Source organism: Salmo salar, chromosome ssa09 (genome assembly GCF_905237065.1).
Source record: "Salmo salar chromosome ssa09, Ssal_v3.1, whole genome shotgun sequence".
NCBI lineage: Eukaryota > Metazoa > Chordata > Actinopteri > Salmoniformes > Salmonidae > Salmo > Salmo salar.
The window spans coordinates 6,140,581-6,267,755 of record NC_059450.1 but is presented as its reverse complement, the minus strand read 5'-3'; the positions used below and the strand labels follow the sequence as shown (position 1 = coordinate 6,267,755).

Here is a 127,175-nt window from a genome sequence, read left to right as displayed (position 1 = left end):
GGACTGCCCTGTTCTGCCAGAGTGGCCGGACTGCCCTGTTCTGCCAGAGTGGCCGGACTGCCCTGTTCTGCCAGAGTGGCCGGACTGCCCTGTTCTGCCAGAGTGGCCGGACTGCCCTGTTCTGCCAGAGGTGCCCGCTTGCCCTGATCTGCCAGAGGTGCCCGGCCTGTCAGGATCAGCCCGAGTGGTCCTCCTGCCCTCCGGCCCAGCCCGAGTGGTCCTCCTGCCCTCCGGCCCAGCCCGAGTGGCCCGCATGCCTTCCGGCCCAGCCCGAGTGGCCCGCATGCCTTCCGGCCCAGCCCGAGTGGCCCGCATGCCTTCCGGCCCAGCCCGAGTGGCCCGCATGCCTTCCGGCCCAGCCCGAGTGGCCCGCATGCCTTCCGGCCCAGCCCGAGTGGCCCGCATGCCTTCCGGCCCAGCCCGAGTGGGCCCGCATGCCTTCCGGCCCAGCCCGAGGGGCCCGCATGCCTTCCGGCCCAGCCCGAGGGGCCCGCATGCCTTCCGGCCCAGCCCGAGGGGCCCGCATGCCTTCCGGCCCAGCCCGAGTGGCCCGCATGCCTTCCGGCCCAGCCCGAGTGGTCCCGCATGCCTTCCGGCCCAGCCCGAGTGGCCCGCATGCCTTCCGGCCCAGCCCGAGGGGCCCGCCTGCTCTCCGGCCCAGCCCGAGGGGCCCTCCTGCTCTCCGGCCCAGCCCGAGGGGTCCTCCTGCTCCCCGGCCCAGCCCGAGGGGCCCTCCTGCTCCCCGGCCCAGCCCGAGGGGCCCTCCTGCTCCCCGGCCAAGCCCGAGGGGCCCTCCTGCTCCCCGGCCCAGCCCGAGGGGCCCTCCTGTCCCCCGGCCCAGCCCGAGGGGCCCTCCTGTTCCCCGGCCCAGCCCGAAGGGCCCTCCTGTCCTCCGGCCCGGCTCGAGGGGTCCGTCTGCCTGGTGCAGCTATCGGCTCCACCAAAGTGGGCGACGCCGAGGGTGGAGCAGGGTCCACGTCCTGCACCGGAGCCACCTCCAGGATAGGTGGGTTGGGGAGGGAGGGTGTAGCACAGTGCCGTCGGTGACGGCAGCCACCCTCCCTTCCCTCCCTTATTGTTTAGGGGTTATTGTTTATGGGTTTTGTTGGGGATTTTGTTGGTTGGTGTTTTTTTCGTTGTTAGGTGCATTCCGGGGTCTGCACCTTGAGGGGGGGTACTGTCACGTCCTGACCAGCAGATGGAGCTGTTGTTGTAGTTTTGGGGTCAGGACGTGGCAGTCTTGTGTTCTGTGTTGGTCTTGTGACTCCTAATCAGGAACAGCTGGGGATCGTTGTTCCTGATTGGGAGTCATATATGTAGCAGTATGTTTGTCACTTGGGTTTGTGGGTAGTTGTTTTTACACTGCGTGTATAGCCTGTAAAACTGCTACTGTTGTCACCGTCATTGTTTTTTCAAGTGGATGCTTTACTCTTTTTTTGGTAATAAAATAACCATGAGTATTCACATACCTGCTGCGCCTTGGTCCATTCATGAAGACAACCGTTACACTGATGAAGATCATCAAAGATGAGTGCTGCATTTAGCTGTCTTCTGGGTTTTTGTGACATTATATGCTAGCTTGAAAAATGGGTGTCTGATTATTTCTGGCTTGGTACTCTGCTGACATAATCTAATGTTTTTCTTTCGTTGTAAAGCCTTTTTGAAATCGGACAGTGTGATTAGATTAACGAGAGTCTTGTCTTTAAATAGCTGTAAAATAGTCATGTGTTTGAGAAATTGAAGTAATAGGATTTTTAAGGTTTTGAAAATCGCGCCACAGGCTGCAAGTGGCTGTTACGTAGGTGGGACGAATTCGTCCCGCCTAGCCCATAGAGGCTAAACGTTTCGAAAGGGGAGGGTAGCCAGGGGCGCAGGCATCATAATGGTGATGGCCCTCCTCATGTGACCACTTTCCACAGCCTCTCATTCTGTCAGTTTTCACAGTAGGAGACTCAAACCACTTTGTAAAGACTGGGGACATCTAGTGGAAGCAATAGGAAGTGCTCAATGAACCATTGCTCACGGCGTGATTTATAGGCAAAGTGATGAAGTTGAGTCCGCAATTCAGAATTCCACATCCTGTTACGATCGGTCTCGGGGTTTTGACTGCCATATGAGTTCTGTTATACTCACAGACACCATTCAAACAGTTTTAGAAACTTTAGGGTGTTTTCTATGCACAAGTATTAATTATATGCATATCCTAGCTTCTGAGTTTGAGTAGGAGGCCGTTTAAAATGGGCACGAATGTTTTTCAAAAATCGCTGTAGCGCCCCCTATCCTAGGCGACCATCAAGAGGTTAACCTGTTGAGGGTAGGGGGCAGTATTTGCACGGCCGGATAAAAAACGTACCCGATTTAATCTGGTTATTACTACTGCCCAGAAACTAGAATATGCATATAATTATTGGCTTTGGATAGAAAATACCCTAAAGTTTCTAAAACTGTTTGAATGGTGTCTGTGAGTATAACAGAACTCATATGGCAGGCAAAAACCTGAGAAGATTCTGTACTGGAAGTGCCCTCTCTGACCATTCCTTGGGCTTTTTGACTCTTTTTATTGAAAACTTAGGATCTTTGCTGTAACGTGACACTTCCTACGGCTCCCATAGGCTCTCAGAACCCGGGAAAAAGCTGAATGACGTCTTTGCAGCCCCTGGCTGAAAAACATTAGCGCCTTTTGTAAGTGGTCTATCAGAGGACAATGAGACTGAGGCGCGTGCACGAGGTGACCCCATGTTTTTATTTTCTCTCTCTTTGTACTAAAACACGGTTTCCCGGTCGGAATATTATCTATTTTTTACGAGAAAAATGGCATAAAAATTGATTTTAAACAGCGGTTGACATGCTTCGAAGTACGGTAATGGAATATTTAGAATTTTTTTGTCACGAAACGCGTCGGGCACGTCACCCTTCTTTACCCTTTCGGAAAGTGTCTTGAACGCACGAACAAAACGCTGCTATTTGGATATAACTATGGATTATTTTGAACCAAACCAACATTTGTTATTGAAGTAGAAGTCCTGGGAGTGCATTCTGACGAAGAACAGCAAAGGTAATAACATTTTTCTTATAGTAAATCTGACTTTGGTGAGTGCTAAACTTGCTGGGTGTCTAAATAGCTAGCCCTGTGATGACGGGCTATCTACTTAGAATATTGCAAAATGTGCTTTCACCGAAAAGCTATTTTAAAATCTGTAACGGCTGTCTGAGGAAGAAGTGGACCAAAATGCGGCGGAGTTAGGGTTCGTCATATTTAATTACACGAACACTATGCATTTTACAAAAACAACAAAACTGACAGCCAACACAGTCCTGTCAGGTGCAACCACAATGACAAGCACAATTACCCACGAAACACAAAGGAAACGTAGGCAACTTATGTGTGACTCCCAATCAACCAAAACCCTCTACAGCTGTGCCTGATTGGAAGTCACACGGCCAAAATCAATGAAACAATAAAACACACACTCTCTTCTGCCACGTCCTGACCCAACTACACCCTCTACTGGTCAGGACGTGACAGTACCCCCCCCTCAAGGTGCAGACCCCGGGATGCACCTAAAAAAGGAAAACACAAGAAAATCCCCAATACCCCAACAAAAAAGAACACCTATACAATAAGGGAGGGAAGGGAGGGTGGCTGCCGTCACCGACGGCACTGTGCTACACACTCCCTCCCCAACCCACCTATCCTGGAGGTGGCTCAGGTGCAGGACGTGGACCTCGCTCCACCTTCGGCGTTGCCCACTTTGATGATGCCGATAGCTGCGCCGGGCAGACGGGCCACTCGGGCTGACCCTGGCAGACGGACCACTCAGGCTGGGCCGGGGGACAGGAGGGCCCCTCGGGCTGGGCCGGGGGACAGGAGGGCCCCTCGGGCTGGGCCGGGGGACAGGAGGGCCACTCTGGCTGGGCCGGGGGACAGGAGGGCCACTCTGGCTGGGCCGGGGGACAGGAGGGCCACTCGGGCTGGACTGGAGGACAGGAGGGCCACTCTGGCAGATCCGGGCAGTCTGGCCACTCTGGCAGAACCGGGCAGTCTGGCCACTCTGGCAGAACCGGGTAGTCTGGCCACTCTGGCAGAACCGGGCAGTCTGGCCACTCTGGCAGAACCGGGCAGTCTGGCCACTCAGTCTGGCCACTATGTTCTATAGGATTGAGGTCATGTGATGGCCACTCCAATACCTTGACTTGGTTGTCCTTAAGCCATTTTGCCACAACCTTGGAAGGATGCTTGGGGTCATTGTCCATTTGGAAGACCCATTTGTGAAGAAGCTTTAACTTACTGACTGATGTCTTGAATTGTTGCTTCAATATATCCACCAAATTTTCCTTTCCTCGTGAAGCCATCTGTTTGTGAAGTGCACCAGTCCCTCCTGCTTCACGGTTGGGATGTTGTTCTTCGGCTTGCAAGCCTCCCCCCAATTTTCCTTCAAACATAATGATGGTCATTATGGCCAAACAGTTCTATTTTTGTTTCATCAGACCAGAGGACATTTCTCCAAAAAGTACAATCCTTGTCCCCATGTGCAGTTGCAAACCGTAGTCTGGCTTTTTTATGGTGGTTTTGGAGCAGTGGCTTCTTCCTTGCTGAGCGGCCTTTCAGGTTATGTCGATACAGGACTCGTTTTACTGTGGATCAATTCTCATTGATAAAGTCCCAGTTAAAAGGGAATTTCACCCTGGGTGAATCTGGGCTTGTTTTCATCATGTCCGAGCCATTTCTATGTCAGTCAGATATGTTTCACACATAATTGCCCAGGAGGAAGTCAGGTCTGGGTGATGCGTGCTGAATGATACACCCTATGGCGGCTTCCGGTGTATTGTGAGATCTGAACATAAATTTAGTCCTATTTGTGGCATTTCGTGAAGGCTCTATGTGATATTGTTCGCATTATACATTTTTGTGGTATAGATATGGTTGTCCTTGTTCGATAGAGACATTGGACTTCTTTCAGCAATGTTCCTACCAGTGGATTCATTGCTAAATATATGAGCTGACACATTTTTCCAGTCTCTGGAAGACTACAACTTGTGTGGGGCAGTGCTTCGTGCTCTGGCTCTGTCCCTCCCCCAAGGCAGGCTTTTCTGAAGTGGAGGCAGACGCTAATGTAAGAATATTTTAAAGATAACTACACAACGCAGAGTAGGAGAGTTTGAGAGGACTAAACTAAAAACGAGAGTACTAATGGTCAATAGCGAATGGTAATAGGAGATGGGTTTCAGTTCAACATCTGTTCAGAATCTGTAGAATGTCACTCCTGAACTCAGAACAACGTGTGCTACGTGGGTCACATTTTCATTGGTCTGTACATTGAGTCTGGAGTGAGATACTTGTTATTTGGCCATTGGCCAAGTGGTCCTGCAAGGACTTCTGATTGGTCAACCTCAGGCTAGGTTGGAGGGGTTATAAGTGGCATCCTGTTCCTTTATTCTGGGGGAAAAGCTGAGGACACTGAACATGAGGACACTGGAGACTGAACATCTGACTCCCAGCATAACATCTTGATTTGTCTGAATAAATCTATTTTTCTGCCCCTGATTCGCTTTGGAGTTTGTGTTATTGAAGAATAACATAATTTGCTAACGCTAACAACACAATCCTTTGAGCAACACTGAAAGAACTGACCAGACCGCAATGGCTTCAAGTGATTCCTCTCATCAACACGAATTTGACGATGGAGCATTTTTTTTTGCTACATGGTGACATTCAACCATATGCTGGGTTTCTTCCCTGGTGATGCTCTACCAGCCTTTACTGCAGCTGTCTTCAGTTCCTGCTTGTTCTTGTGGTATTTTGCCTTCAGGTTCACCTTCAGCAAGTGAAATGCATGCTCAATTGGATTCAGGTCAGGTGATTGACTTGGCCATTGCAGAACATTCCACTTCTTTGACTTAAAAAAGTATTGGGTTGCTTTTACAGTATGCTTAAGGTCATCTGCACTGTAAAGCGCCATCCAATGATTTTTGAAGCATTTGGATGAATCTGAGCAGATAATATAGCCCTAAACACTTCAGAATTCATCCTGCTGCTATTGTCAGCAGTCACATCATCAATAAATACAAGGGAACCAGGTCCATTCGCAGCCATACATGCCCACGCCATAACACTACCTCCACCATGCTTCCCAGATGAGGTGGTATGCTTCAGATCATGAGCAGTTCCTTCCCTTCTCCATGCTCTTCTCTTCGTATCATTTTGGTACAAGTTGATCTTTCAGTATATTACAGCTGTGAATGTGTTTAAGTATTTTGGAATGCCAATGTTGAGTGTACCAACTGAGATTTAAATCATTTGCACAAACAGATTAAAAAATAAAGTTCAAGAATCAAAGATGACTGCCATATACCAATACACTAACACTGAAATCTTAATATAAACCATTAGTCAAATGGACCCCAGAATTGGAAAATAAACTCAATACATTATGTAATGACTTATTACATAATTATTAATTACTTATTAAGAATTATTACCTGCTGAATTCCAAGATAACCAACCTACAGCACTAGACCAAACTTCACTTGCGTCATCCTTGTGGTATTGAGAGATAAACATATAATGCATTAACTGATTGCACATAAAGGAAGACACTTACTACATGATAGAGTGCTTGCTTTGTTATCCAATTGACCTTTTGTCCTTCCTTTCATCCTGTGAAAAAATGTCATCCTGATCCCAGATTCTGTCTCGCAATGTTCTGTGTAAAGTCAGCACAATTCTGTCCTTGTCCCACATTAGGTCAGTAAGCACTAGATTTTAACCATAATGTACTATGCAGTACTGTACAAAAAAGCTAAATAAAGCTGGTGACCATTTTACAAACATAACTTTATTTTTACACTTACATAATTTGAAAACAGACACACTCCCTGGGAAATGACAAGATGTACCAGACAAAAGTTTGGACACACCTACTTATTCCAGGGTTTTTCTTAATTTTATACTATTTTCTACATTGTAGGTAAATAAAGCTGAAGACATCAAAACTATGAAATAACACATATGGAATCATGTAGTGACCAAAATATATTTTACATTTAAGATTCTTCAAAATAGCCATCCTTTGCCTTGATGACAGCTTTGCACATTCTTGGCATTCTCTCAACCAGCTTCATGAGGTAGTCATCTGGAATGCATTTCGATTAACAGGTCTGCCTTGTTAAAAGTTAATTTGGGGTATTTCTTTCCTTCTTAATGCGTTTGAGCCAATCATTTGTGTTGTGACAAGGTAGGGGTGGTATACAGAAGATAGTCCTATTTTGTAAAAGACCAAGTTCATATTATGGCAAGAACAGCTCAAATAAGCAAAGAGAAACAACAGTCCATTACTTTAAGACATGAAGGTCAGTCAATATGGAACATTTCTTCAAATGCAGTCACAAAAACCATCAAGCGCTATGATGAAACTGGCTCTCATGAGGACCGCCACAGGAAATGAAGACCCAGAGTTACCTCTGCTGCAGAGGAAATGTTCATTAGAGTTACCAGCCTCAGAAATTGCAGCCCAAATAAATGCTTCAGAGTTCAAGTAACAGACACATCTCAACATCAACTGTTCAGAGACTGCGTGAATCAGGCCTTCATAGTCTAATTTCGGTAAAGAAACCACTACTAAAGGACACCAATAACAAGAAGAGACTTGCTTGGGCAAAGTAACACAAGCAATGGACATTAGACCGGTGGAAATCTGTCGTTTGGTCTGGTGAGTCCAAATTAGAGATTTTTGGTTCCAACCGCAGTGTTTATGTGAGACGCAGAGTAGGTGAATGGATGATCTCTGCATGTGTGGTTCCCACCCAAAAGCATGGAGGAGGTGTGATGGTGAGGGGGTGCTTTGCTGGTGACACCGTCTGTGATTTATTTAGAATTCAAGGCACACTTAACCAGCAAGGCTACCACAGCATTCTGCAGCAATACGCCATCCCGTATAGTTTACACTTAGTCCCACTATCATTTGTTTTTCAACAGGACAATGACCCAACACACCTCCAGGCTGTGTAAGGGCTATTTGACCAAGAAGGAGAGTGCTGCATCAGATGACCAGGCCTCCACAATCACCCGACCTCAACCCAATTGAGATGGTTTGGGATAAGTTGGACCGCAGAGTGAAGGAAAAGCAGCCAACAAGTGCTCAGCATATGTGGGAACTCCTTCAAGACTGTTTGAAAAGCATTCCAGGTAAAGCTAGTTGAGAGAAGGCCAAGAGTGTGCAAAGCTGTCATCAAGGCAAAGGGTGGCTCCTTTGAAGAATCTGAAATATAAAATATATTTTGATTTGTTTAACATTTTTAGTTAATAAATGATCACATTTGTGTTATGTTTTGGGGTGACAGGTAGCCTAGTGGTTAGAGCATTGGGCCAGTAACCGAAAGGTTGCTAGATCGAATCCCTGAGCTGACAAGGTAAAAATGTCGTTTTGCCCCGGAACAAGGCAGTTAGCCCACTGTTCCTAGGCCGTCATTGTAAATAATAATATGTTCTTAACTGACTTGCCTAGTTGAATAAAGGTAAAATAAAAATGTCGTAGTTGTGATGTTTTCACTATTATTCTACAATGTAGAAAATAGTACACATTAAGAAAAACCCTGGAATGAGTAGATGTGTCCAAACTTTTTACTGGTACTGTAAGTAAAGTATTGGTGAATAAAAAATACACAGAAAAATTATGCATTGCAATTCTAATTCTTTATACTTTGATTAATCACAGTCAAAAATCTCTATCACAAGAAAAAGGTTCTGAGCAGTAATTACCTTTTACCGAACCTCATCATCCTGATATATTTGTTTTCCTTTTTTCAGAAAAGTTAGAATGTAGATTATGGGGTACAGTTGAAGAGGGTAGAAAGTTGGAAAGTGTTGCTCATGGAAATATGCGCGTGTTCGACTCTAGCACTACCACTGCGCTGCGCTCCCGCACTGATTTATTCTACTTCCTGGGGGTCATAGAGGAACGAAGGGGGATCTCACCCTCCACCCAAGCATCTGGACTTGATAGCATATTTTCCCAAAGTTTAATTTCCTCATTGACAGATTCCATCCAGTCCACGTTTTTGCCATAGCTTTGTCCTGGAATCAAACAGAAAAGTAAGGCATTTCAGAAAAGCCATTGCAAAATATTTGAGAGAACAACTTCTATACCAAAATCAAAGACGAACTATAGTAGCATCTCATACTGTCACGGTTGTCGTTGTGTATTGATGACCAAAACGCAGCAGGAATGTTGATGCTCATCTTATTATTTATTAAATAAAGAGAACACGAAAAAACAACAAAACAAAGAACGGCAGACGACAGTTTTACAGGCTATACGTAGCAGTGCAAAATACAACTACCCACAAAAACCCCAGGTGAAAACAAGCTCCTAATATATGACTCCGAATCAGGAACAACGACGTACAGCTGTTCCTGATCGGGAGCCACACAGACAACAAAGAAATAGACAAACCAGAACATAAACTAAAACCCCGGAATACATAAACCAAACACCCCTTTAATACTACACACACAACCCAAACCATATGAAACAAATACTCTTCTGCCACGTCCTACCAAACTACAATACAAATACTCCCTCTACTGGTCAGGATGTGACACATACTTTGTTTTTTCAGTTGTTAAACTATGTTTTTAGTGCTTCAGCCATGGAAATTGATTACATTTCGTAACAAATTTCCAAACGTACTATCACAGACATTTGTCAAGCATGAGTAAAGCACAAGTAACATCATGATAAAATGGTGTTTAATAATCACCTGTGCCCAGACTGAGGCGCACCCCTCCCAGGAACTGATTGGAGAGTTTGTTGTGGTCCCACACAGTCAGCTCGCAGCAAGCCTCTTTGACCTCTCCGGCACAGAAACCGTCGTACACCATGGCGTGGTTATACACAGGCTTTTGGCTCTTCTTCACCACCCGCGTCTTCTGACGACTCTTCTTGCTTGTGTCAGGCAACATGTAACTGACATAGAAAATGCAATAATTTTGTTTTCTATAGCACATAAAAATTACGTTAATGACTTTAGCATATGGTGTGTCTCTGCTTGGAAATATCTGTGCATCTGGATAGATGATAAGCTATCATAGAAAAAATAACATATTGATGAGTTCATTAAGAAGCTGAGAAAAAAAAATGCCTCGCTTTCTAACTGTAGAGACCGAAGGACTTTCCCAGTGTTAGCCATCCCTGAGACCGGGTATGGTAACTCATACGTCTAAAGGTTAACAATGATGTTGGGTACAGTGGTTGTTTTTGAAAAAGAGCTTTATAAATACAATTTAAGCAATGTATGGTGCTACATGACATCAAAGAGGGTCAGCTCTTTTGGTAGAGAATGCAGTGATGTGTACTAAACCTGTCACCCGTAATAAAACATAGAACACTGTGGTAAACCGCATCTAATGGCTTTAGTGAAGTGGCAGCTACATTCATATAGATGATATCTCCATAGTCTAGGACCGTCGATTGAATGATCTGCTTTCTACAATTAGGTAAATGAGCTTTGTTTTTTTACACCTTACACTTGGAATAATCGCAAACCTTTATTTAACAAGGAAAAGCCCATTGAGACTCAGAGACCTGGCAAAGAAGGCAGCAACAATCAATACATTACAGAATTAACCTCTTGACGGTCGCCTAGGATAGGGGGCGCTACAGCGATTTTAGAAAAATTTGTGCCCATTTTAAACGGCCTCCTACTCAAACTCAGAAGCTAGGATATGCATATAATTAATACTTGTGGATAGAAAACAGCCTAAAGTTTCTAAAACTGTTTAAATGGTGTCTGTGAGTGTAACAGAACTGATATGGCAGTCAAAACCCGGGACCGATCGTAACAGGATGTGGAATTCTGAATTGCAGACTCAACTTCATCACTTTGCCTATAAATCACACCATGAGCAATGGTTCATTGAGCACTTCCTATTGCTTCCACTAGATGTCCCCAGTCTTTACAAAGTGGTTTGAGTCTCCTACTGTGAACTGACTGAATGACACGCTGTGGAAAGTGGTCACATGAGGAGGGCCATCACCATTATGACACCGGCGCCCCTGGCTACCCTCCCCTTTCGAAACGTTTTGAAAGACAATGCAATCGTCCCCCTTGAATTTTATTGGAGCTCTGGTTGAAAAAGGCCCTAAAGATTTATGTTATACAATGTTTGAACGAACCTAAATTAAAAAAATGCATTTTATTGAAAGAGGAGTCCCGCAGCCGACGGAAGTTTTGGAGCAGCCTTCAGAACGCGCTAACAAGAACAAGCTATTGGGACGTAAAGGATTAACTTTTTCGAACGAAAATACATTTGTTGTGGACCTGGGATGCCTGGAAGTGCTTTCTGATGAAGATAATCAAAGGTAAGGGATTATTGACAATAGTATACAAGAGTAGATTTGATATGCGATTGTTACAAGATGGTGCTGACCTGTAACGGTAGCCTATTTTTCTGAGTATCGCATCCCTTTTATCGCAAAGTGTGATTACCCAGTAAAGTTATTTTTAAATCTGGCATTACAGGTGCTTTCAAGAGATATTCATCTATAAATCTTAGAATGACAATATTACATTTTAAAAATGTTTTCGAATAGTAATTTAGTAAATTGTAGCGCTGTTTCACCGGATGCATTTGAGGGAAAATAGTTAGTCAACGTCAAGCGCCGATGTAAATTGCTGTTTTTATATATAAATATGAACTTTATCGAACAATAGAATGCATGGATTGTGTAACATGATGTCCTAGGAGTGTCATCTGATGAAGATTGTCAAAGGTTAGTGCTGCATTTAGCTGTTTTTTGGTTATTTGTGATGCATGTGGTTGGTCGGAAAATGGCTATGTGGCTACTTTTACGATATACTCCTCTAACATAATCTAATGTTTTTCTTTTGCTGTAAAGTCTTTTTGAAATCGGACAACGTGGTTTGATTCAGGAGAGGTGTATCTATAAAACGATATAACATAGTCCTATATTTGAAAAAATATATATTACATTTTGTTATGCTAATTTTGTTATGCTAATTTTGTTATGCAATATTACATTTTGTTATGCTAATGGCGATAGGATTTTTCACTGGATGTCCGTCCCGAGCCCGACCAGGGGTTAAAACATACAACAATACAATATGAAAAAAATACTTTTAAAAAAGCATTTACACTCCTCTGTAACAGAGTCTCCCATCAATATTTTAAATTCATTCAGTGGCACTAACAAATCTAAATGAAGCATGGATTGTAGACTATTCCATGCCTCTGGTGCACAAGACGAGAAGGCAGTCTTGCCTAATACTGTCAATGTCCTGGGGACATTAAATAGCAACCACCTAGCAAACCGGTAACTGCTGGTGGTGAAGGAGACCAGACTACAGAGGTAAAGAGGGAGTTTACCCAAAAGGGCTTTGTTGATGAACACATGTAGCTTTCTGCGCATATAAAGGGAGTTCCAACCTACCATTTTGCTACAAGGTGCAATGGTGGGTGATTGACTTGGCATTTGAAAAATGGATTTAAAAGGAGGATGCATAATGAACAGAGTCCAGTCTCTGTAAAACAGAGGAGGCTGCATGCATATACAACAAGTCACCATATTCAATTACAGAGAGAAAAGTGTCCTGAACAAGCTTCTTTCTAGCCATAAGCGGGAAGCAATTTCAATGTAAGCTTCCTTACAAGATTATTTATATGAACTTTAAAAGGACAATGTGTCATCCAACCATACACTGTACCTACGTAGGTATTTGTAGGATGACACTTTTTCAATGGATAAGCCACAAGGTGTGAAAATGTTAACCTTCTCTGGCTGAGTGTGAGCTCTGGTAAAGGTCATGAATTTAGTATTTTTTTTATAATCAAGACCAGTTTGAGACCATAAAGGGAGGCCTGCAGTGCCTGAAAAGCAGTCTGGAGCTCTTCAACAGCCTGAACCAGAGAAGGAGCACATCAATATATGACTGGATCATCTGCATACAGATGCAACTTTGCTGGTTGAATCCCATTCCCCAAATCATTAATAGGAATTGAGAACAACACAGGAGCTAAAATGGAACCCTGGGGCACACCTCTATTAATCTCAAGAAAGCTAGACTTGTGATTGTCAGTATATACATAGTGTTCTGTCAGAAAGATTGGTTTAGGAACTATTTACTGCCCCTTCACTGAGACCAATGTTACTGAGTCTAGCTAGCAAAAACTAATAGTCAACTGAATCAAATGCCTTTGATAAATCAACAAACAGAGCACCTGCAGTTGGGGTGCTGTGCCCCAATCAAAAGCCAGACTGAACCCCGCTCAGTATGTTATTTTCAATTAAGATGTTTAACTGTGAACTCACTAGGGATTCAAATACTTTGGCCAGGATAGGGAGTTTGGACGATAGTTATTAGCATCTGAGGGATCTCCACCTGTAACAGTGACACTGTGAGTCGAGAAGCAGGTGCATCGTTTAATAAAACAACAAACGAGACAGCGTAACAGTGGTGATATAGCATAAACACAGGAACAATACTGACTGAGGAAGGAACCCAAGGGAGTGACAGATAAAGGGAAGGTAATCAGGGAGCTACGTATGTCCAGGTGAGTATCCTAATGATCTGCAGGTGTGCGTAATGATGAATCCCAGGACCGGTGGTTAGTACTCCGGCGACGTCGAACGCCGGAGGGGAGGAGCAGGAGTAGATGTGACAGTACCCCCCTCTGACGTGCGGCTCCGGTTGCCGAACGAGGCAGACCAGAGGGACGACCCCGAGGATGAGGAGCGGGTTGGTCATCGAAGGTGAAAATCACGGATGTTGGGATCCAGAATGTCCTCCACCAGAACCCAACATCACTCCTCTGGGCCATACCCCCCCAGTCCACCAGGTACTGGAACCGACCCCTACGACACCGGGAATCCAGGTGGGATCTGACAGCATACACCGGACATTTCCTCAATGTCCAGGTGGGATCGGGGGTGTTGTGGGGGACAGCATCAGCTAGGGGACCAGGAACCACCGGCCTGAGAAAGGAGACATGAAAAGAGGGTGCAATACGATAATGACTTGGGAGCTGTAACCTATACGCCACCTCGATGACCCTCCAGAGAACCTTGAATGGCCCCACAAACCGGGGCCTCAGTTTCTTGCAGGGCAGGCGGCGTGGGAAGTTCCTGGTAGAAAGCCAGACTCGATCCCCAGGGTGGAATACAGGGGTCTCACTGCGGTGGCGGTCTGCCTGTTCCTTTTGACGATGGAACAGGCAGGCCACTCATCAACCGCAGGAGTTTTCGGTCTGGCCCGGAGTCCACGGAGCCAGGCCCGGCTGGAAACCCAAAACACACTGGAAGGGGGTCAACCCCATTGAGGAGTGACGTAGCGAGTTCTGGGGGTACTCTGCCCATGGAAGGAATCGTTCCCACTCACCCTGCCGGTCCTGACAGTGACTCCTTAGGAACCTCCCTAGCTCTTGGTTCATCCTCTCCACCTGCTCGTTAGACGGCCGACTGTGACCCCAAGCTTCTCCAAAAAGGCCCTCCATACTAATGATGTGAACTGAGGGCCACGGTGGGAGAATATGAATATGTCCTCCAGAAGGCCATAGTGCCGGAAGACCTGCTGGAAGAGTACCTCAGCGACCTGGAGAGCATTGGGGAGACCAGGAAGAGGGATTAAATGACAGGACTTAGAAAATCTATCCACTACCACCAAAATGGTGGTGAAACCGTCAGAGGGGAGATCGGTTACAAAGTCAAAAGATAGATGTGACCAGGGTTTCTGAGGCATGGGAAGGAGTTTACCTGCTGGAGCGTTCCGGGGGGATTTTGTTTGAGCACATACGGAACAGGAGTTGACATAACAAGTGATGTCCTGCGCTAAGGTGGACCAACAGTATTTCTCAGAGATGGAATGGATAGTGCGAGAAAACCTGGATGTCTAGCGACGACAACTGTGTGCGCCCAGGTCAGCAGCCGATCTTTTATCCCTGTGGGAACGTAAATGAATTCAGGAGGACAGTTATTGGGTGCGGGCTCCTTCTCCAGAGCCTGGCGGATGTCCGCATCTATGTCCCAGACCACAGAAGCTACGACTCGGGAGGATGGGATTATAGGTGCACTCTGGACAGGACCCTCTCCCAAATCGTAGAGACAGGACATCGGCCTTGGTGTTCTTTGAACCTAGGCAATAGGTCAGCGTGAAGTCAAACCTTGTGAAGAACAGTACCCACCTCGCTTGGTGCGGATTCAGCCTCCTCGCTGTCCATATGTACTCCAGGTTCCGATGGTCGGTGAGAATGACGAATGGTTCCTTCGCGCCCTCCAGGCAGTGTCTCCACTCCTCTAATGCCAACTTCACTGCCAGAAGCTCCCAATCCCCGACGTCGTAATTCCTCTCTGCAGGGGACAGTTTCTTAGAGTAAAACGCACAGGGGTATAACACACCTACCTCTGAAGCGTCCATCTCCACCACAAAGGATATCGTGGGATCTGGAAATTTTAGCAATGGGGTGGAGGTGAAATGTCCCTTAAGGATACCAAAGGCCTCTTCAGCTGCTGGGCTCCACACCAACCTACGGGGCCCTCCCTTAAGGAGAGATGTGAGAGGAGCAGCGACAGAGCTGTAGTTCCTGATGAAGCAACGGTAGAAGTTGGCAAGCCCCAAAACCCCATTGTACCCGTTTTATGGTGGTTGGGACTGGCCATGACCTGACTGCATCTACCTTCTTATCTTCCATCCTCACTCCCTGCGGGCTGATTTGGTAACCTAAGAAGTATACCGACCTCTGGTTAAATTGGCACTTCTCAGCCTTGACAAACAGATGGTTAGCCAGTAGGCGTTCCAGGACTGTTCGAACTTGAGTGATGTGATCCTCCAGGGTAGCCGAGTAGATCAGGATGTCATCGATATACACGACCACCTGGTGTCCGAGCATGTCCCTGAACACCTCATTGACGAAAGCCTGGAACACTGACGGAGCATTGGCGTCACCAAGTACTCGTAGTGACAAGACATCGTGCTAAATGCCGTTTTCCACTCATCCCCCTCCCGGATGCGGATGAGATTGTAAGCACTCCACAGGTCCAGTGTGGTAAAAAAAACTCGCCCCGCGGAGCTGTTCGATTGCTGACGGCACCAATGGGAGAGGGTACTGATACTTTGTGGTGATTTCGTTGAGTCCTCTGTAGTCAATGCAGGGACGTAACCCTCCATCCTTCTTGGCCATGAAGAAAAGAAACAGCCGATGCAGGGGAAGTGAAAGTGCAGATGAAACCTTGTTAGCTCGCCTCTTGGATGTAATCATCCATGGCCTGGATCTCAGCCACCCACAGAGGATAAATGCGCTGCACCTGCAAGCGGGTCGATGGCAACAGTCCTAGGGGCGATGAGGAGGAAGACAGGTGGGCCGAGTCTTGGAGAATATCTCTCACAGGTCCTGGTATACCTCCGGGACATGGGCTGAAGGGCAACCATAGGACTCTCAACATGGAACCACACGGGACAGGGAAGCAGGTCCTCCGGCACTCGGGTGAACAGTGTGTAATTCTCATCCTCGACCATGAGATGGTAGGGTTATAGCGTGATGAAGACGACAATGATGAAGACGGCATACTCACTCCTGCTCCAGGGGGTGGAAGATCACGTGACTGTCCTCTGCTCTTGTGGATCCCAGGTTCGGACATGCCGGACACCTCTGGAGCTTGTGCCCTTCTTGTCCACAGTACAAACAGAGCCCCAGTTGTATCCGTCTGCGGCGCTCTGCCGTGGGGAGGCGTGTGACCGCTACCTCCATGGGTTCAGGCTCTGATCCCGAGTGTTCACTGGGGAGGGAGAGAAACGATGAGAGTACCGGCACTCCCAAAGTATGTTATCCAGACGGATGGCCATCGCAAGGTGAGATTGTCTCGATAGGCCAGTTCCGTCTGGACCTCCTCGCTCAGACCTCTTCTGAATGGCGTGCGAAGTGCCGGCACATTCCATCCAGTGGATGCTGCTACTGTCCGAAAGGTGAGCGCGTATTCAGCAGCCGTCTGGTTCCCCTGCTGTAATTGCAGTAGCCGCTCACCTCCCTCACTGCCCTCTGGGGGATGATTAAAAATATATGTAAAACTGAGCCATGAACCCCTCATAAGAATCAAGATCCTCCTTTCCCCCTGAGACCGCCTTAGCTCATTCCAACGCCCGCCCAGTCAGTAGAGAAATCCCCGTGGCAACCTTGGAAACAGTGTTGGGAGCTCCCATCTGATGCGTAAAATAGAGGGAGCACTGAAGTAGGAAGCCACGACATTTGGATGGTGTACCATAATATTTATCCAGGATTGGATAAATGGGCATCGCTGACCTGCGCGGGTTGCTGAATGTGCTAACTCACTGGGTCGACTGGTTGTAGAGTTACCTCCACTGGATGAAGGGAACGCCTCCTGGGTGTGTTCGAGACGTTGCACACTGCGAAGAACCTCCTCCATAGCCGATCCCAGTTGTGCCAGCTGGTCATGGTGTTGACGTAGAAGATTACCCTGTTAATTGACCGTCTGAGAGATTTTTAAATTTCCTGCTGCTTCCATAGTTTGAGTCGGTATTCTGTAACAATGCCGCTGTGAGTCGAGAAGCAGGTGAATATTTTAATAAAACAACAAACATGAAAACGAAACAGCGTAACAGTGGTGATATAACATGAACAACACCGACTGAGGAAGAAACCCAAGGGAGTGACAGATAAAGGGAAGGTATTCAGAGTCCAAGTGAGTATCCTAATGATCAACAGGTGCGTGTAATGATGGATGCCAGGTGTGCGTAATGATGAATCCCACGACCAGTGGTTAGTACTCTGGCGACGTTGAACGCCAGAGGGGAGGAGAAGGAGTAGACGTGACACCAAACCTTTAGCAGTGGGAGGACATCAGCTGATTTCCAAATGCTGGCTATAGAATTGGTCAAGAGAAAATGTGAGCCACAGGTTCAGTAATAATATCAGCTGCTACCTTTTGAGGTAGGGATCCAGGTTATCTGGACCTGCAGACTTTTTAGTGTCAACTGCTTTTAGTGCTTAGCATAAGAAACAGGCTCAAAGTTAAAATGATTCACATGAGAGCCTGTAACAGAGCTTACATTAGACACCTGGACCCCACTATTATCAAAAACTGAACCAGAAAATAAGAAGTGCATGTTAAAAACTCCTACAATATCGGCTTTATCTTTCATTTCATTAGAATCCATCGTTAAATGGTCAGGAAGGCCAGAGGATACATTAGATCCTGACACTGATTTGATTTTTTTTCCAGAACTTGGTAGGGTTGTTTAGATTCTCTGTGACTGCATTTAGAAAGAAATCTGATTTGCAATCCTGTGCATTTGTTTCTTAGCGTTCTGAAGGAGGGCCAGTCAACAGGAGTGTTTGTATGTCTAGCAATTTATCTGAAAACCAGGGATTGTCCCTTCCACTGATTCTACATTTATTCACAGGTGCATGCTTATCACAAATGGGCACACATTTCAGGAGTGGTAACCAGATTAAATCGGGTATGTTTTTTATCCAGCCGTGTCAATACTGCCCCCTAGCCCTAACAGGTTAAACTGGGTACTACTCTTGTCCAGAAACGAGAATATGCATATTATTAGTAGATTTGCATAGAAAACACTCTAAAGTTTGTAAAACTGTTTGAATGGTGTCTGTTAGTATAACAGAACTCATATGGCAGGCAAAAACCTGAGAAGATTCCAAGCAGGAAGTGGCCTTTCTGCGAATTTGTAGTCCTTCTGTTGCTTGTCTATCAAAACTACAGTATCTGAGCTGTTACGTGACACTTTCTAAGGCTCCATTGGCTCTCTAAAGCCTTCAGAAACCGGATTGTGGCGTCTCCTGTCTCTGGGCAGATAACAGCAGCACAGTTTGTCAGTGGACTGCCTGGTGACAAAGAGATTGGAGATGCGCGTTCACGAGACCTTGCCATTTTTTCTCTTCCTTTTTGAATGAATACAGCATTGTCCGGTTGGAATATTATCGCTATTTTATAAGAAAAATGGCATAAAAATTGATTTTAAACAGCGTTTGACATGCTTCTAAGTACGGTAATGGAACATTTTGACATTTTTGGTCTGGAAATGCGCTTGCGCGTTACCCTTTGGATAGTGACCTGAACGCACGAACAAAACGGAGATATTTGGACATAACTATGGATTATTTGGAACAAAAACAACATTTCTTGTGGAAGTAGCAGTCCTGGGAGTGCATTCTGACGAAGAACAGCAAAGGTAATCCAATTTTTCTAATAGTAATTCTGAGTTTAGTGAGCCCCGAACTTGGTGGGTGTCTGAATAGCTAGCCTGTGATGGCTGAGCTATGTACTCAGAATATTGCAAAATGTGCTTTCAACGAAAAGCTATTTTAAAATCTGACATAGCGATTGCATAAAGGAGTTCTGTATCTATAATTCTTAAAATAATGTATGTATTTTGTCAACGTTTATGATGAGTAATTTAGTCAATTCACCGGAAGTTTTGGATGGGAATGCTAGTTCTGAACATCACATGCTAATGTAAAAAAGTTGTTTTTGATGTAAATATGAACTTGATTGAACAAAACATGCATGTATTGTATAACATAATGTCCTAGGAGTGTCATCTGATGAAGATCATCTAAGGTTAGTGCTGCATTTAGCTGTGTTTTGGGTTTTTGTGACATATATGCTTGCTTTGAAAATGGCTGTGTGATTATTTTTGTCTGTGTACTCTCCTAACATAATCTAATGTTTTGCTTTCGCTGTAAAGCCTTTTAGAAATCGGACAATGTGGTTGGATTTACGAGAGTCTTGTCTTTCAAATGGTGTAAAATAGTCGTATGGTTGAAAAATTGAAATTATTGCATTTTTGAGGTATTTGTATTTTGCGCCACGTTCTTCCATTGGATATTTGCCGTGGCGTTCCGCTAGCGGAACGTCTAGATGCAAGAGGTTCTGGGCAGAACAACAGATTTGTACCTTGTCAGCTCGGGGATTCAATCTTGCATCCTTTCGGTTACTAGTCCAACACTCTAACCACTAGGCTACGCTGCCGCCCCAAACCTAAGTGTATGTAAACTTCCGACTTCAACTGTATATACATAGACTTGAAATCACTGGCCACTTTAATAAATGGAACACCAGTCACTTTAATAATGTCCACATATCTTTCATTACCCATCTCTTATGAAATTGCGGTATCCTATACTATATCTTATTCAATGCCGCTCTGACATCGCTTGTCCATATATTTTTATATTCTTAATTCTATTCCTTTACTAGATTTGTGTGTATTGGGTATATGTTGTGTAATTGTTAGATATTACTTGTTAGATATTACTGCACCTTTGGAGCTAGAAACACAGGCATTTTGCTACACCCGTAATAACATCTGCTAAACACGTGTATGTGACCATACATGCCTCAGATGCCATTCTATTAAACCTGTCTTCTACTCACCACTTCACAAAGGAGTCGACACCCTGAGGCTTTAGCTTACGCAGCTCTCTGGCCTCCTTCAGCCACACATGGACCTGCCCTGAGTTAATCTTGTCACCACCTGCAAGAAGAGGAGGCACAATATCCAATATTGATGATCAGAGAGCTAATTCAGTGTCCAACATGTCTTTCAATATGTACTACACAACTATTGACTAATCTAGTCTTTTTCAGGAGTTGGAATCAAAATTATTTTCCAATCGGTTTGGTTTCGTTCCACTATTCCGACCGGTTTGAACCCCAAAAAACTACCGGTTTATATTGTTTGTTTCTGTTCCTTTTTTAACCGGTGAAATCAACCTTTGATGATGTGTAGCCTATGGTGCAAGATGTAACTAAAATCTTGCGGGTGGGGAGAGAGCAAGAGAGGGTTGGGGAGGAGGCTTGAAGTGCTGGGCATTACATTATGCCATGCATTATGAATTAGGTCCACAGAATTATACCTAAGAAGAGCAGCTTCTATGGAGGAACTTTGAATTTCCTTTGCGCTAGCTAGCTAACAAGCTTGTGTGTGCAGAGTGGCACCATAACTGTAGATTGTGAGATAGGTGTGATATTGTATTTTTGTAGATTGTGAAATCGCTAGGGGAGGAAGGGGTTTAGTAGGAAAAATTTATAATTGTTTTATGACACAAATTGATTGAGGTCTGCAAAATGTGCACTACATGTGTTGTTGACGTGCCTAAAATGAAGGTTAAATATACAGTCCCAGTCAAACGTTTGGACACATCTACTCATTACAGAGGTTTTTCTTTATTTGTACTATTTTCTACATTGTAGAATATTAGTGAAGACATCAAAACTATGAAATGACACATATGGAATCATTGAAGTAAACAAAAGTGTTAAACAAATCAAAATATATTTGAGATTCTTCAAATAGCTACATTTTTACATTTTTTTTTAAACATTTTAGTCATTTAGCAGACGCTCTTATCCAGAGCGACTTACAGTAGTGAATGCATACATTTCATACAATTTCATACATTTCATTAAAAAAATGTATGAATTTTTTTTTCCTGTGCTGGCATTCTGGCACTCTCTCAACCAGCTTCATGAGGTAGTCATCTGGAATGCATTTCAATTAACAGGTCTGCCTTGTTAAAAGTTAATTTGGGGAATTTCTTTCCTTAATACATTTGAGCCAATCATTTGTGTTGTGACAAGGTAGGGGTGGTATACAGAAGATAGCCCTATTTTGTAAAAGACCAAGTTCATATTATGGCAAGAACAGCTCAAATAAGCAAAGAGAAACAACAGTCCATTACTTTAAGACATGAAGGTCAGTCAATCCATAACATTTCCAGAACTTTTAAAGTTTCCTCAAGTGCAGTCGCAAAAACCATCAAGCGCTATGATGAAACTGGATCTCACGAGGACCGCCACAGGAAAAGAAGACCCCGAGTTGCCTCTGCTGCTGAGGATAAGTTTATTGGAGTTACCAGCCTCAGAAATTGCAGCCCAAATAAATGCTTCACAGAGTTTAAGAAACAGACACATCTCAACATCAACTGTTCTGAGGAGACTGCGTGAATCAGGCCTTCATGGCCAAACTGCTGCAAAGAAACCACTACTAAAGGACACCAATAATAATAAGAGACTTGCTTGGGCCAAGAAACATGAGCAATGGACATTAGACCGGTGGAAATCTGTCCTTTGGTCTGATGAGTCCAAATTTGAGATTTTTGGTTCCAACCGCCGTGTCTTTGTGAAACGCAGAGTAGGTGAACGGATGATCTCCGAATGTGTGGTTCCCACCGTGAAGCATGGAGGAGGAGGTGTGATGGCGTGGGGGTGCTTTGCTGGTGACACTGTCAGTGATTTATTTAGAATTCAAGGCCCACTTAACCAGCAAGGCTACCACAGCATTCTGCAGCAATACGCCATCCCGTATAGTTTACACTTTGTCCTGTTGAAAAACAAATGATAGTGGGACTATCACCCAACACACCTCCAGGCTGTGTAAGAGCTATTTGACCAAGAAGGAGAGTGATGGAGTGCTGCATCAGATGACCTCGCCTCCACAATCACCCGACCTCAACCCAATTGAGATGGTTTGAGATGAGTTGGACCACAAAGGGAAGGAAAAGTAGACAACAAATGCTCAGCATATGTGGGAACTCCTTCAAGACTGTTGGAAAAGCATTCCAGGTGAAGCTGGTTGAGAGAAGGCCAAGAGTGTGCAAAGCTGTCATCAAGAGAAAGGGTGGCTACTTTGAAGAATCTAAAATATCAAATATATTTTGATTTGTTTAACATTTTTAGTTAATAAATGATCACATATGTGTTATTTAATAGTTTGGATGTCTTCACTATTATTCTACAATGTAGAAAATACTAAAAATAAAGAAAAACCTTTGAATGAGTAGGTGTGTCCAAACTTTTGACTGGAACTGTATACATATGTTTTGGATCAGTAAAATAATTTAAACACGAATTAGTTGTCACAATTTTTCTATCATAACATAATGCTATCCCATGCACAAAAAAGACAGGCATATCATATCAGTACCTGCTGAGCCAGGGGGAATATATTTCAGTGCTACTGTCAACAGTCCATGATATTCAGGAGAGTCCTGAACGCCAGGATTCTGCAAATAAAAACAAGTGGATGATGACTTAACACACAGGCAATTATAATTGAGTGTTGCTCTTACTGCTTTTTGTTTCCAAAACATTTACAAACATACATTATATCCAATAGTTGTTCTTAATGTCTTGTGATATTTTTTGGTTCTTATTGTGGGTTTGTCAGGTCGACAAACTAATCCATCCTTGGGGATCAATAAAGTATGAACTCATCTCTTACTGCACATAGCATTTCATCTCTATATCAGGGCCAATGTTGGTCAGGGAGGGAGAGGTGGTGTCCAGCTGGGTTTTAACACATGTTCTACAATAATATTTGTGTTGTGGTTTATTTCAAGGAAACTCCTCCTTACCAGAGATCTGCTCAGGTCAGTGGTGGGTCAAATAAGCAGGCTTTTCAGGCAATTCAGAAAGTGAATTGAGATTTAACTGAAAATAATCCTCTTTGAAAATAATGGTGCATTTCAAATCCACCTGAAAAGACTACATTAAAATGGGATTGACCTCAACGCCTGGGAGGCAATGTACCAATCTGCCTTGTGGTGTTTCTTTCTGTATAAATTCCACAACTCTTATACAGTAAATGCTATTTACCTTGGGCTGTAGGTTGTACCAGGTAAGGGTCTCATGCCCCCAGTCCCAGGTCTTAAGGTCAATGTCTACCTGCCCCAGAAAGACATTTCTCCCTCTAGAGTCATTGTGCCACACAGAAAGGTTCAGTGTCCTGCCTTTCAGATCATCCATCGTCATCTTGTACTGGAGAGGGGAATACAAAAAAAACTGTATTACACGAATAAAAAATATGAAATAAAATATAAAATGTTAAGAGGAGAAGCTGCGTTCATAACATCTTGTAAATTCGTAAATACGAGGATATAATCCACTTGAACGCCTGTCCAACTCCTAATTACTAGTGGGAAACTCGTCACCCCTGAGATCTGACTTCTAGCACAAGATGAACTCAACTACTAAGGAAATTACCTCGGTAACAGAATTTGACAGCTAAATCAACAACAAAACATTATTCTTCAAATAATTTGGTTTGGTTTTTTAACACTACAATAGTTTATGGTTGACGCAGCTTGTTTGCCATTAGCCAATCTGTGTTCTCAATTAGCTCAAAGCATGTAAACGCACAAAACCTTTTGCTTCCAGTTTACACGTAGTATTTTCAGTGTCCCACTTGCTATGAATGCAGCATTAGAATATAATAAAAATTATCTGTTACTAGCTAGGTTTCAGTTCAGCAATTGGCTTCAGATTTTCATGCTAATATTCTAAAATCCGCATTTTCCCACCAGAGACGTTTCCATCAAATTGACTTGTTGCAGATAAGAAGCTGTACGTGATGTAGTGCACATAAAACTACTTTTTGCAGCAAAATGTACCAAATGAAATATTTAATTGTGTTATATGGCGAGGGTACCCACTCTGGTATTGGCATGTGCGCTCTAGCCAACAGCTCACAAATAGAATGCGGGTCAGCCAGCCTAAATTATGATAATTATTACGGACAAAAGAGCAAGATTATTTTATTTGTCAAACGGCTGCCAAGCATTGACGATAATGTCACCAGAATAAGACCCTCTATATAAATTGGAAAGGAGCATCAATTGAGCTTGTCACCTTGCACTTTCACCATCCTATGAAGTTCATCATAACTTAGTGCTTTCAGAAAGTATTCAGACCCCTTGACTTTTTCCACATTTTGGTATGTTACAGCCTTATTCAAAAATGTATTAAATAAATAAAAATCCTCAGCAACCTACACACAATACCCCATAATGACAAAACGAAAACAGGTTTTTAGATTTTCAAATGTATTAAATATAAAAAACATACCATATTTACATAGTATTCAGACCCTTTGATATGAGACTCGAAATTGACCTCAGGTGCATCATATTTCCAATAATCATCCTTCAGATGTTTCTACAACTTGATTGGAGTCCAACTGTGGTCAATTCAATTGATTGGACATGATTTTGAAAGGCACACACCTGTCTATATAAGGTCCCACAGTTGACTGTGCATGTCAGAGCCAAAACCAGGCCATGAGGTTGAAGGAATTGTCCGTAGAGCTCAGAGACAGGATTATGTCGGCACAGTTCTGGGGAAGGGTACCAAAACATTTCTGCAGCATTGAGGGTCCCCAAGATTGAAGGTCCCCAAAATCATTCTTAAATGGAAGAGGTTTGGAACCACCAAGACAATTACTAGAGCTGGCCGCTCGGCCAAATTGAGCAATCGTTGGAAAAGGGCCTTGCTCAGGGAGGTGACCAAGTACCCGATGGTCACTCTGACAGAGCTCTAGAGTTCCTCTGTGGATATGGGAGAACCTTCCAGAAGGACAACCATCTCTGCAGAACTCCACCAATCAGGCCTTTATGGTAGAGTGGCCAGACAGAAGTCACTCCTCAGTAAAAAGGCACATGACAGCCGCTTGGAGTTTGCCAAAAGGCACCTAAAGACGATCAGACCATGAGAAACAAGATTCTCTGGTCTGATGAAACCAAGATTGAACTCTTTGGCCTGAATGCCAAGCGTCAAGGTCTGGAGGAAACCTGGTACCATCCCTATGTTGAAGAATGGTGGTGGCAGTATCATGCTGTGGGGATGTTTTTCAGGGGCAGGGACTGGGAGACTAGTCAGGATCGAGGCAAAGATGAACGGAGCAGGGTACATAGAGATATTTGATGAAAACCTGCTCCGGACCTCAGACTGGGGTGAAAGGTTCCAACAGGACACCGACCCTAAGCAAACAGCCAAGACAATGCAGGAGTGGCATCGGGACAAGTCTCTGAATGCCCTTGAGTGGCCCAGGCAGAGCCCGGACTTTAACTCGATCAAACATCTCTGAAGAGACCTGAAAATAGCTGTGCCGCAACGCTCCCCATCCAACCTGACAGAACTGTAGAGGATCTGCAGAGAATAATGGGAGAAACTCCCCAAATACAGGTGTGCCAAGCTTGTAGCATCATACCGAAGAAGACTCGAGGCTGTAATTGCTGCCAAAGGTGCTGTAATTGCTGCCAAAGGGTCTGAATAGTTATGTAAAATGTGATATTTCAGTTTTTAATCTGAATAAATTAGCACTATTTTTTTTTTAAACTGGTTTTGCTTAGTCATTATGGGGTACTGTAATTTTAGAATAAGGCTGTAATGTAACAATGTGGAAAATGTCTTAGTGGTCTGAATACTTCTTTCTGTAGCCTGATAAACAGCATGCTTTCCCGACTCGTTGTGGTGGGAGGACGACACAACATGTTATCGAGTGATTCCAATTTTACTTCGATATGATGTTTAGTATATCATGTTTAGTATATCAATATTTGCATATTAAAGCGTTTCCAACAACATTTCTTCCATAATTAATTTTACAGACACAAAATGATCCGACCTTGTCTAGCGTGTTTTGCTTTGTCAACATTGGGAAATTGTACCTACAAATGTTCTGTTTAATTCAGAGCTGTCATGACATCTTTTATTCAACGTACAGTACTTTACTCGCACAAAAACAATGGATGGAAAACTGGTTAGTGTTGGTAAAAAAATACAAAAAATAAACACTAATATCGAATCAATCCTACTAAACTCATCAAAAAATGAAACGTCCCTTTTCAGGACCCTGTCTTTCAAAGATAATTCGTAAAAATCCAAATAACTTCACAGATCTTAATTGTAAAGGGTTTAAAAACTGTTTCCCATGCTTGTTCAATGAACCATAAACAATTAATGAACATGCACCTGTGGAACGGTCCTTAAGACACTAACATGGAACCCAAACCGGCTGCGCACGTGCGCCATCGTGCTCCATCGTGCATAAATGTATTTTGTCCCCCCACACCAAACGCGATCAAAACACGCAGGTTAAAATATCAAAACAAACTCTGAACCAATTATACTAATTTGTCCTGGGATATTAACATTGAGTTGTTATTTTACCTGAAATGCACAAGGTCCTCTACTCTGCCAATTAATCCACACATAAAACGGTCAACCGAATCGTTTCTAGTCATCTCTCCTCCTTCCAGGCTTTTTCTTCTCTTGACTTTATATTGCAATTGGCAACTTTCATAAATTAGGTGCACTGACCTCGTTCATCTTTCAGTCACCCACATGGGTATAACCAATGAGGAGATGGCACGTGGGTATCTGCTTCTATAAACCAATAAGGAGATGGGAGAGGCAGAACTTGCAGCGCGATCTGCGTCACAAGTAGAACTGACTTCTATTTTAGCCCTTGGCAACTCAGACGCTCGTTGGCGCGCGCAATAATGGATTAATATAGATTTCTAAATGTATTTTGCAATGCTCGTTCACGCGATGTGAGTGGTGCAGTCAGCCTGTAACTGCTTACAGACGGTAGGCAATTAACCTCTTACATCTAGACGTTCCGCTGGCGGAACACCTGCTCCAATATCCAATGATAGGCGTGGCGCGAATTACAAATTCCTCAAAAATTCAAAAACTTACATTTTTCAAACATATGACTATTTCACAGCATTTTAAAGACAAGACTGTCCTTTATCTAACCACACTGTCCAATTTCAAAAAGGCTTTACATCGAAAGCAAAACATTAGATTATGTCAGCAGAGTACCAAGCCAGAAATAATCAGACACCCATTTTTCAAGCTAGCATATAATGTCACAAAAACCCAGAAGACAGCTAAATGCAGCACTAACCTTTGATGATCTTCATCAGATGACACACCTAGGACATTATGTTATACAATACATGCATGTTTTGTTCAATCAAGTTCATATTTATATCAAAAAACAGCTTTTTACATTAGCATGTGACGTTCAGAACTAGCATACCCCCCGCAAACTTCCGGGGAATTTGCTAACAATTTACTAAATTACTCACGATAAACGTTCACAAAAAGCATAACAATTATTTTAAGAATTATAGATACAGAACTCCTCTATGCACTCGATATGTCCGATTTTAAAATAGCTTTTTGGTGAAAGCACATTTTGCAATATTCTAAGTACATAGCCCAGCCATCACGGGCTAGCTATTTAGACACCCGGCAAGTTTAGCCTTCACCAAAATCAGATTTACTATTATAAAAGTTTGATTACCTTTTGTTGTCTTCGTCAGAATGCACTCCCAGGACTGCTACTTCAATAACAAATGTTGGTTTGGTCCAAAATAATCCATCGTTATATCCGAATAGCGGCATTTTGTTCGTGCGTCCCAGACACTATCCGAAATGGTAAAGCAGGGTCGCGCGCATGGCGCAATTCGTGACAAAAAAATTCTATATATTCCATTACCGTACTTCGAAGCATGTCAACCGCTGTTTAAAATCAATTTTTATGCAATTTATCTCGTAAAAAAGCGATAATATTCCGACCGGGAATCTCCTTTTCGGCAAACAGAGGAAAAATCACAAAGACGGCGGCGGCCAGGGTACGCCCCTAAGCCCACAGTCCCTTGATCGGCCACTTGAGAAAGGCGATAATGTGTTTCAGCCTGGGGCTGGGATGACGACATTCAGGTTTTTCCCGGGCTCTGAGCGCCCATGGAAGACGTAGGAAGTGTCACGTTAGAGCAGAGATCCTTTGTAAAAGATAGACATGGCAAAGAAGTTCAAGAAATGGTCAGACAGGCCACTTCCTGTAAAGGAATCTCTCAGGTTTTGACCTGCCATTTGAGTTCTGTTATACTCACAGACACCATTCAAACAGTTTTAGAAACTTTGGAGTGTTTTCTATCCAAAGCCAATAATTATATTGCATATTCTAGTTACTGGGCAGGAGTAGTAACCAGATTAAATCGGGTACGTTTTTTATCCAGCCGTGAAAATACTGCCCCCTAGCCATAACAGGTTAACCTCTCTTGGGTAGGGGGCAGTATTTTCACGTCCGGATGAAAAGCGTGCCCAAAGTAAACTGCCTGTTACTCAGGCCCAGAAGCTAGAATATACATATAATTGGTAGATTTGGATAGAAAACACTGTAAAGTTTCTAAAACTGTTACAATAATGTCTGTGAGTATAACAGAACTGATATGGCAGGCAAAAACCTGAGGACAAACCATCCCAAAAAAATAACATTTCAGCCTACCACTATTTTCAATGGCAATCACATTTACGTTTACGTTTATAAACTTTTCCTATCACTTTTATTATAAGGCGAAGTCCTCCCAGATTGCAGTTCCTAGGGCTTCCACTAGATGTCAAGTCTTTAGAAAGAGTTTCAGGCTGGTTTTTGGAAAAATTAGCCAGAAATTGTAGTTTTTCTAGGTGGCTCCCATTTTGGCTGTAGTGTTTCCAAGCGTATGAATGAGAGCGCGTTCTTTGGTATTTTTCTCCGGTAAAGACAATAACGATTCTCCATCTTAAAAATTATCGTTTATTTACATATTAGGGTACCTAAGGTTTGATTATAAACATTGTTTGACTTGTTTGGAAAAGTTTATTAGTAAAGTTTGGGATTCATTTTGTATGCATTTTGATGGAGGGAAACTGGGTGGATTATTGACTGAAGCGTGCCAGCTAAACTGAGTTTTTATGGATATAAAGAAGGACATTATCGAACAAAAGGACCATTTGTGATGTAACTGTGACCTTTTGGAGTGCCAACAGAAGAAGATCATCAAAGGGAACAGCCCCCTGAAATGGACAAAAATGAATGGGATCTTATTGGCACCGTACGAAACATATACACGATGTACAATACCACTCATTTGGACGCCAATTCATTCAAAACATATTGCAAATGCCAAGTGTAACACAGCAAAAATCCCATAGATGGCGAGCGCACTCCACTGTACATTTTCATATTGCAAATGCACATCAAGTCAAGACCCAAGGGTCTAATCTTGAAAATGTGAAAATAAAATCTAAAACATAGCACCCATCTGATCCCGTTAGCGGGATCAAAATCCAGCGAAAAATCATATTGGCAATTAGCATTAAAAAAAAATCAGAATTTTTAAAAAAAATAAATAATATATATTTTTTTTTTATAGATACACCTCTCCTGAATCGACCCACGTCGTCCGATTTCAAAAAGGTTTTACAGGAAAAGCAAATCATTAGATTATATTAGATGAGTCCATCGTAAAAAGCAGCTTCATAGCCATTTTCCGACCAACCACTTGCATCACATATAATCAAAAAACAGCTAAATGCAGCACTAACCTTTTACAAACTTCATCAGATGGCACCCCTAGGACATCATGTTATACAATGCATGCATTCTTTTGTTCAATAAAGGTCATATTTATATATAAAAACAGCATTTTACATCTCTGTCTGACGTTGACTACCTAATTTCCCCTCAAAAGCGTCCCGGTAAACAATGCTACATTTCAATAAATTGCTATACTATAACGATTTTTTAAATGTATATTGTCAATCTAACATTTATAGATGAATATCTCTTGAGAACACCCGTCATACCAGATTTTAAATTAACTTTACTGGGTAATCACACTTTGCGATAAAAGGAGATGCGATACTCAGAAAATGAGCTAATATACAGAGCTCGGCGCCATCTTGGACGCAATAGCATGAACCATCTCATCTTGTATAATATTGTCAATAATCGCCTACCTTTAGTTGTCTTCATCAGAAAGCATCCCAGGTCCACAACAGATGTATTTTCGGTCAAAAAGTCCATACTTCACGTTCCATTAGCCTGATGTTGGTAGCGCGTCCTATGGCTCTCTCCAAGCGCAGCTCTGAAGTTCAGAATAAAAGCAATGCTCGCGCATGTAGGTTCGTTCAAACATGTCAAACGTTGTATAAAATAAATCTTCAGGGCCTCTAACACCAAGAGAGCCAATAAGATTCGAGGGGGATGATGTCATGGCCTTTAAAACCGTATCCAAAGGTGGGGGCAGACATGGCCGCCGGGCGTCATAATGGTGATGGCCCATCCCCTGTGACCAATTTCAAACTCGTGTCATTCACTGAGTTTTGACTCTATAAGGCTCAAACCACTGTGAAAGGACTGGCGACATCTAGTGGAAGCAATAGGAAGTGCTCAGTGAACCATTGCTCACGGTGTGATTAATAGGCAAAGTGATGAAGTCGAGTCCACAATTCAGAATTACACTTCCTGTTTCAATCGGTCTCGGGGTTTTGACTGCCATATGAGTTCTGTTATACTCACAGACACCATTCAAACAGTTTTAGAAACTTTAGAGTGTTTTCTATCCATATATAATAAGTATATGCATGCCCTATCTTCTGAGTTTGATTAGTAGGCCGTTGAAAATGGGAACGATTTTTTTTCAAAATGCGCTGTGGCGCCCCCTATCCTACGGTATCCTCAAGAGGTTAACCTGTTGGGGGTAGGGGGCAGTATTGACACGGCCGGATAAAAAAACGTACCCGATTTAATATGGTTACTACTCCTGCCCAGTAACTAGAATATGCATATAATTATTGGCTTTGGATAGAAAACACCCTAAAGTTTCTAAAACTGTTTGAATGGTGTCTGTGAGTATAACAGAACTCATATGGCAGGCAACAACCTGAGAAGATTCCTTACAGGAAGTGCCCTCTCTGACAAGATCTTGTTCTTCTTGTCTCTGTTTATTGAAGACTGAGGATCTTTGCTGTAACGTGACACTTCCTACGGCTCCCATAGGCTCTCAGAGCCCGGGAAAAAGCTGAATGATATCGAGGCAGCCCCAGGCTGAAACACATTTGCGCTTTTGGCAAGTGGCCGATCAGAGGACAATGGGCTTAGGCGCGTGCACAAGTCACCCCCATGCTTTATTTTCTTTCGTCTTTTTACCTAATCGCAGATTCCCGGTCGGAATATTATCGCTTTTTTACGAGAAAAATGGCATAAAAATTTATTTTAAACAGCAGTTGACATGCTTCGAAGTACGGTAATGGAATATTTAGACATTTTTTGTCACGAACAAAACGCACGAACAAAACGCCGCTGTTTGGATATAACTATGGATTATTTGGGACCAAACCAACATTTGTTATTGAAGTAGAAGTCCTGGGAGTGCATTCTGACGAAGAACACCAAAGGTAATAACATTTTTCTTATAGTAAATCTGACTTTGGTGAGTGCTAAAATTGCTGGGTGTCTAAATAGCTAGCCCTGTGATGCCGGGCTATCTACTTAGAATATTGCAAAATGTGCTTTCACCGAAAAGCTATTTTAAAATCGGACATATCGAGTGCATAGAGGAGTTCTGTATCTATAATTCTTAAAATAATTGTTATGCTTTTTGTGAACGTTTATCGTGAGTAATTTAGTAAATTTTTAGTAAATTCACCGGAAGTTTGCGGGGGGTATGCTAGTTCTGAACGTCACATGCTAATGTAAAAAGCTGGTTTTTGATATAAATATGAACTTGCTTGAACAAAACATGCATGTATTGTATAACATAATGTCGTAGGTGTGTCATCTGATGAAGATCATCAAAGGTTAGTGCTGCATTTAGCTGTCTTCTGGGTTTTTGTGACATTATATGCTAGCTTGAAAAATGGGTGTCTGATTATTTCTGGCTGGGTACTCTGCTGACATAATCTAATGTTTTGCTTTCGTTGTAAAGCCTTTTTGAAATCGGACAGTGTGGTTAGATTAACGAGAGTCTTGTCTTTAAAATGGTGTAAAATAGTCATATGTTTGAAAAATTGAAGTTTTTGCATTTTTGAGGTATTTGAATATCGCGCCACGGGATTACACTTGCTGTTGAGTAGGTGGGACGCAAGCGTCCCACCTAGCCCATAGAGGTTAAGCCCCGCACTGTGTCACTCCATCCTTTATGTGTGTGTGTTTTTCCTTTGACATCTGTTGGGAGAAATGACTGATTTACAGTTCATGAGGGTTGCCTAATCACACACATGAATTTTTGAAAAGATCTGACATTTTTAACCCTTCGAAACAGTCCCTATGACCCCAATTTAAGGCACTTCCGGTTGACACAGGAAGCTGAAAGTGAACTCATATCCGCCTTGGGGTAGGCTCTTACAGAATTTTGAGCTTTAAGTCTTTACGTTAAGAACTGACTTATTTACAGAGGGTTGAATGATTGAGTGTTATTTCAGAAAATCACAAATCACTGAAATCACGCAGAGTTCCGAAACCCACCTTAACGGATTTGTCTGAACATGCCGCAACTGGATCTGTTCAGTTATGAAAACTTACGACAGTAAAGAGGCCTTTCTACTGACTCAGAAAAACACCAAAAGAAAGATGCCCAGGGTCCCTGCTCATCTGTGTGAACGTGCTTTAGGCATGCTGCAAGGAGGCATGAGAACTGCAGATGTGGCCAGGGCAACAAATTGCAATGTCCGTACTGTGAGACACCTAAGACAGCCCTACAGGGAGACAGGACAGACAGCTGATCGTCCTCGCAGTGGCAGAGCATGTGTAACAAAACCTGCACAGGATTGGTACATCCGAACATCACACCTGCGGGACAGGTACAGGATGGCAACAACAACTGCCCGCGAGTTACACCAGGAATGAACAATCCCTTCATCAGTGCTCAGACTGTCCGCAGTAGGTTGAGAGAGGCTGGACTGAGGGCTTGACAGGACTGGCAAAAAGTGCTCTTCACTGACAAGTCAGGGTTTTGTCTCACCAGGGGTGATGGTCGGATTTGCGTTTATCATCGAAGGAATGAGCGTTACACCGAGGAGTGTACTCTGGAACGGGATCGATTTCGAGGTGGAGGGTCCATCATGGTCTAGGGCGGTGTGTCACAGCATCATCGGACTGAGCTTGTTGTCATTGCAGGCAATCTCAACGCTATGCATTACAGGGAAGACATCCTCCTCCCTCATGTGGTACCCTTCCTGCAGGCTCATCCTGACATGACCCTCCAGCATGACAATGCCATACTGCTCGTTCTGTGCGTGATTTCCTGCAAGACAGGAATGTCAATGTTCTGCCATGGCCAGCGAAGAGCCCGGACCTCAATCCCATTGAGGACATCTGGGACCTGTTGGATCGGAGGGTGAGGGCTAGGGCCATTCCCCCAGAAATGTCTGGGGACTTGCAGGTGCCTTGGTGGAAGAGTGGGGTAACATCTCACAGCAGGAACTGGCAAATTTGGCACAGTCCATGAGGAGGAGATGCCCTGCAGTACTTAATGTGGCCACACCAGATACTGACTGTTACTTTTGATTTTGACCCCCCCTTTGTTCAGGGACACATTATTCCATTTATGTTAGTCACATGTCTGTGGAACTTGTTCCGTTTATGTCTCAGTTGTTGAATCTTGTTATGGTCATACAAACATTTACACATGTTAAATATTGTTTTTAGCCTTCTTATGGGTACCTGGGATGGTAGCGTCCCACCTGGCCAAACATCCAGTGAAATTGCAGAGCGTGAAATGCAAAAATACTCAATTCAAATATTTAACATTCTTGAAATATATGTGTTATACATCAAAATAAAGCTTAACTTCATGTTAATCCAGCCGCTGTGTCAGACTTCAAAAAGGCTTTACGGCGAAAGCAAACCATGCGATTATCTGAGGATAGAGCCCTGCATACAAAAGCATGAAAATCATATTTCAACCAAGCAGGTGCGACACAAAAGTCAGAAATAGCGACATAAAAAATGCTTTACCTTTGATGATCTTCATATGGTTGCACTCACAAGACTGTTACACAATAAATGTTTGTTTTGTTCAATAAAGTCCCTCTTTAAATCCAAAAACCTCTGTTCTGTTGGTGCGTTTTGTTCAGTAATCCAATGCCTCAAAGGCAGTCACAACAGGCAGAAGAAAAATACAAATAGTGTCCGTAAAGTTTGTAGAAACATGTCAAACGATGTTTCTAATCAATCCTCAGGTTATTTTTAGCCTAAATAATCTATAATACACTGCTCAAAAAAATAAAGGGAACACTAAAATAAAACATCCTAGTTCTGAATGAAAGAAATAATCTTATTAAATACTTTTTTCTTTACATCGTTGAATGTGCTGACAACAAAATCACACAAAAATAATCAATGGAAATCCAATTTATCAACCCATGGAGGTCTGGATTTGGAGTCACACTCAAAATTAAAGTGGAAAACCACACTACAGGCTGATCCAACTTTGATGTAATGTCCTTAAAACATGTCAAAATGAGGCTCAGTAGTGTGTGTGGCCTCCACGTGCCTGTATGACCCCCCTACAACGCCTGGGCATGCTCCTGATGAGGTGGCGGATGGTCTCCTGAGGGATCTCCTCCCAGACCTGGACTAAAGCATCCGCCAACTCCTGGACAGTCTGTGGTGCAACTTGGTGGATGGAGCGAGACATGATGTCTCAGATGTGCTCAATTGGATTCAGGTCTGGGGAACGGGCGGGCCAGTCCATAGCATCAATGCCTTCCTCTTGCAGGAACTGCTGACACACTCCAGCCACATGAGGTCTAGCATTGTCTTGCATTAGGAGGAACCCAGGGCCAACCGCACCAGCATATGGTCTCACAAGGGGTCTGAGGATCTCATCTCGGTACCTAATGGCAGTCAGGCTACCTCTGGCGAGCACAAGGAGGGCTGTGCGGCCCCCGAAAGAAATGCCACCCCACACCAGGACTGACCCACCGCCAAACCGGTCATGCTGGAGGATGTTGCAGGCAGCAGAACGTTCTCCACGGCGTCTCCAGACTGTCACATGTGCTCAGTGTGAACCTGCTTTCATCTGTGAAGAGCACAGGGCGCCAGTGGCGAATTTGCCAATCTTGGTGTTCTCTGGCAAATGCCAAACGTCCTGCACGGTGTTGGGCTGTAAGCACAACCCCCACCTGTGGACATCGGGCCCTCATACCACCCTCATGGAGTCTGTTTCTGACAGTTTGAGCAGACACATGCACATTTGTGGCCTGCTGGAGGTCATTTTGCAGGGCTCTGGCAGTGCTCCTCCTGCTCCTCCTTGCACAAAGGCGGAGGTAGCGGTCCTGCTGCTGGGTTGTTGCCCTCCTACAGCCTCCTCCACGTCTCCTGATGTACTGGCCTGTCTCCTGGTAGCGCCTCCATGCTCTGGACACTACGCTGACAGACACAGCAAACCTTCTTGCCACAGCTCGCATTGATGTGCCATCCTGGATGAGCTGCACTACCTGAGCCACTTGTGTGGGTTGTAGACTCCGTCTCATGCTACCACTGGAGTGAAAGCACCGCCAGCATTCAAAAGTGACCAAAACATCAGCCAGGAAGCATAGGAACTGAGAAGTTGTCTGTGGTCCCCACCTGCAGGACCACTCCTTTGTTGGGGGTGTCTTGCTAATTGCCTATAATTTCCACCTGTTGTCTATTCCATTTGCACAACAGCATGTGAAATTTATTGTCAATCAGTGTTGCTTCCTAAGTGGACAGTTTGATTTCACAGAAGTGTGATTGACTTGGAGTTACATTGTGTTGTTTAAGTGTTCCCTTTATTTTTTTGAGCAGTATATTTCAACCGGACAATAGCGTCGTCAATATACACCATGTGCTCTCACCACTGGTGTCCCCCAGGGCTCAGTTCTAGGCCCTCTCTTATTCTCGCTATACACCAAGTCACTTGGCTCTGTCTTATCCTCACCTGGTCTCTCCTATCATTGCTACGCAGACGACACAATTAATCTTCTCCTTTCCACCTTCTGATAACCAGGTGGCGAATCGCATCTCTGCATGTCTGGCAGACATATCAGTGTGGATGACGGATCACCACCTCAAGCTGAACCTCGGCAAGACGGAGCTGCTCTTCCTCCTGGGGAAGGACTGCCCGTTCCATGATCTCGCCATCACGGTTGACAACTCCATTGTGTCCTCCTCCCAGAGTGCTAAGAGCCTTGGCGTGACCCTGGACAACACCCTGTTGTTCTCCGCTAGCATCAAGGCGGTGACCCGATCCTGTCGGTTCATGCTCTACAACATTCGCAGAGTATGACCCTGCCTCACACAGGAAGCGGCGCAGGTCCTAATCCAGGCACTTGTCATCTCCCGTCTGGATTACTGCAACTCGCTGTTGGCGGGGCTCCCTGCCTGTGCCATTAAACCCCTACAACTCATCCAGAATGCCGCAGCCCGTCTGGTGTTCAACCTTCCCAAGTTCTCTCACGTCACCCCGCTCCTCCGCACACTCCACTGGCTTCCAGTTAAAGCTCGCATCTGCTACAAGACCATGGTGCTTGCCTACGGAGGTGTGAGGGGAACGGCACCTCCGTACCTTCAAGCTCTGATCAGTCCCGACACCCAAAGAAGGGCACTGCGTTCATCCACCTCTGGCCTGCTCACCTCCCTACCTCTGTGGTAGCACAGTTCCCGCTCAGCCCAGTCAAAACTGTTCGCTGCTCTGGCACCCCAATGTTGGAACAAGCTCCCTCACGACGCCAGGACAGCGGAGTCAATCACCACCTTCTGGAGACACCTGAAACCCCACCTCTTTAAGGAATACCTGGGATAGGATTAAGTAATCCTTCTAACCCCCCCTCCCGCCCAAAAAATATATAGATGTACTATTGTAAAGTGGTTGTTCCACTGGATATCATAAGGTGAATGCACCAACTTGTAAGTCGCTCTGGATAAGAGCGTCTGCTAAAATACGTAAATGTAAATGTAAATATAAAAGAAAAACAAGAAAGGTGCACTCTCGGTCGTGCGCAGGAAACAGGTCTGGTGACTTCCCAGGATCCACTCACTCAAAGTGGTCTTACTCCCTCATTTTTCAGAATACAAGCCTGAAACCATTTCTAAAGACTTTTGACATCTAGTGGAAGCCATAGGAAGTGCAATTTGAGTCCTAATTCAATGGATACTGTAATGGCATTCAATAGATAACTACAAACATAAATCCATCCAGGAAGTGGGATCTTTTTTTCTCAGGTTTTCGCCTGCCATATCAGTTCTTTTATACTCACAGACATTATTTTAACAGTTTTGGAAACTTTAGAGTGTTTTCTATCCAAATCTACCAATTATATGCATATCCTAGCTTCTGGGCCTGAGTAGCAGGCAGTTTACTTTGGGCATGGTTTTCATCCGGAGGTGAACATTGTGCCCTCTACCCTAGTGAGGTTAACAAGGATGTTAAATTGCTGAACATACCTTTTCAGGTCCATCATTTGGGTGAGGTCCAAATTGATGTGTTTCAACCAATGATACATTTTAAACTTTTCCACATTAACCCTAGATACAGCAACGATTTCAGGTTAATTAAAGTTTAAGTCCCAGATAGACTGTACATGTCTTTAACATTGATTAATCAATCAAATTTGCTTTTGCATTCACATCCTAATCATTGCTGATCCAGTATTGATGGCTCATTAACATGTTTAAATAGATAAAAATAGTTTTTGCAGCTTCCAACGACTCAAAAAAAATATGTTTTTTTTCTCATGCACAAGCTATCAGAGGGTGTGGTTCCTAGTCCCTGCTAATTATCGAACACTCACCCATAAAGGATTGGTCGCTGACCTTGGCAGTGATACAAACCCTAACTATGCAATTAGTGGAAAAACAGCAGAAATTGAGACAAATGCTCTCCAAAATCAACCATCGGGCACAGGCCTTGTAAGGTTCTCTCCAGTTTAGCTCTGATGTATCACAATCAGAGATTGGCATTGGTCCAGTACCACAGTGCACGTGTCACTACTTCCGCCGAAGTCGGCTCCTCTCCTTGTTCGGGCGGCGTTCGGCGGTCGACGTCACCAGTCTTCTAGCCATCGCTACTCCACTGTTCATTGTTCCATTTGTTTTGCCTTGTTTCCCTGTTTCCCTGCACACCTGGTTTACAGTCCCTCTGTTCCCCCCATGTCTTTGTGTGGAATTGTTCTTTGTTACGTGTTTTTGTGTGATGCGCCAGGCTGGTTTTTCCCGGGTACCGTGTTCACCCGTAGTATGTTTAATTGTTAAATATTTTTGCATCCTTGTGACTTTGTCACGCTTTACACTTTTGCTTTTGGCTGGAGGTTTGTTTGACACAGTTGCGTCCGTCAGTTGTTTGCTTCTGCCAAATAAAGTGTGCGCCTGATCACAACTCTCTGCTCTCCTGCACCTGACTTCTACACCAGTAGCGCACAACCTGATAGCACGGCTGAAGCACAAGCAAGAAATGGTTGAAATCAGCAGAACTCATTGAAGTCGCTGACCAAAGGAATGATGAGAGAACTCAGGTGATGAGGATGGAAATATTGATTTCTAAGCAAGCGGAGGAAATCTCATTACTGACTCTCTCGCTCTGTACTCAAGTCCTCTACCTGCAAACCATAACAGTTAAGTATGAGGCCAAACGGAGCAAGTGCGACACTCACGTGTCTGAAATAAGTACTCTAAGTGCCCAAGTGGACTGTGCTATGCACAAAATACCAACCTTAGGTACCATCTGGAGGAATTCCAGAACAGTCACGTGCTGCAGCGTGACTACCCAACCACGCAACCGAGCTCGGTACACAAAGGAGTGAAGACGAAAAAAGGTTTCAGACTTTGCTTCCCTCAGGTGTTCCTCAGTCTTCTCCTCTTGGACATTCGGCACAGAGTAATATGGAGCCTCTTCGCCAACAAAGCAAAAGCTTGGCTTCTCCACTTGGACTTTCGGCCCCAGTTTCCTCACAGGATGAAGCCAACCCTCTCTGCCCACTTGGCACAGAACGCCCTGACAAACTCTTCAAAAACTTCCGCACCTTTGACCCCGTTCCAGGTAAGCCAAACGACACTGAGACGTTCCTAGCAGACAGAGAGGACGCCTTGGATGGCTACCCGAACACTACGGGTTCTGACAGGCTTTACCTGTTGAAGATAACGTCAAATAGACACGTGACAAGATTCATTTGCAAAACAACTATACTAAAATTGCCACGGCTTTGAAAGTATAATTCAGTGTTCTACAACTCGTAAACACGACAGCTTGCTGGCTAACACTGTCAAACAAGCATGGAATGAACACCCTCAAGCTTACTATCATAGGCTTCATTCAACTTACTTTGCCCTACTCACTGAAACAGGAATGGAAGAGCTGTTACCATTCAAACAAATGTTTCTGTCGAACATGTTTCCCAACTTCCTTACCTATTTGGGCCCTACAGCCCACATTGGTTTGCCAATCTCAGAACTCAGAGCTTGCGAGCACAGCTTTTGAGGCATCAAAAGTGCTAAGCGCGGAGTGCCCTGACACCTTGGTTTTGAAGTTTGAACAGGAGCATCCACTCCTGTTAGAGGATTATCAGGTGTTGGAGCATTGAGAGATGACACACAACAATGATTTCTACCACAAAACCACAATACTAATACCCACTGCGGTCAAAATAATTGTAAAGTACGTTGCCATCGAAACGACTACCGCTACAATCGACCCGATCGCTACGTTCCTGCACCCAACCCCCACAAAGTGTCAGAGCACAAGGGCAACAAAGGGTTCAACAATGATCAAAACGTTGACCGATGCTCTCTAGACGTTCTACTACATGAAGTACTAAAGCGACAAAAATTTGAGAAAAGGGAAAAAGTTAAGTCACTATGACTAGACGTGGAATTGCCAGACAATAGGTCCGACAGGATTAAGACCCTTAGCAAGGACGTTAAAAATCTAATTACTCCCGCTCTCACTCAAGACTCCGTCCAGGGCCTGTTCGATCAAGAAACAAGCCCACAGGCTTTCTCTATAGACTCTGATACAAAGGTTGTGAAGAAAAAGGTCAAACTTCACAAGCCAATTCCACTCAAAACCTGATCAGGCGATCTGTTTTCACCTTGAACAGAAATGACATCACGTCGTTGCGAATGACCACTCCAGTTTGTGGGGAATATGACCACTAAACACAACTCAAACAGGCCATAACTGGAAATAGTCCTGGAGGACTACTTAACCTCCTGCGCTAATTGATTCAGGCTCGACATTGTCGCTCATCTCTCAAACCTTGTTCAATGATCTCAAAAGGGCTTTGAAGCCAACTAAACATTGGTTAAAAAGGGAACGATGCGAAACTACACTGAGGTTTCACTCAGGCTACCTCACCTCTCACATTGAGACTCATGCTGAAACTACACTTCCAGGACGTATCGCTTGTTCACCCTGTGAATGTTACCAGCCTCAAATCTTAACCCCTGCTACTCGGAGCAGACTTGATGGATTGTTTACTCCCACTAATGGAAAGAAAACCAACCAAATATGGTCACAATGCCATCTCCACTGACCACACTGTCTTCTACTAATGCTAGGTGCAACGCAGTCATCAACGAGGGGTGTCTGTCGACAGCACCCCATGGGAAAAAGACATTTCGAAACCTCTTGGTGCAGAATCTGACCTCAGGACATATTACGATATCTCGTCACATTGAATCGGCAAACCTGATTGACCATTCTTTTCATGATTTCGAGCCAGCAGTCTCTGTGAATGAGCAACTTCCCATCTCCTTGGAGTCATCCGATACTGTAGCTAAGATTAACTTCTCTTGTCCGTTGTACACTTCCGCAAGACTGCGGCCGTCTCAGGAATAAAAGCCTCGACGTGCAGAGTGTACTCTGCTTCCGATGATACATTTTTCTCTCTTCAGCGGACTGAAACCCCTCAAAATGAAACGAACAGCATCAGTCCCGCAACTGACCCGATGAACCTCACTGGTGAAACACTATGTGATATCACAGACAGATATCCTCGTCTCAGTTCACAGGTACTGGAACGGTTGGCACATGTGTATGCTGTGGTGACTGACAGGCCTCGACAACCACTGCGCATCTTAAAGCACAAACACCAGGAGATTTGGTTGAAAGGTTACAGCCAATCTACTACCAATGCGGCTGCTGACTACTCGTGCAAAGGGTCCAACATTTTCGTTTGTGCCTCGGACACCAACACCAACCACTGATGGGGGGTCCCGAGACACAAAAGGGGGGGGGGGGTACTAACCCATACACATGATGAGCCTCTTGTCGAGGCCAGTGGGGGGGGGGTTGAGACTACGTGCAACACTGTACGAGGCAGTAAACAAATCTAGTGGTAAACTTTACCCATGAGAACATTGAGGAGCGGACAAGCCCTTCGACGGAACACACGCCACTAATAAATGGAACCCTCTATTCAGGAGGAAATTTATTAGAAGTCATGAACCATGATCACACCGCATACGACCGGTTCCGTGCTTATAGAGTTCCTCCGTGGATAACATAGCTATGAAATAGACTCCTTCATACCTATCGCCACTACAGTGGTGCAAGACACATTGACGTGTAGTAAAACTACTAGAGGTCCCCTTAACATATGTCTTGAGGTTGACATCAATTCTTACTGACCTCCAGGCATTGACATGGAAATTATTTGATGGAGTCAGACTCATTCTGAACAGGTTGCAGCCTACCAGGATACTTGGCTTTCTTTCCCTTGGCATGTGCACTTGTGTAAGCATAAACACACATGTACAACGGAACATTTATTGAGGATTTATGCTAGGATCACTTAAGGGTCCGAGCAAAATACCAGCCTTGGTAAAGTTGAACATTTACCCTGAGGCCTTTGACTCTACAGCTACCGTACTCACCAGTTTCTCCCAAGAGGTCCATAAGCCATCCCTGTAGACTGTCCGAAGCTAGTGCCTTACAGCTGTAGACTTATCATGTAGTTATCAACTTAGGATAGTGCCCTAAGCAACACAACGCTAAGTAGGAATGCTCTAGATATGAAATTAGACACATATAATAATACACCTTATGGAACAGCGGGGACTGTGAAGATAAACACACACAGGTACAGACACATGCATACGCACACAAACGCTAGGTCACACTCTACACATATAGTACCAGTCAAAATTTTGGACACAGCTACTCATTCAAGGATTTTTCTTCATTTGTACTATTTTCTACATTGTAGAATAACAGTGAAGACATCAAAACTATGAAATAACACATATGGAATCATGTAGTAACCAAAAAAGTGTTAACCTGTTGGGGCTAGGGGGCAGTATTGAGAATTTTGAAAGAAATATGTGCCCATTTTTAACTGCGTCCTACACCAACTCAGAAGCTAGGATATGCATATTATTAACAGATTTGGATAGAAAACACTCTGAATTTTCTAAAACTGTTTGAATGGTGTCTGAAGTATAACAGAACTCATATGGCAGTCAAAACTCTGAGACAAATTCTGACAGGAAGTAGATACCTGATGTGATGAATTACTTTTATGCCTATGCCATTGAAACACACAGGGGCTTACTAATCATTGAGCACTTCCTACGCCATCCACTAGATGTCACCAGTCTTTACAAAGTGGTTTGAGTCTTCTACTGTGAAAACTGACTGAACAAGAGACTTGGAACTTTGGTCATAAGCGGATGGCCGATACTACTCTGGCGCGCGAGTGCATGTTTGGGTACTCTTGTTCCAATACGTTTTAAAAGAGAATGCAATCGTCCGCCTTGAATATTATTGAAGTTCTGATTGAAAAAGGCCCTAATGATTTATGCTATACAACGTTTGACATGTTTGAAAGAACGTAAATATATTTTTTTCCCTCTTTGATGAAGACATGTCCGGCGGGCGTTGTTCATGTTTTTGAGTAGCCTACAGGACGCGCTAACAACACGGAGCTTTTTGGACATAAATTATGAGCTTTTTCAAACAAAACTACATTTGTTATGGACCTGGGATTCCTGGGAGTGCCTTCTGATGAAGATAATCAAAGGTAAGGGATTATTTACGTAGTATTTTTGATTTTAGATGACTCCAAGATGGCGCCTAGTCTGTATCGCAAAGCCTATTTTTCTGGGCGCAGTACTCAGATTATTGCAAAGTGTGATTTCCCAGTAAGGTTATTTTTAAATCTGGCAATGCAGTTGCGTTCACGAGATGTTAATCTATAATTCTTTGAATGACAATATGATATTTTACCAATGTTTTCGAATAGTAAATATTTAATTTGTTGTGCTGATTGACTGGCGGTATTGAAGGGAAAATATTTCCTCAACATCAACGTCATAGTAAAATGCTGTTTTTGGATATAAATATGAACTTGATAGAACAAAAAATGCATGTATTGTCTAACATAATGTCCTAGGAGTGTCATCTGATGAAGATTGTCAAAGGTCAGTGCATAATTTTATCTGGTTTTCTGCTTTTGGTGACGCCTGTCTTTGCATTGACAAAACATTACACACAGCTATTTTCAATGTACTGTCCTAACATAATCTAACTTTATGCTTTCGCCGTAAAGCCTTTTTAACCTCTCTAAGGTATGTGGGACGAAATCGTCCCACCTACTCAACAGCCAGTGGAATCCCGTGGCGCGATATTCAAATACCTTAGAAATGCTATTACTTCAATTTCTCAAACATATGACTATTTTACACCATTTTAAAGACAAGACTCTCGTTAATCTAACCACACTGTCCGATTTCAAAAAAGCTTTACAACGAAAGCAAAACATTAGATTATGTCAGCAGAGTACCCAGCCAGAAATAATCAGACACCCATTTTTCAAGCTAGCATATAATGTCACAAAAACCCAGAAGACAGCTAAATGCAGCACTAACCTTTGATGATCTTCATCAGATGACACACCTAGGACATTATGTTATACAATACATGCATGTTTTGTTCAATCAAGTTCATATTTATATCAAAAACCAGCTTTTTACATTAGCATGTGACGTTCAGAACTAGCATACCTCCGGTGAATTTACTAAATTACTCACGATAAACGTTCACAAAAAACATAACAATTATTTTAAGAATTATAGATACAGCACTCCTTTGTGCAATCGAGGTGTCCGATTTTAAACCTCTTGGGGCTAGGTGGGACGCTAGCGTGCCACCCGTGGTGCACTCCATCAACAGCAGGTGCATTTCAAGAGCGGCAAATTTGAATCCAAATAAATGTCAAAATTCAAATTTTTCAAAAATACAACTATTTTACACCATTTGAAAGATAAACATCTCCTTAATCTAACCACGTTTTACGATTTCAAAAAGGTTTTACGGAGAAAGCATACATTTAGAGTATGTTAGGACAGTACATATACAAGAGTTGTGTGTAATGTTTTGTCAAGTCAAAGACAGGGTCACCAAAACCATAAAACCAGCTAAAATGATGCACTAACCTTTTACAATCTCCATCAGATGACACTCCTAGGACATTATGTTAGACAATGCATGCATTTTTAGTTCTATCAAGTTCATATTTATATCCAAAAACAGCGTTTTACTATGGCATTGATGTTGAGAAAATCGTTTCCCTCCAATAACCGGCAGTCAAGTCAGCGTAACAAATTAAATAATTAAAATTAGAAAACATTGGTAAAATATTATATTGTCATTTAAAGAATTATAGATTTACATCTCTTGAACGCAATCAACTTGCCAGATTTAAAAATAACCTTACTGGGAAATCACACTTTGCAATAATCTGAGCACTGCGCCCAGAAAAATACGCGTTGCGATACAGACTAGACGTCATGTTGGGGAGATCTAAAATCGAAAATACTATGTAAATAATCCATTAACTTTGATTCTCTTCATCAGATGTCACTTCCAGGTATCACAGGTCCATAACGAATGTAGTTTTGTTCAAAAAAGCTCATCATTTATGTCCAAAAATCTCCGTCTCGTTAGCACATGATGTAAGCCAGCCGGACTTCTCGTCATGAACGAGGGGAAAAAATATATTTCCGTTCGTTCAAACATGTCAAACGTTGTATAGCATAAATCATTAGGGCCTTTTTTAACCAGAACATGAATAATATTCAAGGTGGACGAATGCATACTCTTTTATAACGTATTGGAACGAGGGTACCCAACATGAACTCGCACGCCAGGTGTCTAATGGGACATCATCGTTCCATGGCTCTTGTTCGGTCAGATCTCCCTCCAGAAGACTCAAAACACTTTGTAAAGGCTGGTGACATCTAGTGGAAGCAATAGGAAGTGCCAAAATATTCCTAAACCCCTGTGTTTTTCAATGGGATAGGTTTAAAGTCAATACAACACATCAGGTATCCACTTCCTGTCAGAAAATGTCTCAGGGTTTTGCCTGCCAAATGAGTTCTGTTATACTCACAGACACCATTCAAACAGTTTTGGAAACTTTAGAGTGTTTTCTATCCATATATAATAAGTATATGCATATTCTAGTTACTGGGTAGGATTAGTAACCAGATTAAATCGGGTACATTTTTTTTATCCAGACGTGCAAATGCTGCCCCCTAGACCCAACAGGTTAAAATAGCTTTTCGGTGAAAGCACATTTTGCAATATTCTCAGTAGATAGCCCAGCCATCACGGCTAGCCATTTAGACACGGACCAAGTTTAGCCCTGACCAAACTCCGATTTACTATTACAAAAGTTTGATTACCTTTGTTGTCTTCGTCAGAATGCACTCCCAGGACTGCTACTTCAATAAGAAATGTTGGTTTGGTCCAAAATAATCCATCGTTATATCCAAATAGCGGCATTTTGTTTGTGCGTTCCAAGACACTATCCGAAGTGTAAATGAGGGTCACAAGCATGGCGCAATTCGTGACAAAAAAATTCTAAATATTCCATTACCGTACTTCGAAGCATGTCAACCGCTGTTTAAAATCCATTTTTATGCCATTTTTCTCGTAAAAAAGCGATAATATTCCGACCGGGAATCTGCGTTTAGGTAAACAGAGGAAAGAAAACAAAGCATTCGGTCGACGCGGGCACGCGCCTGAGTCTCACAGTACTGTAACCAGCCACTACCCAAACGCGCTACTTTTTTTCAGCCAGAGCCTGCAAAGCCACGATTCAGCTTTTTGTCGCCTTCTGAGAGCCCATTGGAGCCGTAGGAAGTGTCACGTAACAGCAGAGATCCTTTGTTTTGGATATAGATGACAAAGAAGGCCAAGAAATGGTCAGACAGGGTACTTCCTGTACAGAATCTTCTCAGGTTTTGACCTGCCATTTGAGTTCTGTTATACTCACAGACACCATTCAAACAGTTTTAGAATCTTTGGAGTGTTTTCTATCCAAAGCCAATAATTATATGCATATTCTAGTTACTGGGCAGGAGTAGTAACCAGATTAAATCGGGTACGTTTTTTATCCAGCCGTGTCAATACTGCCCCCTAGCCCTAACAGGTTAACCTCTTACATCTAGACGTTCCGCTAGCGGAACACCTGCTCCAATATCCAATGATAGGCGTGACGCGAATTACAAATTCCTCAAAAATACAAAAACTTCAATTTTTCAAACATATGACTATTTCACAGCATTTTAAAGATAAGACTCTCCTTTATCTAAGGAGAAGTGTATCTATAATTCTTTCAATAACAGTCAAAACTGTTCGCTGCTCTGGCACCCCAATGGTGGAACAAGCTCCCTCACGACGCCAGGACAGTGGAGTCAATCACTACCTTCCGGAGACACCTGAAACCCCACCTCTTTAAGGAATACCTGAAAGGCTATATACAGGTGGTACTAGTACAGATTCAATGTGCAGGGGCACCGGTTTGTCGAGGTAATTGAGGTAATATATACATGTGGGTAGAGTTATTAATGCAACCGCTGTGTCAGATTTCAAAACAGCTTTACGGCGAAAGCACATTGTTCAATATTCTGAGTACAGAGCTCAGCCATCAAAGCAAGCTATACAGTTACCCGCCAAGTTCTGGAGTCAACAAAACTCAGAAATAGTATTATAAATCTTCACTTACCTTTGCTGCTCTTCGTCGGAATGCACTCGCAGGACTCCCACTTCCACAAGAAATGTTCATTTTGTTCGATAAACTCCATATTTGTGTCCAAATACCTCCTTTTGTTCGCACGTTCAGATCACTATCCAAAGGCAAAATGAGCGAGCACAAAACCAGAGACGAAAAGTCAAAATGTTCCATTACCGTTCGTAGAAACATGTCAAACGATGTTTACAATCCTTAGGGTCTTTTTAACATAAATCTTAGATAATATTCCAACCGGACAATAGCGTATTCATTACAGAGGAAAAGGAAGGAACAGCGCACCTGTGTGACTGCGCAGTAAACAACTCATAGGTCTCAGGCAGTCCACTGGTTGAGACAGCTCTTATTCTCTCCCCAGTAACAGTAGAAGCATGAAACAAGGTTCTAAAGACTGTTGACATATAGTGGAAGCCGTAGGAAGTGCAAAATGCCCCCACAGACACTGTAGTTTGGATAGGCAATCACTTGAAAAACTACAAGCCTCAGATTTCCCACTTCCTGGTTGGATTTTTCTCAGGTTTTTGCCTGCCATATGAGTTCTGTTATACTCACAGACATCATTTAAACAGTTTTAGAAACTTCAGAGTGTTTTCTATCCAAATCTACTAATAATATGCAAATATTGGACTCTGGGCCCGAGTAGCAGGCAGTTTACTCTGGGCACGCTTTTCATCTGAACGTGAAAATACTGCCCCCTATCCTTAAACCCGATGGAACTTGTTTGTTATCACCTGAAAACATTAATCCGTAACAATACAATTCTCCCCCTACCCTCCTTCTTGGCAAGAGTCTATTGTCCTGCTAATAGCCAATAATGGGTGGATGGATTAATTACAGTCATTTACCATTCTCATTCTCGGACTGGAAACGTTGTTTGCAGAGTTTACAATCTCATTTTCAAGTCCTTGTTTAAAAAATAACAATATTTTGGAGATGATTTCGTTTTCAAATTACCGAAAGTGAGCGGTTGTAATCTTGAACATAGGGTGAGACAATAGGCCCTTTTAATTTTGTCTGGCTTGCCATTCCAAATAAAATGGAATATTTTTTGCTCATATAATTTAAACAGGTCGCTCTCTGCCTGACTCTCCACCAATGCCACCTGGCAATCAACCAAAAACACAGCATCTACCGTGGTATTCCATTTCCAGCGAGACTATTCAAGCCATCGACTCACTGATGGTTGAAGATAATGAGTGATTGGCAAAGGCAATCTGGAATCTGCGTGCTGCAAAACCAGTTCGGATTTTAGAACCTTTTGTATGACTGACGCCTTTAGTGAGAGGTCTAATGCTTTAATATTTAATCATTTCTGCCCTCCGAATTCATATTCATTATATAAATAGGACCATGTGCACCTTCATCAGATGACATGTAATCACTGGCCACTTTAATAATGGAGCACTAGTTACTTTAATAATGTTTACATACTGCTTTACTCATCTCATATGTACAGTATATACTGTATTCTATTCTACTGTATTTAGTCAATGCCACTCCGACATTGTTTGTCCTAAAATGTATATATTTCTTAAATCCATTCTTTTAATTTTAGATTTGTGTATTGTTGTGAATTGTTAGATACTACTGCACTGTTGGAGCTAGGAACACAAGCATTTCGCTACACCCGTAATAACATCTGCTAAATATGTGTATGTGACCAATAAAATGTGATTTGATTTGAGATGAAGGGTCAAAGTGAAAAAGGGCCATAGTAATAGTGATTTAAAAACTAGCTAGATGTGCAACCCAACTCATTCAGAAAAAGTTGGACTTGAACAAGTAGGGTCAAACAAAACTAAAAAACTGATAATGCCTAAAACTAATTGTTTTCTAAAACACGCAATGAATAAGTAATTAAATATTTATGCTGATAATGTCCTGAGGCTTATATTTTGGTGCATTAAAGCGCAGGCTGCTGATGACAACAGAGCTGTGAGTGTCAGCAGACATTTAATTTGAAGTCAGTTAACTTAATAATGGGAACTTTGACTAATTGGATAATACTAGATGATAATGGTATGCACACATGACAATTATTTCACACGTAATGTGAGAAGGTGCTATATTGGCCCCTTGAGGTGGGATGATGGAAATGTGGGGTAGAAAATAACAAAATGCAGGACCCTAACATGTGCGCGAGCGTTGCAAAATAAATGTACACATACGTTGTTCAATCATTGCAACCACACCGCTAGCGTGCCTCAGCGAGCGTCCGCGTGGCCAGGTGCTAAAATAGAAATTGGTTCTATTTGTGACGCTCAACGCACTGCAAGTCCGACCTCTCCCATCTCCTCATTGGTTTTTAGGAGCATATACCCACGTGGGTGATTGAAAGATGAGCTGACGTCCACACTCCGGAGGAAGGAGGAGAGATGACAAGAAACAAATTCGGTTTACCGTTTTATCTGTGGATTAATTGAGGAGTAGAGGACCTTGTGCATTTCAGGTAAAATAACAACCCAATGTTTATATATCAGGACAAATTAACTAGCAATAGCAAGCTAGCTAGCTAAAGTGCCATAAATGTTTAAAGCTTTTTGACCTGTCCCCAAATTAATAGAATTGGTTCAGAGTTTGCTTTGATATTTCAGCCTGCGTGTCCTGATCACTTCTGGTGTGGGTGAACAAAAACTATGGGGAATATTCTCATGTCACTGTATACACGCATAACATCTGGTTCTGCACCAAATGTGCATGCGTATTCCAGTCAGCCAAGCCCACACCATTGTGCCAACTGCACACGTTGGGTGGGGAAACTCAGATTTGGTTGTAAATAAAGTAATTGTATTTGAGTGAAAAAATAAACAAAGACCAGGCTAAGAGATGCATACCTTCCAAAGTACATTTTCATATAAAATTCATTCATAAAATATACAGAAAGCACTCACAACATGGTAAAACCTACTTTCAGTGTCTCTCCACCAAACACTGGGTTAATTGTGCGTTTCTTGATGGAGGTCTTCTTCTTGCTATGGCGGGATTTGTCAGGGTGGAGGTAGGTCTTCACATATCTGCACAGGAGACAGGAGTAATGCTGTTAAAGGAGTAGTTCACTATTTTACAACTTGATGTATAGTTCCTCACCCTGAAAGTTTTTAAACCTGTTGTAGGTTCTGGAGACCCCAATTAAAGCTGCAATATGTAACTTTTTGGGCGACTCGACCAAATTCACATAGAAAGGTAAGTTATAGATCTGTCATTCTCATTGAAAGCAAGTCTAAGAAGCGGTACATCTGTTCTATGTGCACTATTTCTCGTTTTTGGGTCTTTTACTTTCAGTTTTGTACACCAGCTTCAAACAGTTGAAAATACAATATATTGGGTTATGGAAAATATATTTCACAGCAGATTAGATGGTACAATAATTCTCTACACTATACTTGCTTGTTTTGTCACATCAATTGAAATTAGGCTAACTATTAGAATTTTTAGCAACCAGGAAATGGCAGAATGATTTCTGCATAGTGCATCTTTAAAACACCTGATTTAACTACTATAATATTGGTCTGAATTTGTGTGTCTATGTGCATGAATGCGTGGTGTGTTGAGTTTACGGGTCTGTGCGCTGCTTGCGAGGGTTGGCGTAGGCAAGGTCCTGACACTGCTCCACTGTGACGATGAGCTCCTCTGCATTTCTGTACCTTAGCGAGAACTCCACTGCCCCCTGGACAGTCACACTCCCAAAGTCCCCCGCCTCACTGTACACACTCAGAAGACTGCCAGTGCGCTGACAAGAGGACAGGAGAGGGACATTTCAAAGCTACTCATTTGGAGACAAAGCATGTTCTTCAGGCGTCATTTTGGAAATGGAAGGATTACCAAACACAACCATATTAACCTCTACAGGATCGATTACACCCCCCCCCCATCCCGCTTTGGTTGTAAGTAACAAGAACATTTCCCAGTACATAGACATATGGGATATGGACAGAAAGCTTAAATTATTGTTAATCTAACTGCACTGTCCAATTTACAGTAGCTATTACAGTGAAAGAATACCATGCTATTGTTTGAGTTCAGTTATGAACTTGAAAATGTATTAATAAACCAATTAGGCACATTTGGGCAGTCTTGATACAACATTTTGAACAAAAATGCAATGGTTAATTGGATCCGTCCAAAACCTTGCAGATGCACTGCTGCCATCTAGTGGCCAAAATTGCCTAACCTAGAACAGTACATTGTGACCTTTTCTCTTGCATTTCAAAGATGAGGGGAAAAAATTCATGTTTTTTTCTTTTACCAGATCTAATGTGTTAAGTTCTCCTACATTCATTTCACATTTCCACAAACTTCAAACTGTTTCCTTTTAAATGGTATCAAGAATATGCATTTGAAAAAAAAGGGTTAAGCCTCACCATCAGTATTTCACAACTTTTTTGGGAAAAGGTGGCCTAAATAAATCAATCATTTTGGGGGGTTTTAAGTAATCATTGCAATAGTTTAAAACATGATGCAATTATGAACTGCAAAATCAAGAGCTGTGTCAAGTATTTTGAAAAGTTGATGTATGATTGTATTTTTGCACAAATATCACCTTTGATGTTCAGAGAAAGGAAAAAGAAAGATTTAAAAAAAATAGAAAAAGTATTAAAAAAAATATTTCACGGGACAGCTAATATCTTGCTATTCAAGCCATATCTTCCAAAAACAACTACAGTATGTTGTTGTAAACGGTAGCTTTATGGTAACTGTCCATTAAATGGTCCTACCCCAGTGAGGCCCAAAGCAATGGAGCCATAACCTCTTCTTGCAGAGAAGTCAGACCCATAGCTGGAGACAGAGCTGCAGTCATCATCTGAGTCCAGACCCTCATCCTGAAGAGGGTTAAAGTTTGAGTAAAAGTCAAGGAAGACATATGAAAGCCATCAGCCGGTGTGTGCATGTACTGTATGTGGTCAAATTTATTCAAAAGTGCAACATTTCATGTATTTAGACAACTTAACTCCCATGAATGAAAGGCATCAGTGTGTGTGCGTGCATGTTTTAAAGAGTGAAAACATCCATCTTTCTGGTTGTTTATATATCAGTACTACTAAACTCCCACAAGTGAAAGCCATTATTCAGAATATGTGCATAAACAGTTTAAGAATGCATTTATTAATTTGTTTTGTTGGAAATGTATTTTAACGTCTAACCTCCCAGGTGTCCATAGGTGTAACAACCAGTGAAGGGGGTTCCTGAGACGTAGCTGGGTGCTCTAAGCCAGAGTGAGAAAAAACCCCACATAAGACAAAAACAACTGTTTGTCATTTGGTGTGATATGCATGTTTCCTCAATTGGCATGTGAACTTCCTTGATTGAAAACATACTACTGAATAGTGAATCTCTAAGTGTCAGATACAGTGCATTCGGAAAGTATTCAGACCCCTTGACTTTTTCCACATTTTGTTATCTCATCAATCTACATCAATCGTTAGGCAAGGACAATACGCCATAATAACAATGCAAAAACAGTTTTAGAAATTATTGCAAATGTATAAATTAAATAAACTTATCACATTTACATAACATTACAGACCCTTTATTCAGTACTTTGTTGAAGCACCTTTGGAGTCTTCTTGGGTATGACGCTACAAGCTTGGCACACCTGTATTTGGGGAGTTTTTCCCATTCTTCTCTGCAGATCCTGTCAGGTTGGATGGGGAGCATCGCTGCACAGCTATTTTCAGGTCTCTCCAGAGATGTTTGATCGTGTTCAAGTCCGGGCTCTGGCTGGACCACTCAAGGACATTCAGAGACTTGTCCCAAAGCCACTCCTGCGTTGTCTTGGCTGTGTGCTTAGGGTCCTTGACCTGTTGGAAGGTGAACCTTCACCCCAGTTTGAGGTCTGGAGCAGGTTTTCATTAAGGCCCTCAACTTCCGGACTCGTCTCAGTGCTGTTGTGCTGTTTGTTGCTACTTGGCTATCATCCAGACTTTTCAGTTTTTACTTTTAATACATTTACCAAAGTCTTAGTTTTTTTCATTCAACTTTTTCACCCTGGACGCTTTATCTGGACATGGTTCTACAGGACCCCACCAGCCGAAGCTAAGTAGTAACATTAACACTATGCCATCTAATTGCAGTCACTGTACTCATACTATACAGGAGAACTATCGCCTTATGGTGAGGATAGGTGTGTTGCAAGCACAGCTTCAGATGCAATCGTTAGGCAAGGACAATTTAAGTATAGGAAAGGATGAAACAACGTGTGTGCCACCAGTAAGTACAGATAGTAGTATAAATCCCCCCCCTCACAGTCCCTGCAGCCGGACAATTTTCTCAAGGCTCCTGGAAAGAAATGTTGTTGGCATACTCAACAGGTGTCGCTCATTCAGCCGACAGAAATGTTCAACTGGTTCTCCCCATTAAGCAACGAGTATTAAACTTAAAAATAATTATCCAGCGATCATACACGGTCTACCAGGGGGCAGAGCTACCAAACATAAAACCTAATCTGAAGATGGTGCTGGCTAAGGCTAAAACTGGCGAGTGTGGAGAGTACAGGGATATTGTTTTACCACGTCGGCACCAACGATGTTAGGATGAAACAGTCAGAGGTCACCAAGCGCAACAAAGCTTCAGCGTGTAAATCAGCTAGAAAGATGTCAGCATTGAGTAATTGTCTCTTAGGGGAAGTGATGAGCTCTACAGCTGACACTCACAACTCAATCACTGGTTGAAAACTGTTTTCTGCCCCTCCCTCTTTCTGGGACTCACCCATAAAAAGGACCAAGCCTGGCCTGCTGAGGAGTGACGGACTCCATCCTAGCTGGAGGGGTGCTTTCATCTTATCTAAGAACTAACTCCCCTAGCTCCACAATGAGAGAGGCCAGGCAGCAGGCTGTTAGCCAGCCTGCCAGCTTAGTGGAGTCTGCCACTAGCACAGTCAATGTAGTCAGCTCAGCTATCCCCATCGAGACCGTGTCTGGGCCTCAATCCAGGTTGAGCAAAACAAAACATCTCAAAATAGGGTTACTTAATCACTTCCAATGCAGTCATAGTCAATGAACTAATCACTGACCATAATCTTGATGTGATTGGCATAACTGAAACATGGCTCAAGCCTGATGAATTTACTGTGTTAAATGAGGCTTCTCCTCCTGGTTACAATTGTGACCATATCCCTGCACATCCCGCAAAGGCGGAGGTAATACTGCATTTTCGTCTTTTGAGCTTCTAGTCGGCAGGTAGCCTAGTGGTTAGAGTGTTGAACTAGCAACCGAAAGGTTGCAAGATTGAATCCCTGAGCTGACAAGGTAAAAGTCTGTTGTTCTGCCCCTAAGCAAGGCAGTTAACCCACTGTTCCCCGGTAGGCTGTCATTGTAAATAAGAATTTCTTCTTAACTGACTTGCCTAGTTAAATAAAAGTTAAGTAAATACTGGTGCTCTTCCAAAAGAACTGTTTCTTAACTGACTTGCCTAGCTAAATAAAGGTAAAAAAATTGTCATAAAATCTATGCAGCCTATTCAATCACTTTTTAAAGCTACTGTTTACAGGCCTCCTGTGCCGTGTACAGCGTTCCTCACTGAGTTCCCTGAATTACTATTGGACCTTGAAGTCATTGCAGATAATATTCAAATTTTTGGTGACTTTAATATTCACATGAAAAAGTCCACAGACCCATTTCAAAAGGCTCTCGAAGCCATCATCGACTTAATGGGTTTTGTCCAACATGTTTCCGGACCTACACATTGCCACAGTCATACTCTGGACCTAGTTTTGTCCCATGGAATAAATGTTGTGGATCTTAATGTTTTTCCTCATAATGCTGGACTATCGGACCACCATTTTATTACGTTTGCAATCGCAACAAATAATCTGCTCAGACCCCAACCAAGGATCATCAAAAGCCGTGCTATAAATTCTTGAACAACCTGAAGATTCCTAGATGCCCTTCCAAACTCCCTCCACCTACCCAAGGAAGTCGGAGTACAAAAATCGGTTAACCTCGCGTAATACCCTAGATGGAGTAACACCCTTAAAAACAAAAAACATTTGTTACAAGAAATTTGCTCCCTGGTATACAGAAAATACCTGAGCCCTGAAGCAAGCTTCCCGAAAATTGGAACGGAAATGGCGCTCCACCAAACTAGAAGTTTTCCGACTACCTTGGAAAGACAGTACTGTGCAATATCAGAGAGCCCTCAGTGCTGCTCGATCATTCTATTTTTCCAACCTAATTGAGGAGAATAAGAACACAATGTATTTTTGATACTGTCGCAAAGCTAACTAAAAAGCAGCATTCAACAAGAGAGGATAGCTTTCACTTCAGCAGTGATAAATTCATGAACTACTTTGATGAAAAGATCATGATCATTAAAAAGCAAATTACAGACACCACTTTGAATCTGCGTATTTCTCCAAAGCTCAGTTGTCCTGAGTCTGCACAGAACTGCCAGGACCTAGGACCAATGGAGACACAACATTTTTTATCCTGTCTCTCTTGACACATTTATGAAAATAGTCATGGCCTCTAAACCTTCAAGCTGTATACTGGACCCTATTCTAACTAAACTACTGAAAGAGCTACTGCCTGTGCTTGGCCCACCTATGTTGAACATAATAAATGACTCCCTATCCTCCAGATGTGTACCAAACTCACTAAAAGTGGCAGTAATAAAGCCTCTCTTGAAAAAGCCAAACCTTGACCCGGAAATAAAAAATAAAAAAAACGATTGGCCTATATTGAATCTCCCATTCCTCTCAAAACTTGTTGAAAAAGCTGTTACGCAGAAATTCACTGCCTCGCTGAAGACAAATAATGTATACGAAATGCTTTAGTCTGGTTTTAGAGCCCATCATAGCACTGAGACAGCACTGGTTTAGATCTTATCTGTCTCTGTTGGAAAGATTTCAGTTTGTCTCTGTGGATGGTTTGTACTCTGACAAATCAATTTGTTAGTTTCGGCATCCCTCAAGGTTCCTTTTTAGTACCACTATTGTTTTCACTATATATTCTACCTCTCGGTGATTTCATTCGGAAACACAATGTCAACCTTCACTGCTATGCGGACGACACACAGCTGTACGTTTCGATGAAACATGGTGAAGCCCCAAAATTGCCTACCCTGGAAGCCTGTGTTTCAAACATAAGGAAGTGGACGGCGGCAAAGGTTTTACTTCTAAACTCGGAAAAAAACAGATGCTAGTTCTAGGTTCCAATAAACAAAGAGATCTGCTGTTGGATCTGACAATTAATCTTGATGGTTGTACAGTCATCTCAAATAAAACTGTGAAGGACTTCAGTGGTATTCTGGACCCTGATCTCTCCTTTGATGAACAAATCAAGAATATTTCAAGGATAGCTTTTTTCCCCATCTTTGTAACATTGTAAAAATAATTAACTTTTTGTCCAGAAATGATGCAGAAAAGCTAATCCATGTTTTTGTCACTTCTAGATTAGACTACTGCAATGCTCTACTCTCCGGCTACCGGATAAAGCACTAAATAAACTTCAGTTAGTGCTAAACACGGCTGCTAGAATCCTGACTAGAACCAAAACATTTGATCATATTACTCCAGTGCTAGCCTCTCTACTTTGGCTTCCTGTTAAGGCTAGGGCTGATTTCAAGATTTTCCTGCTAACCTACAAAGCATTACATGGGTTTTCTCCTATCTATCTCTCCGATTTGGTCCTGCCGTACATACCTACAGTACACGTATGCTACAGTCACAAGACGCAGGCCTCCTTATTGTCCCTAGAATTTATACAGCTGGAGGCAGGGCTTTCTCCTATAGAGCTCCATTTTTATGGAATGATCTGCCTATCCATGTGAGAGACGCAGACTCGGTCTCAATCTTTAAGTCTTTACTGAAGACTCATCTCTTCTCTAGGTTCTATGATTGAGCGTAGTCTGGCCCAGGGGTGCGAAGGTGAACAGCAAGGCACTGGAGCGACAAACTGCCCTTGCTGTCTCTGCCTGGCTGGCTCCCCTTTCTCCACTGGGATTCTTTGCCTCTGACCCTATTACGGGGGCTGAGCGACTGGCTTACTAGTGCTCTTCCACGCCGTCGCTAGGAGGGGTGCGTCACTTGAGTGGGTTGAGTCACAGACATGATCATCCTGTCTGGTTTTGCGCCCCCCCGGGCTCACACGGTGGAGGAGAACTTTGTGGGGTATACTCAGCCTTGTCTCAGGGTAGTAAGTTGGTGGTCTGTTGATATCCCTCTAAGGGTGTGGGGGCTGTGCTTTGGCAAAGTGGGTGGGGGTAATATCCTGCCTGTGAGGGTATCGTCAGACGGGGCTCCAGTGTCCCCCGACCCACCCCTGTCTCAGTCTCCAATATCTATGCTGCAATAGTCTATGTGCCGGGGGGTCAGTCTGTTATAATACTACTGTCTTATCTGATGTCCTGTATGAATTTAAGTATGTTCCTTCTAATTCTCTCTCTCTCCCTCCCCTCCCGAAGGACCAAAGCCCTAGGATCATGCCTCAGGACTACCTGGCCTTATGACTCCTGGCTGTCCCCAGTCCACCTGGTCATGCTGCTGCTCCAGTTTCAACTGTTCTGCCTGCGGCTAGGGAACCCTGACCTGTTCACCGACGTGCTTCCTTGTCCCGGACTTGCTGTTATTGACACTCTCTCTCTACCGCACCTGCTTTCTCGACCTCTGAATGCTCAGATATGAAAAGCCAACTGACATTTATTCCTCAGGTACTGACCTGTTGCACCCTCTACAACCACTGTGATTATTATTTGACCCTGCTGGTCATCTATGAACATTTGAACATCTTGAAGAACAATCTGGCCTTAAATGGCCATGTACTATTATAATCTCTACCTGGCACAGAAAGAAGAGGACTGGCCAATGAGCTTCGTTCCTCTCTAGGTTTCTTCCCAGGTTCCTGCCTTTCTAGGGACTTTTTCCTAGCCACCGTGCTTCTACATCTGCAATGCTTGCTGTTTGAGGTTTTAGGCTAGGTTTCGGTATTGCACTTTGTGACGTCTGCTGATGTAAAAAGGGCTTTATAAATAAATGTGATTGATTGATTGTACTTTGCTCCGTTCATCTTTCCCTCGATCTTGACTAGTCTCCCAGTCCCTGTCGCTGAAAAACATCCCCACTGCATGATGCTGCCACCACCATGCTTCACTGTAGGGATGATGCCAGGTTTCCTCCAGACATGACGCTTGGTATTCAGGACAAACAGTTCAATCTTGGTTTCATCAGACCAGAGAATATAGTTTCTCATGGCCTGAGACTCCTTTAGGTGCCTTTTGGCAAACTCCAAGTGGGCTCTCATGTGACTTTTACTGAGGAGTGGCTTCCTTCTGGCCACTCTACCATAAAGGCCTGATTGGTGGAGTGCTGCAGAGATGGTTGTCCTTCTGAATGGTTCTCCCATCTCCACAGAGGAACTCTGGAGATCTGTCAGAGTGACTTTTTGGTCACCTCCCTGACCAAGGACCTTCTGAGTGGTTTGGTGGTTCCAAACTTCTTCCAGTTAATAATGATGGAGGCCACTGTGTTCTTGGGGACCTTCAATGCTGCAAACATTTGTTGGTACCTTTCCCCAGATCTGTGCCTCGACACAATCCTGCCTCGGAGCCCTACGAACAATTCCTTCGACCTCATGGCTTGGTTTTTGATCTGTCATGCACTTTCAACTGTGGGAACTTACACAGAAAGGTGTGTGCCTTTCCAAATCATGTCCAATTAATTGAATTTATGACAGGTGGACTCCAATCAAGTTGTAGAAACATCTCATGGATGATCAATGGAAACAGGATGCACCTCAGCTCAATTTCGAGTCTCATGGCAAATGGTCTGAATACTTTATTTTAATAGATTAGCAAACATTTCTAAAAACCTGTTTTCGATTTGTCATTATGGGGTATTGTGTGTAGATTGATGAAATTGTTTTATTTAATCAATTTTAGAATAAGGCTGTAACGTAACAAAATGTGAAAAAAGGAAGGGGTCTGAATACTTTCTGAATGTACTGTATATATATAACACAGTACCAGTAAAAAGTTTGGACACACCTACTCATTCAAGGGCTTTTCTTTATTTTTGCTATTTTCTACATTGTAGAATAATAGTGAAGACAAACTATGAAATATCACATTTGTAATCATGTAGTAACCAAAAAAAGTGTCAAACAAATCGTAATATATTTTATATTTGAGGTTCTTCAAAGTAGCCACCCTTTGCTTTGATGACAGCTTTGCACACTCTCAACCAGCTTCACCTGGAATGCTTTTCCAACAGTCTTGAAGCAGTTCCCATATATGCTGAATACTTGTTGGCAGCTTTTCCTTCACTCTGAGGACAAACTTATCCCAAACCATGTCAATTGGGTTGAGGTCGGGTGATTGTGGACGCCAGGTCATCTGCTGTAGCACTCCATCACTCTCCTTCTTGATCAAATAGCCCTTACACAGCCTGGAGGTGTGTTGGGTCATTGTCCTGTTGAAAAACAAATGATAGTCCCACTAAGCGCAAATCATATGGGCTGGCGTATCGCTGCAGAATGCTGTGGTAGCCGTGCTGGTTAAGTGTGCCTTCAATTCGAAATAAATCAACGACAGTGTCAACAGCAAAACACCCCAACACCATCACACCTCCTACTACATGCTTCAGGGTGAGAACCACACATTCAGAGATCATCCGTTCACCTACTCTGCGTCTCACAAAGACACGGCTGGTTGGAACCAAAAATCTCAAATATGGAGAGACTCCACCAGTCTAATGTCCATTGCTCGTGTTTCTTGGCCCAAGCAAGTCTCTTCTTCTTTGTTCCCTTTAATAGTGGTTTCTTTGCAGCATTTCGACCATGAAGGCCTTATTCACACAGTCTCATCTGAACAGTTGATGTTGAAATATGTACTTAAACTGTGTGAAGCATTTATTTGGGCTGCAATTGCTGAGGCTGGTAACTCTACTGAACTCTTCTCTGCAGCAGAGGTAACTCTGGGTCTTCCTTTCCTGTGGCGTTCCTCATAACGCTTGATGGTTTTTGCGACTGCACATGAAGAAACGTTCAAAGTTCTTGAAATGTTCCGCATTGACTTACCTTCATGTCTTAAAGTAATACATTTTTCTCTTTGCTTATTAGAGCTATTCTTGCCATAATATGGACTTGGTATTTTACCAAATAGGGCTATCTTCTTTATACCACCCCTACCTTGTCACAAAACAACTGATTGGCTCAAACGCATTAAGAAGGAAAGAAATTCCCCAAATTAACTTTTAACAAGGCACACCTGTTAATTCAAATGCATTCCAGGAGACTACCACATGAAGCTCGTTGAGAGAATGTCAAGAGTGTGCAAAGTTGTCATCAAGGTAAAGGGTGGCTGCTTTGAAGAATCTCAAATATAAAATATATTTTGATTTGATTAACACTTTTTTGGTTACTACATGATTCCATATGTGTTATTTTATAGTTTTGAAGTCTTCACTATTATTCTACAATGTACAGTGGTTCTTCCTGTAAAAGTTGTGTCACACTGCAGCACACCTTGTGGGCTGCTGCAGAATTCTATGGCACGTTATTCAGCCATTGTTGCCATTAATGCTAGTTAGTGCTAGTTCGACCAGCAGATGGCATCTTTGGGAAGCATATAACTTTTTGTGATATTGGCTGTAGTAGAGAATTTAATTAATATTATGGTGTTTCTATTCCAAGAAGGAAAAAAAACTCAGGGTTTCCTTTAGGAAAATATGGCGCTGTACAATGTGACCGTTTCCACACCGTAATTGTAGGCTAACCAATACCCAAACAGAAATTCAGTGAAAATAAAAATCGAATTGATTTATCAAGACCAGTCCCCATGCTTGTCTCAGAGCAGCATAAAACAGTGCTGAAATAGTTGACCACACGTTGGTAGGCAATTTCTTCAAATCCTATTATAACACTTGGATGACTTTGGATGTTCCAGTAAGTATTCTTAAAATAACTCCACCACAGAGAAAGGAGCCTTGAATAATTAAACATGTCGGTAAAATACTGTTAGACTTGGGGATTATGGTCACGGACAGTGCTATTCGCCTGTGTTACCGCAAACGTAAAAGTCCAGGAAAAAAACAGGTACAGTAGGCTACAATACTGTAAAGTAGGCCTAATAATGCTAAAAATAATGCTTAAATAAATAGACTGTTGGTCTTTACTGTATGCTGCACATTTTTACATTGTATTCCATTTCCAGCAAGACTATTCAAAGCAACTCACTGATGGTTGAAGAGGATGAGTGACTGGCAAATGCAATCTGGAATCTGCTGGCATCACAGCACAACATCAACATCGCTCTAATCAATCAGAAGACAGTTGAAGAAACTTGAGTGGACTTATGTAAAGGCTCTGTAACACATATTATATATCAGGGTTTGTCAACTCGGTTTGGCCCCAGGGCAAATTTTTCTGAGACAATAGTCAGCTGGCCAGAAATATAATATGTATATAATATTTGCACAATTAATTGTCTTACACTACACATTTAACATGTTTAACACATATGATTAGTACATAAATTCAATGACAATAAGATAATAATGTTGATCTGATTACGCTCATAAAATCACTGTCTCTCCAATTATTCTTTTTTGTCTATTTCTCTGTGCGTGATTGGTGGGGAAAAACAGGTCTACAGTATGTAGCCTATTGTAGGCTACACTACTTTTTTTAAAGTCAACATTTGTTCAGAACAATTTGCTTAATAGCAAGATAAAATGTTGCTCTCAAAAAGTATCAAGAAGAAAGGTAGATAATGAAAATCGAAGTTTCAGAGAAGAATGTACAGAGAGATATGCGTTCATCTCTCCCTCTTTTCCCAATGCCAAGCCTTATTTGCAATGAAAATATCGCTGTTTGAATTATTTGCAATCTCAGACGTAATTATGAATCTAAGCATAGATGGGGCCTTCCCGCCCCATACAGAGGCCCGATGCAGAAACATTGAATCTATATGTCTCTCCGCCAATAATTACATTTAGAAGATTGGAGGATTCTAAATTAATATCTAAGGGGCATTTTTCATTTGGGCAAATCTGGTCTGTGAGAATATCTAATAATAATAATAGCTTTGTAAATAAGGATGCAATATGAAAGGATAATGACATGCGCAAGAGACGGTGGTAATATTGTTCATTTTAGAGACAATAGTACTGTACATGGCATCCAGGTCAGGATAACCAATAATATACACAAAGAACTAACTGGAAAATAATTGAACATTTTTGTTTCTCTTAGAATAACCTTCATCCTCATCATTCAGTTCATTGAAATTCAATTGTGGGGTCGTGCACAATTATCTGTTTTTATTTGGTTTATATTGCTCATTCATTGTCAGTTAGAGACACATTAGTGCATTGGGAACCAAGAGCATAATCAGTGCTCCAACTCCCCCTTGCGGTGGTCTGGAGCAATGAAGCAGTCATGCAGGGTAATGCTCTAAACCACAAATTCCCACGGCATAATCTCAAAACTTTTAATTGAGGAACCACTGTAGAAAATAAAGGAAAATCCTTGAATGAGTAGGTGTGTCCAAACTTTTGACTGGGACTGTATATATATTTTTTTATAAGTCAAAGGTGTGTCATGATTCTCCTCAAATGTCATAGCTTGAAGCTGTGTTCCAAATGAAACACTGTAAAGTACTTTCATTCTGAACCTCCTTTCTAACAATGTAGTCACTTAGAGTTGACCTTCAATAGCAAGCACAAACACAGTTATGAAAGCAAAGGATTTGAAATCACGAGATCAGGATTTAATTTTATCATGTTAGTTCGGCTAACAAAAGCATCGCAACATGTTGTGGCATGTGAAACTGAAAAATAGAGAGCTCCATACCAAAGTTTAAACTGCAAAATATAGAGACCTCTTACCTTCAGTGTCATCTGTCACTGGGGATTCAGAGGAATTGACCACTATTGTGGGAATGAGACATTTTCCAGTCTTCTGATTCACTTTTTGAAAGTCTCCATTTGGAGACAGCTTGCACTCCAAAGTATTCCTTTCCTTAAATATATCTACCTCCTCTCCATCTAAAGTAACAAATGTCTCTCCATCCACTGCTTTACTTAGAGATTCAGTAGACTTCTTTACATCCATCTGTTCTTGTTTCTTTTCTTCATCAAAATCTCTTGGAGAAACCCTATGCAATTGTTCGTGGCATGAAACATGTAACAAAGATGGACCAGTCTCTGAGAGAGAATCATTTCTTAACTTTGACACTTCCTTCTCTTTGTCCTCACCAGTGTCCTCCTTTGATGTATGGAGATTGCTAGAAATTATGACTTCATCTAGAAAACAAACAGCAAATGGTAGAGATTCTTCTGAACAAACTAGGTCCTTCTTGGGTCTGGCCTCTTTGAAGATAGATGATTCATCAACAGGAACATGTTTGTCTATGGTGAGTATGTCCTGTGGTCCCTCTTGGAGCAAGTACTGAGGTTCCTCTATACATTTGAATGACTCAATGGTAGGCAAAGGGTCCTTTCTCTGGAGAGAGTATGTATTCTCAAATGATAGCATTTCACTGTGGTTTTGGTCTGTTTGAAGTTCTTGGCTCTCTGTTGAAACATCTTGGTTTAGCCTAACATATTCCAGCCCCAACATATCTTCATATTCAAGCTGAAATTGCTCCTTCTCATACTTGACCTCTGAAGATTGCATGCTAGGAGGCCCCTCATGTTCTGAAACTTCATCATCAGGTCTCCTGTTGTTGAACTTATCTTCTGATTGGGTCAGAGTGTCACCAGTAGGTGGAGTCCCTGTGGTATTTGTCTTTACCTTTGGAAAGTTCACCTCTTTTGGCTTTGGCCTTATGTGGCTGCTCTGTGCCCAGATCTCAAAAGACGGAGTAGTGAGAGACTCCTGCCCTGAATGTTCAACATCAAAACCAATGGTGCTATCCTCTGACCTATTATGTGTGTCAACACTAGGCAATATCACTATTGTTTTAGTTGTTCCTATGGCCATCTCTATGTCTTTTGGCTCGGCCTCTATGACGCTACTTTTCAACTCTGGTTGTGTCCATACATAGGGGTCTACATACATTACAGAGCTGTTCTTCTCTGGATCATCCTTTATTTCAGGGGGAAACACCAGCTTTTTGCTAGACTTCAGATCCACAATAGTGTTCAGGGATTTGGTTGTTGGTTTGGTTTGAGGGTCGGAACTAGATACATTGATAGGACCGAGCTGAGACTCAAGAATGGCATTGGCAATATAAGCAGATTCTGTCTTGTTTTCTTGTCCAGGTTTCCTGTCTGGTGATTGGTGGACAGTGTCAGTTGTGCTAGAGTATGGCATCTCTTGATTTTGAGATGTAAATGGGCTGGTACATTTTTCCTTACTAGCAGGCCCCTCATGAGACCTGTAGAGTGGATGTTTCCATTCAGGAACATCAACAGCGGTGTTGTCTGTAATAAAGGAAAAGTTCAGGTTTAGTTTAGGGTTGGCCTGTCGGGATAGGGTTCGGTGGATCCTTCCACAGCTGCAAAATGTTTCATACTCACCAGTATCCACAGTGCTTTCCTCATTGCTAAGTTCCTGGTTAGCCTGAGGATCACAATTGTGTTATTATGCATCAACTCTTTGATTAAAGTGAAAGAAAGTTTTGTCTCAAATAATAATGCAATAAAACAAACCTTTTCACGAAAAGATGGGTTGAGGAAACTTGTGTCTGGTGTCTGGCTATGAGTGGAAAAGAGAGATTGCAAGGAGTTGTACTCAAACAATAAGAATATAAGTACTTAATATGCATATGCAGTACTTCAAATGTCAGTGCAAGACTGAAAGGTGTAGAACTCTTTAAAAAAAAGTGTATCTTTGGCAAAATTACAATGTTTGAATGACAAATAGGTATTTCTTCAATAGCAATTTTCCTGCAATTGTTGATGAGCCAAGTGATTTAATTTGTGAGTTGCATGCATAGATACAGTAATAGAGTTGCGTACACCGATACAATAATTCCTTGCTTTCTAAGCTGAAACGAATAATTGAGTAAAATAAATCTAATGGCCAACCGAGCTATTTGCGTTGACACCCCCCCTCTTGTTTTTACAATGCTGCTACTCGCTATTATCTATGCATAGTCCCTTTCCCCTACCTACATGTACAAATTACCTCGACTAGCCTGTACCCCCGCACATTTGCTCAGTACCGGTACCCCCTGTATATAGCCTCATTATTGTTATTTTATTATGTTACTTTAGTTTATTTAATAATAATTTTCTTAACTCCATTTTCTTAAAACTGCTGTTGGTTAAGGGCTTGTAAGTAAGGATTTCACAGTAAGCTTGTATTCGGTGCATGTGACAAATATCATTTGATTTGAAAACACCTTGCAGTAAAAGTAATTCTGTAATACCAGCACAGAAATCTTCTGAAGCTTTTAATGCCAGAAGTTTGCTCTTGTAACACATTTCTCTTCTATTAGGAGGTAGCAATTCACTGTTCAATGCTTAATTAAGCCTCTGCAATCTGTATGTTTGTATTCCATGTGTGACCAGAAATCTTGATATTGTAGGCTACTCTTAGAATAAACTTACATCTCAGAAGTCTTGGTTTGAGGGTCCTTATTCTCCTTTTCTCCTTCTTTGTTTTCTGTTTGTCCGACATCGCTGAAAGTGCTAGTCCCAAAGGCTGAGAAGCAGACAATGATCACTCAGATTATTTATATTCGGTCAGCCCATCCCTCTGTATGAATAATGTAACTACAGTCTTTATCCTGAGGAGTGACAGTGGGAGATGACTGACAAAGGGGTTAAAATCCGAATATGGAAAATATTAATTATTCTTTCATTGATTGAGAGTGTAATTATTTAACTGATTAATGGTGATCAGTACAAAATCTATACCGGTTGTCTTCTTTCTCCTCATTGAAGACCTGAGAACTTCTGTCACGTCTGACTGTCGTCCATAGCGATGAGTCCGGAGCTCTTCGAACCACTCCCCAGTCATAACTTTAAGCTTTTTAGGGTCAGGAATGGAGATTTGCAGACGACTGCCACCAATAGACAATAAAGCAGATGGAAAAGTAGTAAATGAAAAGCCTGATTATTTTAGTAAATATTCCAACAAAAATGTTGTTCTCTATTAACATGAATCTACTGCACTGTAAATCTTCTCAAAGATGTAGATGTTTTACAGTGAGGGAAAAAAGTATTTGATCCCCTGCTGATTTTGTACGTTTGCCCACAGACAAAGAAATATCAGTCTATAATTTTAATGGTAGGTTTATTTGAACAGTGAGAGACAGAATAACAACAACAAAAAATCCAGAAAAATGTATGTCAAAAATGTTATAAATTGATTTGCATTTTAATGAGGGAAATAAGTATTTGACCCCCTCTCAATCAGAAAGATTTCTGGCTCCCAGGTGTCTTTTATACAGGTAACGAGCTGAGATTAGGAGCACACTCTTAAAGGGAGTGCTCCTAATCTCAGTTTGTTACCTGTATAAAAGACACGTGTCCACAGAAGCAATCAATCGATCAGATTCCAATCTCTCCACCATGGCCAAGACCAAAGAGCTCTCCAAGGTGGCAGGGACAAGATTGTAGACCTACACAAGGCTGGAATGGGCTACAAGACCATCGCCAAGCAGCTTGGTGAGAAGGTGACAACAGTTGGTATGATTATTCCCAAATGGAAGAAACACAAAAGAACTGTCAATCTCCCTCGGCCTGGGGCTCCATGCAAGATCTCACCTCGTGGAGTTGCAATGATCATGAGAACGGTGAAGAATCAGCCCAGAACTACACGGGATGATCTTGTCAATGATCTCAAGGCAGCTGGGACCATAGTCACCAAGAAAACAATTGGTAACACACTACGCCATGAAGGACTGAAATCCTGCAGCGCCCGCAAGGTCCCCCTGCTCAAGAAAGCACATATACATGCCCGTCTGAAGTCTGCCAAAGAACATCTGAAGGATTCAGAGGACAACTGGGTGAAAGTGTTGTGGTCAGATGAGACCAAAATGGAGCTCTTTGGCATCAACTCAACTCGCCGTGTTTGGAGGAGGAGGAATGCTGCCTATGACCACAAGAACACCATCCCCACCGTCAAACATGGAGGTGGAAACATTATGCTTTGTGGGTGTTTTTCTGCTAAGGGGACAGGACAACTTCACCTCATCAAAGGGACGATTGACGGGGCCATGTACCGTCAAATCTTGGGTGAGAACCTCCTTCCCTCAGCCAGGGCATTGAAAATGGGTCGTGGATGGGTATTCCAGCATGACAATGACCCAAAACACACGGCCAAGGGAACAAAGGAGTGGCTCAAGAAGAAGCACATTAAGGTCCTGGAGTGGCCTAGTCAGTCTCCAGACCTTAATCCCATAGAAAATCTGTGGAGGGAGCTGAAGGTTCGAGTTGCCAAACGTCAGCCTCGAAACCTTTAATGACTTGAAGAAGATCTGCAAAGAGGAGTGGGACAAAATCCCTCCTGAGTTGTGTGCAAACCTGGTGGCCAACTACAAGAAACGTCTGACCTCTGATTGCCAACAAGGGTTTTGCCACCAAGTACTAAGTCATGCCAATTCCTCCTTTGGCCGTCTCTCCTTCCAGTTCTCTGCTGCCAATGACTGGAACGAACTACAAAAATCTCTGAAACTGGAAACACATCTCCCTCACTAGCTTTAAGCACCAGCTGTCAGAGCAGCTCACAGATCACTGCACCTGTACATAGCCCATCTATAATTTAGCCCAAACAACTACCTCTACTGTATTTATTTATTTTGCTACTTTGCACCCCATTATTTCTATTTCTACTTTGCACTTTCTTCCACTACAAATCTACCATTCGAATGTTTTACTTGCTATATTGTATTTACTTTGCCAACATGGCCTTTTTTGCCATTACCTCCCTTATCTCACCTCATTTGCTCACATTGTATATAGACTTATTTTTCTACTGTATTATTGACTGTATGTTTGTTTTACTCCATGTGTAACTGTGTTGTTGTATGTGTCGAACTGCTTTGCTTTATCTTGGCCAGGTCGCAATTGTAAATGAGAAATTGTTCAACTTGCCTACCTGGTTAAATAAAGGTAAAATAAATACATAAATGTTTTGCAGAGAGGTCAAATACTTATTTCCGTAATTAAAATGCAAATCAATTAATAACATTTTTGACATGCGTTTGTTTGGATTTTTTGTTGTTATTCTGTCTCTCACTGTTCAAATAAACCTATCATTAAAATGATAGACTGATAATTTCTTAGTCAGTGGGAAAACGTACAAAATCAGCAGGGGATCAAATACTTTTTTCCCTCACTGCATATGTTCAAATCAGCTCTTAAATTTGGGCTGAAGGGCTGAATATAACAAATGAACAGTACTAATTTCAAGTAATCTATACTGAACAAAAATATAAACACAACATGCAACAATTTCAACAATTTTACTGAGTTACAGTTCATATAAGGAAATCAGTCAATTGATAATAAATTCTTTAGGTCCTAATCTTCAGATTTCACATGACTGGGCATGGGCGCAGCAATAGGTGGGCCTGGGAGGGCATAGGCCCACCCACTGGGGAGCCAGGCTCAGCCAATCAGAATGAGTTTTTCACCACAAAAGTGCTTTATTACAGACTGAAATACTCCTCAGTTTCATCAGCTGTCTGGGTGGCTAGTCTCAGATGATCTCGCAGGTGAAGAAACTGGATGTGGAAGTCCTGGGCTGGTGTGGTTACACGTGGTCTGCGGTTGTGAGGCCTGTTGGACGTTCTGCCATATTATCTAAAATGACGTTGGAGGCTTATGGTAGAGAAAATAACATTACATTATCTGGCATCAACTCTGGTTGACATTCCTGCAGTCAGCATTGCTATTTGCATGCTCACTCAAAACTTGAGACATCTGTGGCATTGTGTTGTGTGAAAACTGGCCTTTTATTGTCCTCAGCACAAGGTGCACCTGTGTAATGATTGTGCTGTTTAATCAGCTTCTTGATATGCCACACCTGTCAGGTGGATGGATTATCTTGGCAAAGGATAAATGCTCAGTAAGAGGGAGGTAAACACATGTGAGTATGGAACAGTTCTGCTCCTGATTTCAGCTCATGAAACATGGGACCAACACTTTACATGTTGTGTTTTTATTTTTGTTAAGTATAATTCCAAGTATTTAACTGCATTGAGATACACTATACAGTACATTCGGAAATGATTCAGACCCCTTTACTTTTTCCAAATTTGACTTGAAATTGAGCTCAGGTACATCCTGTTTCTACAACTTGATTGGAGTCCACCTGTTGTAAATTCAATTGATTTAACATGATTTGGAAAGGCACACACCTGACTATATACAGTTGAAGTAGGAAGTTTACATACACCTTAGCCAAATACATTTAAACTCAGTTTTTCACAATTCCTGACATTTAATCCTAGGAAAAAGTCCCTGTTTTAGGTCAGTTAGGATCACCACTTTATTTTAAGAATGTGAAATGTCAGAATAATGTCAAATTCATCACATTCCTAGTGGGTCAGAAGTTTACATACACTCAATTAGTATTTGGTAGCATTGCCTTTAAATTGTTTAACTTGTGTCAAACGTTTTGGGTAGCCTTCCACAAGCTTCCCACAATAAGTTGGGTGAATTTTGGCCTATTCCTCCTGACAGAGCTGATGTAACTGAGTCCGGTGTGTAGGCCTCTTGCTCGCACACGCTTTTTCAGTTCTGCCCACAAATTGTCTATAGGATTGAGGTCAGGGCTTTGTGATGGCCACTCCAATACCTTGACTTTGGAAGTATGCTTGGGGTCATTGTTCATTTGGAAGACCCATTTGCATCCAAGCTTTAACTTCCTGACTGATGTCTTGAGATGTTGCTTCAATATATGCACATAAATCTCCTGCTTCATGATGCCATCTATTTTGTGAAGTGCACCAGTCCCTCCTGCAGCAAAGCACCCTCAGGTCTACAATCTTTTTCCTGAGGTCTTGGCTGATTTCTTTTGATTTTCCAATGATGTCAAGCAAAGAGGCACTGAGTTTGAAGGTAGGCCTTGAAATACATCCACAGGTACACCTCCAATTAACTCAAATGATGTCCATTAGCCTATCAGAAGCTTCTAAAGTCATGACATCATTTTCTGGAATTTTCCAAGCTGTTTAAAGGCACAGTCAATTAAGTGTATGTAAACTTCTGACCCACTGGAATTGTGATGCAGTGAATTATAAGTGAAATAATCTGTCTGTAAACAATTGTTGGAAAAATGACTTGTGTCATGCACAAAGTAGATGTCCTAACCGACTTGCCAAAACTATAGTTTGTTAACAAGAAATGTGTGGAGTGGTTGAAAAACGAGTTTTAATGACACCTCCATAAGTGTATGAACACTTCTGACTTCAACTGTAAGGTCCCACAGTTGACAGTGCATGTTTGCACAAAAACCAAGCCATGAGGTCGAAGGAATTGTCCGTAGAACTCCGAGTCAGGATTGTGTCGAGGCACAAATTTTGGGAAGGGTACCAAAACATTTCTGCAGCATTGAAGGTCCAAAAGAACACATTGGCCTCCATTATTCTTAAATGGAAGAAGATTGATTGGAACCATCAAGACTCTCTGTAGAGCTGGCCGCCAGGCCAAACTGAGCCATCGGGGGAAAAGGGCCTTGGTCAGGGGCATGAACAAGAACCCGATAGTCACTCTGACAGAGCTCCAGAGTTCCTCTGTGGAGATGCGAGAACCTTCCAGAAGGACAAACATCTCTGCAATACAGCACCAATCAGGCATTTATGGTAGAGAGGCCAGATGGAAGCCACTCCACTGTAAAAGTCACAAGACAGCCTGCTTGGAGTTTGCCAAAACGCACATAAAGGACTCTCAGACCATGAAAATCAAGATTCTCTGGTCTGATGAAACCAAGATTGAACCCTTTGGTCTGAATGCCAAGCGTCACGTCTGGAGGAAACCTGGTATCATCCCTACAATAAAGCATGGTGGTGGCAGCATCATGCTGTGGGGATGTTTTCATCGGCAGGGACTGGGAGACTAGTCAGGATTAAGGGAAAGATGAAAGGAGCAAAGTTCAGAGAGATCCTTGATGAAAACCTGCTCCAGAGCACTCAGGACCTCAGACTGGTGCGAATGTTCACCTTCCAACTGGATAAAGACCCTAAGCACACAGCCAAGACAACAGAGGAGCTTTGGGACAAGTCTCTGAATGTCCTTGAATAGCCCAGCCAGAGCCCAGACTTGAACCCTGGAGAGACCTGAAAGAGAATGAGAGGATCTGCAGAGAAAAATGGGAGAAACTCCCCAAATACAGGTGGGCCAAGCTTGTAGAGTCATACTCAAGATTACTCTTGGGTGTAATTGCTGCCAAATCTGCTTCAACAAGTACTGAGTAAAGGGTCTGAATACTTATGTAAATGTGATACAGTTTTTATATTTTAATACATTTGCAAAAAAAAAAACGTTTTGCTTTGTCATGATGGGGTATTGTGTGTAGATTGAGATGGGGGGAAAACTGTTTAAAACATTTTAGAATAAGGCTGTAAAGTAACAAAAAGACAATGGGTCTGAATGTATATACAAAAGTATGTGGACACCACTTCAAATTAGTGCATTCGGCAATTCAGCCACACCCGTTGCTGACAGGTGTATAAAATCGAACACACAGCCATGCAATTTCCATAGACAAACATTGGCAGTAGAATGTCTCATACTGAAGAGCTCAGTGACTTTCTGCATGGCATCATAGGATGCCACATTTCCAGCAAGTCAGTACGTCAAATTTCTGCCCTGCTAGAGCTGCCCCGGTCAACTGTAAATGCTTTTATTGTGAAGTGGAAATGTCTAGGAGCAACAACGGCTCAGCCTCGAAGCGGTAGGCCACACAAGCTCACAGAATGGGACAGCCAAGTGCTGAAGTGCATAGCGCGTAAAAATTGTCTGTCCTCGGTTGCAACACTCACTGAAGAGAATTGGAATGGGAACTGGAATTTCATTGTACTTCCTCAAATGACTGGAATTGAAATGGAATTTACCCCAACTCTGCTATGTAGCCTAGGCCTATGCTGTATTTATATATGAATGCATACTTCCTCTGGATGCAGCACCAGAACTGTTTGTCGGGAGCTTCATGACATGGGTTTCCATGGCAGAGCAGCCTAAGATCCCCATGCGCAATGCCAAGAGTCAGCTGGAGTGATGTAAAGCTTACCGCCATTGGACTCCGGAGCACTGGAAACACGTTCTCTGGAGTGATGAATCACGCTTAACCATCTGGAAGTCCGACCGACTAATCTGGGTTTGGAGGATGCCAGGAGAACACTACCTGCTCTGGGCCTGTTTTTCATGGTTCGGGCTAGGCCCCTTAGTTCCAGTGAAGGGAAATCTTATAGCTACAGCATACAATGATGATTCTGTGCTTCCAACTTTGTGGAAACAGTTTAGCGAAGGCCCTTTCCTGCTTCAGCATGACAATTCCCCCGTGCACAAAGCGAGGTCCATACATACATACATGTTTTGTCAAGATACAGTAGATGTGGAAGAACTTGACTGGCCTGCACAGAGCCCTGACTTCAACCCCATCGAACACCTTTTGAATGAATTGGAATGCCGACTGCGAGTCAGGCATATTCGCCGAACATCAGTGCCTGAGCACAACATTAACTATCATGAAATAGGACATGTTCATTCTCAGCATGTATTCGACCCAAAAATATTGCCACCAAGGCCATAAATGAATTACCGTATGCGTCCAGTCTCTCGCTTCCTGAGGTTGTCATCTCGCTGAAGCACCTGTCGGATTGCCAATTCCTCATCTGTGGACAGATGACTCAGGTCCAGAAACTCCAATAAATCCTTTGTGGACTTCATCATGACATGAAGTTTATGTCAGTTTAACACTTAAAAAAAAAGCTGTACATCCAAAAGAGTCCCAAAGATCCAAATGAGGAGAAAAAGGAGTTTTATTTTCAGTCTTCACACACCTGTGAACGTAAATAAAAAGGGTGCCAAACCGGTTAAACTACTTTGAGGAAAGAGGAAAAACACATTGACTGATGAAAGGTGAAAGTATGGCATATATTCTTTACATGTACCAAAAAATTCTCAATTTAAAACAGCTAATCTAATGAGGGGACATGCAGCCACTGAGTTCCAACACATATACCAAAGTGTTTGGCCGAACTGGCAATGAATGATGTAATAATGTAAACAGTGAAAGGTCCTTTGTCAATAAGAGAGCTGTTAATGATTTACAGTGCAACGCCATTGTCCAGGGAAAAATGCTGTGGGCACTATGAGCACAGATGTTTTGTCAATAATGTCAAGATTTTAGAATCTAAGGAGAAGTAGGAAATTAATTACTTATCCAGTCTGTTTCCCAGCGTAATGAAAGCTATGGCAACTTTGTATCAAGGCTTCACTAATTAACTATTTCAGCAACCTTCTCCATTAACACTGAGAAGGGTTTAGCCTTGTTGCATAGTGAACACCCTTACCTAATGCTTGGGTAAATCATTGCTTCATGAAAACCCAACCTCAAGGCATAATGGAATTGTTTACAGACAGACACACCTCATTCTTGTGGAAACATGCAAGTCATGTGTTTTGACACACCCTATCAAACTGAAACTTGATATATTGACTTTTTTCTAAGGAGGGACAATTTATTTATTTATGATCATCCAATAGTGAGCTATACACTGACTATACAAAACATTAGGAACACCTGCTCTTTCCATGCCATAGACTGACCAGGTGAATCTAGGAGAAAGCTATAATCCCTTATTGATGTCACCTGTTAAATCTATTTCAATCAGTGTATATAAAGGGGAGGAGACAGGTCAAAAAATGATTTTTAAGCCTTGAGACAATTGAGAAATGGATCGTGTAGGTGTGGCATTCAGAGGGTGAAATGGCAAGACAAAAGATTTTAGTGCCTTTTCAAAAACTGCAAAGCTGCAGCTTTTTTTAATGCTCAACAGTTTCCCGTGTGTATCAAGAATGGTCCTTTCGACACCTTGTAGTCCATGGTCTGACGAATTGAGGCTGTTCTGAGGGCAAAGCGGGGTGCAACTCAATATAAGCGTGTTCCGAATGTTTTGTAAACACAGTGTATTTACAGGCCTAGATAGTTAAGACAATAAATGGTATTTTATTTTCTTATTTCCTTGTCTATCAATTAGCTTTTGAAAATACAGTATATGTGCAGGTATGACATTGAGAAGATATGATACCTGAATGTACAGTTGAAGTCGGAAGTTTACATACACCTTAGCCAAATACATTTAGATTCAGTTTTTCACAATTCCTGTCATTTATTGTAAAAATTCCCTGTCTTAGGTCAGTTAGGATCACCAATTTATTTTAAGAATGTGAAATGTCAGAATAATAGCAGAGAGAATGATTTAGTTCAGCTTCTATTTCTTACATCACATTCCCAGTGGGTCAGAAGTTTACATACACTCAATTAGTAATTGGTATCATTGCCTTTAAATTGTTTAACTTGGGTCAAACGTTTCGGGTAGCCTTCCACAAGCTTCCCACAATAAGTGGGTGAATTTTGGCCCATTCCTCCTGACAGAGCTGGTGTAACTGAGTCAGGTTCCTAGGCCTCCTTGCTTGCACACGCTTTTTCAGTTCTGCCCACAAATGTTCTATGGGATTGAGGTCAGGGCTTTGTGATGGCCACTCCAATACCTTGACTTGGTTGTCCTTAAGCCATTTTGCCACAACTTTGGAAGTATGCTTGGGGTCATTGTCCATTTGGAAGACCCATTTGCACCCAAGCTTTTAACTTCCTGACTGATGTCTTGATGTTGCTTCAACATATCCACATAATTTTCCTTCTTCATGATGGCATATATTTAGTGCACCAGTCCCTCCTGCAGCAAAGCACCCCTACAACATGATGCTGCCACACTGTGCTTCACGGTTGGGATGGTGTTCTTCAGCTTGTAAGCTTCCCCTTTTTCCTACAAACATAATGATGGTCATTATGGCCAAACAGTTCTATTTTTATTTCATCAGACCAGAGGACATTTCTGAAAAAGTACGATCTTTGTCCCGATGTGCAGTTGCAAACCGTAGTCTGGCTTTTTTATGGCGGTTTTGAAGCAGTGGCTTCTTCCTTGCTGTGCGGCCTTTCAGGTTATGTCGATATAGGATTCGTTTTACTGTGGATATAGATAATTTTGTACCCGTTTCCTCCAGCATCTTCACAAGGTCCTTTGCTGTTGTTCTGGGATTGATTTGCACTTTTCACACAAAAGTACGTTCATCTCTACGAGACAGAATGCATTTCCTTCCTGAGCAGTATGACGGCTGCGTGGTTCCATGGCGTTTATACTTGCGTACTATTGTTTGTACAGATGAACGTGGTACCTTCAGGTGTTTGGAAATTGCTCCCAAGGATGAACCTGACTTGTGGAGGTCTACAGTTTGGCAGATTTCTTTTGATTTTCCCATGATGTCAAGCAAAGAGGCACTGAGTTTGAAGGTAGGCCTTTAAATACATCCACAGGTACCTCCAATTGACTCAAATGTCGTCAATTAGTCTTATAATTCACTATCACAATTCCAGTGGGTCAGAAGTTTAAGTGAAATAATGTCTGCAAACAATTGTTGGAAAAATGACTTGTGTCATGCACATAGTAGATGTTCTAACCGACTTGCCAAAACTATAGATTGTTAACAAGAAATTTGTGGAGTGGTTGAAAAACAAGTTTTAATGACTCCAACCTAAGTGTATGTAAACTTCCGACTTCAACTGTATTCTTTACATCAACATATGAATCACTTTAAAACTTATTGTATGACCTTTTATACACTATATTAGACCCAGCCTTTGGAACTTTGGTTTTCCTAGATATGGCTATTATATTGTGATTACTACATACTATGGATTTGGATACTGCTGTAAAGCAAATATCTGCAGCATTAGTAAAGATGTAATCAATACATGTTGATGATTTAATTCCTGTGCTGCTTGTAACTACCCTGGTAGGTTGACTGACAACCTGATCCAGGTTGCAGGCACTGTTTAAAGTTTTTTCCTGAGTGAGCAGCTTGATGATAGCCAGTCAATATTTAAAATCACCCAGAAAATATACTTCTCTGTTCATATCACATACATTATCAAGCATTTCACACATATTATCCAGATACTGACAGTTAGCACTTGGTGGTTTTCCCACAGGAATAGGTTTTAGGTGAGGCAGATGAACCTGTAGCCATATTACTTCAACAGTATTTAACATTAGATCGTCTCTAAGCTTTACAGGAATGTGGTTCTTAATATAGACCGCAACACCGCCTCCGTTAGCATTTCTGTCTTTTCGGTAAATGTTATAACCATGTATTGCTACCGCTGTATCAAAAGTATTATCTTAGTGAGTTTTAGAGATATTCAAAATATGAATGTCATCTGTTACAAGCATGTTAATATGGGCTATTTTTAGCACTTTTCTGGGTTGCTTAATTGTTTTTAATGCTTTACTGGGAAGCTTATCAGAGGTAGACTTACTCATGTTATTTACGTCAGATCTGATTATGCAGCTCACCCTGCACTAAGTGGTCTTCCTACTATTACACACCGCCTCAGTGCAACTCTGGTTTATAAAGCGTTTAACTGCTGGGCTGGAACAAAAGCTTGCACACCAATGTTGCTCTCCAGGACAAGGACTGTACTAAAGGAGTCCCATGACTCTCACCAGTAGCACACTGTCTTAATATGTTCCCACAAGCGTCCAAATTATTTTAAAGTGATTACTTCTTGTCTTGTTTCTTTGCTTCATGACGGCTAATCTGAAAACTCTTGAACGATGTGAAATAAATAAAGTTGCAGTGGTAATATTGATATGATAATGATAGAGAATGTCATCCACAATATATTGTAAATGACTATGTAGCCTTTTCATCGATCCACATTGAGGAAAGGAGGATCCAGTCCATTCCACTCTCTATTTCTGCACTCCCTGCCCTTTCCTCCTCGCTCTCTCTCTCCATCATAAAATCTCCATGACTAATAGCTGGTGCTAATTACCCCAAAGAACTCAGCAGAGTGTGTCATCGGTGGTAGTGAAAATCTATGTTGGACAGGGAGTTGTGTGTGCGCGTTTTTGTGCATGCGTGTGTGGGAATGTGTGTGTCAGAGTATTTATGTACACATTTTTCTGTGTGTCAAGTATTTAGTGTATGTGTTCGGTTATGTGGCCCAGAGTTGGAAGGATGAAGGTAAATGTTTGACCAAAGACATGATTACAGGATAGGTATGATACTGTTGGTTGCTGTGGTGACAAGATCACAATTACAGGACACATCTGCATCCTCAGACACAGAAAGCCAAGACACTTTACCATCAAACACAGGCTAAACCGGGACAAAAAAAAAATAACTCAATGATGTTCTTTTTTTACATTAAGGTACACTTTATAAAAATGAAGGTAACAGTTTAGGTTATTAACCCATAATAAACTACAGGCAGTGGCGACCTGTCATTCAGGGCAAGTGGAGCAGATCCCCACCTGTTTAGCCCAAAAAATAAAAATGCATGTTATTTTGGCATTCATGTGTCACATATCAGTTTGCAAACAATGTAAAAATAAATAATTGTGTTAATAAAGCCGCATACAAAACTATTTTTTGCTTTCTTAAGGCAGCTCCAAAATGCAGGTGTTTCAGCCTAGCTCAGTGCTTTCCGTGGGGCAGCCAGTGGAAAATACGGAGCGTAGGGGTTGGTAATATTCTCTACTTGTGCCGTGATTGGCTCAGTGTTCTGACACTCATGGGGACACTACATCACCGCAAAATCTAAGGGTAGAGCTGGAACATTCAAGCCCCTTTAGGTGCTGCCATAGAGTTGCATTAGAAGTGCCCATCCAAGAAGGCTCAAGGTCATTGGCCACAGATAAAAGGAAGTCAAATCACGTTATATCTACAGTAGCTTTGATTGGACTGATCAAGGACATCCTACTTCAAAAAAATCTTATCTAGCAGGCTAACAGTCATCATGAATCAAGTCGACAATCTACTGGCAAATCCTTGTCATATGAAGAGAAATAATGAAGATACATATTTCTAATATTTCAGCAGTAGGCAAGTCAAAGGCTGCATATATGTGGATATCTGGATGTTAGCCGATGTTTTGACAGTGTCGGAACTGCGTTAGAGCTGTCAAATTCACATATGGCTCCCGACATTTTACCTAGAGCAGACATCGCCATTGGCTGCATGGAGTCGCATTTAGATATATCCCATGCAGCGTTGTTTACAAGTTCAAACACTGAGATGTAATCTACACCTCAATTAGGATGATAGAAATCCTCATTATTTTGTTGAATGATTTTCAATTTGAGCGTCATTATTTTTAGATAGAAGTTCAGAACGAGAAAGTGTAGGCTAACGCTAGTGGGACGGGTGTGGCTTCGTAACAACGATCACAAGAGCTGCTGCGCACCTCTGACACCACCAAAACATCAGTTATGTGGGTGTCGGCTATCGCTGGTTAACGCTTGATCGGATTGAATCTAGGCCTTAGACTTATCAAATAAACATGTCAAAATGCACACATTTTGTACATTCAAATTACACAAAAATGCACTCGCGTGTGAGCAGTCCCTCACAGATATACTTAACCCCGTCCCTAGTCGCTCACACGAAGAAAATGTCTTCACACTCAAATTAAAGCACATATGTGACTCACCACCTGGATCTTATTCAGTCTTATGTAGCAACATTTGAATCTGTTTTTTATTTTGGATAAAATTAGAGACTCAGAGCTACAAAACGGCATGTAATACACTGCATTTGAGGAAACAATGGGAAAGTAATTCTGCTTTGAAAGTTGATCAACTTGTAAACTCGCTTTTGAGAAAAACGTCTTTCAATGTTTTGGTACTACTATTGAAGAGCCCTGCTATGTCTACACTCATTCATGCATTGTTCACACCCTCTTCAGCCTTAGCCCCACCCATCTCTTTAAGGGTTGATCCAACTGTTCTGAACTAACTTGCCAGCTACTTCCAAACATCTAAAAGAGAGAGAACAACTCACTGAACATTAGTCGCCCTAGCAGAGCTGGTTAGGCTGTTACAGTATGTCATCCAGAGCGTTCGTGACTGCAACTGTGCTGTCAGAGTGTCCGTTTGTAAATTCAGAGCGTTTTGAGTTCAGCGCGCACTGGGCGCTCTGAATTGAATTACGCTTTGCTGCCGACGTTTACTGACACCGGCAATATTCAATGGGTTTTGAGCGTTCAAAATTGAATCAGTTATTCTGCGCTCTGGCACACTAAGACGAGAGTTTTGTAAGAAATGTAGCTAGATAGCTAGCTAGGTAAATAATGAATCCCAACGCATGACATAACGTCAGCTAGCGAGCCAGCCAGCTTACGTTAGCTAGCTAACAGTACACTTGAAATGAAAATACTTTAACAAAGACTCCACTCTAATTTTGACAAGACATGCAGCTAGCTAGCTAAACAATGGACCATAATCACAACTCATGACGTTACCACCCTGCATGAATCTGCAGGTAGCTAACAACCAGGTTCTATGGCTATAACTAATCAAGCAAATATGTCTGAGATACGAAGAATAAGATCATACACACACATAGCTAGCTAACAGTACACTTGAAATGAAACCACTGTCAAAATTAGAAACGTAATATCTGAAAATGTAGCTAGCTAAACAATCTTATACCAGGATACATCATGGTTGGACGCGTCTCCTGTCTGATGCCATGCACAATGTAATCAGACTGGTGTTTTCTCCATCTCCTTAGCTATCATACTCAAGTTCCACTTTCAAATCTCGGTCCTGCAGAAAGTGGAGAGCATACACATAGCTAGCGAGCCAGTCAGCTAACGTTAACAGTACACTTTAACTTGACATTAGGTTTATGCAGTTTTACTACTGCGTTTGACATGATTACCTAGACATACTGACCAGCTCCAATAGACAGACGTGTGCTATATGGCAGACCAATCCAAACTCATCGCTCGGCATGTCCAGCCCAATCATGTCTAGCGGGAAGGTTGCTGACTTTTTCTGTGGTTAAACCCACTAGGCTCGTAATTTAACAATTTTATTCGTATTTACAGATGGCATAAAACTTTGATATAAAAAGGCACATGAAAGTATACATGTTCGAGAAGGCATTTCTGCCAAAAAAACAATTTTTATAAAACATTTATTTTAATGTACAAACAGCTCCTGTGAAGTCGTGACTTGTGACATACGCATAGTTTCCTGAATCGGGTCACATCCTGAGGGAGACATGTGAGCAGATTCCTGTAGGGCAAAAGCCTGGGATTCCCCCAGGAAACCAGGCTAGAGATCAGAGTGGAGGACCCCGAACACAAACAAACAAACAATGCTGCCATCTGTCATCCATGTTCAAGAGAAATAGCACAACACTGAGGCCGGGCAGAGGAGATGGGTAGGCTGCGTAGCTCAGTAGAGGTCACCACTATTCCCTATCCAGTGAACTAGAGTCGAATTAGACATTGAATCTTGTGAAGTTTAATGAAGACAAGGCACTTTTCAAAAATTGACCGTTCAGTGCTATAAAAGTTAAGCAATATTTATGGATATTCTTAGTTGATTACATCTGTTGTTGTATAATGGCCCCTCCTGTTCCATGGTGACAGTTATACAGTATGTGTCCATATGTGATGGGTCCAGGAATGCAGTAAGAGGATTGGACTTTATTTTTTTAAGATAAATTGAAATTGACACATTCTGTGCTAATCTCTTTGCTGTGTGTGTGTTTAACCCTCCCTGGTGAATTAAAAACCTCTTTGGGCTAGGTGGGACGCTAGCGCCCCATCTCGAAAACATCCGGTGAAATTCAAAATACAAAAATCTTAATATTAAACATTCATGAAAATACAAGTGTCATACATCATTTAAAAGCTTAACTTCTTGTTAATCCAGCCGCTTTGTCAGATTTCAAAAAGGCTTTATGGCGAAAGCATACCATGCGGTTATCTGAGGACAGCGCCCCGCATACACCAGCATAGTCGTCACAAAAGTCAGAAATAGCGATAAAATAAATCCCTTACCTTTGAATATCGTCCTCTGTTGCAATCTCAAGGGTCCCAGCTACACAACAAATGGTCATTTTGTTCGATAAAGTCCTTCTTTATATCCCAAAAAAGTCAGTTTAGTTGGCGCGTTTGATTCAATAATCCACCCATTCCACTCGTTCAACATGCATACAAAGCAATCCCAAAAGTTACCAATAAACTTTATCCAAACAAGTCAAACAACGTTTCTAATCAATCCTCAGCTGCCCTAATATGTAAATAAACGCTAAAATTTAAGACGGAATGTAGTATGTTCAATACCGGAGCTAAATAATGAAGTGCGCACCCTCTTCCACGCGTGCCACAAGACTACAGTCCAAAATGAGAGCAACCTTGAAAAACTACAAATTCATTTTTCAAAAAACAAGCCTGAAACCCTTTCTAAAAAGACTTGACATCTAGTGGAAGCCATAGGAACTGCAATCTGGGAGGATTTCATTTGAATGGGTGGTGACCTCAAAAAAAAGAATTTCCGTATGGATTCTCCTCGAGTTTTCGCTGCCATATCAGTTCTGTTATACTCGCAGACATTATTTTAACAGTTTTAGAAACTTTTCTATCCAATGCTACCAATTATATGCATATCCTAGCTTCTGGGCCTGAGTAACAGGCAGTTACTTTGGGCACGTCAGTCATCCTAACACTGCCCTCTAGCCTTAACAGGTTTTAACTTCTTATGGATATGTGGGACGGTAGCGTCCCACCTGGCCAACACCTGGTGAAATGGCAGAGCGCCAAATTAAAATTAAATTACTATAAATATTAAACTTTCATGAAATCACAAGTGCAATACATCAAAATAAAGCTTAACTTGTTGTTAATCCAGCCAAGGTGTCAGATTTCAAAAAGGTTTTAGGGCGAAAGCAAACCATGGGATTATCTGAGGACAGCGTCCAGCACACAAATGAATAACAAATCATTTTCAACCAGGGAGTTGCGACACGAAAGTCCAAAATAGCGATATTATATGCCTTACCTTTGAAGATCTTCTTCTGTTGGCACTCCAAAATGTCCCAGTTACATTACAAATGGTCCTTTTGTTCGATAAAGTCCTTTATATCCATAAAAACTCAGTTTAGCTGGAGCGCTTCAGTCAATAATCCACTCGGTTTCCCTCATTCAAAATGAATCCCAAACGTTACCAATAAACTTATCCAAACAAGTCAATCAACGTTTATAATCAATCCTTAGGTACCCTAATACGCAAATAAACAATACAATTTAAGACGGAGAATCGTTAGTCTTTACCGGAGATAAACAAAAAGAACTCGCTCTCTCGGCCATGCGCTTGGAAACACTACAGCCAAAATGGGAGCCACTTAGAAAAACTACAACTTCTCCCTCATTTTTCCAAAAACCAGCCTGAAACTCTTTCTAAAGACTGTTGACATCTAGTGGAAGCCCTAGGAACTGCAACCGGGGACAATTTCACCCTATTATAAAAGTGCCAGCCATTGAAATCAGTGGTATGCTGAATATATATATAAAATATATATATATAAAATAAATAAATAAATAAATATATATAATATATATATATATATATATTTTAATGGTTTGTCATCGGAGTTTCACCTGCCATTTCAGTTCTGTTATACTCAGACATTATTTTAACAGTTTTAGAAACTTGAGTGTTTTCTATCCAAATCTACCAATTATATGCATATCTTAGCTTCTGGGCCTGAGCAGCAGGCAGTTTACTTTGGGCACGCTTTTCATCCGGACGTCAAAACTTCTTTGGGATAGGGGGCAGTATTCGGAAGTTTGGATGAATGAGGGGAAAAATGGGGTATTGTGTGTTGATCAATGAGGGGAAAAAAACTATTTAATCAATTTTAGAAGAAGGCTGTAACCTAACAAAATGTGGAAAAAGTCAATGGGTTTGAATACTTTCCGAAGGCACTGTATTTACCATGTTGTTGATATTGTTGCCATTTCCACCTGGTATTCACTAACAAACTAGTTATTTCTGGTATACAGAAATAACTGATCCAATATGAATTGTGCAGTGTTACTAGGTCATTATTATGCAAATACCATTTTAAGACTTTCTTAGTGCATACAAGGGGTCTCAATTTTATACTAAATTTCAGCACACAAATCATTAAAAAAAATGTATAAGCATTGTTAAAAGGTGTGGGAATCACAAGCATGTTTCATTAATAAATCACCCTTTTATAAAAAAAAAATCCAATGAATCATTTTTTCACATCAAGTTTAAGGTTTATGAATCAATGCTGCCATGGATTTCAACGTACAAACAATTCACAATCTGTGTGTAAGAACATTTCATAAATGATGCCCCAGATTAAAAAAAGACTATAAAATAAAGCAAAAGCAAAACTGCAATTTTACATTTCCTACATTTAATATTTTAAGGGAGAGTGTGCGACTGATATTTAACAAAATGTACAGTACAGATAGCCAGAGTAAGCATTTCTGATCGTACCCATGCCCTGTTATCTGGTACAATGAAAAAAACAATACTATCAGCAAGTCGTGGCACGGCCTACCAGGCAGACAGTGCCATCGGCACGCTGATTTGATTCACATAGGTTATGGAAACTTAATCAGTGGAGGATTTACAGTGAGGCATTTCTTGATCCTCTCTAAGGTGAACAGAGATTAGGGGGTCGGAAAGGAGATATACCATGCAGGATTGGGGGCTCGATTCCAATTTCAGTTCAGTCAAATCAGGAAGTCTCCTGAGTTAAACTTACCTAAATAAAAATGGTATTGACTCCCAAACCTGGTGCTGTGTGGAAATCAGGTTTTGGGCAGGGGTTAGAGGTCAGGGTTCACGGTGGAAGTCCCTCTTCCCACCGGTCTTACTGACCAGCTTGACGTCCGTAATGGTGATGTCATGACTCACCGCCTTGCACATGTCGTAAAGCGTCAACGCCGCCACCGTGACCGCCGTCAGTGCCTCCATCTCCACGCCGGTGCGGCCTGTAGTGTGGGCAGTCGCGGTGACAACGGCTGCTAGTCGGCTGGCGTCGAGGTTGAAGGTGACAGAGATATGGTCTAAGGACAGCGGGTGGCAGAGCGGGATGAGGGCGCTAGTCTGCTTGGCGGCCATGATTCCCGCTAGTTGCGCTACGGCTAGCGCGTCGCCCTTAGCTAACTGGTTGTCATGGAGCAGGCGGAAAGTGGTGGGGCCCAGATGAACGGTAGCTGTGGCTGTGGCGCTTCGCCGTGTGGGAGACTTGCTGCCCACATTCACCATGGAGGCCCGGCCTTGGGCGTCAGTGTGTGTCAGTTGGGCGGTGGTGGGGTTGTCTGGCTTAGGGTAGTGAGAGGAATTTGCGTCCGCCCCCAAGTGCTCCTGTGTGGGTTGTTTGAGTTTGGCTTGGGGGACATCTCTGGAGGTTTGTCTGTGGCACAGCCTTATGCTATGCTGGCCTAAGAAGGGCCCTGTTTTCGCGCTTCTCAGTAGTGTGCAAAGGGAAGGAATCCCAGAGGTCCTTGTAGAGGAATTCTTAATTAAGTTTGGACCCCTGGTAAGTGTGTACCTGTGGCAGTCTATGTCATTGGGACTCAACACATTTGTGTGTGTGTCAGAACCAGGAGCTTTGGTTTGATAACTGGGGGTTGCCAGTAAGTCACCGATCCCATATCTGCTGCGGGGGGCTACACTAGAGGCACTGGCACCCCCGTAAAGGCTTCTTTTGACAATATGGGACCACTGAGGGATTCTTCTACACTGGTGGGTTCCCGAGCAGCTGACATCAGGCTGCACTGTTGAAACAGTGTAGCCTGAAAGGCACAATACATCCTTACTGAGTTGGCCTCCCCCACTTCTGGAGCGGTACTGTTGGAGGGCCATAGCTGAGGTGAGGACTCTAGGATGGGGGACATAGGAGAGGGGGGGAGAGGACCCCTGGCTGATTCTGGTCTTGGGCAGGGACAGAGGCCTTTTGGCTGTGGTGCCTGAGAGACAGGGAGGAAATTAAGATGAAGGGTTAGGAAGGCAACTCTAAAATATAGTCAAACAAGATTGAATTACAATGCATTACCATATTACAATCAATCAGTGTTAGTGATTTTATTTTAAAAGTTACCACATGACTTAGAGGTCAAAAAGGCCTCTATCCAAGCAGAATATCAATGTTTCCCATTTTGCATGCCAGAAGAATACGATGCATCTGAAAACACAACTCATGGAGATGCACATCTCCACTTCTTTGACAACATGGGCAGCGCCACTGAGGGCTTTCACCATTTTGAAGTCGTCAATTGGGTGGGACATGCTAATGAGTTAAGTAAGGATAACAGAATTCTATCCAGGTCACCAGGATGGCTTAGCCATTTAATTATACTACTGAACATTCCATAACTGCAGGTGGCAGTAAATCACCTACCTTGGCTTTATACCTGTTCAGACTTCACACACTCCAGCACAATAGGTGGTGGTATGCACCTTTTCAGTTAATTTACAAACTTCAATTTACTCATAGAAGTAAAAATAAATTATATGAGCTCTCTAGTACATTTCTATGGGTACACTTTATCAAATTCAAATCATAATGGACTGAGGGGACAAGATTAGGAGAGGGGGAAAGCGAGTGCGTGAGTGTTATGTACAGCCGCACCACCCACCGATGAGGATCATGGGTCTGGAGATATATTTTTTTTAAAAGGAAGGCGAGATGAGTCAGGGGAGAGAGAAAATGGAAGAGGTAACAATTACCTTATTTGAAATCGGGATCAGTATGCGATCAAAACGTAACGTTATGACTAACTACTGTTCCCTGAAGGAGGGAAAAGAGGTACAACATACTATGGGGAGTCGCACACTTGGTTGAAGGAGCTAAAACCACAGCTGACAAGACCAATGAAATCTGCGCCTCCCTGGAAGCCCTGCCTTCCACAGGTGATAAGAGGCTCAGATTAATTCCCTCAATTTAATTCCAATCTTCACCGAGCCCAGGAACGGGCGGTGCGGGGCCAAATAGGTGTTGTACTTCATCTCCCTCCTTCAGGGAACAGTAGTTAGTCATAACATTACGTTCCCTGTCAGTCAGTCAACTTCAGTACAACAAACTATGGGGAATAAAACCACGCCCCAAGCCGATCCCAACGGATATTAAATGAAACCATGGCAGACTACCCAGACTTGACCCCGCCAGATGCGGCAGTCCGGGTATTGCGCACACGGCATGCTGCCTAGTGAACTTCCATTGAAAGCATCTCGAACTGGCTGCATCAGCACTTGGTATGGCAACTGCATGGCAAGGTGCTACAGAGGGTGGTGCGAACGGCCCAGTATATTAACTGGGGCCGAGCTCCCTGACATCCAGGACCTCTAACAGGCGGTGTCAGATGAAGGCCCGGAAAATTGTCAAAGACCCCAGCCACCCAAGCCATAGATTGTTCAGTCTGCCACCGCATGGCAAGCAGTACCAGAGCGCCAAGTCTGGGACCAAAAGTTTTCTGAGCAGTTTCTACCCCCAAGCAATAAGACTGCAGAACACTTCATCAAAAGGCTACCTGGACTATTAGCATAAGTGTCAATGGCTTTTATTGACAATTACATGAAGTAGATGCAAAGAGTCAATATTTGCAGTGTTGACCCTTCTTCAAGACCTCTGCAATCGGCCCTGGCATGTTGTCAATTAACTTCTGGGCCACATCCTGACTGATGGCAGCCCATTCTTGCATAATCAATGCTTGGAGTTTGTCAGAATTTGTGGGGTTTTGTGTGTCCACCCGCCTCTTCAGGATTGACCACAAGTTCTAGTCCTGTTCTCTTCTGGGCGGTGCCCTCAATATCAAGTGGCCTCTCAAACTGGCATTCCAGCATATTCGGGAACGCCCAAGATTTAATTACAGTGACGCCTACGGGTATGCAAATTATCAACATGGTCCTGAAAATTTTGCAATTCCATCTGGATTTCATCTGCTGGACCTTTCGTTGTGACAGTGCCATTCTCCAATGATGCAACACGGTCCTCTGCTTTGCTAACGCCGGTGGTCAGTGTCTTGATTTGTGGGCTCGCACGTGAACTCATTGAGCAAGGCACTTATCATTATTGGAGCAACTAGGGTTAATGGCAGACCCTGGCCATGACCCCACTCTCTACGGGTGTTTCGGGGAGTTAGAATATGCCCAAAAATTATTTTAAATTGCAATAGGACAAATATAAGCACTCACCAATTTTGTATTATTATAAGTGTTTGTCGGCAGTTATCTTGGTCAAAGACTGTCCAACCAAATACTAGCTCTGGGGTGACAATCGTTTTTGTATTTTATTTATTTTTTTAAATAAAATAGGTTCTACAAAAAATAAGAAAAGTGCAAGGGTACCAACATATACTGACCAAAAATAAAAACGCAACATGGAACAATTTAAAAGATTTTGCTGAGTTACAGTTCATAAGGAAATCAGTCAATTGAAATAAATTAATTAGGCCCCAAATCTATGGATTTCATGACTGGGCTGGGTGCAACCATGGGTAGGAGCCAGGCCCACCCACTGGGAAGCCAGGCCCAGTCAATCAGAATATTTATTTTCTAATAAAAAAGGCCTTTATTATAGACTGAAAAACTCCTCAGCACATCCACCCTCCTCCCTCAGAAGATCCCGCAGGTGAAGAAGCCGGCTGTCGAGTTCCTGTGCTGGCATGGTTACACGTGGTCTGCAGTTGTGAGGCCGTACTGCTAAATTATATAAAACAACGTTGGAGGTGGCTTATGGTAGAGAACTTAACCTTCAATTCCCTGGCAACAGCTTTGGTGGACATTACTAGTCAGCATGCCAATTTAACACTCCCTCAAAACTTGAGACATCTGTGGCATTTGACAAAACTGCATATTTTAGAGTGGCCTTTTGTCCCCAGCAGAAGGTGCACCTGTGTAATGATTGTGCTGTTTAAGCAGCTTCTTGATATGCCACACCTGCCAAGTGGATGGATTATCTTGGTAAAGGAGAAATACTCACTAACAGGGATGTGAAGGACCTCCACATCCGGCTTCTTCACTTCAGTCACCCAAGTCATAGACTGTTCTCTCTGCTACCGAATGGCAAGTGGTACCGGAGTGCCAAGTCTAGGACCAAAAGGCTCCATAAGACTGCTGAACAATTAATGAAATGGCCACCCGGAATATTTACATTGACCCCCCCTTTTGTTTTTACGCTGCTGCTACTCGCTGTTTATTATCTATGCATAGTCACTTTAACCCTACCTAAATGTACAAATTACTTTGACTAACCTGTACCAGTACCCCCTGTATATAGCCTCGTTATTGTTGTAATTTTCTTGTGTTAAATTAAATCAAAAAGTTTTTACTTTAGTTTATTTAGTAAATATTTTCTTAACTCTATTTCTTGAACTGCATTGTTTGTTAAAGGCTTGTAAGTTAGCATTTCACAGTAAGGTCTACACCCGTTGAGTCAGCGCATGTGACAAATAAAATTAGACTTGATTTGTCTTGTTGAAAAACAAATGATAGTCCCACTAAGCTGTAATGAATGAAATGTACTTTGTGCATCTTATCTTTGGTGTCATAAACAATCCTTGGTTCTTGCCTGTGTCTGGTCAAGAGAGGGGGAGGGCCCCCTCCATAGGAACATCTGGCAGAACGCCCAGAATATGTTCTTTAAGTTAAGATCAAGACAGAGCCAGTTCTTGGTCACCTCCATGACCAAGGACCTTCTCCCCTGATTGCTCAGTTTGTCCGGGCGGTCACCTCTAGGAAGAGTCTTGGTGGTTCCAAACTTTTTCCATTTAAGAATGATGGAGGCCACTGTGTTCTTGGAGACCTTCAATGCTGCACACATTCTTTTGTACCCTTCCACAGATCTGTGCCTCGACACAATCCTGTCTCGGAGCTCTACAGAAAATTCCTTTGACCTCATGGCTTGGATTTTACTCTGACATGCACTGTCAACTGTGGAACCTAGACAGGTGTGTGCTTTCCAAAGCATGTCCAATCAATTCAATTTACCACAGGTGGACTCCGATCAAGTTGTAGAAACATCAAGGATGGTCAATGGAAACAGGATGTACCTGAGCTCAATAGAGTCTCATAGAATAGGGTGTAAATAAGGTATTTAAGTTTTTTATATATGTGAAAAATGTCTAAAAAAACACTTTTTCGCTTTGTCATAGGCCATTATGTGTAGATTGAGGACGTTTCATTTGATCAATATTAAAATAACGCTGTAACGTAACAAAATGTGGAAAGCGGAAGGGGTCTGAAGACTTTCCAAATGCACTTTGTACAAATTTTTATTTAATGAAATATCTTATGTTCTTGTCTATTACTGTTCTGTCCTTTATCCTGTACAGTGAGAGAAAAAAAGTATTTGATCCCTTGCTGATTTTGTACGTTTGCCCACTGACAAAGAAATGATCAGTCTATAATTTTAATGGTAGGTTTATTTGAACAGTGAGAGACAGAATAACAACAAAAATACAGAAACACATGTCAAAAATGATTAGCATTTTAATGAGGGAAGTAAGTATTTGACCCCTCTGAAAAACATGACTTAGTACTTGGTGGAAAAACTCAATTTAACAAGGCACACCTGTTAATTGAAATGCATTCCAGGTGACTACCTCATGAAGCTGGTTGAGAAAATGCCAAGAGTGTGCAAAGCTGTCATCCAGGCAAAGGGTGGCTATTTGAAGAATCTCAAATATACTGATTTGTTTAACACATGATTCCATGTGTGTTATTTCATAGTTTATGTCTTTACTATTATTCTACAATATAGAAAATAGTACAAATAAAGAAAAGCCTTGAATGAGTAGGTGTTCTAAAACTTTTGACCGGTAGTGTATATCAAATCAAATTTTATTGGTCACATACACATGGTTAGCAGATGTTAATGCGAGTGTAGCGAAATGCTTGTGCTTCTAGTTCCGACCATGCAGTAATATCTAACAAGTAATCTAACCTAACAATTTCACAACTACCTTATACACACACACACACACACAATTGTAAAGGAATTAATAAGAATATGTACATAAAAGTATATGAATGAACGATGGCCGAACAGCATAGGCAAGATGCAGGAGATGGTATAGAGTGATGTAGGGTATGTAAACATTATATAAAGTGGCAAGTGATCCATTTTTCTCATACATTTTTCATTATTAAAGTGGCTAGAGATGAGTCAGTATGTTGGCAGCAGCCACTCAATGTTAGTGATGGCTGTTTAACAGTCTGATGGCCTTGAGATAGAAGCTGTTTTTCAGTCTCTCGGTCACCACTTTGATGCACCTGTACTGACCTCGCGTTCTGGATGATAGCAGGGTGAACAGGCAGTGGCTCAGGTGGTTGTTGTCCTTGATGAACTTTTTGGCCTTCCTGTGACATCGGGTGGTGTAGATGTCCTGGAGGGCAGGTAGTTTGCCCCCGGTGATGTGTTGTGCAGACCTCACTACACTTTGGAGAGCCATACGGTTGTGGGCGGAGCAGTTGCCATACCAGGCGGTGATACAGCCCGACAGGATGCTCTCGATTGTGCATCTGTAAAAGTTTGTGAGTGCTGTGCCTTCTTCACCACGCTGTCTGTGTGGGTGGACCATTTCAGTTTGTCCGTGATGTGTACGCCGAGGAACTTTCCACCTTCTCCACTACTGTCCCGTCGATACGGATAGGGCCTGCTCCCTCTGCTGTTTCCTGAAGTCCACGATCATCTCCTTTGTTTTGTTGACATTGAGTGTGAGGTTATTTTCCTGACAACACACTCCGAGGGCCCTCACCTCCTCCCTGTAGGCCATCTTGTCGTTGTTGGTAATCAAGCCTACCACTGTAGTGTCGTCTGCAAACTTGATGATTGAGTTGGAGGCGTGCATGGCCACGCATTCATGGGTGAACAGGGAGTACATTAGAGGGCTGAGAACGCACCCTTGTGGGGACCCAGTGTTGAGGATCAGCGGGGTGGAGATGTTGTTACCTACCCTCACCACCTGGGGGCGGCCCGTCAGGATGTCCAGGACCCAGTTGCACAGAGCGGGGTCGAGACCCAGGGTCTCGAGCTTAATGACGAGTTTGGAAGGTACTATGGTGTTAAATGCTGAGCTGTAGTTGATGAACAGCATTCTTACATAGGTATTCCTCTTGTCCAGATGGGTTAGGGCAGTGTGCAGTGTGATGGCGATTGCGTCGTCTGTGGACCTATTGGGGCGGTAAGCAAATTGGAGTGGGTCTAGGGTGTCAGGTAGGGTGGAGGTGATATGGTCCTTGACTTGTCTCTCAAAGCACTTCATGATGACAAAAGTGAGTGCTACGGGGCAGATGGCACATGAAAGTTCACATGTTCCAAAAGGTATTTCTGCAGCAATGCATTTTGATTTAAAAAAATAAAATGTTTTACATTCAAATGGCTCTCATGTGAAGTAGTGACGCGTGACGTACGCCTAGTTTCCTGAAACGAGTCAAATTTAGGTTAGATTACTTGTTAGATATTACTACATGGTCGGAACTAGAAGCACAAGCATTTCGCAACACTCACATTAACATCTGCTAGCCATGTGTATGTGATAAATAAAATGTGTGACTCGTTTCAGGAAACTAGGCGTATGTCGCGCGTCACTACTTCACAGGAGAGCCATTTGAACGTATTTATATATAAAAAACGAAATACCTTAATAATGCACTTGTATGCCATCTGTAAATATGAATAAAATTGTAATTTAACTATCATAGTTGGTTTAGCCACTGATGGATTCTGTTAAAATGTAACATGTTTCAAGTTAAATTGTAGTTCGTTTGAATCCTGTTTAGTGAATGATTACTGTGAGTATTAATGGAGTTCAGGCCATTAAACTGTGTGCATGCTAATTTGGAAAGGTTGACCTAATCAAATGAGGGAATTGCCTACGATCAGACAGCAGGGTCAGGCCCAGGACAAGAGAGGACCATGGACATTCCACAGGGGAGATATGGCAAACTCATTGGGGTCATAAAATGTATAGCTATGGAGGTGACACCTAAAGGAGGGAAGAGTATAAGATGTGTTGTGAACTTTCTAAACCCAGCTGACGACATCCTTGATATTTGGAACTTCTCTTGAGCTTTTGGTCTCAATTCCTTATTGCAAAGAGGTTGCAATAGCATTTTTCTTTTTAACACCATGGAAAAAGTCAGGAACCTTCCCGCTGGCCATGACTGGCTGAGATAGGAGTTTGGATTGGTCTGCCATGTAGCACACTTCCGTCTATAACATGAGCTGCTCAGCATGTGAAGGTAATCCTAACGTGGTTTAAAGATATCATGAAGAACTGCAAAAGTGTTGCTCTCTACTTTCTGGAGGACTAAGTTTTGAAATCAGTGGGAGTATGATAGCTAAGTAGATGGAGAAAATTATGCAGTTTAATTGCAAATATGCGGAGGGAGTCGAAAAGAGAACACAGAAGGCTGTTGTATAAAACACTGGATTACATCTTCAAAACTAAGGGCAACCATGGCATCCGTGACAGAGAGGGAGAAGCGTTCATCCATGTATATGGGTAAGAGAGACTAGCTACATTTTCAGATATTAAAAGTTTTCAAATTGTTGTTTTCATTGCAAGTTAGTGTACTGTTAGCTAGATACCTTCTGTATCCTGTGCATGTGACAAATAAACTTTGATTTGATATTGGGAGTGTTTACCAGAGATGGTAATGTGAAGAACATGACCTGCACCAAAGTCGAATTAGGCTATAACTAGTGTCCAAGTTCGAAAAGAAGAAGGCCTTGCTTTTATTTCGTCTCACTCACAACCGTAAGCTATTTTCTGTAATTAGCTTGCCATTAACTTGTAAATAATGATATTGTTGCAAGTTTATTTTCCTGTAAAGACGTTGTCAGTTATATGATATGGTCATTATTTGAACTGGCTAGCAAGCTAGAAACTAACCAAAACATTGTTTAGTAGTTGCTTTTCTAGCCTGGTTTGCTAGATTGACATACGGTAGACTGAATTCATTTTTTAAAACAGATGGGTTTATTGGTGTTAAAATACACAAGTTATGCTATTCTGGACCACCAGGCTGCTGATGTCACGCAACCTGTCGTATTTGTGTTTACTTTTTCATAACGACAAGTTTGATGTGGGATGACGAATGTTCATAATGTCACTGCGACAACTGTATACAAACATGTTGATAGACGTAGTATAAACCAGCCTTTAGTCTTGAAATCTTTGGTGTTTAGTACTCTACCTTACTCAATCTGTTTAGCCTCACATGTGAATGCTTAAAGAGATGGGTGAGCCTAAGGCTTAAGAACGATGCTGAATGGGTGTAGACAAAGAAGAGTTCTCCATTACGTGTACCAAAATATTCAAGGGTCATTTTCTGGAGTTTATCAACTTTCAAAGCAGAATTACTTTTCCCAACGGTAGCGTATGATATAGTACCATTCTCTAGCTCGGAGTCTCTACTTTTATCCAATGTAAAAAACACATTCTAATTTTGCTACACAAGACCGACTTGAGCCGGTCGGTCACATATTACAAGTGCAAAGGAAAACGTAAACTGCCACTACCTCACAGTGCAACCAATTTCAAACATATCCCTACACCTTAGCCCCTAGACTAGGCACTTGCATAGATCTGAAAGGATATAGTGGATAGGTCAACCTAGGCTTGGGATGGGCAACTGGCGGCCTGGCCCCTTTTGAAGGCCCTCGAATGAATTTCCACCAAAATAATAAAAACAATTTGGAACTCAATCGGGATCTCAACTTCCTTTTGCGAGTTAGAATATACAAGGTGCAATTTCAAAATTTGGTTGTGCGTAGGGCTGTTGCGGTGACCGTATTACCACCACACCGGCGATCACGAGTCATGAAGCCAGTCAAATTCCACGTGATCGTTTAGTCAAATAATTAGGCTTCTCCAAGCTCTGATGGTCATTAGTAGCCTACCAAACTTGCTAACTGCCTGGTATTCAGCACTTTATTGTCCCTCTAATCACTCTGATGTCGATGCAAATGTATTCGAAAATCCAATCACTTCAGGCTATGCAATTTGCAAGAAAACAGTGATGGCCTCTACTGAAAAGAGGAGGATAAGCTTTTTATAGGCTAGGTTCTACTATATTTATTTCTAAACTTTCCTAATATTAAACACATTGCTTATAGACTACCTGGCTGGCATGAAAATAAACCACCGGGAAAAGCATGCTCCATTCGCATAGATGACATGTATTTTTTCCCACGCCCCTGTTTCGATACAGGTGCATGATAATGGTCCATTCTAAATCAAAACAATTTCACACATTATTTAGTATACGTAAAGACAAGATTAAATCAAGAATAGTCTGATGGTTGATAATATTAGCCTATCACTTGTGAATTATATATTATCACTTGTGAATGATGCCTAGCATAAGAAGCAATGCCTTTATTTTTTTTTAATCATGGTCACACACCTCATGTAGCCTAGCCCATAGGCACTAAACAGGCCAAATAACTTCTTAAAATTAAGCACATTAATCCACTTTACAAGGGGTGTAGAGCCCAACTGGAATATATAAACAGCACGAGTTTCAAGTTTGGGGAAGACAATTTTCACCATAAAAATGCACCTTTATAATAAAAGTATTACATGCATAATTGCATTTGCGGTCACTTTTGATAAGTGTTTTTTCCGCTAATAGAACATTTGCGCTTATCACCTATTACCATGTGCGCATTGCTACGCTTATAATGTGAAGAAATAGCCGTCAGCCACGTTACATAATTTTTTTTCGCATCACACAACTGTTCCAGACCAGACTATGTTTGGAATATTTATTTCTCGCACAGAATAGGTCGACCTTTGTAATATGGGAGATAGTGGATTGACATAGGCTAGTGCTTTTGCTATTCGTTAGGCCTGCTCATCTTGTTTGCTGACAAAAATGTGGACAGTTCTTCCAATATCTACCTCAGAATTTGATTTTTATTTATTTTTTAACCTTTATTTAACTAGGCAAGTCAGTTAAGAACAAATTCTTATTTTCAATGACGGCCTACGGACAGTGGGTTAACTGCCTTGTTCAGGAGCAGAACGGCAGATTTGTACCTTGTCAGCTCGAGGATTTGAACTTGCAACCTTTCGGTTACTTGTCCAACACTAACCACTAGGGTACCCTGCCGCCCCACAATAAGGACACGCGCAGTTGTGTCCCCGATGTGTCTGTCTTCACTTGTAGCCTGTGAGAAATGCCTGATCATGTGATGGAGCGCAGCACTCAGGGAGAAGTGCACAACAGCCACTGGCCACAAAAGGCATGGATTTTTTGAGGTGTGCATTATGGCCACACAAAGGGGATGCTGCCGTGAAATTCTAGTCATTATCAAGTGCTTGTCAAATTGTGAATGAGTGACTGATGGTGTGTGTAGAGCCTGCGCACAAAAACAAAGCAGGGCAGATGCCTTTCAAGTGACTAACTTTTTTCAAATGATCATTAGAGTCGCATCATGCAGCCTTACAATGTATTAAAAATCAAAACATATAGCCCAACGTTTGTATAACTAAAGTTACATTAATAACTCAATGAAGCATATAGGAATATATATTTCTTTGTTAACCGCTCAACACAGAATAGCAGCATGTGCGCACTCCCTTAAATCATTTGGAGAAAATATCCTTTGTATTTTATTCAGCTTTGATCAATTGTATTTTTCATAATAAAATACTGCCACGGAATTCTAAGCAAATCTTGTCTGCTAAATGAACTAGTGTAGCCCACAGCCATATGGCATAGAGCCAGATCAGGACCTAACTTAAGGACAACTCAGAGTATGCTATTCTGTTCTTCTGAAATAAGACATTTTCTTCATATCATGCTTCTTTAGACCGGTCTAAAATAAATAATGGATTTATTGTGTCTATATTACTTTGATTTATTAGATTTTTTTAAATGTAAGTGTTCCAAAGGTCAGCATCAGTGGCTTGTAGGCGGTGTGTGAAAGTGATAAATGTGTTTGTTAATTAACAGTCAATTACCATGAAACCAACAGTTATTTGCTTGACAATCATCGGTTGACGAAATATCGTGGCCGCCACAGCCCTACTTGTGCATCAGCAGGGCAACTGCGCCCCTCATGATGATATCAGATTTTGTGTCTCCTACCCCTATCAAAGTTGCCTATCCCTGACCTAGGCTATCGGAAGGCAAGACAGAGCTATTAGGCCAGCATTTTGTTTATCTGATTCTTTCAGGGGGTAAGGGGTGAATTACAAATGCAGGACAGTTCTCATGAATGAAAGACCAAAGTTAATGTGACAGAGATCAATCACCCACTATTGGCGAGAAATTGAATAATTTTTGTAAATTTTTCTATTGTTCAAAAACCAATTATTATGGTGCCTTAAAGCCACCTTCTTCATGCTTACAGCGAAGGTTGCATTCTTCCATCAAGGAGACGCACAGGTAGCTGTGCCTTCGACAAAAGTCACCTGTCAGGAAGGCAGAGAAGGGTAGAACGTCCTCGTTTAACCTTTGCCTCCGGCCCCCTGGGACAGCCACCTCCTGGACAATAACAATAAAAGACAAAAGAAACCGTGAGCAAACATCTAAAGTAGGCTCACTTTATTGAATTAGACAATCAATTTTCGAAACTTTAGGATGATTTGGACAAGAAACACAAAAAATGCTAATATCAGGGATATTGACTTTAGCATTTGTGGCCCAAAAATTAAAGAGACAGCATTTGGAGATGCAGGTAAACAAAACCAAAACATGGTTGCCTAGTGACTGCGTACAGGGTAAGGAAACCAACATGCAACTTTGTCCCTTTACTCAGTTATGTTTCTTTTACCTTTTGCAAACCTGGCAGGTCAATTAAGAGCAACATCTTATTTACAATGACAACCTGGCAAGTTGATGGTAGTATATTTTTCATAGGGGAGAAAATAAGTGAAAATGCATAGGTGTGTATGGAACAACATGGTCGAGGCACTATGTTCTTCATGTGGGAGCAAAGCAGCAATAATACAAAAATCAGGGATTCAGCTAGTCTCTCGGGTTGAATGTCTATGTTCTCCAGATGAGTCTGTCAATGAAAACCTGGATTGCATAATTGTAAAGGAAACTAATGCAACGCATACTGAATACCAGTCTAAAGATATTTAAAAATAAATGTGAAGTGTCAAATTTGTGATCAATTACATGGACAAATACATCGAATGGTTTTGCATCCAGTGTTCTTTCACTGACAAGACAATTGTATAGGGTACAATTGTAAAGCACTGTGCATTATTATTATTGTTAAACAATAAGGCCCGAGGGGGTGAGGTATATTGGCTTTATACCACAAACCCCCAAGGTGCCTTATTGCTATTATAAACTGGTTACCATCAACATCATTTTTTTTATTGTCCAGCAGCCAAAGGCATAATCCTAGTCGTAACCCATGCTAGTTAATGCATCTTTAGATCTCCCTTAATTTCTAATGGATATTTTCTGTAGCATCAGCTTTTTGTTATTATTATTATGTACAATGGTTGTATGCATTTTGGATCGGTCATCCCAGAACTGCCCCAGAATCTTTTTTAAACCATAGACATTTAAAAAACCATTTTTTTATCATCATCATCATCATCATCATCATCCCGGAGATGACAGGACACCCTTAATTCCGAGCCCTGAAGGGAATATTTTATAAAGACAAAAAGTATTTGGTTGTATTTTTTTTAGGTTGCAATATTTTATAGGCTACCAAGGGTGGCCAACCATCCTCCAGGAGAGCCTTAAAAGGAGAGTTGTTTTTTTGAGACAGGCTTGAATATGCAAAGAAGACAATAGACATAGTGTAGCCTACATCTTTGTCATTCTCTATGGTAAAATTTTTATTTTTACATCATTTTGTAAAGATGCCACTTTACAAAATAAAATGAATGTGTTTCTTTGGGACAAGAGATTTTATCTTGTCCCACTTAGTCCGAAAGACATGTGGCTAACAAAGTTAATGTCAAGCCCTTTTAGTGAACATAGCTTGTTTGAGTTGGAGTTTCCATGGGACTTCGTAAAGACTTGTGTTGATGCATCTGAACATTAGGAGTTTACTTCCTAAACTGGATTACATCAAGACCTGGACTATGCAGACAAATCCAGACATTCTGGTATTGACTGAAACTTGGATCTCAGGGGACATTCTGGACTCTGATATCAATATTGAGGGTTATCATGTGTTCAGAGCTGACATACAGGGTAGAGGTGGTGGAGTGGCAATTTTTATACAAAATAATTTCGCTGTCTCATAGCTGAAATCCATTTCCCTTGCCCAAAAATTTCAGCTATTATCTTTAAGCCTTTGTCTGGAGAAACATGTATCCATAACTGTTATAGGGGTCTACCGTCCTCCCTTGGCTAACCTTTGTGCACTTGAGGAGTTAAGAAACAAGTTATTTGACTAAATCAGAAGTTATTGTCCAAGGTTACCTAAAATATGATTAGGAAATGCAGGCTTTAGACAATCTAAAACATGTAATAATATTAACCTAACCCAGCTGGTGACTAAGCCTACAAGTTCCAACCTTAGAGGTCCTTCAAAGTCAACTCTGATTGATCTTATATTAACAAAATATGTTTCTACTGGTGTCTTCACCCAAGGCAATAGTAGCCATTGCCCAGTTGCTTGTGTTAGAGATGTGAGAATACACAAATCTAAGCATTTAAAATCAAAATGTTATCTTTTTGTTTTTACATTCTTTATTTTAATGACCTTAATTGTATTTCAGCTATCCCTGAACTGGATTTAGCTTATGTAAATTGAATTATGTAACCGCTCTTTCAGATTGTAATGGGAACCATACTAAATTCTGGAAAATAAATAAATAAATCAAATCCCTGAAGGGTTGTACTTCCTCCTCTCTACCACAACAAATTAACTCAGACACTGGCCTCATTATGGAAGAAAAAAAAAAGCGCCCTCATTATGGAAAAAAAAAAAGCGCCATCATTGATACATTTAATCACCACTATTTCAGCAGGCTCTCTCTGAAATAACTTCTAAGCCTATTCACAATGATAGGGCTGGTAGCTGATAGGGGAAATTTGCTTAATGATCAGAAATGGTATTCAAAGCTTTTCTTTAAAAAGTTATTGACAGAAAAATAAGTCCTGAATGCATTGCTAGCAATAGACAACAAATCCACAGGGGCCGACCAATTGGATCCTGGTCTGCTTTTTTAAATTAACATTATTATCAGGAAATATTCCAAAATTATGGAAATTAGCTCGTGCTGTCACATTGGAAGCGGAGACCGTAGTGATTTTAATCCTTGTCACCCCACTTCAGGTCTTCCTTCTCAAGCAAAGATTCTCAAATCCTTGGTAAATGTACAACTTTGATCTTTATCTGAGAAATGTATTTTGAATGTCAACCAAATCAGGGTTTAGGCCTTGGCATAGCACTATTACAGCAACCACATTAGTAGTTAATGATCTTGTCAATGCTTTAAAACACTCAAATGAAATGTGCTGCTTTGATTGAGGACCTGTCAAAAGCTTTTGATCATGCTAGTTTATTGAATAAGTTATCCACGATAGGCCTGAGTTTTGGTTGGTTTCATTCTTATATTAGTGACAGAACTCAAGCCATCTTGATGGATGGGGTAAAGTCTGAATTTCTTGAAGTGCACCACAGAGGTCGATTGTTGGACCTGTTCTCTTCACTATTTGTGACCGACCGCCTCGATCTTATGTAGCAAAATTTGAAAGTGTTTTTTACATTGGATAAAATTAGAGAAGTAAGTAAGTAATGGGTAAGTAATTCTGCTTTGAAAGTTGATCAACCACACTTTTGAGAAAATGGCCCTTGAATATTTTTGGTACACCTACTGGATAGCTCTTTGTCTACATCCATTCAGCATTAACCTTAGCCCCAACCATCTCTTTAAGGATTCACGTGAGGCCGAGTAGTTTCGTAAACAACCAAAGATTAAAACTAAAAGTGGTAACACTCCAGGTAAAAAATACACTTTATCTAGTCCTTGGCATATATCCTAATCTGACTTTGGAACAGGTCAGGTTGTTTTTCACATTACTATCGCTGGTAAACACACACAATACAGAATGTGTAAACGGTACAGTGAAATGGTTACTTGCATAGTAGCAATATGAAAAACAAAAAGTGTCAAGATAAAAATATTTTAGATGACGCTTACCCGACACACTTATTTAAATTGATGGGTCATGTGAAGGAAATGCTATAACCACCCCCCCAGCCACATCTAGCTAAGTGGATGGGTCACTATTGTTTAGACATGTACACATGTTCATGAAATACAATAGATGGCCGTAATCACCATAATCCCAAATCATACTACTGCCAAAACGAACATTGCCATAGCTGTAGTATGAATATGCAGGTGGCTAAAGCTAACCAAAAAGGTTCAATGTTAGCAAGCAATGCAAATGGGTTTCTGATTCGAACAATATTACTACACAGATCATACACATAATTTTAGCTGGAGAGACAGCAAGCTAACATTTGCTAGTTAGCTAAGAGTACACTTTAACTTGCAATGAAAACTAACTTTGACAATATTAGAAAATGTAGCTAGACTATTACCTGTACACAGTGCATTCGGGAAAGTATTCAGGCCCCTTGAATTTTTCCACTTTGTTACGTTACAGCCTTATTCTAAAATGATTTACATCGTTCCCCCCCCCCGCCCCCCTCAATCTCCACACAATACCCGATAATGACAAAGCAAAAACAGACATGTTTGCAATTGTATAAAAAAAAAGAAATGCCACATTTACAGTTTAAGTCGGAAGTTTACATGAACTAGTTTCAACCACTCCACAAATTTCTTGTTAACCAGTTGGGGATAGGGGGCAGTATTTGCACGGCCGGATAAAAAAACGTACCCGATTTAATCTGGTTACTACTCCTGCCCAGTAACTAGAATATGCATATAATTATTGGCTTTGGATAGAAAACACCCTAAAGTTTCTAAAACTGTTTGAATGGTGTCTGAGTATAACAGAACTCATATGGCAGGCAAAAACCTGAGAAGATTCCTTACAGGAAGTGGCCTGTCTGACCATTCCTTGAGCTTCTTGACTGTTTATTGAAGACAAAGGATCTTTGCTGTAACGTGACACTTCCTACGGCTCCCATAGGCTCTCAGAAGGCGGGAAAAAGCTGAATGATGTAATTCCAGCCCCAGGCTGAAACACATTAGCGCTTTTGGCAAGTGCTCTATCAGAGGACAATGGGCTGAGGCGCGTGCACGAGTCGACCCCATGTTTTTATTTTCTAACGTCTTTGAACCTAAACACAGATTCCCGGTCGGAATATTATCGCTTTTTTACGAGAAAAATGGCATAAAAATTGATTTTAAACAGCGGTTGACATGCTTCGAAGTACGGTAATGGAATATTTAGACATTTTTTTGGCACGAAATGTGTCGTGCGCGTCACCCTTCTTTACCATTTGGATAGTGTCTTGAACGCACGAACAAAACAGAGGATATTTGAACATAACTATGGATTATTTTGAACCAAACCAACATTTGTTTTTGAAGTAGAAGTCCTGGGAGTGCATTCTGACGAAGAACAGCAAAGGTAATAACATTTTTCTTATAGTAAATCTGACTTTGGTCAGGGCTAAACTTGGTGGGTGTCTAAATAGCTAGCCCTGTGATGCCGGGCTATCTACTCAGAATATTGCAAAATGTGCTTTCACCGAAAAGCTATTTTAAAATCGGACATAGCGAGTGCATAGAGGAGTTCTGTATCTATAATTCTTAAAATAATTATGTTTTTTGTGAACGTTTATCGTGAGTAATTTAGTAAATTCACCGGAAGTTTGCGGGGGTATGCTAGTTCTGATCGTCACATGCTAATGTAAAAAGCTGGTTTTTGATATAAATATGAACAAAACATGCATGTATTGTATAACAATGTCCTAGGGTTGTCATCTGATGAAGATCAAAGATTAGTGCTGCATTTAGCTGTGGTTTGAGTTTATGTGACATTATATGCTAGCTTGAAAAATGGGTGTCTGATTATTTCTGGCTGGGTACTCTGCTGACATAATCTAATGTTTTGCTTTCGTTGTAAAGCCTTTTTGAAATCGGACAGTGTGGTTAGATTAACGAGAGTCTTGTCTTTAAAATGGTGTAAAATAGTCATATGTTTGAGAAATTGAAGTAATAGCATTTCTAAGGTATTTGAATAACGCGCCACAGGATTCAACTGGCTGTTGAGTAGGTGGGACGATTTCGTCCCGCCGACCCTAGAGAGGTTAACAAACTATAATTTTGGCAAGTCGGGTTAGGACATCTACTTTGTACATGACAAGTAAGTATTCCAACAACAGTTTATAGACAGATTGTTTCACTGTATCACAATTCCAGTATGCCTTTAAACAGCTTGAAAAATTCCAGAAAATTATGTCATGGCTTTAGAAGCTTCTGATAGGCTAATTGACATCATTTGAGTCCTTGGGAGCAATTTACAAAACGCCTGAAGGTACCACGTTCATCTGTACAAACAATAGTACGCAAATATAAACACAATGGGACCACACAGCCGTCATACCGCTCAGGAAGGAGACGCATTCTGTCTCCTAGAGATAGACGTACTTTGGTGCGAAAAGTGCAAATCAATCCCAGAACAACAGCAAAGGACCTTGTGAAGATGCTGGAGGAAACAGGTACAAAAGTATCTATATCCACAGCAAAAAATGTGTCCTATATCAACATAACCTGAAAGGCTGCTCAGCAAGGAAAAAGCCACTGCTCCAAAACCGCCATAAAAAAGCCAAACTACAGATTGCAACTGCACATGGGGACAAAGAGCGTACTTTTTGGAGGTCTGATAAAACAAAAATAGAACTGTTTGGCCATAATGACCATTGTTATGTTTGGGGGAAAAAGGGGGAGGATTGCAAGCCGAAGAACATCATCCCAACCGTGAAGCACGGGGGTGGCAGCATCATGTTGTGGGGGTGCTTTGCTGCAGGAGGGACTGGTGCACTTCACAAAAGAGATGGCATCATGAGACAGGAAAATTACGTGGCTATATTGAAGGAACATCAAATCATCAATCAGGGAGTTGAAGCTTGGTCGCAAATGGGTCTTCCAAATGGACAATGACCCCAAGCATACTTCCAAAGTTGTGGCAAAATGGCTTAAGGACAACAAAGTCAAGGTATTGGAGTGGTCATCACAAAGCCCTGACCTCAATCCTATTTGTGGGCAGAACTGAAAAAGCGTGTGCGAGCAAGGAAGCCTACAAACCTGACTCAGTTACACCAGCTGTCAGGAGGAATGGGCCAAAATTCACCCAAATTATTGTGGGAAGCTTGTGGAAGGCTACCCAAAACGTTTGACTCAAGTTTAAATTGTTTAAGGCAATGCTACCAAATACTAATTGAGTGTATGTAAACTTCTGACCCACTGGGAATGTGATGAAAGAAATAAAAGCTGAAATAAAATCACTATTATTCTGACATTTCACATTCTTAAAATAAGGTGGTGATCCTAACTGACATAAGACAAGGACTTTTTACTAGGATTAAATGGCAGGAATTGTGAAAAACTGAGTTTAAATGTATTTGGCTAACGTGTATGTAAACTTCCAACTTTAACTGTAAATAAGTATTCAGAGTCTTTACTCAGTACTTAAAGCACCATTGGCAGCGATTACAGCCTTGAGTCTTCTTGGGTATCACGCTACAAGCTTGGCACACCTGTATTGAAAGAGTTTCTCCCATTCTTCTCTGCAGATCCTCAAGCGCTGTCAGGTGTGACGGGGAGCGTCGCTGCACAGCCATTTTCCGGTCTCTCCAGACATGTTCGATCGGGTTCAAGTAAGGGCTCTAGCTGGGCCACTCAGCTGGGACATTCAGAGGCTTGTCCCGAAGCCACTCCTGTGTTGTCTTGGCTGTGTGCTTAGGGTCGTTGTCCTGTTGAAAGGTGAACCTTCGTCCCAGTCTGATGTCCTGAGCAGGTTTTCATCAAGGATCTCTCTGTAATTTGCCCAGTTCATTTTTCCCCTCAATCCTGACTAGTCTCCCAGTCCCTACCGCTAAATTGTAAAAAAAAAATGTTACCTTTTATTTATACAGGTTTTTTCTCATTGAGATAACATCTCTTTTCCAAGAGAGACCTGGTCCAATAGCAGCAGAGGGAACAACTTACATACACTAACACAACCTTAAACAAAACTATAAACACATACAATACAACAAAAACATTTGACATTAAAAACAAACGTCTTGACTAAAAACAGCGGGCCTAAAAACAATTACACTCTTCTATGATATATACATGGATCAAGTGTTTAACCTGTTGGGTCTAGGGGGCAGCATTTGCACGTCTGGATAAAAAAAATGTACCCGATTTAATCTGGTTACTAATCCTACCCAGTAACTAGAATATGCATATACTTATTATATATGGATAGAAAACACTCTAAAGTTTCCAAAACTGTTTGAATGGTGTCTGTGAGTATAACAGAACTCATTTGGCAGGCAAAACCCTGAGACATTTTCTGACAGGAAGTGGATACCTGATGTGTTGTATTGACTTTAAACCTATCCCATTGAAAAACACAGGGGTTTAGGAATATTTTGGCACTTCCTATTGCTTCCACTAGATGTCACCAGCCTTTACAAAGTGTTTTGAGTCTTCTGGAGGGAGATCTGACCGAACAAGAGCCATGGAACGGTGATGTCCCATTAGACACCTGGCGCTACTTCATGTTGGGTACCCTCGTTCCAATACGTTATAAAAGGCTATGCATTCGTCCACCTTGAATATTATTCATGTTCTGGTTAAAAAAGGCCCTAATGATTTATGCTATACAACGCTTTGACATGTTTGAACGAACGGAAATATATTTTTTCCCCTCGTTCATGACGAAGTCCGGCTGGCTTACATCATGTGCTAACGAGACGGAGATTTTTGGACATAAATGATGAGCTTTTTTGAACAAAACTACATTCGTTATGGACCTGTGATACCTGGAAGTGACATCTGATGAAGAGAATCAAAGGTAATGGATTATTTACATAGTATTTTCGATTTTAGATCTCCCCAACATGACGTCTAGTCTGTATCGCAACGCGTATTTTTCTGGGCACAGTGCTCAGATTATTGCAAAGTGTGATTTCCCAGTAAGGTTATTTTTAAATCTGGCAAGTTGATTGCGTTCAAAAGATGTAAATCTATAATTCTTTAAATGACAATATAATATTTTACCAATGTTTTCTAATTTTAATTATTTAATTTGTGACGCTGACTTGACTGCCGGTTATTGGAGGGAAACGATTTCCTCAACATCAATGCCATAGTAAAACGCTGTTTTTGTATATAAATATGAACTTGATAGAACTAAAAATGCATGCATTGTCTAACATAATGTCCTAGGAGTGTCATCTGATGGAGATTGTAAAAGGTTAGTGTATCATTTTAGCTGGTTTTATGGTTTTGGTGACCCTGTCTTTGACTTGACAAAACATTACACACAACTCTTGTAAATGTACTGTCCTAACATACTCTAAATTTATGCTTTCGCCGTAAAACCTTTTTGAAATCGTAAAACGTGGTTAGATTAAGGAGATGTTTATCTTTCAAATGGTGTAACATAGTTGTATTTTTGAAAAATTTGAATTTTGACATTTATTTGGATTCAAATTTGCCGCTCTTGAAATGCACCTGCTGTTGATGGAGTGCACCACAGGTGGCACGCTAGCGTCCCACCTAGCCCCAAGAGGTTAAACTCCACCAACAAAACTAGATCATCACATTTTAAAATGTTCAGGAGAGATTTCCAGGACCACGGAGCTAAGTAACTAAAACTATTTCTACCATGACCCGTTCTAATTTTTGGTACTGTTAGAAGCAAATCAGAATGGGACCGTAATTGATATTCATTTACTGACCTGACTAAAAAAAAGAACAGAGATAAAATGACATTTTACCCAATATGGCCTTATAAATCAGTGTATACCAGTGTTTAAGCCTACGCAAGGTCAATGACGACCAGCCAACAGCGCTGTAGAGATCACAATGTGTTAGACGTTTCTGATTTGTAATGAACCGGAGCCCTGCATGATGCACTGAATCAAGTGCTCTCAGGGTAGTGGCTGAGGTATATATATGCCTCAGCCACTACCCTGAGAGCACTTGATTCAGTATATATCTCATCACTAAAATCTAAAACCGACAGTAATGTACATCGTACCAGCTCCTTCCTGGCCTCAAAAGAAAAACAAGCCTTATGCCGGTAATAAAAACCTATTCTCAGCTTGAGCTTCCTTATCAAGTTCTCTACATGCACAGTGAAGCTTGGCTTATCATCAACCCACACACCCAAATATTTGTACACTTTAACTTGCTCTATAGTATGCCCAGCCAATGTAGCAATGACATGATTTGTAACATGCCTGGTGTTAGAAAATACAATGCATTGTATTTTACCCGAATTTAGAATCAGCTTTAAAATCATACAGATTCTGTTGTATGATGTTAAATGCTCTTTGGGCATTTTCAAAAGCTAAAGAAACTACTACCACTTGAATAAAGAACAGTATCTGCATAAAAATGAACATCCGCTGTTTCAATAAGATCCCTAATGTTGTTGATATAAAAAATGAACAACAGTGGGCCTAAAATAGAACCTTGGGGAAGACCTGAGGACAGCGCTATGGAGTCATATTTGATAGATTGGTTTATAAACCAATATATAGCATGACCAGTAATTCCACAACATTTCAACCTTTGCACTAACACCGCATGGTCCACGGTGTCAAAAGCCTTCGACAAATCAATAAAAACAGACACACAATGTAACTTCTTATCAAGAGCACAGTGAATGTCATTTAAAACCTTCAATGTTGCTGAAACAGTACTGTGGCCAGACCTAAAACCTGATTGCATTCCATTTAAGATGTTTTCTTGGAAGTAGACCTTTAGCTGCCTACTAACTAAGGACTCCAGTACCTTTGACAGTACAGACAATTTTGATATGGGTCGATAGTTGTCAAATAGCGAAGGATCGCCACCTTTCAGGTGCCAGTACAAAAGCATTACCTTAACATCAAGCGTGAGGTTAAAAATACATGTTAAGGGGGAGCAATGATGTCTGCAGCTAGGTATAGGAGGCAGGGGTCATCCCCACAGCATGATGCTACCACCACGCTTCACCATAGGGATGGTGCCAGGTTTCCTCCAGACGTGACACTTGGCATTCAGGCCAAAGATTTCAATCTTGGTTTCATCAGACCAGAGAATCTTGTTTCTCATGGTCAGAGTCCTTTAGGTGCCTTTTGGCAAACTCCAAGGGGGCTGTCATGTGAATTTACTGAATAGTTGCTTCCTTCTGGCCACTACCATAAAGGCCTGATTAGTGGAGTGTTGCAAGGCTCTTTTTGGAAGGCTCTCCAATCTCCACAGAGGAACTCGAGCTTTGTCAGAGTGACCATCGGGTTCTTGGTCACCTCCCTGACCAAGGCCCTTCTCCCCCGATTGCTCAGTTTGGATGGGCGGCCAGCTCTAGGAAGTGTATAGGGGATGTTGTTCCCACTGTGACTATAAAAACCTACCCAAACCAAAAACCGTGAATAGATGGCAGCATTCGCGCAAAACTGAAAGCGCGTACAACCGCATTTAACAACAAGGTGACTGGGAATATGGTTGAATACCAAAAGTATAGTTATTCCCTCCGTAAGGCAATCTAGTAAAATGGCGCCAGAAATGGCAGCAGTTTTACGGGCTCCCCAACAAGTGTGTTGTGTTTTTTTTGTGTTATTTGTAACTTATTTTGTACATAATGTTTCTGCAACCATATCTTACGGCAAAAAAAAGCTTCTGGATATCAGGACAGCGATCACTCACCTCGGATTAGACAAAGATTTTTTTCTACAACAAAGACGATGCACAAGAGACATTCTCCAAACACCCCACAGGACCGACATCCCCGTTATTTGCAAGAGGAAGCAACGCAGGTACAGAGGACAAAGAGCCGGATGCCTGGTCAGGACCCGGCGAAGGCGACTTGGAAAGCTGCCTTCAATACTACTCACCAACGTGCAATTATTGGACAATACATTAGACGAGGTACGGGGGGGGGGTCTGTGCATATTTGTAAACAGCTGGTGCACGGAATCTAAGGAAGTCCCTAGCTCTTGCTCGCCTGAAGTAGAGTATATTGTGATAAATTGCATGCCACACTACTTGCCTAGAGAGTTTTCAGCTATACTTTTCGTGGCTGTTTATTTACCACCACAGACAGATGCTGGCACTAAGACCGCACTCAGTCAGCTGTATAAGGAAATACGCAAACAGGAAACCACTCACCCAGAGGCGGCAGTCCTAGCGGCCCGGAGACTTTAATGCAGGGCAACTTAAATCAGTTCTACCAAATATCTATCAACATGTTAAATGTGCCGCCAGAGGGAAAACAATTCTAGATCACCTGCACTCCACACACAGACGCATACAAAGCTCTCCCTCGCCCTCCATTTGGTAAATCCGACCACAACTCTATCCTCTTGACTCCTGCTTACAAGCAAAAATGAAAGCAGGAAGCACCAGTGACTCGGTCTATAAAAAAAAAGTGGTCAGATGAAGCAGATGCTAAACTACAAGACTGTTTTGCTATCACAGCTGGAAAATGTTCCGGGATTCTTCCGATGGCATTGAGGAGTACACCACATCAGTCACTGGCTTTATCAATAAGTGCATCGAGGACGTCGTCCCCACAGTGACTGTACGTACATACCCCAACCAGAAGCCATGGATTACAAGCAACATTCGCACTGAGCTAAAGGGTAGAGCTGCCGCTTTCAAGGTGTGGGACTCTAACCCAGAAGCTTACAAGAAATCCTGCTATGCCCTGCAACGAACCATCAAACAGGCAAAGCGTCATTACAGGGCTAAGATTGAATCATACTACACCGGCTCCGACGCTCGTCTTGTGGCAGGGCTTGCAAACTATTACAGACTACAAAGGGAAGCACAGTCGCGAGCTGCCCAGTGACACGAGCCTACCAGATGAGCTAAATCACGTCTATGCTCGCGTTGAGGCAAGCAACAGTGAGGCATACATGAGAGCATCTGCTGTTCCGGACCACTTTGCGATCACGCTCCCCGTCGCCGACATGAGTAAGACCTTTAAACAGGTCAACATACACAAGGCTGCGGGGCCACACGGATTACAAGGACGTGTGCTCCGGGCATGTGCTGACCAACTGGCAGGTGTCTTCACTGACATTTTCAACATGTCCCTGATTGAGTCTGTAATACCAACATGTTTCAAGCAGACCACCATAGTCCCTGTGCCCAAGAACACAAAGGCAACCTGCCTAAATGACTACAGACACGTAGCACTCACGTCCGTAGCCATGAAGTGCTTTGAAAGGTTGCAAATGGCTCACATCAACACCATTATCCCAGAAACCCTAGACCCACTCCAATTTGCATACCGCCCAAACAGATCCACAGATGATGCAATCTCTATTGCACTCCACACTGCCCTTTCCCACCTGGACAAAAGGAACACATATGTGAGAATGCTATTCATTGACTATAGCTCAGCGTTCAACACCATAGTACCCTCAAAGCTCATCACTAAGCTAAGGATCCTGGGACTAAACACCTCCCTCTACAACTGAATCCTGGACTTCCTGACGGGCCGCCCCCAGGTGGTGAGGGTAGGTAGCAACACATCTGCCACGCTGATCCTCAACACTGGAGCTCCACAGGGGTGCGTGCTCAGTCCCCTCCTGTACTCCCTGTTCACACACGACTGCATGGCCAGGCATGACTCCAACACCATCATTAAGTTTGCAGATGACAACAGTGGTAGGCCTGATCACAGACAACGACGAGACAGCCTATAGGGAGGGGGTCAGAGACCTGGCCATGTGGTGCCAGAATAACAACCTATCGCTCAACGTAGCAAAGACAAAGGAGATGATTGTGGACTACAGGAAAAGGAGGACTGAGCACGCCCCCATTCTCATCATCGGGGCTGTAGTGGAGCAGGTTGAGAGCTTCAGGTTGAGAGCTTCAAGTTCCTCAGTGTCCACAACAACAAACTAGAATGGTCCAAACACACCAAGACAGTCGTGATGAGGGCACGACAAAGCCTATTCCCCCTCAGGAAACTAAACATTTGGCATGGGTCCTGAGATCCCCAAAGGGTTCTACAGCTGCAACATCGAGAGCATCCTGACTGGTTGCATCACTGCCTGGTACTGCAATTGCGCGGCCTCTGACCGCAAGGCACTACAGAGGGTAAGCTGCCTGCCATCCAGGACCTCTACACCAGGCGGTGTCAGAGGAAGTCCCTAAAAATTGTCAAAGACCCCAGCCACCCCAGTCATAGACTGTTCTCTCTACTACAGCATGGTAAGTGGTACCGGAGTGCCAAGTCTAGGACAAAAAGGCTTCAACAGTTTTTACCCCCAAGCCATAAGACTCCTGAACAGGTAATCAAATGGCTACGCGGACTATTTGCATTGTGTGCCCCCCTCAACCACTCTTTTTATGCTGCTGCTACTCTCCGTTTATCATATATGCATAGTCACTTTAACTATACATTCATGTACATACTTCCTCAATTGGGCCGACCAACCAGTGCTCCCGCACATTGGCTAACCGGGCTATCTGCATTGTGTCCAACCACCACCTCTTTTACGCTACTGCTACTCTCTGTTAATCATATATGCATAGTCACTAACCATATCTACATGTACATACTACCTCAATCAGCCTGACTAACCGGTGTCTGTATGTTGCATGTCTTTTTACTGTTGTTTTATTTCTTTACTTACCTATTGTTCCCCTAACACCTTTTTTGCACTATTGGTTAGAGCCTGTAAGTAAGCATTTCACTGTAAGGTCCACACCTGTTGTATTCGGCGCACGTGACAAATAAACTTTGATTTGATTTGATCAAACAGGAAAATTCAACGGCTCAGGCACGAGACGTTTGTGGCGCGGTCTCCAAACAATCACGGATTACTAATGAAAAACCAGCGACGTTACGGACACCGACATCTTTCCTCCTGACAAGCTATACACCTTCTTCGCCCACTTTGAGGATAACAGTGCCACCGATGCGGCCTGCTCTTGTTCTCCGTGTCCGACATGAGTAAGATATTGAAGTATGTTAACGCTCAGCATTCAACATCATAGTACCCTCCAAGCTCATCATTAAGCTCAGGGCACTGGTTCTGAACCCCTCCCTGTGCAACTGGGTCCTGGACTTTGACGGCCGCCCCCAGGTGGTGAAGGTAGGGAACAACACCTCGACTACCCTGATTCTCAACACAGGGGCCCCACAAGGCTGCGTGCTCAGCCCACTCCTGTACTCTCTGTTCACCCATGACTGCGTGGCCATGCAAGCCTCCAACTCAATCATCAAGTTTGCAGACGACACAACAGCCTGATTACCAACAATGACGAGACAGCCTGCAGGGACGTGGTGAGGGTCGTGGCGGGGTGGTGCCAGGAAAATAACCTCTTCCTCAACAAAAACAAGGAGCTGATCGTGGACTTCATGAAACAGGAAAGGGAGCAGCCCCTATCCTCTTATCTATTTGACAGTTAGCAGAATGCAGAAACAGGGCCGGTGAACACTGTTGTAAAAAGTTATTTAACTCATCTGTGCAGATCCAGATAGCTGATATCACCACCATTCGGTGTTCCTCCCGGTAATTCCAACATAGCTAAATTCCTGCCGATTGTAAACACAGGAGGTCACATACTGCGGCCGCCCATACTGCGGTATGCTCAGATTTATGACTAAGTCACACTAGACCAGTTTGTATCAAGACCTGTTGTATTCTGCGCATGTTACAAATAAACATATATTTATCAGTAAAACAAATACTAGCATATCAATGGACAATGTTTAAGTAAAAATTAGCATAGTATGCCTAATTAAACAGTATAGTATGTAATGAATATTTATTTCCTCCACACATCCCACAGCTGGTTGGACAGGAGGATGCTATAGTGCTGGTGGAAAGTATTGGCTGGCAACGACACCTGACTGTGCTCAGGCCACAGTTCCAGCACTTCGGTTGAATATCATTTTCATTGCATTGTATGAGGTTATTCTTATTATCTACATTTGGGAGGTCAATTGATGTTATGCAAGGTTGTAATGTCTTCTTTTTTGTCTATTTTCCTGTTTTACGGTGTCGATGCTCCTTCCTCCCATAGATGGTCTGCCTGTACAAGCACCACCTGGACTGCACACAATCTGACAAATGAATATTTTTGAGAATAACTTATTTTCCACCATCATTTGCAAATAAATTCATTAAAAATCCTACAATGTGATTTTCTGGAGAAAAAAAAATCTCATTTTGTCTGTCATAGTTGAAGTGTACCTATGATGACAATTACAGGCCTCTCATCTTTTTAAGTGGGAGAACTTGCACAATTGGTGGCTGACTAAATACTTTTTTGCCCCACCGTATGCACTACGCTGCCTTACCTCTGAATTGTGCACCCATGAAATGGGGTAACACCCACAGAACATAGCTAATTTTGCCCCAAAATCAGCCACCCCCTAACTTCAGACAAAATCACCTCGAGCTCAATATTTAAATGGACTGTAAAAAAAGACTAAAGACACTTCTAGCTAGCTGACCCCCGATTTTTATTGCAATTCATGTAAGTTCGGTTTTTAGAGTTTTCAAAAAAAGTAACATGTACACACATTTTGTAGGACACGCTGTACATCTTTAAATTCGACTGCGCAACAGACCACACATCATTTAACATCAACTTTTTACCTCTGAAATATAGCTAACGGATTTGCTAATGTTGCTAGCTTGGTGGCTAAATGTTCATATAGTAAGCAAAAAGAAAATAAATTGTAAGCGTTAGATAATACATATCACAAAAACAACTGAATGTTGTCAAGCATTACCGTATCAAAATTGGAGTCCTGACGGGGGCGTTTTGCACAATCTGCAAAAATGTATTTGGAACCATTAACTTTTTGAGAACTATCACTCACTATAGGCTATGTTTCATCTTACAACAGCTACATAGAGGCAGTATTTAGTCAAATGTTACATTTGACTAAGTCTTCCCTGTGGCTCAGTTGGTAGAGCATGGTGTGTGCAACGCCAGGGTTGTCGGTTCGATTCCCACGGGGGGCCAGTACAAACAAAAACAAAAAAATGCATGAAATGAAATGTATGCATTCACTACTGTAAGTCGCTCTGGATAAGAGCGTCTGCTAAATGACTCAAATGTAATGTAAATGCAAATTTTCATACAGATAAACAAAAAACGTGGGTATACTTTCAGTTGTGAAAATGTTCATCACCTTTCAATGCCTTAGCTCTGAAATGCAAATGTTTATACATATTCAGATCGAGTTATCTTTCTAAAATGTGCCAAGTTATTTAGCGACGTGTTTACCACCACTGCACGGAGAAAGTCAAGATGAAGCAGTGGAGCAAGGTGGACATGTTCCATGCCATGGAGGACGGCGGGGCAGGGATGGCTATCTGCCAGGCTACCAAGGTTAGGCATCTTTTCTTTTTAGGAGATTATCTGCTAGTAACAGTTTTCTTTTCTACCAAGGTGCATGGTGTACCTCGTCAGACCCTGGCGGACTGGCTGAGCGGCCGGGTGACCCATGGTTGTCGCAGTGGACTACCCAGATTGCTTGCACCAGAGGATGAAACTCCTCTGGTGTAGTACTGCATCTACTGCGCCAGCCATGAGTTCCCCTTCACCAGACAGAGGCTGATGAAATACAAAATACGCAGGTAGTTGGTGTTCTATGTGTTTATGTATGTAGAATGCTGGACTGACTGTTCTCAATGTGTGTGATGTAAATGTGGATGTGTATGGTGATGACAAAACAAACATTTTCATCCTGATGGACAATTTCATATTTTATTTTATTGTAGCTTTCGGCACCCAGGGAAACAATCCCACCACTAGTGAAGAGATTGTGGGAAACGTTCAGGAGACAAGAACCTGAGCATGAGGAGGCCGGACACCCTAGCCAGGGGGAGAGCTGAGTGTGCCACACGTCCGACGATGGACACCTTCTTTACTTCTTACGAGAAGCACTTGGAGGAGAGTGGGTTGATGGAGAAACCCAGACAAATCTTTAACGGCGATGAGTCTAGGTTTCGTAGCAACCAGAGCAGGCACAAAGTGCTGGCTCCCTGGGGCGCAAAACATGTACCAGCTGGCTCCGGGGACCAAGGAGCACATCAGAGTGCTGGCCTGCTTCAACGCAGCTGGGGAGGAGGTTTCCCCGGTGGACACTACACACTGGGATGCCCCCCCAAGCCAAGCCTTGTATGGACGGTCAAACAGTGGCTACATTGACGGAGACCAATTCAGGAAGTGGTTTCAGCACTTCATTCAGCATGCAGTGACGGAGCGCCCTCTACTTCTCCTCTTCGACGGACACAAGAGCCACATGGACCCGGAGGTGCTCATGGCGGCACTAAGGGTAGGGGTTATACTTCTTTGTCTTCCACCACACTGCACCCATGTCCTGCAGCTGCTGGACATGGCATACTTTGGCTCTTGAAAGGCTGAGTTCCCCAAGGTAGCTGGAGACCTCAGCAATTTTAACCACTCCTACATTGTAAACAAATCAGAATTTGTCAGAGTATTCTGCTACCCGTACCAGCGCTGCAAGGGCATGCGCTGTGGTGGAAGGGTTTAAGAAGTGTGGCCTCTTCCCTTTTGACCATACCGGGTCCCACTACCGCCTCTCCTGGAACCAGCAGCACTGTGCCGTCCATCAGCACCTCCTCCCCAGAGACCACTTGAGGATTTTCAGACCCTGCTCCAGTCCCTGCTCCAGTCCCAGAAAAGCACCCACTAAAAGAGGGGGGCTGATAGCGAAGGACCTGGGGCACATCCTTACTGTCCTGAAGTATCGGCTAGACCGATACAGAAGACTCCCCGTGGTCGCCACATGCCTCACTGGGAAAGAATACACATGCCAGTGGCAGGAGAGGGGTGAGAAGGAGAGGGCAGAGGAGAAAGAGCATCCGGCAGCCCTCAGAATGGATGAGACCATTGACGCCATCGCCTCTGCTGGACCTCCCGCTGGAACCACTCCGGACAGCTGCATCACCACCGCCAGTGCCTCCCAGTGTGTCACACATGTCGGAGCTGCCGGAGCCCTCAGCTACAGAAGGCCACGTGCCTACTCTCCCGGCCACACCATCATCGGCCCCTCAACCCCACCATTACAAACACCAGCTCCTCCAAGCCATCGTCGGCGGTTTCGTCCACCACCACCACGATGCACACCACCCCCCGTCTGTCACCACCAACACGGCCTCCTCTGGACCAACTGCCTCCTCCATCTCCCCTGGTCACACCACCATAACGACACTGTCTGGTGTCCCTGCCCCCTGCAATTTGAATATAGCCACCTCCAGATGTAAACACGTTAAATTCCCCAAAAAATGACGTGTTTTATAAAACCGCAATGTTTCAAGTTTTTTTTTTTTCTTTACATATCTACAGTCCACAGCACAAGCCCTCAAGGCATGTCCACTTCCTCCTAAACTTCTGCAGCTTCCTCCAGAGGTATTGATGTAAAAAAGTTGAAGGGTTTCATTTAACATGCTCTAACACTACTTCCTCTCTTAAATGCAGCACAGATAAGGAAGAGAAAAGCGCCATCGGCCACCTCTGTCACGCCACCCATGGCACTCTCAGGTACTTCATAATCTTAATTTTTCTCTCTCTGTTATATCAATTACTATTGTTGCTGTAGTACTTCTACATATTGCAGAAACATATTAATCAATTTGATGTGGGGTTTTTTTCTCCAAATTAAAGACACCACCTGCTGTGCTCACTGCGGGGAGCGTGATCCACCTGCAAGCTCCCCGCAGAGTGTACATCCAAGGTTCCACTGCAGGTGTGTGCTGTGACTTCTGCCAGCACTGGTTCCACTGCAAGTGTGTGCTGTGGGATCTAGAGGTGGCGGTGGAGCTGGATTTTTGTGACAATATAGGGATGGAGGTAAAGATTTAATTGTTTGTTTTCATATGATTATTTCTTTGTTTTAAAAAAATACATGTCTAAAATATAATATATATTTAATCAAACATCTTGTGTATTTCTTCCTTTACTTTCCAAGTGCATCTCTACAACAAACTCCAACAGTGTTTTAATTGTTTATGTCAATGCACGTGACTGAAGTTGTATTTATTTAAACTCATGTATATTTTAGTACTGTTATCTACTTTCTCAAACCAAGATTAATATGTAAAACAAATGAGACATTATTTGGTTACAACACTCAATATGTTGGTGAAGAACCATTTAAGAGTCCAGAGGGCGGCGCAACAGGCTACGCAATTAATTAAAAGTTGACAATGCAAGCCGGAAAGCTAGCCAACTATCTATCATTGAGCAAAATAGTAAGGTGGCCGATAATATATATATTTTTAATTTTTTTGCTAAGCCGTTTATCAAAAAGCTGGTATGTTAGTATTTCCACTTAAATGTCAAACATGCTAATTTCTGACCCGTTAGCTGATAATTTTATGATACCAATAAACACAAAACATTGATGGCTTGATCACAAGATGACACTTGATGGTAATAATTCTTCAACGCTGTTGAATATGACGATGTTAGTGTGGAACCCCGTATTTATGTAGAGTTTGCAGAAATATGAACATCTTAACACTTATTGCTGGACTTTGTTGGAAATCACCTTCCCAGGCAGTCTATTGTGCGTAAACAAAGTTGTATTGACTACGTCCGTCCTATCTCGCTAATTAATGTCTTAATCGAAATTACGGATTGCCTCTCATCAGGTTGTCGTCCCCTAATGCCATAGTTTGTACATCTTAAATGTCATTAGAAACCACGTTTAAGCAAGTCAGCCATGTTTTTTTAAGTCAGTAAATGTGACTGAATGAACTGTTTTGCTGCCAGATAAGGCTGATAGCCAGATTTAGCAGTGTTAAGATGTTGCGACAGCTTTATTTAGGCACCGTTTGCACTATAAATGGTGACAATTCATGTATTGTTTAGTGTAGTTACATTGCTGGAATGCATCCCACTTTGTTGTTGTTGCCCCACCAATATTTACATGCTAAAATCGCCACTGGTAAGGTTGACAGCTAGCAAGAACGTACGTTATAACTTAAGTAGTTTGAAATGTTGGTAAAGCCTTTCTTTACTAGCCTGGGCAGCCGTTATAGGTGTACTTTCTTACCTGTGTCGTCCCAGTTTTCGTTACGGTGACAGCTGCACTTGAGTGTGCAAGAGTTACGAGTTCAAGTTCATTTTCCTCTTGCGTGTCACTGGAATAGAACCGCAGCATTTTGGCTGTAGAGCCTGGCGCAAATAGTTTCATGTGCTGCGTTGACAGGGCCTTGACAACGTAATGGTTGCACAGTACAATGCGGCAGCACTTGCTGGCATGAAAAGCCATCGCATAAATTAAATGTAGCAGTGGAATTCGATGTTAATCGTCCTAAAAGTATCAAAGGAAGACACTTCGCATCCAATGGTGATGTCGGAGGATCGCATAACGTCTTCAGAGTCACTGCAGTCATATTCGAGGGGGAGTGGGCAGCTTCAGCCAATCATTTGAAACCTCGATTTTGTTGCCGTCTGGTAAGTGTAGTTTTACCAAAGACAGGTTTCCTTCCATTGAGTCAGGTTTATTCCACAAAAGCAACGTCGCCAAAAACAACAAACGGCAACTATAGAACTGTTCTAAAGATTTACAAAATCTTTATCCGTTCAGCAGAGGTGGATTTTTCTTTTGTCTAACTTTCTTTCCTGCTACAAATTATGATGGAAAGTGTGTTTAAAAAAAATAAAAAAATATATTTGCCGAATAATTTTGAAGGTATGCAGGGCATGTTAGGTCATCACATAGCTTAACTATAATGCTACGTTCGTAACCAAGTGGGAGGTGGGAATTTACCAGTTGTGAAGTCCTAAATACCAGATGTATGCATTCAGATGCTTTGAACTCATTGAGAAACGCTGATTGGCTAATGACCAACAAGCTATGTAAACCATAAACTAAAGTACTGCTATCATGCTTGAAGACTAATTATAGTGATGAATTAATTATAGACTAATTATTGTTGCATTTAACTGCCAAAAATGCTGTTACCGAGGTAATTTCCTTAGTAGGTGATCAAATCAAATCAAATGTATTTATATAGCCCTTCTTACATCAGCTGATATCACAAAGTGCTGTACAGAAACCCAGCCTAAAACCCCAAACAGAAAGCAATGCAGGTGTAGAAGCATGGTGGTTAGGTCAGCATGTGGGAGCTCAGCATGTGGGGAAAGTGATGTCAGAGGTCAGCATGTGGGAGCTCATGCTGTGTTCACATGCTATCGGAGTTATTGGAAGTTCCTAGGTTCGACTGGGAAGTTTGACTTGGAACACCATCCAAGTCAGAATTACAAGTGGGAAACTCTGAGGAAATGTTGTTGCCCACCAAGGTACCTGCAAGTCCCCGGACATTTCTGTGTGGAATGGCCCTAGCCTTCACCCTCCGATCCAACAGGTCCCAGATGTGCTCAATGGGATTGAGATCCTGGCTCTTTGCTGGCCATGGCAGAACACTAACATTCCTGTCTTGCAGGATCACGCACAGAACGAGCAGTATGGCTGGTGGCAATGTCATGCTGGAGGGTCATGTCAGAATGAGCCTGCATGAAGGATAAAACATGAGGGAGGAGGATGTCTTCCCTGTAACGCACAGCGTTGAGATTGCCTGCAACGACAACAAGCTCAGTCCGATGATGCGGTGACACACCGCTCCAGACCATGACGAACCCTCCACCTCCAAATCGATCCCGCTCCAGAGTACAGGCCTCGGTGTAATGCTCATTCCCTCGACGATAAACCCAAATCTGACCAACCCTGGTGAGACAAAACTGCGACTCGTCAGTGAAGAGCACTTTTTGCCAGTCCTGTCTGGTCTAGCGACGGTGGGTTTGTGCCCATAGGCGACGTTGTTGCCGGTGATGTCTGCTGAGGACCTGTCTTACAACAGGCCTATAAGCCCTCAGTCCAGCCTCTCAGCCTATTGAGGACAGTCTGAGCACTGATGGAGGGATTGTGCGTTCCTGGTGTAACTCGGGCAGTTGTTGTTGCCATCTTGTACCTGTCCTGCAGGTGTGATGTTTGGATGTACCGATCCTGTGTACCGATCCTGCAGGTGTTGTTACACGTGGGCTGCCACTGCGAGGAGGATCAGCTGTCCGTCCTGTCTCCCTGTAGCGCTGTCTTAGGCGTCTCACAGTATGGATGTTGCAATTTATTTCCCTGGCCACATCTGCAGTCCTCATGCCTCCTTGCAGCATGCCTAAGGCACGTTCACGCAGATGAGCAGGGACCCTGGGCATCTTTCTTTTGGTGTTTTTCAGAGTCCGTAGAAAGGAATGTTTAGTGTCCTAAATTTTCATAACTGTGACCTTACTTGCCTACCGTCTGTAAGCTGTTAGTGTCTTAACGACCGTTCCACAGGTGCATGTTCATTAATTGTTTATCGTTCATTGAACAAGCATGGGAAACAGTGTTTAAACCCTTTACAATGAAGATCTGTGAAGTTATTTAGATTTTCATGAATTCTCTTTGAAAGACAGGGTCCATATTGTCAATGTTAAGCAAGTTAGATAACTTTATTACAAGCAATGTTATAAGTAACCTCACTAGTTAAAATTGTATTGTTTGAAGAATTGTTCTGACCAAAAATCACATGAATGGATCCTGGATTCGGTCTTATGAAGCAACGTTTGAACTTCTGTTTTTTTACATTGGATAAAAGTAGAGACTCAGAGCTACAAAATGGTATATCATACACTGCATTTGAGGAAACAATGGGAAAGTAATTCTGCTTTGAAAGTTTATCAACTTGTAAATTCACTTGAGAAAACCGTCTTTCAATGTTTTGATACTACTATTGAAGAGCCCTTCTTTGTCTACACTCATTCATGCATTGTTCACACCCTCTTAAGCCTTAGCCCCACCCATCTCTTTAAGGGTTGATCCAACTGTTCTCAACTGACTTGCCAGCTACTTCCAGACATCTAAAAGAGAGAGAACAACTCACTGAACATTACTCGCCCTATCTGTGGTTTCGAGTTCAGAGCGCACCCTGGACGCTCTGGCAATAAGTAGGTTTGTTCTGAAAGCTCTGACCTCACAACTACAGTCAAGCACCCAAGCTAACTGGCTAACATTGGGTAGCTACTTCCAGACACATAATGAGAGAACACACCACTCTGACCATTTTACTCGCCCTAGCAGAGCTGGTTAGGCTTTTTTTCATGTTATCCAGAGCATTGGTGACTGTAACTGTGCTGCTGGCAACAATTGAATTATGCTTTGTTGCCGACGTTTACTGACACCGGACATATTCCAAGGGTGTTGAGCGTTCAGAACTGCATCAGTTATTCTGCGCTCTGGCACACTAAGACAAGAGTCTTTTGTTAAGAAATGTAGCTAGCTAGGGAAACAATGAATCCCAACGCATGATGTAACGTTAGTTAGCGAGCCAACCAGCTAACATTAGCTAGCTAACAGTACACTTGAAATTAAAATACTTTGTCACAATTAGAGTGGAATCTTTTGTTAAGTCATGTAGCTAGTTAGCTAGCTAAACAATGGACCATAATCATAATAATAACTCATGACGTTACTACACTGCGTGAATCTGCAGGTAGCTAACCAACCAGGTTCTATGGCTATAACTAGTCAAGCAAATGTGTCTGAGATACGAAGAATAAGCTCATACACATAACGTTAGTTCGCGACCCAGCCAGCTAACATTAGCGAGCTAACAGTACACTTGTAATGAAACCACTTTCTGTCAAAATTAGAAACGTGTAATATCTGAAAATCTTACCATTAGTATACATCATGGTTGGACGTGTCTCCTGTCTGATGCCTTAGTTTGACGATGTAGTCCAGACTGGTGTTATCTCCTTAGCTATAATACTCGAATTCCACTGATTTCAAAACTCGGTCCTCCAGAAAGTGGAGAGCATACACATAACGTTAGCTAGCGAGCCAGCCAGCTAACTGTACACTTTAACTTGACATTAGGTTTATGCAGTTTTACTATGCAATAAAAAAAAATGTTTAAAGCCACATTCGACACGATTACCTAAACATACTGACCAGCTCCAATAGACAGACGCGTGCTTTGTGGTAGACCAATCCAAACTCATCTCTCGGCATGTCCAGCCCACTCATTATCTCAGCCAATCATGGCGTGCAGGAAGGTTGCTCACTTTTTCTGTGGCTTAACCAACTAGGCTCGTAATTTAACAATTGTATTTACAGATGGCATACAAGTTTGATATTAAGGCACATGAAAGTTCATATGTTCGAGAAGGCATTTCTGCCAAAAAAACGCATTTTGATAAAAAAAAATATTTTTTTACGTTCAAACGGAGCTCCTGTGAAGTCGTGACTTGCAACATACACCTAGTTTCCGCAATCGGGTCACAAATAATGTTTCATTGCAGGACAAAGATTGTCTTGTCTTTCAAGAATGCCTGAATTTCTTCGCCTTGCTTTCTGGTTGTTTCACCATCCAATTATTTCAGATTTGCTATGGATAATGTAAACACTTCAACCACTTAATTTTTATTCAACACTAGGTTTTTGCAAAAAAGTGCTTTTTTAATAGGTGTGACGTCATTATATCCAGCTGTTTTTATCGACACAAGACAGTTCAATGGAAACGCACCGTAGCAGGCAATTGTCACATCTATTTTCTAAGAAAACTTGTTAAATGTCCACAAGAAAATCACTGGACAAGTTTTTATTTTAATTTTATTTAACCTTTGTTCTTAACTGACTTGCCTAGTTAAATAAACTCTTATTTACAATGACGGGCTACCGGGGAACAGTGGGTTAACTGCCTTGTTCAGGGGCAGAAGAACCGATATTTACATTGTCAGCTCGCAGATTTGATCCAGCAACCTTTCGGTTACTGGCCCAACGCTCTAACCACTAGGCTACCTAAGTTAATGGAAACATAGCTAGTGACATTGGCGTTAATGGGCTGCTATAGAATAACATACAAGTCATTACAAACAGCCTGAAGTCTGATTAAGAGCAATTGTGTAATTCATTGATAGCCTACATGGAAATGACGAGGAGCCTTCAAAAACGATTTGAGACAATAATTGACTGTGAATTGAAAGCATTTGGGACGGGCAGTCTGCAAGTGGAGATAATCTAACAATGGTGCTGGAAAAATGTAACTGAGGCACTTAACAAATGTTTTTTATGAACTATGTGACAACAAGCCCTAACAAACAAGGGAAGGCAATAACTCTTGTTCTATCATACTGTTCAGGGCTACATGTTTTTTCTGAGTCATTCTGTAGATTCAGTGATATAAAATAAATATACAAGGGTAAGCATAGGGCAGGGAAAGCACCTGTTGGTGACATACTGTTTTAAGTTTTGTGTTTGAACCTCCATGGGGGGAATGGGTCTGTTAAAGAAGCTGTAAAAAAATATATATATATCCCCACCACCTACCACCCCTCTCCACATCAACTGTCATTCAAAGTCAGCTGACCAATCAGGGTTTTGTATTTGATTTGACAATTTAAAATACATAAAAATGTTACACCAGGCAACATATACAAATATTACTGTACACAAAAATGTCAGAAGACTTGTTTCCTCTTGACTTATTATGGTCAAGAAGTCATTGTGGTCCTCTTGTAGCCTATTATGTAACCAATAATAAAGTTTAACGATGACCCGTGCTGACGTTTATGTCACTTAAATCTCCATTAAACAACTAGAGAAATACTATACAAAGAGACACTCCTAGTGGGTGAAGCAGGAACACTAATGCATTAATTATTCACATTCCTCCAAATGCTAAATAATATATTGTGCTGTAAACTTTGTCGACTTCTTCCATGTTATAATGTAAATGTGTCCTCAGTTCATCCAATAATGCTCCACCTATAGATGTATATTTTCACTTATTGGCCTAATTTATCAGTGGAAAAGACCCTACAGGCGTAACGAATACACAGCTATAGAATCTGCTACAAACTTAGGAGGTTGTCAATGATTCATGAATGCAGACCGATGACGCTGCTAAAGGAGTTGTACTGTGATTTTGGAGTTTGACTGTATTTGGTGAAATTCTTCTCACCAACACACACCAACTCACTTGTTACAGCTAATGGCAAATTTCCACCTGAGACTTATCCCATTGTTTTACCAAAAAGGCTCAGACTTTGTGTTTCCACCTCCACGGCCCGGCACCTGTGTCTCACAGTGGACCTGCTCTGACTTGAGACCAAGGCCAGGCCGCTGGTCATTTACATAGCAAGGTTGCTAGAGTTTGGGTTAATAGGTAACACAACTAAATATGTATTCCTCTCACGCCTCAATTTCAATCCTTTCTATTCATATAAACAATTAAAATATGTAAGGGGAATGTAAATTATGTTCTCGAAAAAGAACGAGATTAAAATGTAGGGTACGTGCTCAAATGTACATAGAGGAGCAGCCCAGACAAAGTATACATCCCATGTATACAGCACAAAACAAAGTCTACCGCCCTTTATTGGCTAGGACACATCTTCAGTGGAGATTCACAATTAAATTGAAACTGTTATTATTTGATTCTTACACATTATCTATTGTTGAAGCATTGACAGTAGGTGTGTCAGTAACACTGCACCTCTATCTTTTGTGAGAATGGTGTCATCTAGTTGAAACTTCTGGTATTGCATACAACATGGTCAGGTTTTCAGTGTAGAAGATGGCAATTAGTCTGGCTGACACCAAATACCTAGTCTTCCTGAATTCATAGTCTGGAACGGCGCTTTTATGTTGTCGGCATGATGTGTCGTTAGTGAAGGGGGCTCCGCTTTTAATGGTTGATTAGCCTCTGTGTCTTTCTCACTCAAACACCCACACACAGGATCTGAGTGCTGCCCCCTTCCATTACAACTGTTGGATTTTCAAATTCAAACAAAAAGAGGTTGCAACCGCCAGAAAAAAAAAAAGTTTGACAGAACCAATCAAAGCTCGATCAATTTCTGGGCGAATATTGCATCAACAAACTGAGTCTCGTCCAGACTGTACACACATTGTAATGCCAAAGACACACCAGAATGGCTTTCCAATAGGTGATGAGTGTTCCTAAGGGGTCCATTCTCAGTCCTGACTTAAATCTGCTTGAAAATCAAGGTTTGAATTCGTTTCGTTCTTAAACGGAAGTTGTAGTTCCATTGTCTCTCGTCATAAAAAATAAGTGGCTGGAAGAAGGAACCCCGTGGACTTCACTCAACATGGAAGAACTGATCATTTATAGATGTCCATGTTGTGCCCAATAACATATTTGCTGTAAGTAGGCCTCAACTAGATTCTTTTTTTAATATAGAAACATAGTGTTTCTTGGAATAAAATATTACAACTATGCTACTTACAGTGGCTTGCAAAAGTATTCACCCCCTTGGCATCTTTCCTATTTTGTTGCCTTACAACCTGGAATTAAAATTGATTTTCGGGGGGGTTTGTATCATTAGAGTTGCACAACATGCCTACCACTTTGAAGATGCAAAATATGATTTATTGTGAAACAAACAAGAAATAAGCGTGCATAAATATTCACCCCCCCCCCAAAGTCAATACTTTGTAGAGCCATCTTTTGCAGCAATTACAGCTGCAAGTCCCTTGGGGTATGTCTCTATAAACTTGGCACATCTAGCCACTGGCATTTTTTCCCATTCTTCAAGGCAAAACTGCTCCAGCTCCTTCAAGTTGGATGGGTTCCACTGGTGTACAGCAATCTTTAAGTCATACCACAGATTCTCAATTGGATTGAGGTCTGGGCTTTGACTAGGCCATTCCAATACATTTAAATGTTTCCCCTTAAACCACTCGAGTGTTGCTTTAGCAGTATGCTTCGTGTCATTGTAGTGCTGGAAGGTGAACCTCCGTCCCAGTCTCAAATCTCTGGAAGACTGAAACAGGTTTCCCTCAAGAAATTCCCTATATTTAGTGCCATCCATCATTCCTTCAATTCTGATCAGTTTCCCAGTCCCTGCCGATGAAAAACATCCTCATAACATGATGCTGCCACCACAATGCTTCACTGTGGGGATAGGGTCTGGCCTTGGCCAGGTCAATGAAGACGGCTGCACAGTACTGTCTTTTATCGATGGCGGTTATGATATCGTTTAGTACCTTGAGCGTGGCTGAGGTGCACCCGTGACCAGATCGGAAACCGTATTGCACAGCGGAGAAGGTACGGTGGGATTCGAAATGGTCAGTGATCTGTTTTGTTAATTTGGCTTTCGAAGACTTTGGAAAGGCAGGGCAGGATGGATATAGGTCTGTAACAGTTTGGGTCTGGAAGAGGGGGATGACCGCGGCAGCTTTCCAATCTAGGAATCTCAGACGATACGAAAGAGAGGTTGAACAGACTAGTAATAGGGGTTGCAACAATGGTGGCGGATAATTTTAGAAAGAGAGGGTCCAGATTATCTAGCCCAGTTGATTTGTACGGGTCCAGGCTTTGCAGCTCTATCAGACATCTGCTCTCTGGATTTGAGTGAAGGAGAACCTGGGTAGGCTTGGGCAAGTAGCCGCGGGGGGTGCGGAGCTGTTGGTCGGTGTTGGGGTAGCCAGGAGTATTACCGAATCTCCCTTTTTTTGGAACGGTTGGCTGCAGAAAGGTATTATGGTCTTAGATGACCTCTACCTGGAAGGTAACATTAAATCATTTCGGGACCTGCAGGAGGAATTTGGATTACTGAGGCAACAACTTTGGAGACATTTACAAATTCTGAGTTAATTATGGCCTGCTAATAAAGGAGTGCATTGAGACCTCTACTTAATAATGGGAAGTGGTCACTTTCTCAGAGAAAGAATGGTCAGACATACTAAAAATGTCCATTAAAATGTCAAGTGAAATTCGGACCAGACTCATTCCCTTTAAGGTTATTAAATGAAAAACTAAATGAACTGGAGGAACTTATTTAAAAACGATCTATAGTCATCTATTACAAAAATAAAGTGAATTGGATGATAAAAAAAAGCACAATCTTTCTTGACTATTCAACATCGAAATGCTACCAATTTTTTTTACAGAAAATGTACAAATGACGGAGTCATCCATGATTCACCATATGAAAACAACATGGCGACCGGCAAGTTCGGCATGATGGCAGCACTTTTACTTTATGTGTTTGTTTTAAATGTTATTTAGATGAAAGAATAGTAAATTCTCAGCAACTTCTCAGTCATGCAAAGACTTTTGATGGCATCCAGAACTTCGGATTTGGAAGGAATGTTATATACCAAATTTTCATAGCACCTTGGCACAAACCAAAAGGATCATCGAAATCATCGATCATCGAAAACAATGTCCTCTCTGGACAGCTTTAAAAATAAAGTAAAAATATGTTTGATGTCTTCCGTGCCCATATGAATAACCCCTATGATGTAACTGGAATGACGAGATAGATGTTCTATGTTTTTGTTTTATTATTTTATTGCCATACTGTGTTTGATCTTGTCTAGCCATCTTGTCTAAAGAGGACCACAATGGAAATAAGTCCCAGACTTTATTGT

At 42.1% G+C, this 127,175-nt stretch overlaps 2 protein-coding genes across 2 annotated transcripts; both read right to left on the bottom strand.

Moving 5' to 3' along the window:
- Window positions 1-8,673: 8,673 nt before the first annotated feature.
- si:ch211-266g18.6 (synaptotagmin-like protein 1) lies at window positions 8,674-73,864 on the bottom strand. Its single transcript, XM_014209985.2, has 15 exons — window positions 73,307-73,864; window positions 66,454-66,599; window positions 66,145-66,238; window positions 65,242-65,287; window positions 65,110-65,152; window positions 63,475-65,013; window positions 52,799-52,860; window positions 52,373-52,477; window positions 51,215-51,387; window positions 50,566-50,671; window positions 23,646-23,807; window positions 22,975-23,053; window positions 20,424-20,523; window positions 9,760-9,965; window positions 8,674-9,073 (listed from the first exon to the last, which is right to left on the bottom strand). The coding sequence occupies exons 1-15, from the start codon at window positions 73,435-73,437 to the stop codon at window positions 8,934-8,936; spliced, it is 3,132 nt and encodes a 1,043-aa protein (XP_014065460.1). The 5' UTR covers window positions 73,438-73,864; the 3' UTR covers window positions 8,674-8,933.
- A 9,986-nt stretch (window positions 73,865-83,850) lies between these two features.
- Window positions 83,851-118,160, bottom strand: LOC106610594 (uncharacterized). Its single transcript, XM_014209987.2, has 3 exons — window positions 117,792-118,160; window positions 96,977-97,112; window positions 83,851-85,582 (listed from the first exon to the last, which is right to left on the bottom strand). The coding sequence occupies exons 1-3, from the start codon at window positions 118,008-118,010 to the stop codon at window positions 84,444-84,446; spliced, it is 1,494 nt and encodes a 497-aa protein (XP_014065462.1). The 5' UTR covers window positions 118,011-118,160; the 3' UTR covers window positions 83,851-84,443.
- Window positions 118,161-127,175: the final 9,015 nt, after the last annotated feature.

Excerpts from the sequence above, each read along its gene's own strand:
- si:ch211-266g18.6 (XM_014209985.2), bottom strand. The coding sequence starts at position 73,437 with ATGATGAAGTCCACAAAGGATTTATTGGAGTTTCTGGACCTGAGTCAT. Across the intron at positions 52,478-52,798 it reads CACCTATGGACACCTGGGAG|GATGAGGGTCTGGACTCAGA; the intron begins GTTAGACGTTAA and ends AACCCTCTTCAG. Across the intron at positions 23,808-50,565 it reads TTGGTGGAGAGACACTGAAA|TACAAGATGACGATGGATGA; the intron begins GTAGGTTTTACC and ends TCCCCTCTCCAG.
- LOC106610594 (XM_014209987.2), bottom strand. The coding sequence starts at position 118,010 with ATGGCTTTTCATGCCAGCAAGTGCTGCCGCATTGTACTGTGCAACCAT. Across the intron at positions 97,113-117,791 it reads CGAAAACTGGGACGACACAG|GAGGTGGCTGTCCCAGGGGG; the intron begins GTAAGAAAGTAC and ends GTTATTGTCCAG. Across the intron at positions 85,583-96,976 it reads GGAAGAATGCAACCTTCGCT|GCACCACAGCCAAAAGGCCT; the intron begins GTAAGCATGAAG and ends CCTGTCTCTCAG.